Here is a 144,179-nt window from a genome sequence, read left to right as displayed (position 1 = left end):
GTCCGTTCCTTTTCATAAGATTTTGAGATCCATGTGAAGCCAGCTTTGAAGTCTGGTATTCCTCTTCCATTGGCAAGTAGTTTTACCTTCATCTGAATTGCGACGGTAGAGACTGATTGATTTTGATCTCTTCTCCCCTGAATCCACTGCTTTAAGTCATTCTCCAGCTGAGGCCATTTTGGTTTGGCCCCACGACGTGCCCATTTTCACGGATTGCATTTTTCCATTTCCTTCTTTTCTTTTCTCCATTCACGCACCTATGCTTCTCCAACATCAAACTCTCTCGCTGCTGCCGTTGCCTATTTCCTCAGCTTTCGTAACGATTTTAAGCTTAAAGTCCGCTGTATATCCTCCTGAGACCCGGAAGAAAAAATGTTTTGGTATTTAGATTTTTTTTAGATAAGTTATGTGCTGTGAACAAAAGAAACATGTTGCAATATGTTGTTTTTTTTCCCAAAAAAATATTTATTCGGTTTTTTCCATATGTCCTCTGCAGTGGACAACGGGTCTTGTTAAATCACAGTTTATCATAAATTCATATAATAGTGTCATATGGACTATTCATATGCAAAACATTTAAAACTGCTAAATTCAGGAATCTTATTCAAGCATGAAAAAAGCTTAGAAAAGGCTTGTACAATGCAATAATTGAACATTTGATTACTAATGCAGATTATGTAAAATGTGAAATGGCAATTCATGCCTCCAGAAAGCATAACAAGGTAACAGTAAGGCAACTTGGCAAATGATTTTTAAAAACTTTTAATAATTATTTAAAAACATCAGGGGTTCTAAGTTAGGAGTGATATGCCAGAAAACATTTTTTTCCTTTGGCATTTGGTGCATTTCACATAGGTTTTGCCATTACATCCTGCTCTCCGGCACCGTGATGCATGGGCTGCCTCCACCATCTTGGGCATATGGATAGCCCCATATTTTTTCAGGCTGTCATTGGGCTGTGGCTCCACACTTCGCCTCTTAGGGGGAATGTACTCATCATCAGTGCTGACATCACTGACCACCTTTTCCAACTCTTGACCTTGTCCCCACTGGGCTTGGGCAATAAGATCTTCAGCCAGCAGCAGTTTGAACTTTCAGTGCAGAGGTGAAAAATCTGTCAAAGTATAGGTGTGTTCCTCGTGGAAGTGTCTGTGCCATCCGAATGACAGTATTCCCTCCAATTCCTAGGTGATGGTCAGTGAACGTGTTCTTGCCCTTATAAACCTCAAAGTCCAACACCAGACCACTTGGACTAGCAAGCACAAAGGCTTTCAGGCCAGTGGGGTTTGGTTTCCCAGGCACAAACTGCCGCACAGGACATCTGCCTGTGAACGGAATCATTTGTTCATCCACACAAGCCTTCTTTGGTTTTGGCAAACTAAGGCATCCTTGCTGTACTCTTTTTAAGAGAGGTCTCACCCTCCAGAGGACATCATTTCTCTTATCCTCATCAGAAACATTCAGATCATTTGTGACTTTGATCGACTGTCTAATCCTGAAAAACCTGTCTCGTGTCATTGTATTGGCTATAATTGGGTCTCTTGTCTTTGCTGCCCAGTACATCCGGATCCTAGGGTAGCTGAGACATGCCATGTACATTGACATGCCAAAGAAGGTTTTGATTTCTTCTGGAGTGGTTTTCAAACTAGCTCCAGAGATAAGCACCTCCCGTTGGTTTGTGTTTTCAGAGATGTTTATAAAATCTTGGTCATCTACAGTATGTACTGTTTGAAGTAATCATAGGGCCTCCGGTCTTGGTGGGGGTGACCAGTTTTGCCCAGTAAATTGTCCTCCACAGCAGGGTTGAAACTGTTGAATAAAGGAGATACTAATTTTAACCCTCTGGGGTCTGGGGACACACTTTCACTGACTGGGGCATGGTCACGCATTTCATTCAATATCATGAACTTAATTCCTGTCAAATGAATTATTTATTATATATTTGGTTTGGCAACAAACTCATCTTAATGTTAGTGTACCTTGTAAATATGTCAGGTTTATGTGACGTTTGTAATTTGATATCAACGTACAGACATTGCAAAATGCAGTTTGGAACACTTTCAGAAACATTATAAAAGTACATAGTAAGCAATGGTGGAAGTTTGTTTTGATTCGATATCTGCAGGTAAAACAAGGTGACATGGTTTACTTTTTAACCTACGATTTAGCCTATTTTAAAAAACTTTAATACTTCCGACAATGGACATTTTGAAAAGGAGACAGATTACTCCAGAGGGTTAATGCAATCTTTGTAATTTCATTTATACTTTTGCATTCTCTTTCTCCCTCATTCACTTTCTGCATATGTGTGTGTGGATAACATTTTCAACATCACATCTCCCTGGCTTACGCATTGCTCCTCATCCATAATGTGCGCTCATTGTTCTCAGCTTGCTCCTGCGCGGGCTCCTCAACAGTTGAAACATCCTCCTCTGAGCTTTCCCCTTGCTGTTCTACTGTCTGCCCCTCCAGCTCATCTCCTGACAGCTCTATGTCTGACTCCCCTGCATCAATCCTCAGCAACATCCTCTCTACCTTACTCATCACCCGGCTTTCTGTTTTGTGAATAATGGTCAAAATGAGAATTAGTAAGACCTCTCCAGAGGACATTGAATACAAGTTGTGTTTTCGAAGGCTTAAATTCACTGCACTTGTTTGAAATCTTATTAAAATTAAGTTAAGACTCTCAAAATAAAGAAAGAATTTTATTTTTGACAGCACAGACATTTTTTATATGAAATAATTAGCATTTACCTTTCCTAGTGCCGTAAAATGAGGCTGATGCAATGCCGGCCATTTTGAAAAGGCAGTACATGTGCTCAGTAAGCCCCTCCCCTCTCTAGTGACATCATTAGAAAGCCCAGGATGACACAATGACGGACAAGGGATACAAGCAAGACTAGGACTTAAATGGACAAGACTGATCAAAATAATCGGAGACAGCTGGGGACGATCAGGGAAGCTCACGTGGGTAATCAGGGGGCGTGGCACACATGAGGAGCGTACAAGCTGGGTATGACAGAATCCCCCCCCAAAGGTGCACTCTCCGGGTGCGCCTCAGAGGAGGTGACGGACGGGACGAGGGAAACGGGACCTGGAACAGAAGAACAAAACTGTTAATGGGGCACAGGGAACAGGACCGAGATACAAAACAAGGTCAGCGACAGGACGTAGGACAGGATCTGACTAAGGACTGGGAACGTGGACAGACAGATAAGAAAGGGCGAAACAGAGGGAACAGGTGGGACAAAAGGACCAGGAGTGCTAGGAGCGAACACCGGGGGACAAGGAGCGGAGCTGGGTGGAACAAAGGGACGAGGAGCAAAGGAGGGACAAAGACAGGAGAAGGAGTAAACACCGGAGGGACAGGGACAGGAAAGTAGGGAGAGAAGGAGGGGGGACCAAGGGGAGTCCGAGGGAGCCCCAGCAGGCGACGGGAGGCAGCCGGATGGGCTACAGGCGGCCGGAGCAGGAGGGGACCTCGGAACGGCCGAGGAGGCAGGGCGAGGGACTGACAGAGGGGACAAGGAGGGAGTCGGAGGGGAAACCAGGGAAGGGGACGAGGGAGCTGGAGGGGACCCTGGCAAGGGCAAGGAGAGGGGGGGAGCCGCAGCAGGCGGCGACATCCTCCGACGAGCTGGAGCGGGAGGACCCGCAGGCGACTGAGGAGCTGCCCCCGGGGAACCCGCCGGCGGAGGGAGCGGGGCAGGGTCACGAGGTTGTGGAGGGGGACCCGTAGGCGACTGCCGACCTGGGGGGCTAGGACCCGCAGGCGCCGACCGAGCCGTAGCATCGGCGAGGGAGGGACACAGACATTACAGCCCCTGATCGGGGTCGAGTTCGTCGGGGTAAGGGTGCAGGAGTCATCAGAAAGGTCCCCGAGGGGTCCCATTCTAGCTCCTCTACCTCCGAAGAGGACCTCCTCGGGGACTAAGGCAGACGGGACTGGAGGAGGGTCAGGAACTAAAGTCTCTGGGGCCACAATCACTAGGGACGTAGGGAGCGCCTTGGGCGTGGGAGCTGCAGGCAGAGGGAGCACCTCGGGCGTGGGCGCTGGAGCCGCAGGCAGAGGCGGCTGCACAGGCACTGGAGCCGCAGGCAGAGGCGGCCACACTGGCACTGGAGCCGCAGGCAGAAGGAGCGCCTCTTGCTGTGCAGGGACAGCAGGCAGCGGAGGCGGCAGCTCGGGCTCTGGAGCCACAGGCAGGGGCCAGGAGTTTTCAGTTCAATGGGCAGCATGCGCGTATACGCATGAGCGCGCTATGCAGAAAATTTATACACGTGTGCGCGTTATATGCGTAAAAATACAGTAGGCCATCCAATTAAGGTAAATGTCATGTTTTTAGTTGTTTTAATCTGATGAGGAATATTTTATTTTATTTTTTGTTGTTTTATTTTTCAGTTTTCCCCCTGATGGATTGCCACATTACCGTGGTCAGGGGGTTTGCGTACCTCAGTGACCCTAAGAGCTATACCAGCAGAAGCTTAGCCTTTAGGTGGGACACCCAAGTTGGACAGGTCTTAGGGTAGAGGCCTGACAAAGTGCAATCTAATTACATAACCAAAACAGTTATCCAGAGCACCCCCACCCCTTTCCTGCGTCCGTCGCCACCATGTGCCCCCTTCACATTGCTGTCTGCCCCCTCATATATGCCTATCTTGAACCGGCCCCGGTCCTGACCCTTTGATCATGATCCAAATCATCCACTTCTGAGGAAACGGGCTGGTATCAGGCTGGAACTCTAATGTAAGGGATGAAACAACAAACAAACGATTATAAATAAAAATAAATAACAATAAAATATAATATATATTTATAATCTGCATTTCTATTGAACTGGGAGCAGCAGAGCATAAAACATTTTAAACTGAAAAAAACTAATGTTAAATATTACCACTTCTCAAATTATTCAAAACTTGCATTTGCAAAACAGACAATTAATTTACCACGATGTACGTTTGAGCCTTCCTTCCTCTTCCTCAGTCTCCAAAAATGAACTGTCTTGGGCCTTTTTTTTCCATGTACAATATTACTTCCCATTTAGCTTAAAGAGAAAACATACTCCTCTCCTGGAGCCAACATCTGATCGTGGTAGAGGGGTTTGCGTGTTCCAATGATCCCAAGAGCTAAGTTGCCTGGGGCTTTATGCCCCTGGTAGGGTCACCCAAGGCAAACAGGTCCTGGGTGAGGAACCAGATGAAGTGCGGCTCAAAAGACCCCTTATGATGAATAAAAACACGGATGCACGTTTTCCCTCGCCCGGACACAGGTCACCGGGCCCCCCCCGGAGCTAGGCCTGGAGGTAGGACAAGATGGCCCGAAGAAGGCATGTGGGTCCCCCCTCCAGTGGGCTCACCACCTGTAGGAGGGGCCAAAGGGGCCGGGTGCAGTGCGAGTTGGGCACCCAGCCAACATGTCCAAATGGGCCACACATGGGTTAAAAATAGGCTACATTTTTTTGAGGAAGCTACTCAGGAAGTTGATGATAAGAAGGCCTATGATGTCATCTACTTAGATTTCCAAAAGGCTTTTGATGTTGTCCCCCACAAGAGGCTCCTACTTAAACTCAAAGCGACTGGTATTTTAGGTACCGTAGCGACCTGGATTGATAACTGGTTAACAGATAGGAAACAGCGAGTAGTTATAAGAGGCACAATGTCACAGTGGGCTTGCGTTCATAGTGGGGTACCGCAGGGTTCGATTTTAGGACCACTATTGTTCCTAATTTACATAAATGATATGGATACCAATATATACAGTAAACTGGTGAAATTTGCAGATGACACCAAGGTGGGTGGTGTAGCAGATACTGAATTAGTGGCTCAGCAGCTACAGTGGGATCTTGATTTAATTAGTGACTGGGCCGATACCTGGCAGATGAAATTTAACATCGATAAATGTAAGGTACTCCATCTAGGGAGCAGAAATATAAAGTACAGGTATTTCATGGGTGTCACTGAAATAAAGGTAGCTGATCATGAGAAAGACCTTGGTGTGTATGTTGATGCTTCCATGTCCCATTCTCGCCAGTGTGGGGAAGCAATAAAAAAGGCCAATAGGATGTTGGGGTATATCTCCAGGTGTGTGGAGTTTAAGTCAAGGGAGGTAATGCTAAGATTATACAATTCCTTGGTGAGACCTCACCTAGAATATTGTGTGCAGGTTTGGTCACCATATCTTAAAAAGGACATTGTGGCCTTAGAAAAGGTGCAGCGTAGGGCCACAAAAATGATTCCTGGTCTTAGAGGAATGTCATACGAGGAACGGTTACTTGAGCTAAATCTGTTCAGTCTCAAGCAAAGGAGATTGAGGGGGGACATGATCCAGGTATATAAGATTCTAACAGGTTTGGATGCTGTTCAACCAAATAGTTACTTCAGCATTAGTTTAAATACACGAACTCGTGGCCATAGGTGGAAATTAGCGGGAGAACATTTCAAGCTGGATTTAAGGAAGCACTTCTTTACGCAGCGTGTAGTCAGAGTATGGAATAGCCTTCCTGATAATGTAGTGCAAGCTGAATCCTTGGGTTCCTTTAAATCAGGGCTAGATAAGATTTTAACGACTCTGAGCTATTAGTTTAGTTCTCCCCAAGCGAGCTTGATGGGCCGAATGGCCTCCTCTCGTTTGTATAGTTCTTATGTTCTTACATGGGTTCCAAGTGGGCATGGGCTAGAACTAGGCAAATTGTGTGGGTACCACATGGTTTATGTAACATGGGCCCTGATTAGGAAGCCAATGTGGGCTGACTGTATGGGCCCTTTATGGGATAGAAGTGGGCTAAGTGGAAGTGTGGTGGTACTGGGTAGCATTATTTAGGGCCCATGTGGATTGACTATAGGGGCCCCATATGAGATGCATATGGGCCAATTGGGCAGGGGCTTGATCTGGTTAGCACTTTATATATGCCATATGGTTTCAATAATACTGGCCCCATATGGGAAGCCCATGTGGGCTGTTCATGTGGGACCCATAAGGGATTCATATGAGTCAAGTAAGCATGGGCTGCAACTGGGTAACATGATCTTGGAAGGAAATGGTTCCAGTAACATGGGCCCCACATGGGAGACCTATGTGGGCAGACTGTGTAGGATCAATGAGGTATATATATGGGCCAAATAGGCATGGGCTGTACCTGGGTGTACTTAATTGGTGGGCATCATACAGGATATTTGTGGGCTTAGTGAGAATGGGCTTGATTAGGGTAACACTCTGTGGGCCGAGTAGGGATATAATTAAGTAACATAGTTCTATGTACATTATTGTAAAGGGGTGCTTAAATGATCTAACGTTAAAGTTAACATTACATACTGTAAGGCTAAGTATCACTAACACTGAGAAAGAACCAGCTTGTTTTTGTGTGCTCAAAGCCTCATTTAATTGTTGATACAGTTTTAATTAATTTTCCTTAGATATATACAATAAGATAAATAAGCATAAGGTAAGTATTTTACCAGAGGTAAAAGTTAAAAATGAGAGAAGCTAAGAGGAGGAAGCTTAAATGTAGGCAGCTCCAGACATCTGTTATACCATTAATTTACTGGTCTTTCATGTAAGTTAACTGGGCTAGGGCCCTTTTGCTTAAGACATCATGTATTTTGGTAGTAATACACCTCTCACTGGGTAGCCCAATCCCATTAGAAATTAATTTATTAATATTATAGTGACTGCTTGTCAACAACATAAAACAACTCCGCGATAAAACTAAATCAAACAACTACTGCACCCTGCACAGGTACAATGTACTCAGGTAAAGACACAACTCTCCATTATTGCAATTTTGATGGTTTATTTCTCCCATTGAGCAAACAAACAGCATTTCCTTTCTCTCTTTCGCTCTGGTAAAAAACCATATGCTCACCACCCAGGTGTGCCTGCACTCCTCCCTCCTACCTACATATATACACATTACATGTACCCACTAGCGCCTCCCAGTCCATCCAACGAACATTACAATAAAAAAAAAATATATAGCTCCAACAAATATAAAAGTACAAAACTGAACAACCAAGATATTATCTGTTGATAGATGTGTTAAGTCATGTCTTTAATGCCTTCTCAGATGTTTCTTTCTCTTTAACAATTCTCATGTAAATGCAGAGTTCAGCAGAACACTGCAGGTGGTGAGAAAAGAGCAGGGGAGACTGTGCAAAGGAATGCAAGCAAGAATAGTCAAAAGTGAAGAGGAATCCAGTAACAGTCAACGTGTTGGACAAAAACACGACGCCAAGCCCTCTACCTTTGATGTGTGAGGAAAATAAAGTAACAGAGCTTTGTAATCTTTTTAATATAGGACTCACTGGTATAAAGCAAAAGCATAGGGATTTCAGAGACAATTCCAGTGCAACAATGTACAAGTCCCTTCTCAAACTTAAACATGCAACTGAAACCATTGCTGTTAGCAGTGCAAAGTGTGAGTGGGGGGTTCTTGGGGTAAATGCTTTTGTGATACCATTTCATTCCCAACTGGGAATTGAAAATATTACCTCAATAATATTTGATAAAATGATTGGCCCTCCTCTCATTTCTTAGGACCCCACAAAGTTTGTAAAGAAGTGGGTGGCAACAAATGGTCTGCTGAACATTTAGCATGTGAACAAGGTTCAATACTGCACAGGTGTCTGCAGCCAATCTGGGATCTGATGAAGTAAATGATATATTAATAGGTAGAAATAACTTATGTGCAAAAGTTAAGGAAATTTCATTGATTTCTTTGCAATAAAACTTTAGAAAATTATGGAAGACAATAAAAATTTCAGTATATGTCAGTATAACTGAAAGACCTAAAAGAATTTTTTTTTCTCAAAAATGTTTTTTTTTCTGTCATAAAAAAATAAATCAATAATATTAATTAAAAATAATAAAGCTACCCTTGTTTTCATTATTGTTACTGTAGCCGAATTGTTAATGTCCCACCCCCCAGGCCCAACCAGAGCCCCCACCTCCCTCCAAGACAGCAAATCTCAATTTAAACCCTGATAAAATCTATATATATTGTAGGAATATATATGGGTCCAAATACTCAGCCCACATGGGCTCACTGTGGGCCCAGTTTGGGATATGTGTGCGTGTGTATTTTTTTTCATGCAGCTCGCGCGTTTTTTTTTTTTTTTTTTTTTTAATTAAGCGCTGCACCGCAGGAGGAATTCAGCAGTAGCCGGCGACGGTAGAAGTGGAGTCCTGCACAGGTGACTGCTAACATACCTGCCAGTTTGACTGTCACTATTGTATTAAATTATCAGTACTCTCGCAGTATTGTAAGCTGCCGAATTGCTTGAGCTCAGGAGATTTACTAGTGAACGTTTTAGCTAGCTGATCATAGTATTGCCAAGTTACGAATCAAGCTAATAGCATACACTGCTTTAGCATTTAGCCCCTTCTGAAATAAAATGTGTTAAACATTTTGCTCAAAACGTTTGTGAAAGTTTAAAATTCTCCCAAAAATGATAGCTATATCATTGCTTGCTAAGCAGCTGCCTCTAGCAGCTCTTCTTTGTTGCCCAGGTGTCCTGGGCCGTTGACAGGGCCGAACCGGGCAGCAAAAACTGCAAGGTAGTGGTCTGGGATACTGCCAGTATTTCTCCTCTTTATCTTCTGTCAAAACCTTTGCCGCTGAAGTTGGGCTCAGTTTCATTCTAAGTAGTGTTATGCTATTTCTGATGTTAGCTTATACTGTGTATTATTACCTGAATAAATTTGTTTTACAGAGGCTCTTAAGAAGAATTCACTCACAGCAAAAGTGAACCAGCAAGAATCTCAGAGGGCACTGTCAAAGTGGTTCATTGGGGCCAGAGACAGAGGACGACAAGGGGCTTCCAGAATGCAGTCGAGACCGACATAAGTAGTAGGCCTAATGAGCAGCTGCTCTGTTCTTTTGTTGTTCACTGTTGTTTTAATATGTGCTGCATTGAGAATGCTGCAAATGCTCTTTAATGATGCTGTTATTAGGAATAGCATATATTCTTTTATTAAGAAAAGCACATAATTAAGCTGGCCTTATGGTTCTGAGCTGTTAAGCTATGAAAGCTTTAAAAAGGTATAAAATTATTATAAATAAAAGCTGAATTTGAAAAGATAAAGTCTCACCGTGTGCTCTAATGTTTTGTAGTGTGGTAATTTAAGTATACATGTCTAAAAATGCTGTCATGTTAATATTGTACTTTTTTTTTGTACTTGTTTTTTTTCCAATACCGATATGTTTTTCTAGTCAATTGCAAGAGTAGATGCATCTAATGTGAAGCCTCAATCTATTCTGTTCAGTTTGAATAGACCTGTTATGGAACATGTGTACAAACCCACCTACAACCCATATTTCAGCCTGTATTGGGCCCCATTTAGTACCTACGTAAATCTTAAGTCTTCTACTGAAATTGCCTGTGTTGATCAGTTGGAGCTCACCTAACACCTAGAGTGAAACCCTCTTGCAGTCCTTACTTCAAACCATGTTGTCCCCATGTTGCACCAACATAGAACTTGAAGCTGGGCTCGAGATGGGTCTTATGTACGTTGCCCAGTTTGGGCCCACCTGTGCCCCAGTAAAATATTGTTTGAAATCCACATGGGCAATTTGTCATGGGGCCAAAATGAAACCTGCGGACAATCCCACGTGGGGCCCATTGGGAAATTCCAAATGTGGCCCATTTTTCAACCCACTTCGTACCCATATGGGCCTCACATACAAATGTTGGCTGGGCAGTGGCTGAAGGCAGGGACCTTGGCGGTCCGATCCTCGGCTGCAGAAGCTAGCTTTAGGGACATTGAACGTTATATTTCTGGTGGGGAAGGTTCCAACAGGATAGTCAGGCTCACCTTGATACAAGGCTTGGGCTACTTGAAGGGGGTTGGACCCTCGTCCACTCTGGAGTTGCTCATGGGGAGAGGCGCCAAGCAGGGGTGGTCATACTAATTGCCCCCTGGATGGGCGCCTGTACATTGGGGTTTACCGCGGTGGACGAGAAGGTACGCTCCCTTTTCCTTCGGGTGGGGGGACGGGTCTTGACTGTTGTTTGCACTTATGCACCAAACGGCAGTCGAGAATACCCACCCTTTTTGGAGTCCTTGGAAGGGGTGTTGGAGAGCGCTCCTCCCGGGGACTCTCTTGTTCTGCTGGGGGATTTCAATGCTCACGTGGGCAATAACAGTGACACCTGGAGGGGCATGATTGGGAGGAATGGCCCCCCCGATCTGAACCCGAGTGATGTTTTGTTATTGGACTTCTGTGCCCGTGACGGATTGTCCATAATGAACACAATGTTCAAGCATAAGGGTGTCCATATGTGCACTTGGCACCAGGACACCCTAAGCTGCAGTTCAATGATCGACTTTGTGGTCATGTCATCGGACTTGTGGCCGCATGTATTGGACACTCGGGTGAGGAGAGGGACGGAGCTGTCAACTGATCACTACCTGGTGGTGGGTTGGCTCCGCTGGTGGAGGAGGATGCCGGTAAAACCTGGCAGATCCAAGCGTACAGTGTGGGACTGGCAGAATCCCCAGTCAGAAGGAGCTTCAACTCCTACCTCCGGCAGAACTTCGCCCATGTCCCGGAGGAGACAGGGGACATTGAGTCCAAATGGTCCATAATCTGCGCCTCCATTGTGGAGGCGACTGCTCAGAGCTGTGGCCATAAGGTTGTCGGTGCCTTTCGCGGCGGCAATCCCCAAACCTGCTGGTGGACATCAGTAGTGAGGGATGCCGTCAAGCTGAAGAAGGAGTCCTATTGGGCCTTTCTAGCCTGTGAGACTCTGGAGGCAGCTGATGAGTACTGGCGGACTAAGCTCAACACGGCTTTGGCGGTCCCTGAGGTAATGGATAATGACTTCCAGATGGCTTCGAAGACATTCTGGTCCACCATCTGGCAGCTTAGGGCGGGAAAGCAGTGCAGCATCAAAACTGTTTTGGCAGGGATGGTGCACTGCTGACCTCAGCTCGGGACGTTATGGGTCGGTGGAAGGAATACTTCGAAGACCTCCTCAATCCCACCGGCACGCCTTCCAATAAGGAAGCAGAGTCTGGGGACTTGGAGGTGGACTCACCTATCTCTGGGGCGGAGGGCACCGAGATGGTTAAAAAGCTCCTCGGTGGCCAGGCCCCAGGGGTGGATGAGATCCGCCCAGAGTTCCTTAAGGCTCTGAATGTTGCGGGGCTGTCTTTGGTTGACACGCATCTGCAGCATCACATGGACATCTGGGGTGGTGCCTCTGGATTGACAGACCGAGGTGGTGGTCCCCCTCTTCAAGAAAGGGGACTGGAGGGTATGTTCCAACTATAGGGGGATCACAGATTCACTGCAGATTCACAGACTTGCTCTCGGAGCATTCGCCGAAGTAGATAAATGTTCTACTATGCCGCTCTTAGTCACAACGCGAAGATCCAAGCGCCTTGAGCACAGATTTTTATTTACAGCACACTAAGCACTAATGTAAACAATGTACAACTAAAGATACAGGACAAATACAAAGAAAATACATCAATTACATATTCACTAACAATAAGATACAAAGATAAAACTCCAAGTACAACATATCACTTTTGCCTGCTTGTGAACTAAGAGGGAAGGTTCACTGCTTAGATGGTCTCTCTTTAACCCTTGCACAGTTCAAAACTTCAGATCTGCTCGTACTGACTTATCACTCTCAAGCCGGTATACAGGAAATGACGCACAACATACACATCCATCCATTATCTTCCGCTTATCCGGGGTCGGGTCGCGGGGGCAGCAGTCTCAGCAGGGAAGCCCAGACTTCCCTCTCCCCGGCCACTTCATCTAGCTCCTCTGGGGGGATCCCGAGACGTTCCCAGGCCAGCCGGGAGAGATAGTCTCTCCAGCGTGTCCTGGGTCTTCCCCGGGGTCTCCTCCCAGTGGGACATGCCCGGAACACCTCCCCAGGGAGGCGTCCCGGAGGCATCCGAATCAGATGCCCGAGCCACCTCATCTGGCTCCTCTCGATGCGGAGGAGCAGCGGCTCTACTCTGAGTCCCTCCCGAATGACTGAGCTCCTCACCCTCTCTCTAAGAGAGAGTCCAGCCACCCTGCGGAGGAAACTCATTTCGGCCGCTTGCACCCGCGATCTCATTCTTTCGGTCACTACCCATAGCTCATGACCATAGGTGAGGGTAGGAACGTAGATTGACTGGTAAATCGAGAGCTTTGCCTTTTGGCTCAGCTCTCTCTTCACCATGACAGACCGATGCAGCGCCCGCATGACTGCTGACGCCACACCGATCCGCCTGTCGACCTCCCCTTCCATCGTTCCCCCACTCGTGAACAAGATCCCGAGATACTTGGGGTCCACCCCCAAGTGGAGGAGTTTATCCCCAATCCGGAGAGAGCATTCTACCCTTTTCCGGCTGAGAACCATGGTCTCGGATTTGGAGGTGCTGATTCTCATCCCAGCCGCTTCACACTCGGCTGCGAACTGCTCCAGTGAGAGCTGAAGGTCACGGTCCGATGAGGCCAACAGAACCACATCATCCGCAAAAAGCAGAGACCTAATCCTGAGGTAACCGAACCGGACACCCTCAACACCCTGGCTGCGCCTAGAAATTCTGTCCATTAAAGCTATTAACAGAATCGGTGACCCTGACGGAGGGCAGCCCTGACGGGAGTCCAACCCTCACCGGAAAGAAGTCCGACTTATTGCCGCCCATGCGGACCAAGCTCTGGCACCGGTCATACAGGGACCAAACCGCCCTTAAAAGGGGGCCCGGAACCCCATACTCCCGGAGCACTCCCCACAGGACTCCCCGAGGGACACGGTCGAATGCCCTCTCCAAGTCCACAAAACACATGTAGACTGGTTGGGCAAACTCCAATGAACCCTCTAAAACCCTGCTGAGAGTATAGAGCTGGTCCACTGTTCCACGGCCAGGGCGAAAACCACACTGCTCCTCCTGAATCCGAGGTTCAACAATCCAGCGGACCCTCCTCTCCAGGACCCCCGAATAGACCTTACCAGGGAGGCTGAGGAGTGTGATCCCCCTATAGTTGGAGCACGCCCTCCGGTCCCCCTTCTTAAAGAGGGGGACCACCACCCCGGTCTGCCAGTCCAGAGGCACTGCCCCCGATGTCCACGCGATGCCGCAGATGCGTGTCAGCCAGGACAGCCCAACAGCATCCAGAGCCTTGAGGAACTCCAGACGAATCTCATCCACCCCCGGGGCTCGGCCACCGAGGAGCTTTTTGACCACCTCAGTGACCTCCGCCCCAGAAATAGGCGAGTCCACCACCAAGTCCCCACACTCTGCTTCCATATCGGAAGGTTTGTCGGTGGGATTGAGGAGGTCTTCGAAGTATTCCTTCCACCGACCCAAGACATCCCGAGTTGAGGTCAGCAGCGCACCATCTCCACCATAAATAGTGTTGATGCTGCACCGCTTTCCCGCCCGGAGCCGCCGGATGGTGGACCAGAATCTCCTCGAAGCAGTCTGGAAGTTGTTCTTCATGGCCTCGCCAAACTCCTCCCACGCCCGAGTTTTTGCCTCAGCTACCGCCAAAGCCGCATTCCGCTTAGCCTGCCGGTAGCTGTCAGCTGCATCTGGAGTCCCACAGGCCAAAAAGGCCCGATAGGACTCCTCCTTCAGCTTGACGGCATCCCTTACCACCGCTGTCCACCAGCAGGTTCGGGGATTGCCGCCGCGACAGGCACCAACCACCTTACGGCCGCAGCTCCGGTCAGCCGCCTCCACAATGGAGGCACGGAATATGGCCCATTCGGACTCAATGTCCCCCGCCTCCCCCGGGATATGGGAGAAGTTCTGCCGGAGGTAGGAGTTGAAACTCTCCCTGACAGGGGGTTCTGCCAGACGTTCCCAGCAGACCCTCACTATACGCTTGGGCCTGCCAGTCCTGGCCGGCTTCCTCCCCCACCAGCGGAGCCAACCCACCACCAGGTAGTGATCAGTTGACAGCTCCGCCCCTCTCTTCACCCGAGTGTCCAAGACATGCGGCCGCAAGTCCAACGATACGACTACAAAGTCGATCATCGAACTGCGGCCTAGGGTGTCCTGGTGCCAACTGCACATATGGACACCCTTATGCCTGAACATGGTGTTCATTATGGACAATCCGTGACGAGCACAGAAGTCCAACAACAAAACACCGCTCGGGTTCAGATCGGGGGGGCCGTTCCTCCCAATCACGCCCCTCCAGGTCTCACTGTCGCTGCCCACGTGAGCATTGAAGTCCCCCAGCAGAACAAGAGAGTCCCCAGGAGGAGCGCTCTCCAACACCCCTTCCAAGGACTCCAAAAAGGGTGGGTATTCTGAACTGGCGTTTGGCGCATAAGCGCAAACAACAGTCAGAACCCGTCCCCCCACCCGAGGCGAAGGGAGGCTACCCTCTCGTCTACTGCGGTAATCCCCAATGTACATGCACCCAGCCTGGGGGCAATAAGTATGCCCATGCCCGCTCGGCGCCTCTCCCCGCGGGCAACTCCAGAGTGGAAAAGGGTCCAACCCCCCTCAAGGAGACTGGTTCCAGAGCCCAAGCCGTACGTCGAGGTGAGTCCGACTATATCTAGCCGGAACTTCACAACCTCGCGCACCAGCTCAGGCTCCTACCCCATCAGAGAGATGATATTCCATATCCCTAGAGCTGGGCCTGGTCGGGCACAGCCCGAACAAGGCACGTGGGTCCCCCTTCCAATGGGCTCACCACCAATGGGAGGGGCCATAGGGGTCAGGTGCAATGTGATCTGGGCAGCGGCCGAAGGCAGGGACCTTGGCGGTCCGATCCTCGGCTACAGAAGCTAACTCTAGGGACAAATTTTAAATATGAAACTTAAAATATAGGCAAAAATACTTAAAGGAAACAACCCTTAATCAAATATATTTCAGAATGCAAAAAGAATTATATTTAATAATGTTTACAACACAAAGGAAATTAATAAAAAACAGATGAATCTATTGAAAATGAAGCAGTGATGTCAGCCAATGGTAATAAAAAATTTAACCAAATTACAATTAAAACAAAGTTTTATAACTGTCAGCACAGTATAGTTCCAAAAAGACAGCATCGATTCAGCATCGGTCCTACAATGACATACAGTTTGTTGTCAAAATAAAACTAACTTAAATTTAACAGTCAAGTTGATATTCTGGAGGAAAAGTAATCATGTAAATCGATCAATTGGCAAAATTGATCAGTAGTCAACCCTACCTCCACCCCCCTACCCCCAACAAACTGCCCACCTGCTCTTCAGCACTGTGAACACCTTTTGTTTTGCAAATGAATCACTCAAATTCACATCTTCAGGTCTGCTAACAAAGTTAACAGTGTGTTATAAGGGATCATATAATACATGTTTTGATATATAGTACTTTGAAATATAGTTAAACCCCCGTATCTGATGATCTGCCAACTGCGGTTTCGGTTATCTGAAAGTACACTGCTCAAGAAAATTTAAGAAACACTTTTTAATCAGACTATACCATCAAATCTATTAAACTTCTAGGATATTGATCTGGTTAGTTAAGTAGCGGAGGGGGTTGTCAATCAGTTTCAGCTGCTTTGGTGTTAATGAAATTATCAACAGGTGAAGTAGGGGGGCAACAATGAGACGACCCCCAAAACAGGAATGGTTTCATAGGTGGAGACCACTGGCATTTTCTCTCATCTTTTCTGATGGTTTTTTCACTAGTTTTGCATTTGGAGGAGATTCCAGGAGACAGGCAGATACTCAAGGAGAATTGGACAGGGCCATAGAAGGTCCTTAACCATCAGCAGAACCGGTACCTGCGCCTTTGTGCAAGGAGGAACAGGATGGACACTGCTGGAGCCCTACAAAATGACCTCCAGCAGGCCACTGGTGTGAATGTTTCTGATTGTTTGGTCAGAGACAGATTTCATGAGGGTGGCTTGAGGGCCCAACGTCCTCTAGTGGGCCCTGTGCTCACTGCCCAGCACCATGGAGCTCGACTGGCATTTGCCATAGAATACCAGAATTTGCAGGTCTGCCACTGGCACCCTGTGCTTTTCACAGATGAGAGCAGGTTCACCCTGAGCACATGTGACAAACGTGAAAGGGTCTGGAGAAGCCATAGAGCACGTCATGCTGCCTGCAGCATTGTTCAGCATGACCAGTTTGATGGTGAGTCAGTGACGGTCTGGGGAGGCATATCCATGGAGAGACGCACAGATCTCTACAGGCTAGACAACGGCACCTTGACTGCCGTTGGGTATCAGGATGAAATTCTTGAACCCACTGTCAGAGCCTAAGCTGGTGCAGTGGGTCCTGGGTCCCTCCAGGTGCACAATAATACCCGGCCTCATGTGGCAAGAGCATGTAGGCAGTTCCTGGAGGATGTAGGAATTGATACCATTGACTGGCCTCCACGCTCGCCTGACCTAAATCCAATACAACACCTCTGGGACATTGTTTCGTACATCCGATGCCACCAGGTTGCACCTCAGACTGGCCAGAATCTCAGTGATACCCTGGTCCAGATCAGAGAGGAGATCCCCCAGGACACTATTCGTGGTCTCATTAGGACCAAGCCCAGACATTGTCAGGCATGCATACAACCACGTGGGGGCCATACAAACTACTGAGTATGATTCTGAGTTACTGTAATGAAATTTCGGCAAAATAGACTAGCCTGCCGCATCATTTTTCACTTTGATTTTCGGGGTGTCTTTGAATTCAGCCCTCTGTAGGTTGATAATTTCATTTCTATCAAACGATGTGGCATCCTTTCGTTCCTAACACATTACCCAGTCTACAGTATAGATGTCCAGCATGATTTTCTTTTCCCCATTGATATCTGATGTGTTTTCAAAGTGTTCATTTAATTTTCTTGAGCAGTGTATTTGGTATAATACATACATACATACATACATTTGATCTGTGTTTTGTGTCCAACTATGTGCACGCATGTGTTGAAAAATGTTACATTCTGCAGACAATGCTAAAACAAAAAAACATGAATATACAGTATAAGGAAGAACTGAAGAGCATAGAATGTGTCAAGAGGTCAGCGTCATCCTGTCCTCCACCCCCCCCCCCCAAAAAAAACATGCTGGGGCTAACTGGATTTACCAAATTGCCCATAGGGTTGTGTCTGTATGTGCATGCATGTGCGCTCCATGCAATGGCCTGGCACCCGTGGCCTCTGAGATAGGCTCCAGACCCCCAATGACCCAGAATAGGACAAGCGGTTTCACTGGAGCCTACTTCTGCAATTCCACATAAATTATACTAGTGACTGTGTATTACTTGTCACATTGATATTACCCTGTTGGCCCAAATACACTGATAAAGATCTAAGTGATAAAACACTTAATGACTTTAATCAGGCAAGGCCTTCTATTTTCAAGTTTGCCAAATCCTTTATGAGCGAGCCTGCAGAGCAATGGCCACAGCTCGAATCATACCAGCATGCAAAGAAGGTTGCTCATTCACTTAAAAGTTGTCAATGACTCAGAACACAGCGAGTCAATACCTCATTAACCAAAATGAGAAGAGGAAACGCAAGTCTGTAAATTGGTAAACAGATAAATACCGTGTTTTTTATGTGGTTACTGTAATTAAAAAAAAACAAGAAACAGTAATATTTTAATTTTTTCTCAGAAAAAATTACCATACTGTAAAGCAGACCTTCATTGTTTAACTAATTTCACTGACCTGTATCTCAAAAATGCGTGACCTGACCTGTCTTCAAGCGACAACTGAAAACATTCCTTTTTCAGAAATGCCTGAAGTAGTACTTCTGTATTCTTACTCTAAGCTCTTTTCTTGTGTGTGTGTGTGTGTGTGTGTGTGTGTAAATAAATAAATATATATTTTTTTAAAAATCGCACTTTCCCAACAGAGTATTCAGATAGATGGTATTCATAGCCTGGGTCCTTATTGAGCTAGTATCAGAAAAATTCATTGCAGAGTCATAAAGGACTTATGTAAGTCGCTCTGGCTAAAGGCGTCTGCCATATACTATAAATGTAAATGTATGTATGTTTTACATTAAACTACAGGGACAGCATCTTCTTTCAGTAGGGACTTGGAAATCCTGCTTTGGTAGCTCACTCTAATATTCCGTGTGATGACGTCATCATTTTTTCAGCGGTGGCTACGGGATGGGTGTGAATATGCGGTTTTCGCGGCTAGCTCTGCATTCAACTTATGAGACATCCACCGTTTTGAATAATTTATTTATCCTTGATTTTCTTATTTTTTACCGGATCAAAATCGGTTCAGTATTCGCGGAGCAACAACAATTTGAAAACAAGGTAACTTTCACGCACTAAATTAAAATCGAAAGAATCGTGGGGCATCGATTATTTGTGCACAGGCATATTTATTGCACCTTAAATGTGAAAATTGCCAACTATGATGACGATTGATGCATGCCCACACTATACAATCGTGTGCCCACTTCTGGATGATTGAAGATTAAAGGGATTTTATGTGCTGTATGGAGGATGGATCAATGTCACGTGACCACCGATCTGCCTCCTGATTGGTTGGACATCATGCCAGTTAATGTAGATACCCCCAAGTAAATTTTCATTTCAACATTCAACAACAAAAATCACTAAGATTGGTTAGATATTGGCAAAGTTATGGTTGTTTAAGTGCACCATACCCTATTTACAATTTCTTACATTTATTGAATGAGGCACAGGCTGCCCTCCGCCTATGCAGAGCGAAGTTGTTCTAAGTAGTCACAGTTTTTTCTGCAGTTCTAATTGTAATTACATTAGAACAAAAATCCGATTTCAGGCATATTAAATCTTCAATATCTCTGGTTCTATTAAAGATATATTGACAAATGAGGTATAATTTTTTATGGTTTTTTAATCTCTTTCCATTAAAATAGGTGTGAAGTTAATCAAGACACCTTGGTGAAAAATTTCCAAGTCCCTACTTTCAGCATCCACCATTCAAACCACTGTTGAAGAAATGCAGAATATACATGAATTGGGACAGACATATACTTTGAATAGACTCGGCTCACTTTTAAAAGATATGTCAGTTTCAGATGAAGACATTGTAAAAATCTCTGAAACAGTAAAACAATCTGACTTGTTCTCAGCTTGTCACACAGGGCCAATGAGAACCACTTACTTGAGAAGCCAGTGTTTTAAAGATGTGTTCAAATACGTTGAGCCCAAAAAGGTGTTTTTGAGCAGCGACGAGAACAGGGCAGAGATTTGTCTATTATGTTCCTGTGTTAAATACTTTGAGAAGTATGCTGGAATCTTGTGTTTGGCAAGGTCTCATGTCAGTAAATCCTAACCATATTTCCAAAACAGATGTTCTCAGTGACTGTTGTGATGGTAAGGTGTTTATGTCAAATCCATTTTTTCAGAAAAATCCAAGTTGTCTCAAGTTGGTTCTATACCAGGATGCATTTGAAGTTGTGAACCCACTTGGTTCTGCTAAAAAGAAGCATAAGGCTGTGTGCTTCTCTCTACTCAACATCCCCCCACATGTCCGATCAAATCCTGATCATATGCAACTGGTTTTACTGTGTAGAGAGGATTTTAAGGAATTTGGCCATGACAAAGTTTTTTCAGAACTCCTGGCTGATTTGAAGGTACTAGAGGAGAATGGGATAACAATGGTAGAAAAATCTGTTTTAAAGGGAGCTCTCTACTGCATTGCCGGAGACAACCTGGGCTCTCATTGTATTGGTGGTTTTACAGAAAATTTCAGTTCATCTGAGTACTTATGCAGATACTGTGTCATCTCGAACTGAATTTCAGGGTGCTGATCCAGCCATCTGTGGACCTCAGCGGACCCCAGAAACATACAGATCTGCCACTGAACAGTTGGAGACAGAAAACGTGCCAGAAGTGCAAGGGATAATGTTCAGGGGCCTCATGTATAACGACGTGCGTAGAATTCACACTAAAACATGGAGTACGGACAAAAGTAGGAATGTGCGTAAGCAAGAAAAAATCCAGATGCATAAAACTGTGTGTAAGCACAGATCGACGGCACATTCCCTTTATAAATCCCAATGAGGGCGAAATTTTACGTACGTGAACAAGCCCACAGCCACTCCCCCGACCCGCCCATGATTATGCATATTTGCATATGTAAATCTGTATAAATACCCGCTTTGTGGGGACTTGGGGGTGGACTCGCCTGTTTCTGGGGCGGAGGTCACTGAGGTGGTCAAAAAGCGGCCCCGGGGGTGGATGAGATTCGCCAGGAGTTCCTCAAGGCTCTGGATGCTGTGGGGCTGTCCAGGCTGACACGCATCTGCGGCATCGCGTGGACATTGGGGGCAGTGCCTTTGGACTGGCAGACCGGGGTGGTGGTCCCCCTCTAAGAAAGGGGACCGGAGGGTGTGCTCCAACTATAGGGGGATCACACTCCTCAGCCTCCCTGGTAAGGTCTATTCGGTGGTCCTGGAGAGGAGGGTCCGCCGGATTGTCGAACCTCGGATTCAGGAGGAGCAGTGTGGTTTTCGCCCTGGCCGTGGAACAGTGGACCAGCTCTATACTCTCAGCAGGGTTTTGGAGGGCTCATGGGAGTTTGCCCGACCAGTCTACATGTGTTATGTGGACTTGGAGAAAGCATTCGACCGTGTCCCTTGGGGAGTCCTGTGGGGGGTGCTCCGGGAGTATGGGGTACCGGGCTTCCTTTTAAGGGCGGTTCGGTCCCTGTATGACTGGTGCCAGAGCCTGGTCCGCATGGGCGGCAATAAGTCGGACTCGTTTCCGGTGAGTGTTGGACTCCGCCAGGGCTGCCCTTTGTCACCGATTCTGTTCATAGCTTTTATGGACAGAATTTCTAGCCGCAGCCAGGGCGTTGAGGGTGTCCGGTTTGGTGACCTCAGGATTAGGTCTCTGCTTTTTGCAGATGATGTGGTTCTGTTGGCGTCATCGGACCGTGACCTTCAGCTCTCACTGGGACAGTTCGCAGTGTGAAGCGGCTGGGATGAGGATCAGCACCTCCAAATTCGAGACCATGGTTTTCAGCCGGAAAAGGGTTGAATGCTCTCTCCGGGTTGGGGATAAACTCCTCCACTTGGGGGAGGACCCCAAGTATCTCGGGGTCTTGTTCACGAGTGGGGGAACAATGGAGCGGGAGGTCGACAGGCGGATCGGTGCGGCGTCAGCAGTCATGCGGGCGCTGCATCAGTCTGTCATGGTGAAGAGAGAGCTGAGCCAAAAGGCGAAGCTCTTGATTTACCAGTCGATCTACGTTTCTACCCTCACCTATGGTCATGAGCTATGGGTAGTGACCGAAAGAACGAGATCGCGGGTGCAAGTGGCCGAAATGAGTTTCCACCGCAGGGTGGCTGGGCTCTCCCTTAGAGAGAGGGTGAGGAGCTCAGTCATTCGGGAGGGACTCAGAGTAGAGCCGCTGCTCCTCCGCATCGAGAGGAGCCAGATGAGGTGGCTCGAGCATCTGATTAGGATGCCTCCGGGACACCTCCCTGGGGAGGTGTTCCAGGCATGTCCCACTGGGAGGAGACCCTGGGGAAGACCCAGGACACACTGGAGAGACTATGTCTCTTGGCTGGCCTGGGAACGCCTCGGGATCCCCCCAAAAGAGCTGGATGAAGTGACCGGGGAGAGGGAAGTCTGGGCGTCCCTGCTGAGACTGCTGCCCTCGCAATCCAACCCCGGATTAAGCGGAAGATGATGGATGGATGGATGGATGGATGGATGGGTATGTAGTATGGTCTTGTGGCACAGCTAACTGTCAGAATATTAAATATCATGGCAACTCCCCCACAGTCCCAATTTTTGAGTCAACTTCATTTCAGGGGAACTAGATTGTTAGGTTTTTTGCATATGGTTTGAATTTAGTGTTTCAAATATTGTTTTATGTAAGAATTGTGAACTTGTAAAACTGCCATTTTAAATACAAGATGCCTATGAAATAGCCTGGCAGAAGAAATCTCGTGTTGGTTTATTGCCACCATTTAAAAACATCCTTGTGTTCTTGGATATGTTAATATCTATGGTTGCCAACATAGAACAATAGATATTGTCCTGCCTGGACCAGGGTATCACTGAGCTTCTGGACAGTCTGAGGTGCAACCTGGTGGCATCAGATGGACGAAACAATGTCCCAGAGGTGTTCTATTGTCCAGCCTACTAAGGACAGAGGCCAACACAGATAGTATGTCACCAGCTGACATCTTTTCTTTTTCCATCGCACCCTTCAATTGTCTCTATAAAATTATGCTTTTATGAAATCATTGCTTCTTCTGAAATTTCAGACCTTCAAAAAGAGTGTTTCCATCCTTATCCTGCCAGTGCCCAGGTTTGAATGGCTCATGCATACACATGAAAGTTGCTAAATATTCAATGAAAGGAGCCCAGTACTGACATGAGTTTTTCTTCTTTATTTATCCAACTTGCAATTGGAACATTTATATCAACTACACCATTTAGTCATCTTCATGTAGCCAAGACTTTGGTGATCAGATATCTGGGATCACAACAAACTGCCACCATTGCTTACTATGTACTTTTATGTTTATGCAAGTGCTCCAACCTGCATTTTGCAATGTCTATACTTTGATGTCAAATTACAAACTTCACATGAATCTGACTTAGGCTACGTTCACACTGCCATGCTGAAGTGACTCAAATCAGATTTTTTGCCTTAATGTGACACAGATCTGATCTTTTCAGGGCTGTGTGAACACACAAATCTGATCTTTTCAAATCGAATATGTGTCATTTTCATATGTGGTACTAAATCAGATACGTATCCGATTCACGGCCATGCGACCTGAATGCGAACACTCGGATCGGAATTCATGTAGCTTTTTGCTTATACGCATGTGCTGACATCATCAGCCTGCATCGGCAGGCTCATACCCACACATCTCTTGGTGCAGCTCCAAACTAAACTTACACCGGCACCATTCGCCTATCCGCGTTTCCAACAGGTTCTCCCCACTCAGTGAAACTCCCACTGAGACGCCTGTTGAAAGTGCTCTAATAATTGGTGATTCTATTCTAAGAAACATGAGAGTAGCGACTCCAGCGACCATTGTAAATTGTCTCCCGGGTGCCAGAGCGACCGCCATCTCGGCAAATTTAAAAGTGCTGGCTAAAAGTAAACGTAAATACTCTCAGATAGTTATCCACGTCGGCACTAATGATGTCCGATTGAGGCAATCGGAGATCACAAAGGCAAATTTTAAAGAGGTGTGCAACATTGCGAAGAAGATGTGTGTGTCAGTAACGTGCTCTGGCCCCATCCCTGCTAGACGTGGCGATGAAATGTACAGCAGATTATCGTCGCTACATCGCTGGCTGTCGGAATGGTGCCCGATAAATGGTGTAGGTTATATAGACAACTTGGGGATGTTCTGGGGTAGGCCTGGGCTTTTGAAGAGGGACGGTATTCACCCCTCGCGGGCTGGTGCCGACCTCCTGTCTAAAAGCATAGCTCGTAGTCTACAGGCAAATCGCTGACTAACTAGAGCCAAGTCCAGGCGTCAGGCAAACCGGCATAACCGACCGCCTGCTAGTCGCTTAGAGTCGTTGCCTAGGGTTCATTTCATTGAGACTGTGTCTGCTCCCCGCGTCTTTAATCATGGAGGACTATTCCACCGTGGAGTGTGCCATAATAACTTAATTAAAATCACAATGAATCCGTTACTAGAAAACAGTTGTGATGCAATATTTAAACTTAAACTTGGACTTCTGAATATAAGATCACTGGCACCTAAAGCACTATTAATAAATGAAATAATTACTGATTTTAGTCTTGGTGCCCTGTGCCTTACTGAGACCTGGCTTAAACCGGATGAATTCATGGCACTAAATGAATCTACTCCAGCGGAATACAGTTATAAGCATAACCCGCGACCAAATCGCAAAGGTGGTGGTGTTGCTGCAATTTTTCAGTCCAACTTAGGAGTGTCTGAGAAATGTGGTGTGAGTTTCAGCACATTTGAAACTCTTGTTCTTAGCCTTGCTGGCTCATCTCTTTCTAGTTCGTCACCCCAAATCACCATGGTTATTGTGTATAGACTGCCTGGGCCGTACAGTGATTTTCTTAAGGAATTTGCAGATTTTTTAACAAACCTGGTGGTCAGTACTGACAAAGCCGTTATTGTGGGTGATTTTAACATTCATATGGAGAAGGATAATGATCCTTTAAAAACAGTGTTTGCAGCTATTCTTGACTCTGTAGGTGTATGTCAGAATGTAGTCGGGCCTACTCATGTCTGTAACCATACCCTTGATTTGATCATTAGTCATGGCATCCTGGTAGAACATGTGTCTATTATGCCACAGAGTCCTCTGCTCTCAGATCATTACTTGTTAACATTTGAAATCCAGTATAGCCTCCTGTTGACCACCACTCCAAAGTATAGAATCAGACGTTCTATTAAGGCACTAACTACAACAACATTTATGAAACAACTTCCACAGTCCTTCAGCCTTACATCTGAAGCATCGTGTGTAAATGAACTTGAACAGGCAACTTCAAACATGGAAAAATCCCTTCGCAGCACTCTAGATCTTGTGACTCCACTTAGGAGTATAAAGCATAGCAATAACAAACCTGCCCCCTGGTACTCTGATAATACACGTGAACTCAAACAGGCATCACGCAAGCTAGAGCGAAAATGGCGCTCAACTAAACTGGAAGTTTTCAAATCTGCCTGGAAAGAGAGCCTCTCTAAATACAGACAAGCACTAGTAACTGCTCGGTCTGTGTATCTCTCCAGATTAATAGACATGAACAAAACCAATCCTAAATTCCTATTTGAATCCGTGGCTAGGATAACACAGAATTCCTCATTAAACTTGCAAATCCCGCAAGCTCTTAAGAGTGATGACTTTCTTACATTTTTTAATGGTAAGATAACTACAATTAGACAGACTATACAGTGCACACCTTTACCTACTTACGGCTGCCTGCCTCCTGCTAGTCTTATGCCTACCAATAATGAGACCTTTGAATCATTCATTCCTATTACACACTCAGAACTTTTGAGCTTAATTTTCTCCTGTAAATCCTCTACTAGCCTTGTAGACCCAATTCCTACAAAATTCTTCAAGGAAATTGCACCACAGATTGGCACTACCGTGTTAAATGTGTTAAACTCTTCTCTTAGGCTTGGATATGTTCCAAAACCTTTTAAAATGGCTGTTATCAGACCCGTCCTAAAGAAACCAAATCTTGAACCCAGTGTTTTAGGAAACTATAGACCTATCTCAAATCTTCCTTTCATTTCAAAGATCATGGAAAAGGTTGTAGTTCATCAGTTGTCCTCTTTCCTACTAAAAACTAATGCCAATGAATTATATCAGTCTGGCTTTAGACCAAACCATAGCACAGAAACTGCTCTAGTCAAAGTAATGAATGATTTACTTGTGGCTTCTGACCGTGGCTGTGTATCTCTGTTGGTATTGCTAGATTTAACTGCAGCGTTCGATACTGTGGACCATAATATCCTCTTGGACCGGTTAGAAGGTGTAGTTGGCATTACAGGGACAGCACTTTCTTGGTTCCGCTCATATTTGTCTGATCGCTATCAGTATCCCCATGTGAACAATGAATCATCCAAGGCCACTAAAGTTGAATATGGTGTCCCACAGGGATCAGTCCTGGGCCCGCTACTGTTTACCCTATACATGCTACCTCTTGGTAACATTATTAGAAATCATGGTATTGGGTTTCATTGTTATGCAGATGATACACAGTTGTACATATCTGTTAACCCTGATGATATATCACTGCTATCTCGGTTAGAAGACTGTCTATTAGATATCCAGTGCTGGATGGCAAAAAATTTCCTTATGTTAAACACAGAAAAAACAGAAGTTCTGGTAATTGGTCCCAAGGCTGCTAGAAATAAGTTCCACCACCTCAACGTTGGTAACCTTCCTACACAACCTAACATGGTAGTTAGAAATCTTGGCGTTCTTGTCGATTCAGATCTATGCTTTGATGCTCACATAAGAAGTATTACTAGAACTGCATTTTATCATCTACGGAACATAGCCAAGCTTCGTAAGATGCTCTCACTTAATGATGCAGAAAAACTAATACATGCCTTCGTAAGTTCCAGACTGGATTACTGTAATGCCCTCCTATCGGGTTGCCCGTCTGGATCCTTGCATAAACTTCAGATGGTACAGAATGCTGCAGCCAGAGTTCTAACAAACACTAAAAAATTTGATCATATTACACCGGTCTTATCCTCTCTTCATTGGCTGCCAGTTAAGTCTCGAATTGACTATAAAATACTGCTATTAACTTATAAAGCACTAAATGGCCTTGCACCAGAATACCTTAGTGAACTGCTGACCACATACAACCCTCCACGCTTGCTTCGCTCTCAAGCCATGGGATATCTGTTAGTGCCTAGGGTAGAAAGAGCTACGGCAGGCTGCAGAGCTTTCTCCTACAAAGCTCCTCAGCTGTGGAATGGTCTTCCACCGGATGTGCGGGTTTCAGGTTCACTCTCAATATTCAAGTCCAGACTAAAAACACACCTGTTTAGTTTAGCGTATAGGGACACTAGTTCTAGCCCTAGCTAACTCTTCACTCCCAGTCAGACCTGTAGTGTGAGGTGTAGAGCTGGGTGGGGATCGGTGCCATTGGCTTTGGATGAACTGGATTGTCAGTGCTGTCACTCTAGCTTTGCAATCTCTTGTGGAACTGGAGTGCTGACATTTCAGGGACTCCCCATGCCGGCATTCCCACTTGCCTCTCCCTCCTACTGATGCTGCCATAGCCATATCTGCCGGAGCTGCAGATTGCACTTCACATTGTACTCACCTAGCTTTTAGCGCTGCCAATAGCCTCCTCTACTATGCCTAATTGTACATTTTATTTCCCCTACTCCTCCTGGGGGGTGATGCCTGGAGACCTCAATCTATCAAGATATCCAGCACACCCGGCCACATGTGACGTCGCCACCACCAGTGACGTCCCTGCATCCAGCTCGCCGTTCTGATCTTCCATGTATGACCCGCTGCCTTACCTCTGGTTGCCTGGCAATTGGAAGAAGACTCGGCTTCGGCACTGGCTTATCTTCCTTGCTCTCCTCTCTCTATTTGACTATCCCTGCTGGCCCCTGGAGGATGGGCTCCCCCTTTGAGTCTGGTCCCTCAAGGTTTCTTCCTTCTAGGGAGTTTTTCCTTGCCACTGTCGCCTATGACTTACTCACTGGGGGCTTTGGGTGAGGATACTGTAAAGCGCTTTGAGACAATGTAATGTTGTGATAATGCGCTATATAAAAATAAATTTGTTGTTGCTGTTGCAGCAGTTACAGCAATAACTGCGAAAACAGAAAAAGCTAGCCGCCTGAATTTTCTCCATTTCGACCTGCTCATATACAGCTAATTCACTGTTTGTTGTCCTCCAGAGTAAAGTGTGATAGTAGCTCACGCATGTAACGCCTCCATTTTTAATGCCGTGAGTCGACCCAGATATGACGTTTTTGTTGTTGGTGACGCAGTTGACCCGTGTAAATACGTATCAATGTGCGCATTCGTGACATTTTGGAGGACCGGTGCATTCACATCGTAGTTAAATACAGATCACATGTAGTTATGAATGTGAACCGTCAAGATAGACAAATCCAATCTGAGCAAAAAAAAAAAATCGGAATTGAACGGTGTGGCTGGCGATGTGAACGTAGCCATGTTGACAAAGTACACTAAGATTAAGATGAGTTTAATGCCAAAACAAATATAAAATTAGCCATGAAATAAGTCTGATATTGAAAGAAATGTGTGACTATGCCCCAGACATCAAGTGTGTTCCCTACCCCCTAGTCCCCAGAGGGTTAAAAGTGCTGTCTAGAATCCTCTTTTTTTCCCCCGAATCAAAGAACCTTTATGAGAGTGCCATACATGTACCAAGCTATAGAACCCTTAGAAGTGCAGAGGGAGTACATATTGGAGAGAACTGGGTAAAACAGCACCCCCCATGTTGTAATACCCCCTTATCTATCTTTGTACCAATGATCAGGGGAGAGCGCGAACGCAGTCCCCCACTACCAGAAATTATGCAGTCGAGATTCCCACATTTGGGGAATTCGCAGGGGTCAGCACAACCGGAGTGCAATGGCTGAGCCTCGCCCTGGGTGAACCACCTTCTTGATCATGGTATCTCCCCTGCCAGGTAAGTATGAGTTGCTCTTGGAGTCAGATGGCATGCCACTCCAGAGTAAGGGTGTTTAGTTCACGGTTTTCCATTCATATGGGCAAATCTCAAGCCTATAGTGATTCTGAACAAGTATTCCCCAAAATACTTTTGCTTTACTGTATCTGCTGTCATGTGCGCTGTATTGTTTTCGTTCTGCATGCCATCGCCCCCTTCAGGATTTCCCAGAATGCCTAGCACATCAGAACCACAACCAGATAGGAAGAGGACTGCACAACATTACCAGTAACAGAAAGCTGAGGGATGTTAGGACACAGAACGAGAAAAAACATTCAACTCCGACTTGAAAATCTGTATGTGAAAGAATTATTTGCATTATTAAGTGCATATAACTGGTTACCTTTACCATAATATCAAACTGACTATCAAACACAGCACAGGGATGCAAGATAGTTTAGAAAATACCTCAGTGGTTAATTGTATACTGCAGTGCAGATTTAGTTTTTGATCCACTGATAATCTTACTTTGCTTCTTGAAGTATGTATTCCAACAGCAAAATTACTGGAAGCTGCTCTCCAGGGGTGTGGGTCCAATTCCCTCCCCTGGATGTGTGAGCCTTTTTAAGAACCATGCTCTTTGTTGAATCTAACAAAATGTTAGATGAATTTTACTATATTACTCTGTGATATTACTGGTTATATTATTACCTCGTGACAGAAATGCCAGCTTGTGTGTCCGCCAGTAATGAGTCTGATGATAGTAATGGTAATTAGGAAAGCACCTAGTCCTCACTCCCTATTGAGACCAAAAGGCGAGATGCTATCCTATACAAATTACCTACCAAAGACAGAGCAGTCAGGCAGCCACAAAGTAGAATGATCAACAAAGAGTTATGCATTCCATTTGTTCTCAGAACTCGGATTCCGAATTTTGCAGCCGGAAGTGACGACATGCGCACTCCCGTTTCTCGGAGGCCATTTATTTACGCCTAATATTTGGTAAGCAGATTAGTAGTACAACTAAAATATTGAGATGCGTTTTGAGACACGTATAACATTAAACTTGGTTGGCGGATCACACCACATCATGTTGTTTTGGTATACTATTTTTGGTATACCTTAGTGCAATTTGCACTGAAGTGTTAGTGAAGAAACACACAGCTCAGCAGCCTCCATATCTTTTAAAAGAGAAGATCTTGCGGATAAACAAGGTAAAAAGACGCCGTTGGTGTGGCGGTACTTTTTGCAGCTTAAAGTCTGACACGTTTATTAACACTGTGGCATCGTATCTTTCTCGTATCACTTTATAACTCGCTGAAATCTTATTATAGAAACATGAAAAAACGCTAACTAAATCCGTAATGTCTTCACTTCAAAACGTCCATTGTGGGAACTATAAAGTTTTTAAAATTAGGTTAAATGGGCAAAAAACTAGATCATGTCACCTTTCTTTGCAGATAAAACATCGGGGGCGTGTAGTGCCATCCTCACCTGAAGATCGCTATTCGCATTCTAAATAACCACAGTAGCGCGTATTCAAACGCATTCGCATGGTAATTTGATGAACAATGCAACGGTGAAACACGAGCCAAATACATCTCTATCAGTGCTATGGGGGGGGGGGAGAGAGGCTCATGCATACATATTCAGTAGTGACATGAGTTTATTGATGCTTATTTATTTATCCAACTGAATGTTGCAACTACACCATTTAGTGATCTTCATGTAGCCAAGACTTTGGTGATCAGATATCTGGGATCAAAAACTGCCACCATTGCTTACTACAAAATATTTTTGTAATGTTTCAGCAAGTGCTCCAAATTGCATTTTGCAAGGTCTATACTTTGTTAACTTACAAACTTCACATAAATCTGACGTATTTACAAAGTACACTGAGATTAAGATGAGTGTAATGCCAAAACAAGAAACTATTTGCCATGAATTAAGTTTATGATATTGAATGAAATGTGTGATCATGCTTAGGCCTGCCATGATAAATTTTGCTAGATGATAAATTGTCCCAGGAATTATTGCGATAAACAATAATATTGTTGTCGTGAGACCATTTTCAACTGATGTGATAATGGCATATTAATGCAAGTACACCCTTTTATTAATGCAAGTACACCCAACGATCAATAAATGTTCTTTAGAAATTAAAGTTTAACACTGGGGCTGAAAGACATTTTTAATATCCAAAAGAAACAAAACCAAAAATAAAATGGATTATGAAGTCTCTGTAAACAAAATCGCCCTTAAAATGTTAAACATTAGGTTTATACAGGGAAAACAGGCAATACTGCCAGTTAGAACCTTTGTAAACAAAAAGTGCTAACAAAACACTCCATATGAATAAAAGCAGGTGCCTCAACAGGCCATATGCAAATCCATAGCTAGTCTGGCAAATTCCGAGCAAGAAATATAATTTATGGCATATAATCATATTCATATAATTTATTGCCACATTTTACTTTAGCGCTTATAGTGAACACGTCTGCCTGGCGAAATTGATAATTATAATCGGATTAATTATTATCGCATTATTTCTTCTTCATGTCTCAGTCTAACGCCAGCCACAAAGTTGAACGAATAAGACTCTCCATTGTTTCCGTTGATGTAAGACAAGGCAAACAGCTTAAAGTCCTTTTCTAATTTACTTGTTAGTACTTTGGAGAAGGATTTACAGAAGTGATGTACGTTGAACATAAGTTTGGGCAAGTCCTGTAAACGTCATGCCATTTTTCACAGACCGGAAATTAGCAAGCCACATTTCCATGAATGCGGAAGCTGACGTGCAAAGAGCCCACTGACACGAGAGTTCACGTCTCATTACTAGTGATGTGTCGTTCGGAACGAGATAGCTCTTTGAGCCGACTCCTTTTAGTGAACGATGGGAGCCGGTTCCTGTTCAAGAGTCATTTTATGAACGTTTTTTAGAATTGTCTGGGTTTTTAAGCTGCCTAAAACATGACGATAGTGGCTGGAACACGTTGTCTTCCGAAAAAGAGATGGGGTCTTATTTTTAATAAGCTCAAATCAGGTCACGCAAATCAGCATCAGGTTAAACGAAGAGGGGGGCATGTTTTTTTTTTTTTTTTTTAAAGCCGCCGCTTAGGAGCCGAAAGAGCTGGCTCTTCTTGGTTAGCTTAGCCAAACTGAGCCGGTTTGCCAAAAAGAGCCAATATTTCCATTTGGTAGAGAGAGACAAGGAAAACAAACAGGCATGCAAATGAAAATTATCGTGGCTGTAAAAATGATCAACCTCATTTTAATTTTCGTGCAATTAATTATCGTTTATCGCGACAGGCCTGACCATGCTCCAAGTCAGTGAAAGTGTGTTCCCTACCCCTACACCCCAGAGGGTTAAAGTTCGAAACGACCTGCTGATCCATGGGCTGGAGTAGTGGAGTGGTGTTGAGAGGAAGGAACTTGAACATGTGGCTGTTGCTTTGATACTCTCGTGACTCCATGTGCTGCATCTAGTCCCCTTATTTCTCCTTTAATATTGTGCAAATCGTTGATGTACATTTGTTATAAAATCTTGCAATGTCAGCCACTCGCATACGTCATTTGTGCTTCTCGATGATTTCCTTCTTAAATTTCCACCGAAATCATCTCCTTCTTACCGCCTTCCTTTTCAACCTTGCTCTTGATGGGGGCCATTGTTCCAGTACAGTCACTACACTTGGACACAAATAAAAAAAATGCGGATGTTGAGAGAGAACTATCGGCTCAGATCATGTGACGCTTGGCACACGAAGTGTAGATATGCTCGTATTGCAAGACTTTGCTTATCAAATTAAAATTTTAAATTTTTGCTCCTCTTACAAAACACTCACAAACCAAGTTACTCACAATCCGAGGTTTTACTGTAATTATAAAACAGACGTTACCAAAAATATGGTATCTGCTGCAGTGAAAGAGCACACCAGGTATCTGCAGTCTGTCCAGAACAGCACAGGTCACAACCCCTAGGGTGTAGGATACCAGTCCATCACAAGGCACACAGACAGCAGAGGCAGAAAACAATACCATTCACTGGACATGAGGTTCTCTCCTGTAGCTTGGAGACCGCTGCTTTCTGACGAGGTCATGCTTGCGCATTACACTTCTTTGTTTCCACAAAGATCACTGCCATCTAGTGACTGAATTGTATTGCATGTAATGTTATTAGACAAACCAGAAAACTAACCCTTACAGAACTTAATATCACTTGCGTCTTTAAATAATTACATTAGACAGACATCAGAAAAGGAACAGCACTTTACAAACGCATATGTCACAAAATTGGGAGTTTGGAATCGTATTCCCATTTATGCAAACTGAAGTACTTTTGATTAGCAGTTGGAGGCTTGTGTAAATTCTAATTCTAAAGTTGCTGTGAGGAAATTTAGTGAATTACACATTCCTTCCAGAGCTTGGACATGTCATCTTTTCCCCCTTTGAGAGGATCTTTTCTATACCATGTTTACCAAAAACAGTATGTTTCCTTCTTAACTGTAACTGTTCTTAACTTCTTTTTCCTGTAACAAGAACTCGGAGTACTTTTATGGTATGGGAAAGAGTACTTTCTTCCCAATGAAGTGAATATATGCCTTTAATGAGGCTCAAAAACAATGTTTTTAATGCGCTTTTGAGGTGCTAATAAAATGTTAGCTTGTTACTTATAAACAGTGTGATATATCAACTAAAGGAAAAAAATAATAAATGAACAGCATATCTGAGCTATGGAAATTAGGTAATTGACATTAAATCAAAATTTGAAATGGAAAGGCAAAGAGCATTTGCTGAAATAAAACGGAATGACTTGGGATTGACAAAATGGGCATGCAGGAGCACATTCACCGTAATGAAATATGAGTGAGTTTTTTTCAGCTTAACAGCATCAATTTTATGTGCATTTGCACATTTACGATGTGATTTTTTTTGACGTATCGTTTTGAAGGGTGAATGCCTGGCAGTCAAGCCAATCCATTCTTCAGAGATGGTATAACTAGTGCTGAGTACAAGACTGCCACATAGCGCCCCCTGTTGTAATACCCCTTTATCTATCTTTGTACCAGTGATCAGGGGAGAGCGCGAACGCAGTCCCCCACTACCAGAAATTATGCAGTCGAGATTCCCACATTTGGGGAATTCGCAGGGGTCAGCACAACCGGAGTGCAATGGCTGAGCCTCGCCCTGGGTGAACCACCTTCTTGATCATGGTATCTCCCCTGCCAGGTAAGTATGAGTTGCTCTCCGAGTCAGACGGCATGCCACTCCACAGCAAGTGTGTTTAGTTCACGGTTTTCCATTCATATGGGCAAATCTCAAGCCTATAGTGATTCTGAACAAGTATTCCCCAAAATACTTTTGCTTTGCTGTATCTGCTGTCATGTGCGCTGTATTGTTTTCGTTCTGCGTGCTGTCACCCCCTTCAGGATTTCCCAGAATGCCTTGCACATCAGAACCACAACCAGACAGGAAGAGGACTGCACATTACCAGTAACAGAAAGCTGAGGGATGTTAGGACACAGAACGAGAAAAAAACATTCAACTCCGACTTGAAAATCTGTATGTGAAAGAATTATTTGCATTATTAAGTGCATATAACTGGTTACCTTTACCATAATGTCAAACTAACTATCAAACACTGAGCACAGGGATGCAAGATAGTTTAGAAAATACCTCAGTGGTTAATTGTATACTGCAGTGCAGATTTAGTTTTTGATCCACTGATAATCTTACTTTGCTTCTTGAAGTATGTATTCCAACAGCAAAATTACTGGAAGCTGCTCTCCAGGGGTGTGGGTCCGATTCCCTCCCCTGGATGTGTGAGCCTTTTTAAGAACCATGCTCTTTGTTGAATCTAACAAAATGTTAGATGAAGAATTTTACTATATTACTCTGTGATATTACTGGTTATATTATTACTTCATGACAGAAATCCCAGCTTGTGTGTCCGCCAGTAATCAGGTTGATGATAGTAATAGTAATTAGGAAAGCACCAGATCCTCACTCCCTATTGAGACCAAAAGGCGAGATGCTATCCTATACAAATTACCGACCAAAGACAGAGCAGTCAGGCAGCCACAACGTAGGATGATCAACGAACCTGGCTGTGATCAAACAGTCTATTGTCTTAGGCCTTGTTCACACCTGGCATTAACATGTGTCCTGGGTGATCTGATCACAAATGGACAGCGCTATTTACAGGCGTAAAAGCACCTAAAATGCACTGAAAGCACATCGGGATCCGATCACACAAACCACATCCAGAGGTGGTCTGAGATGCATATGGGCACATTTTTATAGCAGCGCGAACGCGATTGTGTCCCAGGCCACACTAAAGGGCTGCCTACTCAGCTGATGTCCTAATGGGGGCACAAGTACGTACTCAGACATGTGAATGGTATTTGACATATGATTTATGTCGGAATGTATATCTATGCAGAATGGGCCACTGTGTAGTAAACTGCATTGTGTATAAAACAAAACATCTTTCTTACTACTGGGAAGTTGGTTTAATAAGACTGTCACAGCCCATTTACATGGAAACATTGTCAAAGTGTACATCATTAATGTTCTTTGTAAGCTTGAAAAACTGAGCAAGTTATTTTGAAATTTGCACAGATCATATATTTTATACATACTTCCTTATTTCTATCAAAGCTGTGCCAGGCTTTAACACTATATTACTTATATCTGAATAGAAACATAAACAATAGTGTGATTGTTTAGATATTTATTGGGCTGTCTAGGGGCTCGAACTCCCGGTCACAAATTCAGTCCCACTCGGGTCCTGACTACTTCGTATCTTTTACTTAACTTGCCCGAAGTCTGACGCACAACTTGGTGTACAAGACAAAACATTGACACTGTTGAAATTTTCACAAATTTTGATCTTCATTGATTATATGATTAAAAGCCAAAATATTATCATATGGCAACCAACTTAATGCATTACAGACTGAACCCTTTGCCCTTGAACAGAAAAGTATTAAAAAGGCCTTTCAATACTTGGGTTAACACAAACATTTATATTGTGACGCAGTATAAAAACGAATGATTTAATCATGATTAAATTGCATATGTGATATACTTTGTTAGGGCTGCATGACACCTCCTTCATGGAGCGTAGTACAGAAAACAGCTTTTTAAAATACCCACCTCCTCTGAAATCACCTTTCAGTTGTCACCGCCCCTTGATTGCCTTAATGGCTGCCTAGCACATCAGTGAACTAGTCGGATGGACACCAAGAAAGGGCTGCTGGTTCACCAAATCCTGCATGAACACTGCTGCAATAATCAAAGCACACAACTGTTCCCCAATAGCATTTCCATTAACCCTTCATATCACATCCACCACATTCTTAAACTCCTTCTTTGTGCATACAATGTAAAAACAAAAATAAATGTTACCGGGGGGGGGAAAAAAAAATCATACTATCAGGCCTGACAAGATACCTGATTACCGTACAATTAAATGAGAATCCCCCGCCCACATCAGTCACATTAAGAATCAATTTAGAACCATAAATTAAACCATACTGACTCAGTTTATTCCCTGTATTACTTCTCTATCGTAAATCCCACATCACTAAAAGCAAGCTTTAGAAATTCCCAATAAAACAAAATGTACATGAATGACTTGTCACTCACTATGGCGGACCCTACATACCATTCACAGGACATGAGGTTCTTTCCTGTAGCATGGAGACCGCTGCTGGAATTCAGCAGTGCTAACTGGCTCTGATGCTGATTTGACTGTAGCAAACTATTTCTGCTGCAGGCCCCTGCACAAGCTTTTCTGACAACGAGATCATGCTTGCGCATCACACTTTGTTTTCACGAAGATCACTGCAGCCATCGTGTGGCTGAATTGTGGAATTGCATGTAATGTCAGACAAAGCATCAAACGCTCTTACAGAATTTTAAGGAAGCCGTATGACTTGCATCTTTATGTAATTATATTAGACATCAGAACAGGAAACAGTGCTTTAGAAACCAGAATGTTAAATGGCGCATAAAACTAAGCAACAATTTTAAATTGCAAAATTAAGCTAAAAAAATTAATTCAGACAAATTTAACAATAGACACCTACAGAAACAATTAAAGACTAAACAATTTAAAAGGTTATACCTTTTAAAACATAAAATCAACAATAGATATAAAACATCAATAGGATTAAACGATGTTCTGCAAAACATTAAGTACACTGTCTCTACTGTAAAGTCCACAGTTAAACAGAACTGTAATCAAATTGCTCCTCCCTCCGACCACAATCTACTTTTCAACCACAACTTTCCCCAGTAAGGGGTGCACCGTTCCTGGAGATACTGCAATACCAGGTCGATGCGTGGAGTGGACGGAGCAAGCCCCTATTCCATCTCCCTGTTCCAAAAATCAATTTAATATATGGTCCCCAGATAGGGGACGTATCAGATATTAAACTGATAAGAACAGATACTACACTTGATCTTAGCCAAAAGGCCGAGAAGCGATAAAAACCAGCCCATGCCCAGACTCAGATGAACGTCCGACAAAATAAGCACCTTGACGGGAGTGCTGTGTACTAGCATTACGGAGCGACAGAAACACCGAAACCAGCTCCAAACGCGATCGTTTACGAACAACTCAAATATTCAAATAGACAAGCCGGCCTCATCGAAAAGGCACCCCGATCCGGAGCACGCGTATCCCAGAATGCAACGCGATCTCATAACCACTCTAGCCAATCGTCATCGATGAGAATATATTTTGACAGTTAACTCCGAATATTCCGCAACCTTAGACGTTTGCCCTGACTACGACAAATACTGGCTGAACACAAGCAACCGAGGTTGTGAGAACGAGGCTGTGGCTGTAATGTGGCAGATCTCACCGAGGGTGAGGATCAAAGCCTATTCTGCGCCCCGTGAAAGTTATCAATGACATATCTATGACATTAAGTTCCAGCTGTCCCTCTCTGCTTTCCTATGCCGTTCGCTGCAGAGAAAAATACACGCGTGTGCACACCTCCTCCCACAGCGTGGGGAATTCTCTACAATGCCGGAGGTGGCCGGCTTCCTCAGCCGATTTCTCAACACATGCACGGGCAAGACCGCCGGCACGCGGCCTGCTCTAGCGACCTGCGGTGTCACGCTCTCTATGCAGACGCACGTGTTGTAATGCTGATCGATCACGTGACCGGTTTCACATTTATCATCTCACAGTTCATCTGCTTAGGCAAGGGCGAAGATTTGCTTTCAACGTTGGTCGGGACCAAATCAGCCCAGAAACCCCCTGCCTCCCCAAACACACACTATGTTACAACCGTCCATACCCAAATCTACGCCCTTCCACTTTGGATAACTACCCGTACAACAGAGTGAAATGTTCGCTGGTACTTCTTGAAAACACCCCTAAAACGTTACACACTTCCACATGTTAACCCACTGACTGAAAACTCACCACAGCCCATTAAGTTACACCCGGGATACCTAACGCGAACCAAGCTTTTGTTTGACCACGCTACAGGTCGGTAGCTGGTTCGGTATATCATCGTCACCGCCACTATACCAGCCCCTGCAACCAAAGACACCTCAAAGACGAATTAGATACGGTCAATAAACCGCTGTCTACCCAAATGCATGTGTTTTTTTGCTAGATTATTACAAATAAACACACAGTTAGTTGACAGACATACAACCGCTCTAACAATACGGCCGAAGGACGGCACGTTTTTCTCCCGGTATCTAATCGCCACGGGGGCCACGGAAAGATGTCTGCTGACAAACTCGTATTTTTATTGTTAAAATGCACACTGTGACCATACAAGTTTAAAACATTAAAAATAAATACAACACCAGCCCAACTGCTCACCTAAGATCTTTGTCAGGAATGTGCAGTTTTATTGCGAGTCACTTTCGCGGTCGGCGTCGCACGAGGCCCAGAGGCTGCGCTTCGCCTACAAGGCCTCTATCGTTTGCGCCAATTCGGCTCCAATTTAATTCCCAAGCTAAACGTAGGAAAAACTTGCGACTTTTGGTTCTTCCAGACAGCTATAATTTCTAAACAAACTTATGTGGCTACCGAAACATTTGGTATGAGAAGTTTGTCATTCTGTGGGTTTGAAGCAACAACAAACAAATCCACGGTACATTTTTATCGAATATCAAAATCTTACCTCTCTCGAAGTGGCCAGACACCGGCGCGCACTCGACAGCTTCCGCGGTCCAGCGTAACCTTCCGGTGCCTGCGGGCGTTTCGCATTTCATCGTGATTGACTGAGACGATCAGAAAACGTGTAAACCACAACAACCATTCTGCACAGTATACCTAAAGCATTTCTGCATTTATATAAAGGCTTTGGGAATAACAAAATTTCAGAAGTGACAAAGTGGACAAAAATATTTGGACAAAAAAATGTAATACATTTTTAAGAAAAAAAAACTCTTTATATCCTGGGCCAGCAATAAATAATAGGAATTTTAAAGATTATGGATAATTGGAAATTAAATCCATAAGAACAAAGTATTAAAAATACCCTGTTGCTCCAAAAGTGAAAGAAATGAATTTTAAAGCCTTCAATGACATTTACCCATCAAAAGAGTTTCTTAAGGTGTTTTCACACTGGGTCCGTTGCTTTCTGAGGGTTAGAAGGAGAGGGAGGCGTGTGAGAGAGACAGGCTCTGACAGATGAGGGTTAAGGTGGGGTCTTAGAGAGCAAGGAAGTTCCAATCTCATATGGATTAATACATTTTCTTCAAATTTTCATGAAATTAGAAGACGGTTGAAGGTTGTTGGATGTTTAATCCCACTGATTTTGGAAAGCTTTTCATTGGAGATGCATCTGTAAGAAAGTGAGCATAATAATGCATTAAAAGTATTAATTCACTGACTAAATATATCGCTATACGAGAGATGATTTTTGTAAATATATCAATATATATGTAGGTGGCATCTCACAGTGAGAACGTCCTGGGTTCAATTCCCATGTCAAATGGCATTTGGGCCTTTCTGTGTGGATTTTGCATGCTCTCCCTGTGTTCGTGTGGGTTTCCACCGGGGATCCCTCTTGCCTTTCAAGTGGGCTACAGTGCTTCAGGTGGTAGTCCTGTGTTTATATTGGGAATATGTGTTGTCCCTCGCCCACAATCACCCGTGTTCAGGTCATCTTGGAATTAAGAAAACGCTGTCCCGGCTCTTAAAACATTTCTTCTGGCCTGGAGTAAATTTGGATGTGAAGCGATATTGCAGAACCTGTCATACCTGTCAGGTTGTGGGAAAACCAAATCAGCCCGTGGTGCCGGTTCCATTACGTCCTATTCCTGCGATTGGGGAGCCCTTCGAGCACATGCTTATTGACAGTGTGGGCCCATTGCCAAAAACTCCCTCGGGGAACATGTATTTGTTTACATTGATATGTGCCACAATCCGTTTCCCGGAGACCATTCCTGTTCGCAGCCTAAAAACTAGAGTTATAATTAAGGATCTGATAAAATTTTTATCACTTTTGGGCTGCCTAACTATGTGCAGTCAGACCAAGATACCAATTTCATCTCTAAGCTGTTTGGCCAAGTTCTTCGTGAGTTAGGCTTTCGATATAAGGTGTCTAGTGCCTATCACCCAGACAATCAGGGAGCGTTAGAGCATTTTCACCACTTTTTGTCTAGATGGAGGGAAGGAGTGGGATGAGGGTGTTCCCCTCCTCCTATTTGCTATTCGGAATGCCATACATGAGTCGACTGGTTTTATCTCTGCCAAGCTTGTATTTGGTCATGCAGTCTGTGGTCCCCTAAAAACTTTGCAGGAGCAATGGTTGTCCCCGACTTTGCCTTCGCCTCCCTGGGACATATCGAAATATGTTAGTTCCCTCAGGGGACGGATGTCCGTCGCTAGAGATATAGCTACATATGCAGCCACCTCAATTTTCCCCTCCAAGCCGGCTGCCTGCCAAAAGCCAGCCAAAGGGAGTAGCCCCCCTCCTTCTGGGGGTGTGCCTAAATTCTCGTCTAAACCTGCCCATTTCTTCACTTGCAGGGTGTTACCAAGAGATGGTGCTTTCTTTACAAAAACACATTTTAGTTGTGGTCACAAGTTTACATACACAAGTACAAGAGGTATCAACCAGAATCTTTTGGTAGGCATTAGCAAGCATCTGGCATAATTCTGACTGAATATTTAATATTTAAAGTATTTGGTGCTGACACCAAGCATTTGTAGCACTTTGGGATAAATGTTTTTTTAGATAAGTGAAATATTTAACAGTTTTCTGAATTGCTGAAATATTAAAAATCATTTTGGGAACAAAACTGCCAATTGCCAAAAGTCATTTATTGAACCAGATACTTGGCAAAACCTTTAACCATGCTCACCTAGTTAGACACAATTTGCAGATCTCAGTTATCCTTTTTGCAAAACTCGAAACACATTCTCATTCATCGAAACACACTTTGCGCTATGGTGAACTTTGATGCAAAATAGAAAACACAGGCCACAGAGGTTAAGCGCAGCCAGCACACAGTAGTTATTTAAACGCAATGACTCAAAACTGTTCAGACACATTCCTAAACATTCGAAGAAACCAAAGAGTGACTAGAACATATAATACATGCCATAATAGGTGAATAGGAGTTTAATTTTACAACACACACAGTACAAATGGGTCACACAGAGGATTCTTTCTTTCAGTGACTCTGGCTTGGCAGTTGCACAACATTTTACTGTAATATGCCTCTCATTTGTTTACTTTTTGGCTTTGTCCTTCACAGTAACTTTTCTGGAGTACTGAATACAGCAAACGTTATATATTATCAGTCATAACTGTACAGTATACAAATATTTTTGGTAGACGACCATACTTTTTTTTTTTACTATAGTCTTGCGGTTTCTAATTTACATGCCCACAACAGTTTTGACTGGGCGTGTTTTAATTTTTTTGTGAGTTTAGCTTGAATTTTAGGGTTTGAGCTTAGTGGTTTGATTAAAGGAGAGGAGATTTTAGGAAATGTGTTTTAGCAATTCAGAAAAACTGTAAAATGTCAAGGCATGTCAGACTAATTTGAAAGTGGGTGAGAGGCCTCAAACTCCAAAGGGTTACAGTAAATTATTATGGTATGTTTCTTTTATGTTCCTCTTTTTGAATCTGGTACTATGACAAAAAATTCCCAATCTGTCTATCTAGTGCTACTTCATTATTCCATCCTCTCATCAATGTAGTGATGTACAGTACTGTCAGCAAAACAGCATGATACTACCACCACCCTGCTTGACCGTTGGTTCGGTGTTCTTAGGTTAAGAAAACAACCTCACCTTGATCGCCTGCAAACATATCTCTTTTCACTGTGGCCAAGCAGAGAAGTTAATGACACATTCACACGTCATTGTGACTGCCCTCCACCCCCATCCCTTGAATATGCAGCCATCAGCAGCCTTTCAGACAGTTAGCCAGACAGAAAGACAGAATACACTAAGGAATGTGTCTGTTTTATTCAAGCACAGTACAGAACCATATGTTTTTTTATTTTTCATTTTTCACTCTGTCCACCTTTATTCTCTACAATCAACCTTATTACTTTGTTTAGGCCTGTAATTAGTCTGTTACACACATCTTGGGTCACTCTCCTCTCCCAAAATAACTCTATTGCGTGGACGCACTGCTGTTTTGTACCTGGCTTGGCATCCTTGCAGATGAAGTATTTCATCATGTGCCAGACAAGCTCGATGGGCTTCAAATCTGTTTAATTTCCATATACCACAGTGTCCCTCATTGCTCGACAATATCAATCTTATTACTTTGTTTAGGTCTGTAATAATTATACTGCACACATCTACTGTCCGCCTCATCTCCAAAAGGTGAAGTAAAATACAAAATTCTAATTTCATAAATAAACTGACTGAAAACGTTAATGCTGTCTATGATAGAAAGGTGTCAGAACACACAGTGCATTGCAGCTCGTTGCATATGGGGCTGCACAGCCGCAGACAGGTCAGACTGCCCATGCTACCTCTGTCCACTGGTGAAAGTGTCTATAATGGACAAAATGAGCATCAGAACCGGGCCATGAAACACTGGAAAAAGATGACCTGATCCCATGAGTCACGTTTACTGTTACATCTTGTGGATGGCGGGGTGTATGTGCATCATTTACCTGGGGAAGAGATGGCACCAGGATGCACTATGGGAAGAAGGCAAACTGGCAGAGGCAGTGTAATGGGCTGGGCAATGTCCTGCTGGCAAACCTTGGGTAATGACATTGATGTGGATGTCTCTTTGACACGTACCCAAATATTGTTGCACACCATATACCTCTTTCAGAAAAAATAATGCACCCTGCCACACTGCAAAGATTATTCAGGAATGGTTTGAGGAACATGACAATGAGTTGAATTTGGCCTCCAAGTTCCCCAGACCTCAATCTGATCAAGCATCTGTAGGATGTGCTGGAAAAACAAGTACATTCTGTGGAGGCCCCATCTCATAGGAAAGGATCTGCAGCTGACATCTTGGTACCAGATACCACAGGACAACTTCATAGGCCTTGTGGAGTCCATGCCTCAACGCGCCAGAGGTGTTTTGGCGGCATGAGGGAGACACTCATAATATAAGGCAGGTGATATGAATGTTATGGCTGATCTATATGATATGAGGCCTCGGATATGAATGTTATGGCTGATGTATATTATTTGTATTGCATATTATTATAAAATAAGCCTGAAATACTGTATATCACAGTTCATTCTGAGAAGGTTGTGACATGTTCCTAGAAACCAGAATTTGTATAACTATGTGAAAAAGGTATATTATTGCAAAAGTAGTATATTAACTAATTTTACAGTGAAAGTTAAAGTAAAAGTTGTGACCAATATAAGACCCTAGTTCTGTATTTTTTTTTTCATATTCAATTATTCAAATATTCATTTATAAAATTGATTGCGGATGATGGGATAGTCTAAAAATAAAAATAGAGCCATTTGGTGCTTAAAAAAAACAATTGCCATCTGATCACATTTCCTGGCCAGGGACTTTATCATTAATAGGACAACTCAAAAAGTATTTGACAGATTTCTACAAATTTTGGAAGATACATTGTCTAGGTGACAAACTGAAACGGATGAATTTTGAGGGAGATCACACCAGAATTAAAGCAGGAATACAAAGTGAAAAGGCTAGTTTAAGACGCTTTCACTTATATTTCTTAAATTGAGTTAAATTTATTTAATTTAGTGAATTTTCAAAGCATTGCATTGTCTCAAAGGGCTTTACATTATCCCTGCCCAATGTCCACAGAAATTAAGCCTGAAGCAACAGTGGCAAAGAGAAAATAAGCGTGAATCTTTTTCAGACCTCCCAGGAACAATGTTTAGGTAAATGGTTCTCAAACTGAGGGCACATGAAAGAACAGGCATAGATCTGGTCAATCTGATTACACTGAGACTCACACAAAAACAGGAATTTAATAAGGGTTTTTGGAGAGGTGTTAAGGGTATAGGGTAGACTTTGGTGGTATGTATTACAGTAATATTTTCAGTATACTGTGGAACTTTCATCTACCAAAATGTACCGTGAGTGAAGCCTCCTCCCCCAACTCAGGGAAATTTATCATCGAGGACCTTCCCTCCCCGCGCCTAGATATCAAAAAAGTGCTGTTTTGGAAAATGTAATCTAAATACCATACAGTATATGGTGTTATGAAGTATGAATGGTATGACAGTATGAAAAATTAGATACCACCCAAGTCTAGTGGGGGGGGAGACAGAAGGTTTGGGAGGAGTAGGGATTAGATGGGGGTTGTGACGGGGCACTACATTGTTGTCATGACAACAGCATCTACTTAAAATTTAAATCAAATAGAAAAATCACTGAGGAGTCTGTGGTAGCGGTCGAGTTACCAGGTGAAATTATGAAATAACATCATGTCACAGCTGAATGGTCCAGTGTAAAATACTTTTTAACTTACTTGTAAAATTCTCACAGATTATGTGAGACCGAAAATGAAGCTTTTTCACTTCTGCTCAGTGATATTTCTCAAAGAAATGTAGGATTGTTGCGTATTTCCTTGGAGTGTACAGCTCCAGATGTGAGCAATTGTGGTGTGCTATGTTTACTCACCACTAGATGTCACCACTAGTTCACCTCGTGGGTGAATGATAATGACCACGTGTTCTCAGACTAAAAACCCTTGGATTGGAAACAGTTTTACTGTTTTATTTAACTGCATAATAAAAAAAAAACAGTTCACATTAGGGTCCCATAAGGAGAAATGTAAGAACAATATTAAACTGGAACATCTGAACAGTTTATTGTTTCCATATATATATATATATATATATATATATATATATATATATATATATAAGAAATAAGGTAGTCTAGTATAAATAAAAATGAACAATGAATTGTTGTTTAAAAATCCACAATTAATTACCTACTGCATGTATATAAAACAACCGGAGGCAAATTCCCTGTGTGTGAACATACGGTACTTGGGCTGATTCAAATTATCATTATTAGGTTCTGTCAGGTCAATGCCAATGCCTGGTTACCAAATGGACAATACAAGTGGTCAGCGTTGTGATGTCACTATTAATGCATTACTATTTTTTGCATACCATTTTGGCCTCTGCACTGTGGACAGAGTTTAAAACACTTTTAAATCAAACTTTATCTAATTCTGTCCTCTTATCAGCTTCATTTTTACTCATTTAATAGTTAATTCTGACCAGTGCTTTGTGTTTTTAGTTTACACTAACAATAGAGATGATATTGTAGCTTATCTGCTAGCCTTGTTCCAGACAGATGCTTCTCAAACACAGTATCCATCTCTTGACTCTGGGCCTTGCTGAAGTGGTTTTTCCAGTCTCCCACCTCACCTAGTTGGGGGCACAAAGACAGCATGAGATATGCTTGACATCATAGACACCCACTGGCTAAGGATATACACTTTGTATTTCGGAAGTTAACCTGGAAAAGGAGATTTCATTAAAAGAGGAAACATGACCCCCCACAATATAAAAACAAGTAACCAGATCCCCCTGGCTTATTGTTACTTTGCATGGTGGACCCTATATTTTAAAAGTGTTTATCTGGTTTTACGTTATAAAATAGCAAGACAGAGCAGAAAATCACACCTGTAATCTTTATCATTATTAAAATGTACTCTTCCTGCCATAACATTCTCACTTCTTCATGAGAGTAGAGTGGAAATGAATTGAGCAACAGGGCCTTTAATCAGCAGATAAACTAACCAAGACAAAACTGTAAATAAAGATTATAAATGGAATTATCTGTGCTTCTTATGCCTGCACTGCATGCTGATTGTGGTATACTGAACAGAGATCCAGAACAACTTGTATATAATACAAGATGCACCGTAGAGGGACAGGTACAGGTCAACAGTGATCTAAAGTGCTATGGATACCAAAATCCAAAGCGCAGTCCAAGTCTCTGCCATACAGTTAAAACGATTATGATGCAAAATATGTAAAATACATATGAAATGAAAATGTATTAACTAAGGTTCTAAGTGTTTACTGACCAGTCAGTTTCCATAACATTTAAGATATGTGTCATGACCTGCACGTCCAGTCCTTGTGTGTGCCACGTCCCCTGATCATCCACGTGTGCTTCCCCGATTGTGCCCAGCTGTTTCCTATCAGTCTGTGTATTTAGTCTACGTCTGAGTCCATATTCCCCAGACTTGACATTAATGTTTGGCGCCGATTGCCCTGTCTTTCGTATCCCGCATCCCGCCTACCTGCCTCGTCCTTCCCCTGAAGTCCTGCCTGCCCATCTGCCACCGGTCGCGACAGAATGACGGATCTCCTGCAAGAAGTACCGCGGCAAACCGAGGACCAGCGCCTTGGTCTGCTGCAAGAAGTGATATATTGGCTGAATCTACCCGAGGTCCGGGAGGATCCCGTGGCACTTAACTTAGCCACCTGGAGCAGGACCCTCTTGAGTGAGGCACCCCCACCTGGAAATGCATATCCCCATTCCCACGGTACGCGAAAATCTCTGGCTGCTGGTGCAACGAGTGACTGAGAGGAGGCTGCAGCTGATTGCACCGCTCTCAGCGGAGGTTGCTAAGCTGCCGCCTGCCCTTTCGGAGACGGCTCCGCCTCCACTTCGAGCTGCCACTGCAAGCCGTAGGAAAAAAAGGATTAAGCAGAGGGAGGCCAGAGGAGGCCCCAACCCTCTTCCTGGGAGCTCAAGTGGGACCCCTCAGGGGCCTCCCTCATGACTCTACCCTCGCCCTGGCATGGTCGATCCTGGTCAGAACCCCGCCTTTCAGTGTCTGGAAAGGGCAGGGGACACCTCCGCCCTGCCCCTTGGGTCACCCTCGCTCTCCCCGGTTGTGGCTCAGCGGCTGCCTGTGGTTCCTCCGGCTCCAGTCCAACTGTCGCCTGCGGGTCCCCCTCAGAGGGCTCGTCATCCACCAGCGGTCCCTCCTCCGATGCCTCATCGGCTGTCTCCAGGTTCCCCTGCCTCGTCTCCTCGGTCAACTGTGGGTCACCCCACTGCGGCTCGGCGTCAGATGGCACCTTTCCTGGCTTTGGCTGTGCCTTCGCCTGCTGCGGCTTCCTCCTCCTACTCACCTATGCCGTGGTCCCCTTTGCCTTCCTCTTCACCTCTCCCGGTGCCCCCTCCTGCTTCTTCCTCGCCTCCTGCTTCAGTCCCTCTGCCTGCCTCCTCGCCCCCTGCGAGGTCCCATCCTGCTCCAACCTCCCGGTCGCCTGCGGCCCCTCCGGCTGCCGCGCGTTGCCTGCTGTGGCTCCCTCGGGCTCCCCTTTGTCCCCCGTCCTTTCCAGTTTGGCCTCCTATCCCTGCTCCTCGTCCCTGTGTCCCTCTAGTCTCTGTTCCTCGTCCCCCAGTGGTCCCTCCGTTCCCTCCTGCCCCTTTCATTCCGCCTGTTGCTGTTCCCCCTGTGTCTCCCTTCCTCATCTTCCTGTCTGCGTTCCCTTTTCTGTGTCAGGTCCTGTCCCGGCTTCTGCTTTTGTGTTTGTTTTGTTTGTCTGTCGTGTTCCTGGTCCCTCAATGATGTTTTGCTATTGTTTTCCAGGTCCTGTGCCTCCGGTCTCGTCCTGTCCACCATTCCCCTTGGGGCATGCCCGGAGTGCGTGCCTTGGGGGGGTTCTGTCATGACCTGCGTGTCCAGCCCTCATGTGTGCCACGCCCCCTGATCATCCACGTGTGCTTCCCCGATTGTGCCCAGCTGTTTTCTATCAGTCTGTGTATTTAGTCCGCATCTGAGTCTGTATTCCCCAGACTTGCCATTAATGTTCATCGCCGTCTGCCCTGTCTTTCCCGAAATAAACCTCGTATCCTGCATCCTGCATACCTGCCTCGTCCTTCCCCTGAAGTCCTACCTGCCTGTCTGCCACCGGTCGCGAAAATATGGTAGCAACCAAAATTAATTTCTATTGTGTCTCCCAGCCAAAAACTATACTTTTTCACATTACAGTTTCAATATATAAATCGATATATAAGAAATGAAATGGAATTTTTGGGAGGTTTTAGGAGTTTTGACAAGGCTGAAAACAACATGTGAAGGTCAGCAGATGGCACACAGAAAGTTTAGTAACTCCTAAAAATATATAAAATATATATGCATAAGATATACATCTCTAGACCACTCTACATTTTTTAATCTGTATTTTTAAATCCAGGTTTAATCCTGGTTCTGCTGGCAGAAGGCCACACACTTCAAGGTGAAGCATGAGGCACAACAGCAAAAAAACATCCAGGTAGAGGGCAGAAATAACTTTCTAATGCCAGAGGTGACCATCAACTTATCCGGCAGTGCCTCATAAATCAGGGGATGACATCAAGTGACATCAAGCGGAATGGGAAACATTAAGTGGTTTGTAGTGCTCTGCTAGGACATTTCATAACAGACTGCTATAAAAGCACTAAAAATGATAAAGCAAGGAAGAAGCCCTTCATCATTGAGAAGCAAGGAAGAACCAGGCTGGAGTTTGCAAAAAAGGTCAATTTTAAACAAACAAATACCCAGAAATTGAGAAATGAATGAAACTAAAAATGTTGCTGTGGTCTCTTAATTTTTCCAGAGCTGTATGTACAATACTGGTTTGGACGACGTCAAGCGTTTATACGGCAGCCTCTCACATGATATTTTGTAGTGATCTCACAGTGATCATTGTGTCTTGTTTTTCTTATATCTCATCAGTTCTACTCCATTCACCAAGAGGACCAAAAAATTTTACACAGTTTTTCCAGATCGCAGGGGGGTTGTAACCCTAACGCCGTGATGTGGAAGGCTCTATTGTAGATATATACACACCTTTTCTGAAGAAGACGTCACCCATCTGCCCATGTGACTCTTTAGAGTGCTCCTTCATGACACTGAAGGTGCTCTCCTTAGCTATCACAGTGATCTCATCCTCAGCCAGACTCACATTAAGAAACTTTGACACTTCTTTGATCTGTTGCTGAAGATTCTGAAAGGAATAGTCACAGACAAACTTACAACAATAGCATAAAGAAATTGCCTTTCACATTCAATATTTTCATCCATCTCTAAAGTGCTTATCTAGTATGGGGTCAGGTATATTTAATGTATGATTTGTTTTATTAAAAGTAAACTTAATACTAATATTTTATATTAAATAATATTTTTGATGTAATGGTTTCACATAAGAGGGCATTCAGATATTAAAGCCATACCAAGCGATATATTTTGTAAGGAAAATAGAAGCGCATTTGCTTAATCAGAACATGGTATTTAATTATAACAATTTGATACATAAAATGAGCACCTCTGCCCTTTACCTTTTTCATGTCTTCAAAGGTTACAATCATCACATTAGGATCATCCATACATTTCTCCCAGGCCAGAGCGTGGTCAAAATAGGAACCCCAGGCCACTGTACAAACATGCAAGCAAACAAATTAATTAACTAATTGAACTTCACAAACCTTTGACATTTTGATATCTTTATTATTCTTCTTTATTACTGTATTTCTTAGTTTATGGTGACAAAGCTGCTAAAAAAGATGCGCCGTCTTTTCTGCACACTGCTTTCCCTACCTTCCCCTGTCATGAACTTTGAGTAAAAGTCGCCCCAGGATTTGGCTTGGGGCAGCACTGGGTTTTCGCAGGTGAAGTGGTAGTAGGACACAGCCGTGTCTTTGGGGTTCCGGAACACAACCAGCATCTGAGCAATGGGGCAGAGTGATGAAACCCTTAACCTCCCGTCTTAACATCTGACCACAAACACATCACAAAAAAATTATCTTTGACTTATAAAAATATTTATATCTTTGGTAATATGTGGATGGCATTTGGGGGGCAGTGTGTGGCTCAGTGGGCTATGCCTGTGTGCTTGTAATCACATGATCACCAGTTCAAACCCAACCGCAGCACATCTGTGGGTCCTTAAGCAAAGCCCTTAACCCCCAGCTACCTGGGTGCCCCTATGGGTGGCTGCCCTTCACAGAAAACTTACTCTACAAAGTACAGTACAGGATTAATACATCTGTTATGTAGGCCTACATCTTGGGCATTATCTTTAGCCTACGAACACAATCACGCAAGCTAGCATAACTTAACTGCTAAGAATATAAATCTTACATATCCTTCAAAAACAGAAAAAAAACTACAGAATTTAGCGTAATTCAACTAAGGAATAATAATCCAACATAAATGTCAACTTACAGACAAATAATGCCCGGGCTTAAGCGCTTAAGACGGGAGTTCGCCAGTGTCCAAGACTTGTGATCAATGCCGTACGTTTTACTAAACCGGGAAGTACGGAGTAATTACATCCACGCAAATGTCCACAAGGTGGAAGCCCCTCTCAAGATAAGCCAACCTAAATAGAAATCAAACCCAATCCAAAAATTCCTTATGAAACTCAGAATAAAAGTATCAATTATGATTATTGTTGTAAACTCATCCAGGCAGATGTCATTATAGAATATTTAGCATTATGTAATGTAGAATATAAGTATTATGATATTATTAAAAAGTATGCCAAATATCCATGATGTAATTAGTACAACGTAAACATTATAATGTAATGTAATTACCATGTAATCGATTGAGTAGCTACTTCATGTTAGTCCTGAATCTATGAATATCGACTTTTATCGTATATCGTATATTTTATCATTATGTTAAAGGACAAATATATTATCAACCCTCTAGTTAGACAATGTGCAACAGGTTGAAGGTTACTGCTGAAGGAAGGGATTCATCTGAATTCACCAGAAGTTCACAGCTGTGCATTTTTAAAAAACCAAGTGGAGATGGTCGCGCCACCATTATGTTCAACCGAGGGACCAAACGATAAAAGAAATGACTGACAAACTTATCACTTAGGAGTTTTTAAAGGAAAAAAACAATGATTGTGAATGGTTGAAGGAATGATGATGCTTAAGAACTTGTATACAAATTGGTGTAAAACAGCATTTGACACACTTTAAGTGTCCAGCCTTGGTTGTAACATCATTGTTGCGATAAAGACTGAATCTGGATCTACACAAGTGGCTTCTGACTTTTGTTTGGCGGGGAAGGAAAAACCACAACACAGTAAAAAAAAGTAATTTGTATTCTTAAGGAAAGAAAGTGAATTTTCTCTGTACCTGTGTGATGTTTCTAATGCTTCTCACATTATTTATCTGTTTTCAATAAAGGCTTATCCAGTCACAGTTTCAGTATTTTGAAAGCTTTCGATGGAAAGATAGATAATTAATAATATAAATAATAAAGCATGGACACGATCAAACATTATGGCAATTATGTGCAGAAACAGATTCAGACACATGAACTATGTATCACTAATTATTCCCTTTTTAATGTTTGGTAATGCTTTATACAGAAAACTCTTCGTACCTTCAGACACCTGCACCGCTCCTGTTGATTTGAACTAGTAGCTGGTGATTCCACCTGGATCTCCAGAATCCTCATGCAAAGAGTCACGCAACCTCATAGAGAAAACTAGTTTTGACCTCATATACTTGCGACTTTGTCCTTTTGATAATTTCCCATAGTGTTTCACTGTGACTTACATCGACCAATAAACCATATGCTTCATCCGATGACTGAACTCCTACCTTCCCCACATCAGTTCTGATATAGGATTAGATGAAACAATCCCTTGATTAAGTGCCTGAGATTTGCGGCGCGAGGTTTCATTCATAGTGATGTCAGACTATGGGGTGGTGGGGGATGGGGGTGTAAGCATAATTGGGGTCATCAGGTGGGCACCCTCCTTCACTGGTGTTTCGAGGATGGGCCCACTGCACCTCCAGAGGGCTCATCGGCAACACCTGGCATCCCAGGTGTGCCCCCCCTCTGCTCTCAACCCTCCTGACCCCAGGTTGTTACTTTGGGGCGAGGAGTTGCCTCGCCTTTTCACCCACAGCCACCGACTTGCATGCTCTGCTGCTCCTGAGAGGGTTTTGATGGTCGTTGGGCTTGTCCTTTCCTACCAAGATCCTTAAGTAGCCTGATGGTTGACTTGCCCACGAAGTCTCTGCAGCCAACTTCCATTGGGCAAATCTTGGCTTTCCAACCACACTGTTCAGTATCTGCCCCTAGCTCCATGTATTTTAGGCTCTTGCATTCGTAGGCCTCTCCCTCCCAGGGAACAGTGAGCTCTATGCGGAGTGTCGAGGACCAGAGCACAAGATCTAGTCTGAGGTTCGTTGTGGCGATCTCAGATGGGAAGCAAAGCCTTTGATTCAGATCAGCCACCATCTTCCAGTCTCCTGCCCCTCCGAACTGGCCGATGTCTGATGTTGTAGGGACTATGGCTGGCTTTGCCCCTTGTCGGATGAACGCTCTAGCAGGTGCAGGATGGGATAATGGAGGAGGCATGGCATTGGTCTTTGTCCGCTTGGTCTCCAGAGCAGCTGCCAGGTACTTCAGGACTTAGTTATGCTGGCAGGTGTACCGACCCTGTGACAGGCTTGTTTTGCAGCTGACCAGAATGTGCTTGAGGTTTGCAGGGGATGGACAGAGGGGGCACGTGGGGTCTTCTCCGTACCATTGGTTGAGGTTAGAGGGGGAGGGCAGGGTATCTATTTGGCCTGTAGAATTAAGCTGGTGTGAAATGCTTCCATGCCCATCAAGTCCCTCCAAGAGAATATCCTCCTCTCGACTCCTTCCCATCTCATCCACTGCCCTTGCCTAGATTGTGAGACAGCCTTTGCACATACTGCTGCCTGGTCTTGTTGACGCACTTCCTCAATGACCAGAGCTCGTCGCTGAGCTGGAGTTGCCTTATGCCAGGATGGTTTGCTCTCCCCGAGGCCAAGCCCTCCCCACCCCTGTTACACAAGGCCAATGATGTCTCTGTGTCTGAAGTCTGACTCTGCCTGCTGAATAGCTGCAGTTGGGGTCCACTTCTTTCCGGTCACTAGAGTAGGAGCTGCTTGGGCCACGCAGGAGTCTCTGGATCCTGTGAGCGTCATGTCCACCCTCACCTTGGAACACTTGAACTCCTCTGCGATGCTGGACACAGGAAGTTCAAGCATGCCTGTTCCATACAGCCTGATATGTCTGAAGCATCTTGGGAGCCCCAGTCATTTTTGGCGTATGAGCTGACCAGCCTCTCAAGTTTCTCAACCTTTGGGACCTCATAGATGGTTGGAGGCCACATGAGGCGGAATAAAAGCCCAAACTGAAGGCACCAAAGCTTCATTCTGCCTGGGAGCATAGTCTTGTTGATACGCTCCAGTACCCCTATTGTTTCCTGCCTAAGGTGGTCCACTTGTTCGGTGTCCTTTAGGGTTGCATTATATCAACTTCCTAGACTTTTTACCACACTGAAGAAGATTTTGCCTTCAACATTAAATAGGCTGATTTGGCGAAACTGGTTGATATCTGAGTCCTTTTCCTTGGGTATTAGGATGCCTCCTGCCCTAAGCCATGCAGTTGGAACTGCTTTTTTCTTCCAAACCACCTTCATTACCCTCTAGAGAAAGCGCAGTACCTCTGGTGCATTCTTATGAAACTGGTATGGGACTCCGTTGGGCCCAGGGGAGGATGCAGCTCATGCTCGACGTACAATCACCTCCACTTCTCTCCACTTGGGGGGGCTGCTGTCCAGCTGATGGTCAGGAGGATGTATCGGTGGTATATCAGGTGGAAGAGTTGTTTGTCTGCTCCGCTGGCTGTCAGTGTGGTTCCTGCTGAGGTAAGCCTGATCTTTGCTGTTTTTAGTTTGCCACTTTTGTCCTTCGTAAAAAGGCTCTTCACAAACTTGAAGGGGTCGCTGAAGAAGTTTGATCTGGTCTTCTTCGCTTTGCGTCTCCTTCTCGTGTTCTCTGCTCTCTTCAAAGATGACAATCAGTTCTTGATTTCTTCCTGCAGAAGGTTAATTCCCTCCTTCTCCTCCTCTGGAGACTTCCTCCATAGTTTTTTCAGCTGCCTCCTTTCCTTAACTAGCCATTCGATCTCCTGCTGTCTCCTGGACTTTGTCAAGGTGGTTGATGTTTTCTTCCTCTTTTCTGCAGTTCCAAAGCAGTCAGTTCTGTAGTTGTAAATCAAGCCTCCCAGTCTCTTCATCTTTTTAACAGCGGTTCCCCTCAGTTAGCCTAGGAGTTTGCTGATGTCTGTGTTGATCGCTTCCCACTCCTTTTTCTCACTAGATCTCGGTCACTTGATTTGTGGTTTCCGCCTCTGGATCTTGCTTTCGGTTGCAGGCTGTGGTAGTTTGGGCTCGTGGGACCCAACTGTGCTTGGCTTTTCCTCTTCCTTTTGAACAGAGGGGTTGATATCCTGCAGACTGTAGGCTTGCTTCGCAAGAAGTAATGGTCCCTGTTGCTCTGACGCCAAGCATTTTTTCAGGCCTTGGTGTACTCTCAAGCCTGCATAGGATGTTACTTTCTTCCAGCCACATCTGCACCTTTGGAGCTGAATTCCTGGAGTAGCTGTTGCCATCTCAGGTATCATCTTAATCGTAGTTCTCATTGTCAGACTTGCTCAGCGCCTGCAACCATCAATCCAGGGATTCATTTTAGATTTTGACCCTGTTCTTTGGGGTCACCAAAGTCCCCACTGCAAATTTTAAATATCTTTTGCCAAGAAATGCATTCTGTTGATTGGGGGGATCCCACATGATAAATTTGTTTATTTTGCTGGCCACATACTGATAGGCTCACCAGAGAAATGCCCAGATAGCCAGTCCTGCCTTGTACATCAAATTGGTCCACGTGTCAAACTCACGTTCCATTCTACCATCAGTCATGACCAAGAGCCCAAGCTACTTTGTCTCCCTCACTAAGGGCAGACTCTCTGCCCTCATTTCAAAGGAGCTCACCACTTGAGAGATTACCATGGCCTTGAATTTGGAAGTGCTGATCCTCATCCTTGCTTCACATTCAGCACCAAATTGTTCAATTGAATGCAGGAGGTCACAGTTGGATATGGACAAAAGAACAACATTATCTGCAAATAGCAGGAATATCACTTCAATCCCATCTAACAGATAGTCTTTCACCCACTGGAGACAAGACATACCCTTGCCAGAGGCAAACAGTCACTCATTACTCTATGTCAAGCATGCAGACGCAACTTTTACTGAGTTTGTACAAAAACAACACAGTTGTAGCCCTGGTGCCTCATGTAGCAGCTAATAGCGTCCTGAGGCACGCGGTCATTTGCCTTTTCCAAGTTCACAAAGTACATGTAGACTGTGTTATTCCCACAAACCCTTATAAGTCTTATACTAAAACATTTGGTTCATTTACATGGTCACGCCAGAACCTGCATTATTCCTCATTAACCCTTGGTTTTACCATGCTTTACAAATACTTGGGAGTCTCCTTCCCATTACCCAGGGAGGCTGCGAAGTTTGACCCCCTACAGTAGGATCACACTTTCTGGTCCTCCTATTTCAATGTTTCCCAGTTCAGAGGTGCTATATCCGCCTTCCTTGCAAGACTGAAGAGGCATGTGAAGCACGTCAACGTCTCTGTATGAATTTCATGTACCCTGGCAGCCTTTCCACTACAGAAGCCTCTGTCACACATAACATCATCAGCTGCAGCAATAGACTCTGATACAATAGAGGTTTCCAACACTGCCTACGTTAGGCGTTGAACCTAAACCATATGTCCACACAGTCATTTCTGGATGAACCCAGGCAGGTTATATATTCACAGAACTAAATGTTTTTGGTTCTTACTTCATGTAAATACTATGAAAGTGCATTGGATTCACAAAAGGAACAAAAAATTAAGACAACTTATCTTGTAATTATGACTTACTCTCTCGTAATTACGACATCAGGATCTCACGAATACGAGTCATAATTATGGGAACACTCCCTTTTTACCTGGGTTTCTCCTGCATTCTAAGGTCATCTCCCGGCACCACACCATGTTTGTGTTTCTCCTGGGAAACTCTTGTAATAAGCTTGGCCCTCAAACTTTCCTTTGAGTAATCGTCATACATGGATCCATAAGTTTTGTATGTTTGTCTGACATTACCCGAGTTGCCAGATCAGGTATGAAACACAATCTGATAATGTAATCCACACACAACATACAATAACAACCCATCTTCTATTCCAACCTGGCAACCCACAACCTGGTTTGGGGGTGTGCACATCTGCTCTCTTTTGAATGAATTAGCTAACTAGTACATCTGCTAGTCAATAAAAATATAAATAAATCTGATTATTTGTTTATTTCCTTATCCTTATTTGTTTGTTGACTTATCCATCCATCCTATTTTGAAACATTAATGTTGACATACACTGAACAAAAATATAAACGCAACACTTTTGTTTTTGCTCCCATTTTTCATGAGATGGACTTAAAGATCTAAAATGCATTCCAGATACACAATATTACCATTTCTCTCAAACATTTCTCACAAATCAGTCTAAATGTGTGATAGTGAGCACTTCTGCTTTGCTGAGATAATCCATCCCACCTCACAGGTGTGCCACATCAAGATGCTGATCTGACATCATGGGTAGTGCACAGGTGTACCTTATACTGCCCACAATAAAAGGCCACCCTGGAATGTGCAGTTTTGTCTCACAGCAAAATGCCACAGATGCCACAAGCATTGAGGGAGCGTGCAATTGGCATGCGGACAGCAGGAATGTCAACCAGATCTGTTGCTCGTGCATTGAATATTCATTTCTCAACCATAAGCCGTCTCCAAAGGCGTTTCAGAGAATATGGCAGTACATCCAACCGGCCTCACAACCGCAGACCACGTGTAACCACACCAGCCCAGGACCTCCACATCCAGCAGGTTCACCTCCAAGATCGTCTGAGACCAGCCACTCAGACAGCTGCTGAAACAATTGGTTTGCATAACCAAACACTTTCTGCACAAACTGTCAGAAACCGTCTCAGGGAAGCTCAACTGCATGCTCGTCGTCCTCATCGGGGTCTTGACCTGACTCCAGCTCGTCGCCGTAACAGACTTGAGTGGGCAAATGCGCACATTCGATGGCGTCTGGCACGTTGGAGAGGTGTTCTCTTCACGGATGAATCTCGGTTTGCATTGTTCAGGGCAGATGGCAGACAGCGTGTGTGGCGTCGTGTGGGTGAGCGCTTTGCTGATGTCAATGTTGTGGATCGAGTGGCCCATGGTGGTGGTGGGGTTATGGTATGGGCAGGCATCTGTTATGGACGAAGAACACGGGTGCATTTTATTGATGGCATTTTGAATGCACAGAGATACCGTGATGAGATCCCGAGGCCCATTGTTGTGCCATACATCCATGAACATCACCTCAGGTTCCAGCAAGATAATGCACGGCCCCATGTTGCAAGGATCTGTACACAGTTCTTGGAAGCTGAAAATGTCCCAGTTCTTGCATGGCCAGCATACTCACCGGACATGTCACCCGTTGAGCATGTTTGGGATGTGCTTGACCGGCGTATACGACAGCGTGTACCAGTTCCCACTAATATCCAACAACTTTGCACAGCCATTGAAGAGGAGTGGACCAACATTCCACAGGCCACAATTGACAATCTGATAAACTCTATGCGAAGAAGATGTGTTGCATTGCATGAGGCAAATGGTGGTCACACCAGATACTGACCGGTTCTGAGTCCCCAGACCCCCAATAAAGCAAAAAACTGCACATTCCAGGGTGGCCTTTTATTGTGGGCAGTATAAGGTACACCTGTGCACTACCCATGATGTCAGATCAGCATCTTGATGTGGCACACCTGTGAGGTGGGATGGATTATCTCAGCAAAGCAGAAGTGCTCACTATCACACATTTAGACTGATTTGTGAGAAATGTTTGAGAGAAATGGTAATATTGTGTATCTGGAATGAATTGTAGATCTTTAAGTCCATCTCATGAAAAATGGGAGCAGAAACAAGAGTGTTGCGTTTATATTTTTGTTCAGTGTATATGTGCCTGCGCAGTGCTGACATACTAATACGAATGCAGACTACATACTGTAGTAGCATTAATATTTCTCATTGTCTTATATTGTGAAGGAAATAAAAGCAGATTAATTGCGATAGCACCATTATTGCCCACTTTCTAATCCTGTAGCCTAGGTTAGTGCTAGGCTATACCTTATCTTTTCTCATAATTTGGAGATTCTATAATTATGAGTCAATTTTTTTTTTGTTTCGTGAATACAATGCGCTTCTGTGAAATATAAAATAGTGCAGCTAATTAACAGATATTTTGATCCATCAGCCATTAATGAAATGCATTCAGGATTAAAATGCATACATATGATGTGCGTAATGCTCACATAGCTTCGGACCTTGGATCTCTTTGCTGTGAAAGAGGCAGGGATGTTGTTGGGGTGGAGGTGTGTTCCTAGGATCCTTGGGCAAGGAGCTGCATCCATTATCTGAAAAGAAACAAAATGCACACCTACCAGCATTGTTATACTGACTAGGTTTTTGCCGTTTTAAGGTGTATTGAGGTTGCAGTCTTGGTATATGTAACATTTTATATGGTATGAAGGTTAACTGCAGTTTACAAAAATATCAGTGCTATTTCCATTTAAGGTTTTCGGACCCTTGCACATGTTTTATTTTTATGTGTTAGTTCTTGACAGAACTAAAAAAAAGATTAGACTATACGCTTCCTGCATACCAGCAAAATTTATTTTATTGTTGGGGATCACTACCCTCCCCCATTAGTTTAAGCTGATAGCAGTCTGTGGCCACAATAAGGGGCACTTTACAGTATGTCATGAACACCCAAGTATCAAGAGGGACTGGGCGTCTTCCTACAGCTGAAAGGAAACCAGTGGAGCAACATACACACCAAATCCTGTTGTTATGGATCTTTGATATTTAAGTAGGACAAGGTTTCCAGGAGACATCTGATTGACTTAAGAATAAAAGTGTGGATGTTCCAGTCAAGCTCTCAGTTTGAATCATGCATTTCTAAACTTGAGGTTCAAAACTCGAAAAATTCTGCAAAGTAGAATTACTGTGCAAATCTGACAGAGTTAAAGGCTTAAAGCTGCATCTCTATTTCAAAAGAGAGATAATAATCACACAATTTTAATTTTTATTATTAAAATACTTGGGGAAAATGTTAAAAAATCATATGTAATTCAGGAAAATGCTTTCCAAAAGCCTGTTTTCCAAAATTCATAAAGCAATGCATTTTTCACTCTCACAAGCACTAACTGCAAACCTTTTGGACTTCTGGGCTGCAGAATTCAATCAGTGGAGGCATCTGTGATGCCTCTTTCGTCACCATAGCTCCAGCAGCCATGATTTTCCGCAGCACAGCCACCATCCAGTTGAATCCTGAAATAACAAAAAAGAAAAAAAAACACATCCATAAATCATGATGGTGTTCTTTCAGGTCTCTAAGGTTATGAGGGCCCTGTGACAACTGCATAAAGCCTAATTCACTCCGAAACACAATGATTCTTATCCATGCTTAATATCTGTTTTTCCATCTTTCGTCAAAAGACAAAAATGCATGTCCCTTCATGAACTTCCATCAAATGTAAACAATTTTTAATATTATTAAATAAGAAGTAAAACATTACACAAGATTTAAGACTTAGGCAAAATAAAGCTCCATATTTTTTACAATAGACATATTCAAGTTAATTTGGGTAATATTTCAACACATTCACTTGGTAGTCCAGTCAGTATAAAACTTATTTATTCATTATTTATTCATTTGGAAGTCTCTTTTATCAAGCACAATTAAGGAAAGTCAAGTTAGCTGTTTAAAACTTATGACATAATATAATGTTTTAATATAACTTGTTAAACATATAGAATCCCATTAATACCTAAAATAATGGATGTGATCTGTAGTTTCATAAGTAGCATAACACAGCAGGGTCATAATGAACAAGGCTAATTTCATCGTTCTTTTGAAGTACTGCTCTCTCAGTGTTTCTCCTTATTCCTTATTGGAAAGAGACGCCAACTTAAATTAAATTAAATCAAGTTAAATTGCTTCTTTAATTAATGTATATTCTTCCTTAATGATAGCTAATTTAAATCACTTAATAAATCACTGTCATTTTTTACCTATATGCTTGGTAATAGTGTTAATAAATTTCATGATCACTTTAGCTGAACTAATCTATTGATAAACACAAGGTTACACAGTTGCACTCACCACATTTAGGATAGGCTACTAACATGACATCATCTGGCCTTGCCTGAAAACTCTCCAGAGCTTTCAGGTTCTCTGCTGGACTTACAATGGCAGGGTATAGAATCCCATTGTACCTATAAAGTTTCTCCCCGTCTTTTACATTTGGAGCATCTCGAATGTTGAATGACAGCATGCTGCACTCCACGGTGATGTCGTCCCTGTGTGAGTCTCCAACCACTTTTCAGATGCAGAGTCTATGTGGCAGGACGGCCGTAAAGCTGCGCAGTGTAGAAGGAGACCCTCCCATGCATATAAAGCTGACGTGGGTAGGAGTGGCCTTCACTGAGTTGCGTGACAGGTCTGCTGACCATTCGGTAAACATGACTGATTGTAATAAGTCACACTACTTAGCTGTCAGGGGTGTGTTTATAAGTTGTGTTTCATTCAGGTGGAAGCTTCCAGGAAAAGGAACCTTCAAGAATGGGCCTGACCAGATGAGAGAACTTAAATTATTAAGCAGACCAAATAAGATAAAGTAACTTTTTCTTGTAATAATTTTTTCAGTTATTTTCCCTATATTAAATTAAATCAGGTGAGAAGATCATTTATTTATGTCATTTGTGCCATATTGGTGGGCCTGTAAAATTGGGTTCTGTGTTTTATTTGCCATTTTCACAAGTACATTGGAATGCATCCTTTTGTAAATCCCATTTTGTTCTGCTTTGGGATATACACAAATATAAATAAATATAAACACATAGTGGAGAGTAAAACTTGCAATCTGGAGGATCAGTTCTCAAGATCATTAAGATGCTTGACAGGCTGTCGATTTGAGTGTATGGATGGAATGCGGAATGATTCACAGCTGTCCTCTGGAAAGGCTATAACATGCAACTTGTAATATACCTCACTATAGTAGCATAATTGTTCATCAGTAGCAGTATCAAAAAAATTCCCTAGTATTTAGTATTTTACTGTGATAATTCTTTGGGGAACCTGGGAAAATGAACAAATTATAGTTTGTACTAAGTTATCACTGGAACAGTATGACATCTGATGAAGATCCTAATTATTAGTGTTTTTCAAACCTGTGTCAAATGTAATATACTGTATACTGATACCGATTAACCAAAAAGAAATGAATAATGGGTTGGCAATTATACTTGGGTTAATGTCTTGCATCCACAGCCCCTCTTCCTTTAAAAAAACACTTTGTGGAGTCCATCAGTACAAAGCAAAAAAACAATTCACCAGTACATGGAGCAGCTAATTTGCCTATTGTAAATAGCTCACCCACCCCAGAGGTCTTCACTACTGTGGGATAGCTCTTTTGACAAATTGGGATAGTACTGGCCAAATTAGAAGATTTCCTTTGTGGCAGTGTCACCCACAGAGGGCTAATAGTTTCAAAGGGTCCGGAAAAATGTAAGAGGCTAAATCAAAGCATGTTTGCATAATACAGTACTAATGGAGGGAAAATTGCACGGAAACCATTCACACTCATAACTTTATCTGTGTTTATTTCTAACTTTTAGCACAATATTAAGACATAAGTAAGTTTAGTGAAACTGAGAAGGATGGGTTATGTGAGCCTTGCGAGAAGCCGTGCTGTTTTGTCTATTCTTGTTGGCCGCTGGGAAGATGGACGACCTTGGATGTGTTTCGAAAGCAGCGAGCTGAATGAGTGCCACATTCAAGATGCTTTTCCATTTTCCAAGGGCAGATCAGACAGCTGAGGCTTATACTTGCCATCTGGTTATTGGCAGGTCAAAGTGTAGCTGAAAAGGACATAAGACAGCATTCAGAAGGACATTAGATTATTTAACGCTACTGCCTTTCGGACTTTTGAATGCCTTCTTTGCATTCCAGAGACATATGACGTGTTGCTGGGATATCTGAGCTTTCCCAGTGAGCTGGAAAGAGATTTTGTGTCTTAAAAACCCATTAATGCACATGTGGGACGACAAACATTTGCATTTGAACCATCAACAGACGTTTTCATTTGTAGAGGACATCTACTATTGAGAGTAAAAAATAAGGGCAGTACAAAACAAAACAAATTTACTGATTGCGCCAGTGGGAGATGGAGATGGGATGAAATCAGAATCGCCATGACCTTAAAGATAATAACATTCTTTTGAAATAAACTTCTTCTTTTTTTTAATATCAGCTACAGTATAACGTATTAAAACAATCAGACATCTTACTTTGGGGCCCCTCAACAAAAACTAAGATGATACACTGACTGCAGCCTGGAGAATGCTCTGCTGCACTGAAATGCTTCAGAACAGTACAGAATTAGCACCTAAAAACAGACAATATCACATTTAACAATACAAAATAAAGTCCTTTACTGACTTCATTAAGCAGAAATAAAGTCGAATTATGCATTTACACGATATCAATATTATATTATATTATATGTAACTTTGATATGCTAGCATCTGAAACCTAGCTAGAAGCTAATTAGCTAATGACAAACTTCATTCATTTCAACTTTGTGCTCATCAAATCACACAAATAAGTTTTTTTTACAGAAAGTGGTTAAATTAATGGAAATGTAACTTCTGGTTGAGTTTTTGTATGCTTGCAGAGGGATGTGAACGCCTCATCATTTCAACTTTTCAATAGTGTGATTGAACATCAATATTTGGAAAACTAATAAAGGGAGCTGGGAGTAAACACTGCTCCCAAGTCTTTGCACAAGGATGACAGCCTCAGTTAAAACCCACCCGGATTGTGCTTTCTATCTGTCCATCCAAAAAACAGCAGTGTGGGGGCACTCCGGTAGCTTGAGGGCCCCGTGTGGCTCCATGTTCCTCTCACAGGAAGAAACAGCCCTGGTATTCATGTTGATGAGTATTACGTTTTAAATGCCTAATGGTTTTGGGACCGGTCTTAATGGGCTTGGAACTCTTTCTTATTAATGCAATAACTCAAAAAGTATTTGTCAGATCTTTGTCAAACGTTGCAGACGCATACTATTAATATAATAACTCTTCTTGTTATTATTACTCTATTTAGTCTATTTGAACTTTGATGACAGAGGGCAGCCAAGGGGGAAAACAGATCCTGCAGTTACAGTCTTGTGAACACAGCCATCTGCCATCTAAACTTATTTAGACTGGATCTTTTTGCAAACTTCCCATGAACATTGAACAGGTCATTGATTCTAAAAGTATGAGGTGCAAGATAATTTGCTGAATATTCTTTAATAAATTTTACATTGATTTTTCATTGGAAGTCTCCCTGGCAAATTTTATCTGTAGCAGCCTGGTAGCCAGTCAGTAAATTGTATCTTGTTGAGAATTTTTTTATCACATCATGTTTTTTGGACAGGTGTGGAAAGTGTGTAAAGTAAGCTTGTAATAATATTTTCATTATAATGCGGCATTTTCAGGGGGCGACATGGTACTTTAGTTCCCCCAAAAACATGCTGAGGTTTACTGCCGTTATGAAATTGATATCAAGTGTATGTGTGTGTGTATTTGTGTGTGAGAGAGAGCGAGAGTGAGTGAATGAATGGTGTGTGAATACACCCCATCCCGGGTTGTTCCCTGTCTTGCGCCCATAGGCTCCAGAACCCCTATGACCCCGAAGAGCCGAGAAGCCCACCAGCCCAGACCCCGACCGGACGGCCAGCTCTTCCTCTCAGCTCCAGATGGCGAACAGAGAACAGGGGTGTGAAAAGACCCCATGCCCCCCTTCGCCTGCTCTGATGTGGTGTTGGTGCGAGTTGTTCTAAAGTGCTTTTAAAACAGGGGAAAGGCATTGCACTAACCACCCCCTGCCAACCAACAGCTGGTGTCAGCTTGGCCCCTCCCCAGAACCCTCAAAGTCTATGTGCGATTTAAAATTGAGATGTGGGCACTGGCACCAGAGGTAAGACTGAATGAACAGACCGCCCTCTGGATGCCATTCTGTGTGCCCACCCCCAAGGCCCTAAATGTATGTGTCATGAGAAAGTAAGTAATGAGAGTGTCTAAGCTGTGATGTATGATTGAGATACAGGTGGTCACGAGGGGACAGAGGAGGAATACCTCCCCTGTATCCCAGCAACGCACCTGCACCTCAAAGCCCTACGTGTGTGGTGGTGTGATGGAGCAGGAGGAGGGAAGCATGTAGGGATGGGGAGGAAAGGATTGGGAGGGGGCAAAGTACTCCCCCTCTAGAGCCAGCTCCCCCACTGACCCCCATAGGCACCCCTGTTCCCCGAAATCCACCCAGGGAGGTGGGGCCCAGGCCCATCCAGACCGGGGCCCAAGGCAGCAAGAGTGGATACCCCAAAAGCAGGGACCCCCTACAGACAGATGGTAACAACCTCCCCGCCAGCTAAAGAGGCCCCCAGCTCCACCGATGCGCTGAAGGCCCCCGCACTGGGGCCAAGCGCATGCACCAACCCACACCTCAGCAACACACCCACCAGGACTCGAGCCCCCCCGGCCCAGCCGGATCCCCAGCCCGGAGGCAGAGCGCCCCCAGAATCCTAAGCCCGCACCGGATCTACCCAGGAGCAGCACGCCCACCAGGCCGGTAACCTATGTCTGCCGGCACAGGCTCAGCCACCAGAAAGACCCCATCCAGGCCAGGACTGCAGTCCCAGCACCAAACCCCCCCAGAAACCCATCCCCAGGGATCCCTCAGACGCCCCAAGTCAATATGCCCCCCCCCACGCCAACGACAATGAGCAAAACAGGACAAAACTGTGACCCCCACCCCCACTAGGTGATGGAGCTGATCAAAGGAGCCCAGAGAGATTGATCTAGTGTGGCGGCAGAAGCTGTATCAATACCAATATGGTTCAACAAACTCTCTCTATATTGGTTGATATTAAGATTATTTTTATTTTTCCAGTTCATGAGGACAGTCTTCTTAGCAATGCATAGGGCGGTGAAAGCCATGTGGATTGTGTTAATCTCTGTAGTGACGCTATCTAGGTCGCCCAACAAGCAGACTTTGGTTACACCCATCCATATTTTTAATAAATTTGAACTTTTTTTTACTGCCATTCACTTACAGTACTTCATTTACTTCCTCCTAATGTCACTCAGGGACCCGCCTCATCTCTTGACATCACTCAGATGCCCGCCTCATTTACCCAGATGGGCCACCTCAGATCGAAACTCAAGTACTGCCATGCAGTGGGCGACGCCTCGACACCACACCAGTTCCATTCCCCAACAAACCTGACCCTATTGGGTCTCTGGCGGTTTTTGCCTTTTCCGGGAATGAGGATCCCCTTGGTGCGTGCGGCCTTCTAGTGGGGGGCTGCAGCAGAACTATTCCCTCAGAGAGAAGTGTCCTATCTGCCTGGTTGGAGCTGTGTGAAGTTTTTATGGTGGCTGCCACCAAGTGTTAGTTGCAGCACTACGGCCATGTGGCGCGTTTCCCTGAGGATAATCCGGCTCGCAGGATCCTCATTGCTGTGGACCCAAGCAGCTGGGCCAGGCCAAGAGGACACTCATATATCACCTGGCTGTTTCCAGAGGGTTGGACTGGACCGTTTGTCTGCCGGAGGAGTTAGCAACTGGAATTCCGAGGAGTTTAGTCATGTGGTGGGTGTGGCAATGAGCTGCACCAGTGCATGCTCCCCAACCCAATCTGATGTGATCACCACAGCTCAGACCCACATGTCATATCCCTACATTTTATGACATCCATTATGTAAGTGAATTATGTATTCCCACTACGCATGCCCCTCCAAAATTCATTAAACAGACATGTCCCAACATTGAGGGAGTAGTATAATGCAACCAGAATGGTCACAACATACAGAGATGAGGATTGGGGGACCAGAGCGACCATAGGGCCAAAGCCCACTGCTGAGGCACCAATGTGATTTCAGGCAGTCCACTGAAATTCAGAGTGGTTTGCCCAGTGTGGACCATAAAGCGCCTGGGCTCAAGAATTTGAAACAGCCCATTGTAAGGTGTTTGTATAGTAAGCTCACAGTAACCATCATGCCGGACAAACATACCGTAAAATCTGTGCCCTGTCAGGAGGAATATGGGAGTGGTGCAAAGATCTTAGCACTTTTCAGTAAGACAAAATGCTTCTGACTGGTGGACAATAGGTGAGTGGGAGAAGGCATGAAATCACCAGGCACCGCAGGGGTTGCTGGGATTCCAATTCAGTCAATGAGGACAGGAGGCTGTTCTGAGGCCCAGCAAGACAAACAACAAAATTATTCACAACAAAGGTAATGGATTCTTTAGGATCCCATAAATGGGAAAAAAAAACTATTCAGAGAGGAGAGACAAAGTTTTATAACCAACAACAATAATTATGCAGAATTTCAAGAGTGTATTATACTGAGAACTTTAACAGTGGCAGAGTTTGTGGAGATCACATTGTTAATGGTAAGAATAATGCTAAAATTAATGGTGTTTCTATGTGTTAGTTTCTGTAGATAACAGTACTGATCTTCGCAGGCTCACTCACCTCAGTACATCCCCATGGTGGTGGTGAATAGGGTTGGGTACCTTTCACATTTGAACCGATATCGGTACCGGTACCGGTACTTGGTGTTCGGTACTGATACTCAACGGTGCTTTATTTCGATACCTTGCTCTGAATCTGTAATGCCTGGTTTGTATCAACATAAAAAATACAGTAATGAAAAATATGCCCCAAACTAATTTCAAACATTGTCAACTATTTATTTTGATCAAACTCTTCCTGAAACAAACCAAACCACTTTGACCAGAAATGTTATTTTAACAATTCTTTTTAAGGAAGACAGGCAAGAGAACAAAATTGGCAGCATAACACAAGCTGCTGTTCTTATACTACAACTACAATATCAATTTATTACAGTTTTTATAAAAATATCCCTGAACAATAACTAAAACAGATAGTTCACTAATTAACTGAAGTTGCAGTAGAACCTGGATTTGTACTCTCAGCGTATTTTTGATGTTGTTGCTGGCTGCACAGATGATTGTCGGTGCAGGCGCTGGAGCTGGAGCTAGGGCAGGAGGAAGAAGAGGAGAAAGCTGGGGAAAGCCCCAAAGATCATCCGGGGAGCCACTTCTCTCTCCCCTGCTTCTCTTGCTGCTGGTGACCTGGGGGAATCCCCTTCGCGGGCAGCTTCCCCCTTCCATAGCTACCGCCGCCCCTAGCGAGGTACCACTTCCGGGTGGCACAGCTGGCAAATAAAAGGGCCAGCACAATAAGAGACGCTATTCCACGTATCCCCAGGACTCTGAAAGGGGCAGCACCCGTTTTGCCTGATCTGCCTGTCCCGCCGGGGCCTGATCTGCCTGTCCCGCCGCCTGCTGCAGCTCAGCCTGAGGCCCCTCTGCCTCTGCCACCTGATGCATCTTAGCCCAAGGCCCCTCTGCCTCCGCCGCCTGGCTGCATCTCAGCCCGAGGGCCCTCTGCCTCCGCCACCTGGCTGCATCTCAGCCCGATGGCCCTCTGCCTCCGCCTGCAGCACCACCCGAGGCTCTTCTGCCTCCGCCTGCAGCACCGCCCGTGGCCCCTGCTGCATCTCAGCTCGAGGCCCCTTTGCCTCCGCCGCCTGCTGCATCTCAGTCCGAGGTCCCTCTGCCTCCGCCTGCAGCACCACCCGAGGCTCCTCTGCCTCCGCCTGCAGCACCGCCTGCGGTCCCTGCTGCTACACCCGAGACCCTTTTGCCTCTGCCCGCGGCCCCTGCTGCTATGCGCGAGGCCCCTGAGCCTCCGCCCATGGCTCCGTCCGCGCCTGTGACTGCTACCCTTGTGGCTCCTGTCCCAGTCCCTGACCCCACTCCAGTCCCCCCAGCTCCAGTCCCCGAGGAGGTCCCGGACAATCTGACTATTGCTCCTTCCTCCTTGGAGGAGGATGAGCTCAAATGGGACCCCTCGGGGACCTCCCTGATAACTCCTCTTCCCTCGCCCCAGTGAGGTCGACCCCAACCTGAACCCCGCATATCTGTGTCCCAGAAGGGGAGAGGACACAGACACAGGGCTACCCGGAGTGCACGTCTTTGTGGGGGGGTTCTGTCACACCCAGCTCGTCCGATCCTCATGTGTGCCGCTTTCCCGATTGTGCCCAGCTGTTTCCTGTTATTTTCGCCTTTTCTTGTGTAGTTAGTCCGCGTCTGAGTCCGTATTCCCCAGACTTGTCATTAATGTTGTTTAATGTGCTGTACCCTGCCCTGTTTTCTGTCCAAAATAAAACCTTATTCCTGACTCCACGGCTTGGCTGCCTGACAATATTAGATTTCAAAACTGATTCGCAAAATGACTACATAAAACTTTGTACATTTTAAAAAACATGGTTGGACTGCATACACCTAACAAAACGTTTTTGTACAATGCCTCTGGAAAATAAAACACCCAAACATCTTACATTTTAAAACATCTGTAGATCTTATTTTGAAAAAACTTTCATGTTACATTTTAAAGCCTTCATGTTACATTAACAAACTCAAAAAGTATTTTTTTAAAACGTTCAGCACCCTTTTTGCAATGCTGCTAGTTTTACATTTCAGTAACCAAAAGGTAGTTTCCCCACTAGTCAACAATTTGCTTTTGTTGTAAATGACCCTGACCTTTTCATCAAGAGGTCCATTAAACAGAGAAACGTTTTCACGTCACGTTTGATTTTGTTATAGTGCGTCATTATAGGCGATTATCCTGATGCCTTTCATTTAACATGCTTAACCTTCGTCCTGTGTTAGCTTTCTGTTCCTGTCTCTTATGTCAGAAGGGTCGGTGCCAAGCTGTTTCTTAAATCAGTCATTAAATACCCTCAAAACAATTACCATCCATTTTTTTCTTACCTTTTGGTTACCTTGTTAGGCTTCCTTATCCATGAAAAGATTGGCTTTAATATTTGTGGTGTGGCTTTTTTTCTTTTAACAGCATACCTCTAGTTTTCAATAAAAAAATTATGGTAAAATAAATCTCAAGAGAATAATATAAATAAACTGAATTGGTCTTATCTTGCCTTACATGTACGGACATGCCTTACCTTGATTTTGTTTTAAATTTATTTTGTTTAAATAGAGATTCCTGACAAAATCAAAAGCCTTTATGCAGTACACAAGTCTATGTGCTGCTTTTATGCATTTTAAACTTAAAAACAGGTTAGTGCCGACCCCAACACCACAGGAAGATAATAATGCCTCTAAGGACAGTAAGAAACAGGGCTCTTTGACCCTCGCTTCACTAGACGCTGGTGTCGAGTCGTGTTGAGCAAAGTAAAGCGTATCATTTTCATTATTATGTCCGTTCGCGTTGTTGATGTCAATTTCATCTAATAAGGCTTTGGGTATGGGAGGGGTGTTGCTCCGTCCATACCTGCTGATTCAGGTCTTTCGTAGATTGTCTCTTGACAGACCCCCCTTGATCCGCGCCGTCTCTCGTATAAAATAACACAGAATTCCACAATCTCTAAAAAATAAAAAATATTAGATATTTTAATGTATAGCGTTTATCATAAAACATTCATAAAAAAAATAATATACTCACTGTATGGAAGTTCCGTGTAGTTTGATTTTCTTTCTCCAGTGGGGGTATGGCCGTAGATGATACTTGAGGGTACTTCTGTTTCTTTACAGAAGGAGGAAAATCGGTACAGTGACCGCTCACTGTAATAAATATCTGCAGCTTGTTGCGTTTCTTTTAGAAGTAGTTATGCGGGGAAAGACAATCTTTTAACTTTTATCTTTTCTTATGGTCCTTTAATAAGAAATACAGCGTGTCCAGTTTTAGGTTACCTCGGATTGTCTCCTTCGTTAATTATATCGATTGTCTGTTTGATGTTGTACATCACGGTGTTTTCTTTTATGTCCTGTTTGTAGTTATGCGCAGACACAGACGTTTCGCGACCCAGGATGATCTACTGGGGGTGTAAATAACAGGTGTATGGGGAAAACTACTTGGCCCCAACTTCACCCCAACAACTTCAAAAAAACCTTTTTATGCACGATCCAACTTCAAAACAACTTTTTTCTTCAGATAACCGCGCATTAAAGAAAAGGGGGGGGGGGTCACCCTCACTCCCTGGACTGTTGCAGGGGTCAGACACTATCCACTCCCCCCTCCCCTCCCAGCCACTTTCACAGGCACAGACACACAGCCAAACTGCTGCAGGGGGGTGCAAAGCGTTCATTGGAGGATAGCGTCAGTCACACCTCCTCTCATTCTATGCTGCAACTCTCTCATTTTCCCAGAGTTTCTTTCAGAATCGTACAACATCGGAGTAAGCTCCAACAACACTCTCAGAATGACCAGGTCCTTTGCAGACACAGCCAGCCTCAGAGGATAGTACAATTCCTTATCACGTTTCCAGGCTCCGGACCGACGGGGACATCATTCATTTTCCAGCAGCAGACCCAGCGTACGGTCACACTCGATCAGATAACCAGTCCGCTCAGCATCGCCAGCCACATACCGGGTCACCCTGCACGGCGAGGCCATACCTCCCCGTTCGGGGTATTCAGACAAATCCCACTCATATTCATAAGCGCCCACACGCCATGCCATTTTCAGCTTCACTTCAGTGTCCGCACTAAACGCCATTTTCAACCTACTCGTATAACCACAATAAATAATAAAAAACCACCCACTCCAAATCCCCCCCCCCCCCCCGCACTCTGGAAATAATTAACAACTAGCCACTACTCCTGGCCCCACCCCCTAGTGACCTCTGACCATTTGATTTTTGCAACTTTTGACCCGACCTGTCATTTTGACAAATTGACCCCTTTGATCATTTTGACGAAAGCGGCATGCCTCTACTCTATGACATGCTGTGATAACAGCCCCTCATGTATCACAAGCTGTAGCGAGTGCACAAAACAGTCCAGGTTAGTGACTCCCAAATCACCCATTTGCTTTTTTTCATATTACTTGCATGTAATTGCGTGCACTTTGTTTAGTGGGATTTTCCACTAAGCACTATGTCCACCACTCAAAGATTTTTACAAAGACAGCAAATCCCTGTGCTACTAGTTGTTGTTTTTAGTATAAAATACTTCCAGAGCGTTACCCACAAAGGGTATGCACCAAAGGAAAAAACAGGGAGCGGACAGATAGGGTGACGCTGGATGTAACAGTACACCCCCCCAAAGGCTTGCACTCTGGGCCTGCCAAGCAAGCCAGGGAGGGGAGCCAAGGGATCAGACGAGAGGACAGGCACATGGGGCCAGGACATGCGGCAGGACCAGGGACGCTGGACACCAGACTCTCAGGACTGAAGGGAGATAAGACAGAACAAGGAACAGGACTAGCCAGCCTACACCAAAGGGATGATGGCAAGCATCACAGGGGACGTCCAACAGGTGACATCATGAGACAAGAGAGAACAAGGAACAGGACTAGGCAGGCTACACCAAAGGGATGACGGTAGGCATCACAGGGGACGTCCAACAGGTGTCATCATGAGACAAGACAGGACTTCAACCAGGGGATGGACAGAAACAGGGCAAGAGACTGCAGGGATGACTGGTTGGACAGACAAAAGGACAGGGACAAGACTCACACATGGAAGGACCACAAAGATAGGGACATGGACACCAGTGTGGACCACAGGGGGAACGGATTAGGATAGGATGACAGGACAGGGTGAAAACCAGTGGAAAACCAAAACCACCCTTTGGTGAATGGCCTGGCAATGGAACAGGCTCCTTCTCTCCAGACCCTGCTGAACCCCCCTCCCCATAGCCTCCTTCAGGAGGGCCCTGGAACAGACTACCATAGGTGTAAGGAGGAGGTTCCTATCTGGCGGGAGCATAAGGGTGTTGACCAGAGTCTGGGTGGCCAACGGTGGGTAGGCTGAGACAGATGGGGCACTGGCCGCTGGCGAACAGGCAGGAGCCACCAAAGCATTGGCTGTGGGCAAGCAGACAGGAACGCAGGTAGGAGCCGATGAGGTGACAACAGCCGAAGGCGAGCAGGCAGGTGAGCGGGCAGGAGCCGTCTGGATGACGGCTGCAGGTAAGCAGGCAGGAGCCGACGGGGCAATGGCCACAGGCGAGCAGAAGGCAGGAGTCGACTAGGCAATGGCCACAAGCAAGCAGCTGGCAGGAGTCAATAAGGCGAACAGAGCACAGCCGGGGCACCAATGGGTGAGCAGAGCACACCTGGGGCACCAGCAAGCAATGAGCAGAGCTCGACAGGCACTTCTTAAAGCGGGCAGAACTCGACTGGTGCTCGGTGGGCACCTCTGTCGGCAGCCAGAGAACGGTAGGATGTTCCGACGATGGGCCTTTGGCAACAGGCGCAGGATAGTGGGAGCCTTGGGCAATGAGCAAGGCACAGCAGGGGCCTCGGGCAGTGAGCAAGGTACTAACAATGCAGTGACAAACTCACTGCCTCTGGTCTGCGGCGTGACAGCTATTTATCTTAGGTTGAATGCTAAGAGAACAGTGGTGGCCTTTTCTAGGCTGGGCTCTTAGAGCTTCTGGAGCAGTGGAGGTCTCACTTGGACCGAACACTAATGGGGCAGTGTGGATCCCTTCTGGGTTGTACACGGTGGGCACCTCCAATGGTGAGTTGGACCCAGCAGGTGCCTCTAGAGATAGCAGGGTACCTAGGGTGACAGAGCTCAAACACCTCTAGGGAGGCAGGAGCAGAGGAAATAGTGGGGATCTCACCCGGGCTGAGTGTTTGTGGAGCAGCAGAGGCCTCTTCTGTGGTTTATGCATTTATATTAACAACAGATGGTGCAACAACGCAGCAGTGGTCTCCTGACATAGAACTGCTTACTATGAAATGCAGACTGTTTTATCTGCCCAGGGAATTTACCTTTATTATCCTCCTGGCTGTGTAGACCCCCCCCGCCAGTGCACACAAAGTAGCCCTTGAATATTCTTTATCTGACCATCACTGAGTTGCATGCCACGCATCCAGAGGGTGTTTTCATTGTAGCAGGAGACTTCAATCAGGCTATCATGAAAACAGTTCTCCCACATTTCCACCAATATGTGGACTTTGCAACTAGGGGAATCAACACACTGGACTGAATGCTTTCAGAGCTGTTCCCCACCCCCATCTTGGCTCCTCAGACCATTTCTCTGTGATGCTAATACCTGCATACAGGCCCCTGCTAACCACAGGAAAACCCACTGTAAGGGAGGTGAGCGTTTGACCTGAAGGAGCAATGGAAGCCTGACAGGACTGTTTTGAGTGTACGGATTGGGACATGTTCAGAGCTGCTGCCACTGGAAATCAGCACACTAATGTGGAGGCTGCATCTGTATCTGGTTACATCCAAAAATGCACAGAGGACATCTGCATCATAAAGAACATCCCCACCAGGGCCAATGAGAAGCCATGAATGACGCAAAAGGTACGTGATAAGCTAAAAGTATGGAATACCACTTTCAAGTCGTGTGATGGGACTGTGCTCAGAACAGCAAGAGCCAACCTCAACCGTACTATAAGAACAGCAAAGCGTGCCCATGCTGGGAAGATCCAAAATTTCTTCTGTGACGTACTAACACTAGACAGATGTGGCAGGGGATTACAAGGCTGCTTCTCCACTATGTGACAACAACGCACATTTACTGAATAAACTCAATAATTGTTCTGATAGATTTGCAAGAATTTGCAATAAAAGATAACCCTCACCCTGATGAAAACCACTGAGCCTCAACGTGGCTGATATCCGAAAATCCCTGAGGAAGGTGAACACATGGATGGCAGCAGGCCCCAACAACATTTCAGGACAAGTGCTCAGGGAGTGTGGTGACTTGCTGGCACACGTCCTTACGGACATTTTCAATACCTCACTGGTACAGGCTGATGTTCCATCATGTTTCAAGTCTGCTACTATCATACCAGTGCCAAAAAAATCCACCATCACATGTCCTGTTGCACTAACTACCATAATGATGAAGTGCTTCGTGAGGCTGGTAAAAGACTATATCATCTCAACACTGCCCCCTATATTGACCCATTTAAGTTTGCTTACCGGCCAAACCGCTGCACAGAGGACACCTACAGTACCTGCCCACTCTGGAATCTCCCCTGAGACTTGGCCAGCCGATTAGCAGGAATCAGTTGCACCTGGGTCCAGCACCTTAAAAGTACAGTGGAGATGCTTCCCCAGGTATTGTTCTGAATGCAACTTACCAAGCGGTGTTTCTCTTGTCTTCTGTCTATCTCTGATCCCGACCTGCCTGCCCTGGTCTTGTCCCTGACTCGAGTCCTTGGATCCCTGCTATGTGCTCTCCCTTATCTTGCGTCCTGAGTGTCGGTTCGACTCCCTGGCTTCCCAGACCCTGTGTCCATCACTCCAACTAAGTTTCTGAGAACCGACTTTGTCTTTCTTTGCCTTGTGTTTTTGGAATAAAGCTCATGGAATCCGTTACTTCTGCCTCCGTGAGCGTTCTAGGCATGATACTTAAATCCTTCTGTAGTGCAGTGTATTAGCTACAAGTGTGCTGTGACCTGTAAATCGACGTTTCCAACTTGAGCAGCAACAATCATATTAGACACCTAGTCTGACACCAGCACTACGTCTTTCTCTGATAGCTGCCATTGGGCCACTACATGAGACAGTAGTTCTGCAAGATGAGAATCTGTATCAGACTGATGAACGGCTCTCATTTGCAGCACATGCAACAAAATGCAGCAGTCCTCGTTAGCATAGGGTGCTTATCCACCGCACCAGCTACTGTACTTTTGGTACTTTCCCTTGTCCATTGACTTCTGATTGAGAACCAGTACCAAAAGTTTCAGTACCTTAAATGCCAAACATTTTTGGTATTTCGGTACTTTAGGGTCAGATAGTTTCTTGTTGCATGGTTATGCAAACAGCCTACCTCTGAAACACAATACAACGTCTTGAAAATGAAATATATAAAAGTAATAATTGTTATGACCCGGCTCGTCGGCTCCTCATGTGTGCCACGCCCCCTGATTACCCACGTGTGCTTCCCTGCCTTGTTTCCAGCCTTGTCTGATTACTTTGCTTAGTCTTGTCCTGTTTTAAGTCCTGGTCTTGCCTGTTACCCTTGTCCGTCATTGTGGATTTGGTGATGTTAGTCGTCATGAGATGTTCCCTGCACCCTGTTTGCCTAATAAATCCCCGTTCACCCTGCTCTTGCCTGCTCGCCTGCTTCCAACTCGCTTGCCTGCCAGCGCGTTCACCGGCTTCTCAGGCGATCCTGACAATAATAATGCATATGTGGACAAATGAAGAGACCCAAGCTTAAATTGCGATCTAGTTGGAAGATCCGGATGGTATCACAATTAAGCTAATAGGACAGTACTGTATTGGAAATTTTGAAACACTGTATAGTGATGTGATTTTGTTGTATAAATAGTTGGGCATTTATAAAGCAAAAAAAATAGTTCAACATAAATTTCTCACAAATCTGTCTGGAAGTGATTTAAACAGTAAGGATGAAAATGACTATGACTGTCTCGGAGAAGGCATTAAGCCCTCATGCAAAAGCTGCAGAGTAAACTTTAAACTGATTTTTAAATATATACTAGATAATCCTGTAAAGGAATAATCATTACAATTGCCAAGCTTTTTCTCCCCCAATGTCAGAGTAAAAATCCATCCCTCCATCCATTTTTGAAATTGCTTATCCTTCTGAGTCGTGGGGGGTCCAGAGCTGATCCCAGAAGCCATGGGCATGAGGCAGGAAACAACCCAGGACAGGGGGCCAGCCCATCACAGGGCACACTCACACAAGCAATTTAGCAACTCCAACGAGGCTCAGCATGTCTTTGGACTATGGGGGGAAACCAGAGTACCTGGAGAAAACCCCACGATGACATGGGGAGAACATGCAAACTCCACACACATGTAACCCAGGAAGAGACTCGAACCCAGGCCCCAGAGGTATGAGGCAACAGTGCTAACCACGGCACCACCATGCCACCCCCAGAGTAAAAATGTTTTTGTGAATTCAGCACATGATTTTGAATTCAGCACAAAATACCCCACCTTGTGTTGTGATGTCATTCGGTGCCAGTGCCAGGTTTTACGCCAGTGGACAATCAGCACCTTGAAATACCGTACCTTTGGTAGTTTTCCAGTTGATGCGGTGGAAAAGCGCCCATAGACAATATATTTGCAACAATGACGTTCTTTTGAACTGTAGAACTTTATTGTTCAGCCGCAGCCGAAAAATGAACAAGCAATGATACGTAGCTATGATCGGTTATGTGCTGTAAAATTAAATGCATCGATGCAGAATCGTCCACGTCCACACAGCGATACATTAAACGTTTAATTTATTAAGGTTAAGGTGTGAGAAATGTAAATGGTATTTTTTTTACCTTGCAATATAGCATAGTTTATCATGCAGGATAGCATAATTTATTACGGGATTTTCACCCAGATTTTTCACTATTCTTTAACAGTACTTTGACAGTATGACAGTTACTGTTGCTGGTCGGGAACTCTCTGTTAACCCGAATTGACTATTTTTAAACCCTCCGAGCAGCAGGTGGCGCTTGTGAGACGGTCTGAGTTTTTGATTTCTACCGAACGGAACCAGTAAAAGAGGCGAAGAAGAGTGACTTCAGCATGTAGCTTTGAGAAGGGAGACTTCGGTTGAGCCGTATTTGAAAAAGTGAAGTTTTAGCTAATTAAAATTAGCTAGGAAGAACCTTTGGACTTCTCTAATTGTTAAGAAACTGTCATCCTGTTTTCAGCAAAAAGGGCAAATTAACTGAAAATGCGGGATCGGACGAAAGAGCTGGGCAATGTAAGTTTCTAGTGTATCATTGTAATGTTAACTGATTAACTAACCAAACGATCGTTAGTAATTAGCCGCCTGTTTAATTTGTATCCTCTACCATTACTTTTGGCATAGCGTCCTACGTTGCATGTATGATTACCTGCTACTTAAAAATTAATTGAACACACAGTTCTGGGACGCGGCGATCCCGGGGATCTTTAAAATGACTCGTTTAAATATCACTTGGTTACTAAGGTGCGGTCCCGGTCCAAACTAAGGGTCAGTTTGCAGTGTAGTCGGTGCTGAGCCGCCGTCGTGGGAGTGAGTGGGCCAGCTCAGCCCCGTGTTTTCCATTCGGTCCGGAGGAAACGCCTTGATCGGTCGCTGTTTAATCACCCGGGTATGGTATGGGCAGTGGTGGGCATGCACGATGAAGCGCCAAATGTCAGATAAACCCGGTCGAGAAGCGACGTTGGCTTTGCTGGAGAGATTTAGCGCAGCGTATCGCATCTATTGCTAGCAACCTGGTTATAAATGTCGTTGTAATCACGATGAGTAACGTTGTAAAAGTTTTGGATATGAAAGTAGTTATGGAACAGTGTGTCTGACTTCTGCTTTACGTATTAGTGTGATTTGTATTTGCATTCACATAATTTTTTTGTTTCGTTTTTGGAAATTATCTCCGGTACCACAATGACATATATCTTATGCTTTCAGTCTATTTTAAACTTGAATTAAACTGTCAGTGACAGTCAATTGGTTACATATCGCGTCCATCTGATTGGCATATTAAGTGAGTAAATGCAAGCACCAGTTGAAACGGCGATATCAGGCAGAATCTTCGGAGTAAATGTCATGTTTTACATATGTACATTTGTGTGTTGTTATTCTAAATGACAACGGGTGTTCATATATTTTCACCTGGTATCTTTACACCATATAAATCTATGCTGGTCCCTAACATCATTAGACACTTAGTACAGGCTTTTCACTTAATGCGCTCACCATTAATAAACTCTTTAAAACACACATTTTAAAAACCAACATATGTATTGCGTGACATATCTTTCAGACATGTCAGGCTATCAGTCATAGTTACTGACCTCAAATCATATTTTTTTTACCTTTAAAAGTGGCAGCATTTTATTGTGGGGCTGTATGTGTTACAGAGGGTTAAGATGTTGTGCCTGTAATAATAAGATCATCAGTTCAAATAACAAGATTGGCAGAGTGGCTTCACCATTGCACCTTTGAGCAAGGTCCTCGATTACTTCAAGGATTGTCTGATCATGCATTTTATTAATAATAATAATAATAATAATAATAATAATAATAATTGATACTTTATTGTTCCCTGTGGGGAAGTTGTCTTTACGCCTCCCTCAACTTGCTCTTTTTTTGTGTCTAGAGTAAGTTGTCATTTTGAATTGTGTGTCGCTGTGGAGAACTGTCTGCTAAATACATTTTAATTGTCATTGTAATCACTTATTTGTACGCAACTGTAGAAAGATTTTGCCACCTTTTTGATACCTGCAAAGATAGAAACTGCTGTGTGTGGTTGAATGTGTTACTGACAGATGAGCACTTAAATGTATCCCTATTTCAGTGTAAACAGGTCAGACTTGGTGTCTGTCTACTGAGTAGCTAGCAGACCACAATACCACCTTTTATTGTAAGAACTACAGTCATCTTGGTAAAACCAGCAAAATGGTGTCCTTTTATGCATCTTCCAACCACAGCAATGTGTCATTGTATCTAATTATAAAACCCAGTTACTGCACAATTATTTTGTCACGGCTGCATAGCTGTTTAATATTTTGCTTACAAATTTAATAGTCCGTAAGGAACATTTTAGCGCATGAAAAACAACCTTACAAGCACTCTTTTTTTTTTCTTCTGCAGTTTCCTTTTTGCCTGTTGTTATTTCTGTGACTTTCAGCAGCCTTTGATACGGTTTGGCCATTGCCATCGTAGGTTAACTCCAAAGGCTTCTGCTAAATGTCAGGTCTACCGGTACGCGTTGCCAAGCTTGTGAATGCCGCTAAATAAAAAGGAATGTTGCCTTGACCCAATTCAAAAGTGATCTAGTATTGTTCCTGAAAAACCTTCTGTAAAAGCTTCAAATTATGAATGCAGCTGAAACAATGTTAAGATGGCTTTGATTAAAGTAATGGAGGGAGTGGTCACCGGGCATTTTTCCACCGCATCAGGTACTGAACTTTTGGTACTTCGAGAAAGGATCGAAAGTATGGTACTTCAAGGTGTTGGGTTTTCACTGGCATAAAAACTGGTACCAGCGGCGAATGACATCATGCCGCAAGATGGGGGTTTTTTGTAGCGCAATCGAAAAATGGTTATAGTATATTATAGGGCTGGATGATGTACAATATTAGTACCAACATTGCGTGTTATGCGCATGCAATTCTTACATTACTAATTAGCTATATTAAAATATGGCTTTTTTGACAATTCTGTATTGTGTGAGGGTTAAAGTTTTGCTAAAATATTTTTACTCTCAAAGGGAAAAAAAATCTTAGCAAGCTTTGAAATTTCAATTATTATTCCTTTTATAGATTCTTAAGTGTTACAAAATCAGTTTAAAGTTTACCTCCGCCTGTTTTGTGTGTGCTGCATACGAGACAATCATAATCATTTTCATCCTTGCTGTTTAAATCACTCAAAGATGGGTTTGTGAGATATTTATGAACTCCTTTTTTGTTTTATAAATACTCTAATATTTATTATAACAAAATCACATCCCTAGGACAGCACGCTATATGCTGTATTAGTCTATTCAACAAAATACTTTGTCTTGTCATGCCATCCGGATCTTTTTGTTGTATCTGATCTCATGACCAAATTTAATTTTTTTTATTTTGTTTATCATTATTTTCTGAGTTCGCAACTGTTTTCAAGACACCATTTGTATTGTGTTTCAGCGGCCGGCTATTTGCTTGACCAATTGACAAAGAAAACGTTTCAAGTCCCTCCCCAAAGTACCAAAGTACTCTTAACTGGTTTGGCACTTTTGGTACTGGTACTCGACTAGAAGTCAATGGAATAGCAAAGGTACAGCACCTGGTGCGGTGGATGTTCACCCTATCTGGTCAGGCAGGGTGCAGACAGCTTGCTTAGGACTGGATCTGCCTTTATTGCAGCTATCTGGCTGCTTGGAACAGGATGATGAGCTGCTAAGTCCAGATGTTCCTGGGCAAGAGATAAGGGAGTAATCATTCACATGTAATGCAGGGTAATAGCAAATAAAAAGATGAGGCTGGATTTATAAAATGGCCAGAAGGGAGATCTGAGCGTCAGTCCCAAAATAAGCCAGTGAGCACTGAATGTGTAATGACCGCACACTTGCTGAGGCCTGGTTAGAACCAGCAACCTTCTGATTACGGGCATAGCCCACTGAGCCGCACGCTGTCCACAATTGCCTGCAAATGCCTGATTGCAATAATTTCAGATGACCACAATTATTTTGCATAATCGCTTGAATCGACTGCATTCATCTGTATAAAAATAGCTGGATGAGACAGAACTGCCATTTCCATCAATATTTCCATCGTTTTCTGTCATAATGTTCGACTGGTGCTCTTCAATATCATCTTGTTGTGCTTCTGGACCGATCTGTGCCACCTGCCCTATGCATGCTCAGCATTACACTTCACGGCAAATTTTATCCCAGTATTAGAAAGAACCTAGAAAGAAATTAGATTGCTGTGAATGTAGACAATAAGCTTTGCCCTAAAATGGCAGGGTGAATGGATCGGGCGATGCAGACATGAGAGGTAAAATCAGGTAAATGGCACGGATCAGGTAGACAGGTGACACCAACTGTTTATCTCAAGGTGTTAAACTTATTATTTGTTAATGTCGTATCTTCCCTATAATGGCATACAATTTTTGCTTATATAGCTGCAAAGGTGAACAGAAAAACAATATTTATTTATATGTTCCAGTATCAAGTTCTTCATAAAGTGTATATGTATTATTAAGCTATGATTTGGCTAACTGCAGTAGGCTCATAGTCTTATAAAATGAACAGAAAAAGACATTAATTGCAATTTTTGGTATGACAATCGTCAATTAAAATTTCATGATTGTGACAGCCCTACTTGGTCTCATTTCTGTGACTGGGTTCCACCTTCTTATCTGCAGTCATCCATATGACAGTGTTGAGCTGTTTCTGTGTTCTGGCATCTTATTAATGTGGCTGCAGTGTGCAGGAGGGATGTGTGTGTGTGATGAGCCAGATAGAGGACTGATGGTCAGGGTGAAATCTCCTGCAGCTGCACTCTGCGCAATCTGTAGACGCTTTAGACAAGCATTTACACAGCCTGACTGCTGAGCATTATGCTGTTCATGCAAGACTAGACTGATGAGTGCACTGACCTGCCAGCCTTCAGCATTCATAGGCTGCTTTTTCTGACCCTGACTGTATTCCGCAGATGGAAGAGAGCTGCTCTGCCTATGTTTCTAATGTAAAAATCAGCTGCTAGGGTCTTTTACTGACGTATCCAAAGGGATTAACCTTAAATTTTCACTAATTTCATTGTTATTAACTCTGAAATATTTCTGCACACAAGGACATTCTAGGTCATCCCACTACTCAGGTCTGTCGTACATTTTTACGGACGCTTAAATATTTCATAGTTCACACGGTAATAGTGATTAACACTGAGGTTAAAAATAATAATGCCAAGGGCCAGCATATATAACAAGTCTGACAGCTCTCAACCAAGGGAGTGCCTTTTTACTGAAATTATTAGAACAATCAGAAAGGAATCCTTCATTATTGTTGCTTTATTCACTTAGACATTTTGCAAGAAAACATACAGGTGCCCAACAAAACACCTTTCCATAATATGCTGAGGAAAATAGTTTCTTCTTCCTTACATGGGATTTTCAGTTATGGGCAAATACTTCGTTAGCCTTGGGTGTATGAGGTTCCTTTAAACAATTGCCTAGTGTTGGCGTGGTGATGAGCAGATCTCCCCAAAGGCTGAGTGTGGAGTAGCAGTGTCAGCAGCAGCCGCGTGGCCAACTGGCTGTTTTGTCCTGTTTGCACTGTGCTTCAGTAGAGCTGTTGGCCTGTCCTGATTGATCTGTGCGATGGCTGCCTTGCTCTGCTTATTCTGTTAATTGTCACTACACATACTTTCCCGGAGAATGTGACTTACCTGAAACTTGCTGCTCTGTTGTCCGCTTGTTGTCTGCAAAAATGTCTGCCAGGGGAGTGCAGTGGTACTTTTGCTCTGTTGATTTCGTGACATTTTCAAACTCACCATTAAAATACTAAGTGACCTTTCACATGTACCTAACATTTGTTGCACTTGTGTGTAAATTTTCCACCTATATATGTATTATCCTATGGAAAACGAAAGATTGCGTTACGAGGCAGGTATTATAATGAATTATAAACAAGTCGTGGTCCTTTACTTTGAAACCTCTCTTAAGCGGTGAATGAGCTGACAAGATCACTTGTCCTCCACTATGGCAAATAGCTGATCATTTAGTTCAATTATCTCCATCTTTTTTTTTAAGCAGTTATATCTTCACCGCTGGTGCTGGAAATTCATTTCGGCTGCTTGCACTTGCGATCTCGTTCTTTTGGTCACTTTCGATAGCTCATGACCATAGGTGAGGGTAGGAAAGTAGATTGACTGGTAAATCGAGAGCTTTACCTTTTGGCTCAGCTCCTTCACCATGACAGACCGATGCAGTGCCCGCATCACTGCTGACGCCGCACCGATCCGCCTGTCGATCTCCTGTTCCATCCTTCCCTCACGCATAAACAAAACCCCAAGACACTTAAACTCCTCCACGTGGGGGAGGAACCCCCCCCCCCCCCCCCCCCAACTCGGAGAGAGCATTCCACCCTTTTCCAGCTTCATTTGTGTATTTTTCTATAATTCACATTTTCTTAAGCAGCAGCAGATGTTGATACAGTATTTTGTTTTTACATTTTTCTGTCCCTGTGAGGTGAGCCTGAAAGGGTACAGTGCTATTAACACAGCATGTGAGTGACTTCGTGAAGTAGCTTTCTCTTAGAAACCCTCTATCATTTGTTATGACTGCAGTATCCTCATTTATTGAGCAGTGAATGTGAATCTGAAAATGTATTTTTCATGAAACTGCTGCTGCTCCAGTTAAACTGTTCTCACATTGAATGTCTATGTAGATATTTTTCCAACAAACTTCAAATACTCTTCAATAACCTGTAAGTGAAAATAAATGTTAGACAATGTATGTGGTGGGTTTACATCACCACCTACACATAACTTGTAGATGGCTTAACCTTTCCTCGCCTTCTGAAGGAGAGCAATGTGATGAAATTTCTGAGCAGATTTCCGAACTCTATGTCCAGTACCGTGTGCAAGTCTTAAGTAGTCAAGAAAATTGTTTAAATGATCTTCATGCTGGTTTGTTAGTTCACTCAACTTCTCTGCAACACTGCTTAAAAACAGTGCATGCTCTGTATTTGTACTATGTTTGTAATAAAACAGGAAGCTGTAGATACTTCCTTTTGCAGAATTATTAAGCAAATTTATTACTAGTATTAAAATGGGCACCATATTCAAAGGTGAACATAGTATTAAAAAAAAAAGCACCATAGAGAACCGGGAAAAAAATAGCGTCGTGCCAGTCAGAGGGATGCAAAACAATGGAAAGTGGCAAACTTTTCAAACATCATCATACAGTCAAATGTTTTGAGCTGAGTAACTTGATCAGACAGAACCTAAAATCTCAACAATGGGCATGAACACATCTCAAGACTGATTGACTTTACAAAGGTTTTGTGGACAGATGAGATTCTTGATGGAGCCGATGGATGGGCACCTCCTTCGAGCACTGACAAGGTGGTGGAGGAGTGATGGCGTTAGCTGCAGTTATTGGTGATGAACTTGTTGGACCTTACAAACTTGCAAATGGTGTAAAAATTGAGTACAAGCCAATGTCTAGAAGTTACCTTCTTCCAGCACTGGTACAAGTAGTTAGCAGCTTTCAAAAAGATATTTATGCAAGGCAATGCTCCTTCCCTTGCATCACAGCGTTCCATGGATTGGCTTAGAGCAGGGGTGGCCAATCTTATCTGCAAAGGGTCGGTGTGTATGCAGGTTTTTTGGATAACCTGTAGGTCAGCTGTTCAAACCCAGCTGTGAGGACTCTTAGGCCAATCAGTCCTCTAATTAGTAATCTAATTAGGGAGTTGCAGCGAAAACCCGCATACACACCGGCCCTTTGCGGATAAGAATGGCCACCCCAGTCTTAGAGGCTTGAAAGGTGATTGAATTGACCTGGCTCCCTTCACTGCCTGACTTAACCCCCATTGAGAATTACTAGGCCTTAGTATACTGAGATTTTCCAAGGTGGCAAGCAGAACCCTTCTCAGAGTAGCGTCTGGGAGGTGGTCCAACTGCTTCAGTTAACATAGGATGTGATCAAATCAAAAACTTAACTGGTTTAATGGACAACAGGCAAAGTGGACTGTATAGAATAGCCAATAATTTGTTATGCCTTGTATAGACTGAATAACTAAAAGTTTTCTTATTTCTGTTGATGGTGAAGAGAGAAATCCACTTTTCAGTTTCTTATTGCCTAATAATTGTGCATACAGAAGTGTGTTATTTTTGTTCTTGGCACACTACAAGATACTTTATTCGTCACATACATGGTTATGCAAGTACAACATGTAGTGAAATGTACCCTGAACGACCCTTAGACTGTGCAAATCAAAAAATAGCATTTAGAGTGAAGAATTTTGTAATTAAAGTGTAGTGTGCCTTGTCACAGGAGACATGAGTATAAATATAAGCAGCAAGGGTGGGTGGAAATGTAGTTTATAGCTTGTTAAAAACAGCAGGTTGGTGACAGTTAGGAAGAGTTTGCATGAGTTGTGTATTTTAAGGATGTAGTGGTGGCATGTCCTGATTAAGAGGTCTTGCGGTGCAAGGATGTTTTTGCTGTAATTCTCATAAAGCGCCTGTTTTTAGCAGCTCAATGTAACGTTAAGCACTAATTTCAGCACTAATGTAACATTTTCTCTCTAAAAAAAATTGCTTTGAGCAAAAACTTTCCGAGTTCATTTTTATAAGTCTGCCCATCTTTTGCTATAAATTATCTCTGGGAATATCCATCCATCCATCCATCCATCATCTTCCGCTTAATCTGGGGTCGGGTCGCGGGGGCAGCAGTCTCAGCAGGGAGACCCAGACTTCCCTCTCCCCGGCCACTTCATCCAGCTCCTCTGGGGGGATCCCGAGGCGTTCCCAGGCCAGCCGAGAGACACAGTCTCTCCAGCGTGTCCTGGGTCTTCCCCGGGGTCTCCTCCCAGTGGGACATGCCCGGAATACCTCCCCAGGGAGGCGTCCAGGAGGCATCCTAATCAGATGCCCGAGCCACCTCATCTGGCTCCTCTCGATGCGGAGGAGCAGCGGCTCTACTCTGAGTCCCTCCCGAATGACTGAGCTCCTCACCCTATCTCTAAGGGAGAGCCCAGCCACCCTGCGGAGGAAACCCATTTCGGCCGCTTGCACCCACGATCTCGTTCTTTCGGTCACTAACTCTGGGACTAGTACTTGCCTAATAATTCTGCACACGGTGTATTCTTAGGATGCCTGGGTTTTTGATGCGCTTAATAGGTATGTTTACTCTGTCTGAGCTGGATGTGAAATAATACTGTAAGAAACCTCCTTTAGCAATGGATAGGTTTGCCATCAATGCTCTTTATCTAAGCCAGTGGTTCTCAAACTCGGTCCTCAGCCTCCACTGCCCTGCTTGTTTTCCAGCTATCCCTGTCCTACACATTGACTGAACACACCTGATCCAGGTAATCAGAAGCTGAAAGACAGCTCGGACTTGTGTGGGGCAGGGATATCAGGAAAACAAGCAGGGCAGTGGGTCCCGAGGACCGACTTTGAGAACCACTGATCTAAGACTTCTGTGTCTGTCGAATACGCCTGCTGAAATGCGTCCTGCTCGCCTCTTGGCTGTCAGGGCGAGGTCATCTGCTATGCTATACGTAGTCTTACTCGCGTTTTGGAGGTTCGGCTCTGCATACACCTTGTGGTTGCTGTCAGTTACTCATCTGGCTCACAGCTTCAGAGCTTGGGTTTCGTCCATATTCCTCCTTTACCTCCTTTGTTTTAGTCGTTGCCTCACTGCCCTTGAGCACTCTGTATTTGCTCAGTATTAATACTTCAGGCTTCCCATCATTACTCCGCTATAAACCCGATATGAACATTGTGTTTGCAATTATGCAGCGGCTCCTTTTTTGACAAAAATTGCTGACATGAATTTGAACCTAAGGGCTTTGCATACAGGCTCTTATTGATACATGAAAATCAATGGCCGTGTGGCCTCTCTGCCTCTGTAGTCTCATTTGGATGGGTGGGCTGACACATGAAGTATACAGACCCGCCCCAACACCCCCCCCCCCATGTAAACATTACAGTTGGTGGGCTTTTTGGTGGGTAGGATCTTACTGTAAATGCATTGTTTAATCAAACTTCTACAACAGCAAAGCTTTTTTCCTTCTCCGTACTGTAAAACTTGTTGTTCTGTTGGTAGGAGCATGTATTTCTGTGCACAAACACACGCTGTCTTCCTCCCTTCTGCTTAGTCCATCTTAATACCTCACGCTGCCCGATCTCTGCTGTATCCCACTATTGCCAGTGCTCACACTGCTGCTCTTCTCCTTTAGACTGCTGAGAGCTCTGATGAGGACGAAGAGGGCAAAGCCCTCATGAAGGGCTCGGATGCAGGTAAAGAAGGAAAGGAGGACAAAGAGCTGTTCTTCCAGAGGGTATGTGCGCCGCATCTTTCTGACGTCTGCTTCCTGTGAACATTCAGGCTTCCTGCCTCCCCCTCAGTGGCCAATTAGAGGAACATTCACTTCCAGTTTGATACAGATTCTCCATGGATGTGTCTCAGACCTTGTCCAATATGCGGAATTCTTTCGCACCTTTAAAATCTTTTAATATTAAAAAATTTGGGAATTTACTATTTCTTTATCTTTAAAAAAAGTTTCTGTATTGTGACTCAATTCACACTTAAATTACTGACGGTACCATTAATAACTCCAGAATACATTTGTTTTTTTCTGCCTTTTGAAATAACTACCTTCTGATGTTCTGCTGTTTGTTTCTTTACATTTTTAAATGGTCCCTCCATTTGTTGCTGTTCCCATACAAACATGTTCTGTGCTGAGCTGATACCTGGACCCTGTTGTGCTCGCTTAAAGTGTTAGTAGCTTGTCACTTTGCATATGGCTTGTATGTTGCTGTCTGTTGGACCTGCTTAGTTCGCCCTGAAAAATGGGCTGTTAACTGATTCAGAGCTAGGATGTTTTGCATAATGGACAAATGGCCAAGGAGCAGTGAACTTTGCAGCACAGCGGAGTGTTCACTCCGCGTCAATGTAGGCATGAAATCTGCTTTACGTTCACATTTACCCTGCGACAGGTTGCTGCTGTATTCTGGGGATAAGCTCCCGACCCCTCCCACCTTGTTCAGGCCTGGCTGGTAGGGAAAATGGATGGATGGATTTTTATTTATTTACTGTTGCTTTTCTTCAAAGCAACAAATAAGTGAGGAAAGCTTGAGGTCAGGAGGACTCAACCCATCTTCCCAGAGCAGGACCCCACAGTGATATGAATACTGTTAGCTTTGTGGGATTCGAACCCACAAACTTTAGGACATGGTCACAGATCTCAGACTGGCTGAGCCACTCGCGTTAACCTATATTTTTTTATGATTATTTAATTTCTATTTAAACAAAATGCTCACATCACCGCATTATTGTATGAATGGATATTGCTTATTTCTTATCAATGGCCCCATCACTAAACAATTTGGTACATTTTAAGCGAACTGAACAGTGCAGTTTCCGTTTCGATTCTATGACAGAAAAAAAAAAATCACATTTCCTTTCACAGTAACACTGTAATGATACTGACTGTTGATGAAGTTGAATTAATTAAAATGTATGACTTGTGAATCATTTGTGCCTGCAGCTAAATTGGTCTCAGTCTGCTGTGTAATAAAGAGGCAGGTTGATGATGCATTATTTCCTAAACAGCTGCACGATTTCTTAGACATTTGTTTAAATGTGGATTATTATTGAACAACTATTACAGTGAATTGATGATACATTTTTGTAATGAATGCTAGTCGTTAGAAAGTCCAGCACTTTTGCCAGTGTTTTGCAGAATCTGCAGTGCAGAAGCCCTCTGCCTTACATGTAGGCCTTTTATATTTTTTATTTTAAGAAACTTGTGGATACTGTGGGCTGAAACGTGTCGTACTCATTGAAAACTGAGTATGTTGGCTTGAACAGTGCCGTTAGCATGCTGAAAGTCAGGCTAACGCTCTCTGCTTGTGACTGTTACAAACCTAAGGTGATAATTAACACCACACCCTCTACTTGTTTTAGGTACGAGAAATTCAGGAGGGGTTGGAGTCCTTGAAAAAGAAGGTTTCTGACCTGGAGAACAAGCAGAAGACAGTATTGGGAGTCGCGCTGCCTGAAGATGGTTTGTACGCACATCAGATATGCTACAGCACTTCATTTATCTTTACTTCTACGAATCCACTTTAATTGTCACATGCAGTTCTTTGTGAAGGGTTTGCCAGCACTGGGATCATTCTCATGCATGACAGAAACAGATTTTCGGTAGTAACTGGCTACAATCAATTTCAATTAATAAATAAATAAATTAAAATAAAAGGCTGACTGCGGGGTGGTATAATATTGGATGGTTCTGGATAAAGGTGTAATTTTAGAAAGTTTTCTATAGTGTAGTATGTAGTTCATTTAGTACCCCGCCCGGTTTGTTGTAGCAATGTCCTTTTAACCCAGTTCTGTTAACTGGGATTTCCAGCCAGTATGTGAGCTGCCTTTCATTCCAGCCGGCTCCCAGTTCGGCTTCAGTGTATCGCGCCTTGTAATGGGTGCAGTCTGGGATTCACCTGAGTGATGGGTGTATATTTGTGCACTTGCTTTGTGCAGTTGAAACACAATAATAAATCACTATTTAGTTCACTGGCTAAGTGCATAAATGACTGCTCTCTCCTATCGATTTCAGTAATTGCCCAGGCACTATTGACAATACATCTAAATATAGATGAATGAAGCTGAGTATATTATTGATTTTAAAAAAACCCATTATGGAAATGACTGTGCTGTACTTCTGGTTATTCTCTTTTTAATGTTATACCACAAGGTTTCCCAGCAAGAACATATAAAGGTGTGATTCTTTGGCAATGTCATATCTCTACATAGTAAACTTTTTTAGGTAACAGTGTTCCTATATTTGTGTTTTCTGACATCAGCTATGCAGTGAATAATCATTTACTTTTCAGTCAGGGAGTAACTTTGTTAGTTAACTTCTTCAAATTCTTTTGTTAGCCAGACAATGCAGTTACATTAGAGGATTTTTCCAGCCTCCGGGTAAAACATGAACAAAAGAACAGAAACTTTTACATCAACATTTTCCAGCCTTGATGATTAGTTGATTATTAGTTATTATCCTGCTTTTAATTAGGCTTGTTTCAGTTGTTCGCTGAGCACAAGCTGTATCCTGTACCTTTGATTCTCCAGTTTTTATTAGCAAATTCCTTATTTAGATAACAGCTAACAGTATGGAGCTACACTTGATAACCTAACATAAGGACCATGCGTGTGTGAACTATGGATTTAATGTGTTGTTTTTTTTTCCCTTTCTGTCACATTATAAAGAGGTTCTTCTGTTGCAGATGTTTGTGTTAGAGTATTAGGTGGCACTTGAGGGGGTAAAAGAAAGTAACTCGAGTACAAATCATGATAATAGTAACTATGAAATACATGAACTGTCATGATTAGTGTTGAATGGACATAAGATCAGTATGTAATTAACACATAGTTTCTGGTTAATTGATACATTAAGTATTAAGAATAATACTACATTATTTGTGCCCCCTGAGAACCTTACAACACAGAGTAATTCATCTTAAACTTATTTAAATTCTGCATGGAAGTATTCCAGTATGCAGGCAGAATGCATGTGTTTTCTTACCATTTCTGTAACTAAACACCACTGAATTCATCTGCATAAAATCTGATATGAGATGAAATTGATATTCTTTATTTAAAATGATTAAAACATAATCAGTGACTTGGTTTAGGGATTATATTAACTGATAGCCAATTGTTTGTAGTTACCCTGAAATTTCAAGTACTCTATGAAAATGAATGTTTCCCTAAACCAACTGCAATTTCCTACCCCCAGCAGGGGCTAGTGTCAGTGCTTGCACAGTGGATTTTGGGACACTTCTCTGCTCTGCAGTTTTTACAGTTTACTCTTCTGCCTCTCAGTATCCCCCCCATCAAAGTTTCAGTAAATCGTGGGGTTGGCATAAGAGATTATATTGGAATTTTTTCACAAAATCCATCACACAGCGCAAAAACTTTAAAATACAGTGCTCACAGACAGTCTTGGTGTGTACTTAATTCAGTAAATATGTGGTGCGTTTATTGGTTTTATAATAAAAATAATCAGTTCATTTAATTTTATATAAAAATGTCATTCTTGCTGAATTTGTGTGGCTGTTATTTTACTGATTATTTTTTTAAAAATTTTGCCATCTGAATTATTTTCCTGTCATCGGTTCAGTTTTCGGACAACCCATCCTCGGTAGGATTAAGAGTATCAGGAACACTTGACTTTGGAATGTTTAACATATCAGCAATCTTCCACACAGACATTTGTGTCAAAACATATTTTTAACTGACTCGATTCAGTTCTGCCCTGTGATGGGTTAGCGCCCCAACCTGGGTTGTTCCTTGCCTTGTGCCTGTAGCCTCAAGGGAATGTGCTATAGCCCTTGACCCTGAATAGCTTAAGCGATTACAGGAGATTGATTTGTGGATGGATGGATTCAGTTTGGTTTTTGCGATTTTGCTTTGTATTTCAGTGTTAGTCATTGGCTCCCAAACACATACTAGACACTAATGTTTGGTGATTGTAAAGGTGTAACTAATTAAAAAACACCCAATGAGTCTGCTTGTGAATGAACTTTTCAACTCCAAAGAGCTGTGTTCCACCACTTTTTAATGAGCTGATTTAAAACTATTCTGGTAGTGTCCCACATATAAAATGACCCCCCCCCCCCATTTTTTTCAACTATCTTTAGAAAAAAAGTTTTTGGAATACCAAATCTTACCTTTATTAAGAACAATCAATTTCTTTGACAAAAACATGTTAGCCAGCAACCACAGGCAATCAGATTACAATAAGTGTATTAAATGGGAAGCATTCCAAATAAATGTAGTATGGGGCTGGGGGGGAGGGGTAGATAATGAATATTGCAAACTCCATAGCTCTTGAGGGCCCAGAATGTTTTTGATGCAGCAAACCCACATGAAAAGGTTAAAAAAAACTGTATTGCCTTTTTAATAAATTGTGACAGCCCTTTTAAAATGAATGTTACTAGCAGCGGCACAGCCAGAGAAGCCAACAATTTACACGACACGCTAAACACGCACTTTTTGACACTCCCTCTTGTGCAAGAAATCTTACAGCAAATCTGTGTATCTAAGTCAAAACACTTCTTGCAAAATATCGTATTTGGCGCCATCTTTTCCCGTTTTTTCCTTGACCGCGAATATAAGATGCCGCTTTTTCACATGTATTCTGAGGGGAAAAAACACCCTGTGTTGTATTCGGGTTAACACAGTTTCTTACGACTTGAAATAAATGTTTTAGTTAAAAATACTGGTTGTTTCTAATATGAAATCTTATTTGTGAACAGTAAAAATTAATAAAGGGATTTTTGTTCTAAAACGAATAAATTTACAACATTATTACTGAATTAAGCAAGCTTCCCAAGACTTTCTGTGAGCGCTGTATGTACAGTGCAGGTCTAGCAGATGCTATTTGCTGCCCCTTCACATGTTTATAATGAACTTCAATGGACCTGGCATCCGTTATATCCAGAGTTGCTGTATGCCCAGAACACAACTAGCTGCATGTCCTGTAGCCGAACAACACTACAGCTAAAAACGGCACTGACACTCCAACACAGCCTGACACGCATAATTCTGTGGACAATTGTTTGTCCATTATAAGCGAAATTCCGTTATATATCCGATGCTATTTATGCATGTTCATAAAGGCGCACGGCTGGAACCAGCGCACCTCATCCGTTATAAACAATATTCCATTATAAGCAAGTCCACTATAATGGGATTCTACTTATACTACTAATAATATACTAATACTCATATATAATAATCATTCATTCAGACACAGATTTTGTGCATTTGCATGTTACTTTTGTTAAAAATGCACTCAGTATTCTTTGCTAACATATTTTAACAGTATGTTCACTATTTCAGTACCTTTATTAGCAAGAAAATCTCATCTTATTTGTAAAAGTAACCTTCTCTAGTTAGCTTTCTACAAGACACATTAAAGCCTGCTCTGTTTAATGGGATGAAACTGTTAACTAGTGTGTTTAAAGTTAGACAGCCTGCAATTTGACTGCCATCACCACAGATCCAGTTAATAGGATGTCAGACATGCACTGTTACACACTCTTTCCATGTTATAAAGGAAACTTGTTTTGTTTGACTTTTCATTTATAGCTGTTCACTCAACTTTCCAATGCTTAACAAAAATAAAAATTCTGTAGTTTATGAACTAAATGGAAAAGTGGTAAAATCCTGTGGTGTGCAAAAACTTTTCAGTGTGAGAGAGAGAGCATATTCTATTATTTCTGCTCAATACTAATGGCAATGTAATGTACATTAATATTACACGCTGTGTTTGTCATTCAGGTATGAAAAAGGAACTGCAGACCATCAGAGATGAAATCAAAACGACGGCCTCCCACATCCAGAAGAAGCTGAAGCGTGAGTTTCCCCATCGCAGCTGCACTGTTCTGCTTAATCACTACTTTCATGTGTCCCTGTGTTGCACTTCAATGTACAGTGTAGCATCAGTTTGCATTAGTGCTGAACTGAGCACTGCACACAGAATAATGCATGTCAGGCTGTGTTGGAGCGTCAACTTGCATTAGTGCTGAACTGAGCACTGCACACAGAATAATGCATGTCAGGCTGTGTTGGAGCCTCAGCTTGCATTAGTGCTGAACTGAGCACTGGACACAGAATAATGCATGTCTGGCTGTGTTGGAGCCTCAGCTTGCATTAGTGCTGAACTGAGCACTGCACACAGAATAATGCATGTCAGGCTGTGTTGGAGCCTCAGCTTGCATTAGTGCTGAACTGAGCACTGGACACAGAATAATGCATGTCTGGCTGTGTTGGAGCCTCAGCTTTCATTAGTGCTGAACTGAGCACTGGACACAGAATAATGCATGTCAGGCTGTGTTGGAGCGTCAGCTTGCATTAGTGCTGAACTGAGCACTGCACACAGAATAATGCATGTCAGGCTGTGTTGGAGCGTCAGCTTGCATTAGTGCTGAACTGAGCACTGGACACAGAATAATAACATCTGGATGTTGGTGAATTTGATTGTAACTATGGCATGATTCTTAGGGGTCCAAGCAGTGAAGTCTGCTGTATCAATTTTGTTTTTGTTTTTTTGTTTTGTTTTTTTTTTTATTTATATGGTCCAGCTGTGTGAATGTTATTAGTTCAGTAACCAAAACACAACATAATTGCAAATGTATGTTAACACTTGTGTTGCAGTTATCGAACCAAAAAAAGAGGATACTGAGGATGGGAAATACGTACCTATTAATTTAAGGATGCAGAAAACGCAGGTAACTGCTTCAGCCATTTTAATGTCCTTGCCTGCATTTTCACAAGGTTCTGTGACTCTATCATCCCTGCTTGTCATAGTTCTCATGCTCATCTCTCCCCCCCCAAGCACGGAGTCCTTTCCCGGGAGTTTGTCGAGGTGATGGGCCGATGTAACACCATTCAGGCTCAGTATCGAGACCGGAACGTGGAGAGGATACAGCGACAACTTAAAATAAGTGAGTCCATATGTGTCTGCATGTGAGTCCGTGATGTTCTGTGCTTCCTCTGTAAGCCACGGTTATCCGCTGCGCTTCAGTGATCTGGGAGGGACTCCTGCGGATCCTTACCGCTAGGTTGATTTTTCCGTTAAGGACCTGGTATCCTTAGCATGCTACTTCGGGTTCTGCTCCGCCACACCTATGAGAAACGCACTGAGTATGTGTGGGTGTCCTCCTGGAGCATCTATCACATTTCAGAAATATTGGTTCCACAGCTGAGCTCCTTAAAGTGGAATATTGTTTGAAGAATAAATAATACAATCTAAATTGTAGAGTTGCCAGGAGGCACTGTTCAGGATGGGTGACGAGAACTGAGACAAACCAAACAAGCCTCACCAAGTGGCATGTGATGAGCTTCACTATCCATACATTTTCTGTAACTTCTTGTACATAAAAGTGACTTGATAATCCAGCAGATTGATCTTAGGTTGTCTTGGAGTATATATTTGGCCCATTCATGTTTTTAAATCTTCATGGATATGGACATGTTAGTACCGCGAGAACACAAAGGGAAACGGGTTTGGGTCTGGAGTGAATGAAAACGTCCTGATGGATTTTTTATTTTTTTTGCAAATAGCTTCTTCTCATGTCTTCTGTGTTTTCAAGTTAGCATTTTGCAGGAAACTAATTCCTTATTAGTGACCACGGCACTGGTCTATATCTGCCTGGTCCATTGTGCTTTAACTCTCAGCTTGATGTACTAACCTGTCCCAGCAGTGCCCTAAGCAGCTGTGTGGTGCAGCAGCTCTATGAACCTGTTTTTGTCTGTGTCCGCATTTTTCATAAAAGGCTTCATCAGTTACAGCTTTACAACGAGGCTATTTATATACAGCTGCCAATGCTAGAAGTGACGGTGAGGGTGCCCAGGTCCACAAGAAAGGAGTTAAACCTGTTTTTCCATGAGATTCAGTGGCTATGAGCCAGTCCAGGTCATCTCAAGTATGAATACAATTTAACACATGCAAATCAGGTGGGCCCAGATGGGATCAGCCCAAGGATGCTCAAAGCATGCGATCCAGCTAGTGGGATTTTTAAACACATGTTCACCCTTTCTGTGAGCTTGGAGAAGGTGTGTAAGATGTGTGAAGCACATGTATGATTATATGATGAACTGATCTATTCCAACATGCATTGAGTGGGCAGCAAGGGCAGACCCAATGTTGATTTTCCCCTACTCTCCAGCCATTCTATTGGTTGGTGCCCCTATAGTGTTCTGGCTCACTAGCGACGAGGTGCTTGTTTATGATGGAGGTGGTGATGAGCAACGCAGGGCCTCTCCTGTGTTAAGTTCTTTGGCTTTATTTGGTTTGGATTAAAGAAGATTAAAAAGGCTGTCAGTCTGATTAAGCTGGTAGCTGGAGACCATCTTCTGTCCCAATATCCCCCTTCCCCTGCCCCCTACCCCAACCCAATGTGACACTAACCAAAATAATTGGTTGCAAGGTGGGTAGGCCGACCATGAGATTTGAACTGATAACCTTCTGATGACGGACATTGAGTGCTAACAGACGGAGCCACGAGTCTCCCCGTTTTTTAAATGTGATTGAATCAGTATATGATCTTCTGTGTTGGACTGATAGCCCTTTTTTTAAAAAAAAATCTGTACTGATGAGACGGTGTGTTGTGAATGGAATTCAGTAACTCTCTATGTAAGTCTTAGACCAAGGCTATTCAAATCAAGGGCCCAACACTGCCAGTTTTTCTGCCTTCCTTTTCCTGTGAACCACGTGTGAAGCCTCTGGCCAATCAGAATCGGTAATTATTAAACTAACTGTCTGGGAGAACTGAAAACAAGGCCTAGATTTGGAATTGAGGGCCAGATTTAAATAGGGGGGTTGCATATTTATAAAGTTGCTGTCGTACCGCGTGTCTTCATGCGATATGAGCTCTTCAGGACTTGCTGGAATTTCCAGTAGTTATTACAAGAAACACTTCTAGTTGCTGTCGTTTTTGTGCAGTTTTGAGAGTTAAACGCACCTGCAGATTAGGTCATGTCACCTCTCAGTAGTGCTCAAATCTGGTGGAACGGAGTGATATTCTTCTTTAGATGTTTAAGGGGTGTGTGATTTAGCAAATGATCCCAGTCCTGATGCACCAAACTGTGAAGCTTCCACCACTGTCAGTGACGGTTTTATGGCTTGTGACTAAAGCTTCAGTTTTCCACTCTATTCCCCTTTCAGCGGGCAGCAATGTGGATGATGAGGAGCTGGACAGGATGCTGGAGAGCGGACAGACAGATGTCTTTACACAGAACGTGAGTGTTTCTTGTTTGCCCTCTAAGGTTGCTCTTCCACCCCACCAGGTACTGTATTTTGGGTACAGTACTTTCGCTTTTCCATTGATTCCTGGTCAAGTACCAGTACCATAAGTTACAGTACTGAAAGTGCCAGATCAGCTTGGGTACTACTTTGGTAATTTAGGGTGGGACTTGTAATGCTTTCTTTGCTCAGTTGGTTATGCAAATAGCCTGCCACTGAAACACAATACAAACACCGCCTTGAAAACAGAAAATAACAATAAACGAAATAAAAATCATAAGATTTTTACAACAAAATGATCTGGGTTGTATGACAAGAAAATACAATTTGTTTTGTGGAATATACTAATACAACAGGCACATAGCGCACTGTCCAAGTGATGTGATGTAATAAATATTAGGGTATTTATAAAACAAAAAAGGAGTTTATAAATATCTCACGAACACATCTAGGAATGCTTTAAAAAAGGATGAAAATAATTATGATTGCATGCACCGCTCATGCAAAGGCAGTGGAGGCAAAACTTTAAACTGATTTTTAAACATATAAGAACCTATTTTTCCTATTTTTTCCTTCCTTCTATCCATCTATCCATTTTCCAAACCACATATCTTACTGGGTAGTCCGGAGCCTATCCCGGAAGCAATGGGCACGAGGCAGGGAACATCCCAGGATGGGGGGGCCAGCCCATCACAGGGCACATTCACACACCATTCACTCACACAAGTACTCCTACGGGCAATTTAGCAAGTCCAATTAGCCTCAGCATGTCTTTGGGCTATGGGGGGAAACCGGAGTACCCGGAGGAAACCCCACGACGACATGGGGAGAATATGCAAACTCCACACACATGTGACCCAGGCGGAGACTCAAACCTGGGTCCCAGAGGTGTGAGGCAACAGTGCTAACCACTGCACCACAATGCCGCTCCCCCAGTTTTCCTTTTATAATTAAAATTTCAAAGCTCTCTAAATGTTTTGTTCTATAACAGACTAACAGAGTAAAAATATTTTAGTGAAACTTTAACCCCCTGCGCTATAATTTTTGAGTGATATAAGAATTGTATATGCATAACATGTCATGTTGGTATTAATACTGCACATCAGCAAGCCGTATAAGATACTACAGGCATTTTTCAATTTTAGTACAAAATTACCCTGCTGTCATTCAGTGCCAGTACCAGTTTGTATGCTAGTGGAAAACCAACACCTTGAAGTGCTGTACTTTATGTATTTCTCAAAGTACATTTGGTACTTCCTCATACCAAATGTATGGTACCTGGTGCGGTGGAAAAACACCAGGTTCTCTTTTATACATGTTTTCAATACTGTCTGGCACCTGCATGCATTTTGTTATTTTTTTTTTTTAAGCCTGGTATGTTGTATTAAACCATAAGCTGTACATAAACCCTCAAATGTACACTATATGAACAAAAGTATTGGGACACACTTCTTAATCATTGAATCCAGATGTTTCATTTAGACAAATTGTCACAGGTGTATAAAATCAAGCACCTAGCCATGCAGTCAGGTTTACAAACATTTGTCAAAGAATGGGTCATTCTGAAGAGCTCAGTGAGTTCAAGCATGGTACTGTCGTAGGACCCAACCTTGCAATAAGTTAGCTGCTTCATATTCCACAGTAAACTGTATGTGGTGTTATTGCAAAGAGGAAGCTTTAGGAACAACAGAGACTCGGCCATGAAGTGGCAGGCCATGTAAACAGACCGAGGTCATTGCTGAGGCGCAAAGTGTGTAAAAGTCGCCAACACTTTGTTGAATCAATAACTACAGAATTCTAAAATTCCTCTGGCATCAACTTCAATACAAAAAACTGCGCCAGGAGCTTCAGGGAATGGGCTCCCATGGCCGAGCAACTGCATGCAAGCCTCACATCACCAAGCGCAGTGCCAAGCATTGGATGGAGTGGTGTAAAGCATGCTGATACTGGACTCTGGAGTAGTGGAAATGTGTTCTGTGGAGTGACGAATCACGCTTCTCTGTCTGGCAGTCTGATGGATGAGTCTGGGTGTGGAGGAACTTGACTTGCCCGCACAGAGCTCTGACCTCAACCCCATCAAAATCCTTTGGGATGAACTAGATGTGGAAAGCCTTCCCGGAAGAGTGGCAGCTGTTATAGCAGTAATGGGGGGGACTGGCTCCATATTGATGCCTATGGGTTTAGAATGTGATGTCGTAAAAGTTCCTGTAGGAGTAATGGCCAGGTGTCCCAATACTTTTGTCCACATCGTATATATAAGTTTGCAGGAGGTTACAGATTGATTCTATTTGAATGCCTTATTGTTCCAGAGTTATTGAGCTGCGTGCCATGGAAGGATTGGTTGTTTAATGTGTTTACACATAAAAATTGCACATGCTTACAAGGGTTTGTAAATCAGAATACAATAATAAAATGCATAATATTTATAACTTTGGGGGAAAATGAATTAGCCTGACTTCTAGGACTGCCTCTCGAAATGATGAAATTTTAAAACTCAAAAAATGTCTGTCATACTGTGAAGCCTGAGAAATATGAATCTTTGGTCTGCATAACTCATCACATATTCTGTATCCAGTTCATTTCTGAAATATCTTGTTTATCTGAAAAAAATGTTCTATTCCCAAGGAATTAAAACTAGGTCATGGAAAGAAACTCCCACCCCACCCAGTGGGAAAGCTGGTGTAACTGGGAACGCAAGAACAGACTTGATTATTGATCTTCAAAATCAGTCACTCCCTTATTCCGTATTGGCAGTGTTGCGATTTTTTTTTTTCTCAATCTGAAGCTGGAAACTGGCTTTTTAGCATGAACAGTGCTTAAGTTTAAAGGCCTTTTTACTGGGTATACCAGGGTGCAATTGCATCCCCTACTTGTCAGATGAAATGCTATTTGAATGTATTTCATAATTAATTTTTTATGTTGTATTGTAGGGGTGGGCGGTACATCGGTGCCGTAGTCATTACTGGTGTGATTGTGCACCACAACATGGATTGCACTATACCGTTAACACCACGTGAAATGAACAGCCTAATTATAAAAAATAACAGCCTGCCATCAAAGCTTCGGATGTAGTGTGAATACTTGTCCTTATATAGTATATGTAACAAGTTTATCTGGATAGTGTGAATTTTTTATTAAACACTCTCTGACGACCTGTCATGTTGGCAATTTAACAAATTCAAAACACAGGGGGTTCAGGTTACGACGTCTTGACATGCTCACTCCCATGAAAACTTTTTTAAAATGGAGACGTGAGTGTTTCGGCTTTCACCGTTAGCATCGTACTTACCGACTAAGTGGGCAAAGTACTTTGGTTGCGTACGGCGAAAGAATACGAATATTATCAAGTTAAAATTTATTTATAAATGTTTTGCTTGCTCATCTTGCAAAACACTCGCAAACCAAGTTTCTCGCAATCCGAGGTTTGACTGTATGTGTGTATATGTGTGTGTGTATATACATATATACATCAGTCAGGGATGTTAAAATAGCTAGTTTTACTTGTTCAGTTCTAATATGTCTAAAATCCAAAATTTCTAGCAGGCCCCTAAAATGGGTGATGTGATGTATCTGTGATGCATCTGGTTCCTTCAGCTTCTGAATGATGCCAAAGCCACCAAGCAAGCCTTAAACGAGATTGAGACTCGGCATGATGAAATCCTTAAACTGGAGAGGAGCATCCGGGACCTGCACGACATGTTCCAGTACCTGGCGCTGGAAGTTGAAGCCCAGGTAAGATTGAGAGAGAGAGAAAGGACTGGAGAATTGTAACACATGGACAATATTAATCGCTCAGTTTGTTAGAAAAGCCATTTCAGCAGCATTAATGAAGAAGGGTGTGTCTCTGCCATGTGTAGGGCGAGATGGTAGACCGAATCGAGGCCAACATTGTGCAGTCTACCAACTACGTGGAGAAAGCCGTAGCGGACACGGAGCAAGCAGTTACCAACCAGCGGAAAGCCCGCAAGGTGCGTGGTTATGGGTGAAGGTCATGCGAACTCAGGAAATCGATGCCTCAGAGAAAGCGGCAGAGCGGCCCACTCACTATTGACTGACCTGTGCTTTTTGTGTTTTTTTGCAGAAGAAACTTTGGATCGCACTGTGCATTCTTATTCTGCTGGTTATAGTGGCGATAATATGCGCGCTGTCTTTTGCCACTTGAGACGTGAGTGTCCCCCCCTCCCCCCCCGAAGTTGAACTGAAGAAACATCACATCACATTTATTGCGCGTCATAATTATTGCATGATGCTTTTTTTTTATTTGTCTTTATGTTGAAAGTTTTATGGATATACATAGTGTTTCATTTTCTCATCTGATTTTTTTTTTGTTTTATTTTATTAAATATTATTTGCATTCTGGCAAAAGGAATTTCTTAGTTTTTTCAAGCTAAAATATATTTATGTAAACACTTCTTGTAACAGTGTGTGAACAGCCCAGTCTCACACAGCCTCTCCTGTGGTTCTGTGGTGTGTTTTTTAATGGTTCATCCTGCGTGTTCCCTGTATTTATCTCTGCCTTTTTCTTTTTGCAGTGTCTTCCTAGTATCTCCAATTACTGAACCTTGACGTGACTGGAGAGAAACAGGTCCAGTCATACTGACACAATACTGACCCGTTTGCACAAGTTTTCTTCTACGTTTTTCTGGGCACAGGACCTGTACAGTCTTCTCTTTCACATCCCTTTCAACCTAAGACTCGCACTGATACTCTTAGACATGCTTGTAAAAAAACAATTGAGCCCACTGACACTTTATAGTTGGCTGTCCTCAGGAACAAAAGTAGAATTCATTTGTTAACTACGAATGGTTTTTGCAGTCAGGCTTTGTTGGACACTTAGGAATTGACTTTGTGTCAGTGGTAGGCTGGCTGCATTTCTTTTTATAAGAAGCACAAAGAACTTCTGTAAAAATCATCCAAATTTTATCAGTGGTTAGTTTTATAAATGATATATCAAGCATAATGCTTTAGAATTTGCCTTACTAGGTTTTATGCATTTGAAACATATAACCTCTAGACTGCTCCATTGCTGTATAATACATTTTATATTTTCAGCAATTAGCTGGTTTTTAAAAAGTTAAAGAAGTATTGTGCCTTAGAAGGAAAGCATATGAACCAGACTGTTCTGGTGTTTTGCATTTCTTGGGGGTTCCTGTATGTTTCTCAGAATTTAATTGAAGTTCCCCATCACATTTTCAGTTTTTAATAGCTACTGTAAAATTGTTAGAGCCCACTGAGAATTATTGTGACAGAACTACATGGGGCTGTCCAGACCCTTGGCTGGGGTTTGACATAAAATATTTAGATGGGATATTATTTAAAAGAAAGGCCTGATACCTTTTTAAAGTCAATTTAATTATTATATATTTTTTTTATATAAATGTCGTGTGTTGTGTCTTAGGTCCTTGTTTTTATTCCAACAGTCCTGAGAATTAATGGTAATCCATTTTCCCCTTTTCAGTATCATACTACTATGTTTGAAATAAAAAAAAACACTGATGCAAGTACCTTAATTTGATGGTAATAATTTTTATTGATATTTATGAACCTGCACGACCACAGTGTTCAGAGGTGTTAAACATGTTAAACTTCATTCATGAAATTTAACCCACATTCGAATATTAAAAGTCCCCCTTATAAATTAAATGCATATTAATCTTGTTGGTGTGACATGATTATAATATGGATTTCCAATTTTTACCATTTTCAGTTGTTTTTTTCCCTGTTTTCTGGATTTAGCATGATAAGTATAACGCTTTATATTGTGAGAGTATCTGCCAAGTGCGTTCTGGCCCTCCAGTGAAATGCCATTGAGAATTGGGGGGGGGGCTGTCTCATATAGTGTATAACCTATGGCTGAAGTTCTGCTTTAGGATTCAGAATAGTAGTTTGATATTTATAATTTAGGTTGGATTGCTTCCTGGCCATGTGACACCTGGCAGTTCAGCAGTGTGTCTGTAACCAGCTCCGCCGCATATGGAAAGATACACTGGAAAGTTCATAATATAATCAAGTACAAAAGCACTTTGGTGGCTGTGGTCAAACTTTAGAAACCAGTGGTTCTGTTTTTGAAGCCCAGTTAAAAAGTACCTTTTACATTGTAGTTATTTTCTTTTCTTTTTTTTTTTAACAGGAATCTGTTATTAGATATACTGAGAATTCAGCAAGCAGTAAATCACACATCTGTCACTGAATGATCTCAAAATATTGATATATTGGAACATGGCACTTGTTTTTTCATTTTTAATATTTATCATCATTTTATGGTTATATATTATTGTATATTTCCAAATATCAAATATTGAATTCTGAATTCCTTTGTCAGATGATATTTATGCTCATGACAGTGTAAATACGCAAATCAGTAAATGTCATAACACAATCCACTGATATGACACTTTACCCCTCTTTTGTCCATAGAATTACTTAGTACTAAAATTAAGTAAAGCATCTGTTTTTCAGTAAAGTCTCCCTAAATGCATAAAAAGCTAGTACTTCATATTTTATAATGGATGTTGAACGGATGGATGCAGGGTTATTGCACTATTAATTTTGCATGTTCTTACAATCAAAGATCTTGGACATTTAGAGTTATAGATACATGTGTGATCTATGGAACGATGCGTCAAAACTGTTCAGTAGCCCTTAAGGCCCGATTTAGTGTTACGGTATGATTATTTCATCATCATGTTCACTTTTTCCTGATAGACTCCTATAGACAGATACAATTAATTATAGGCATATAGTTAGCCTAGCTGGTATCTCTAATTTGCCTGTAGAGTGTGAATGCACTGCTATCTCATCCAGGGTGTCCTTCGCCTTGTATGCTGTGCTGCTTGGGACAGGGTCCAGGCTGCAGGCCCCCATCTCCCTGCCAGACTGAAGTTAATGGAAGGGTTAATAGTGTGGACTGTTTGTGGTTTTTTTTTTGTAGTTCATTAATCATTATACAACAGGACACTTGCTAACACAATTGTAACCAATTTACTTGTCAAAGGATGAGGGACCAGAAGATGACAGTGTTGGATAAACTACATAAAGTTCACTTCTGATGGAGGATAAACAAGTAGCTTTGAAATTTACTAAGACTTATTAAATCTGCTCCTCTATTTTTAGCAACCATATATCCAACTACTTTTATGATCTGTGTATGTATGTAGCTGTAGGTCAAGGCAGGTGGAGTGCCTAATCTTTGGAGTGGAAGGGAGAGTCTTACAGTTATTCTGTATAAAAACCAATGCATTATACAGCAAAAAATTGTGTAAATCAGTTAGGTTTAAACACCAGAGAGGAAAGACCATAATAGATTTCTGGAAGTGGCATTGTACTGGGTGTGTGGCTGTATACCTTAATCTTAATATCTTATTGTACAACATTAACAACATTGGACAATGAAATTGAAACATGGGCTAATACTGTTTGAGGTTTCACGCCTGTATACGTGCAGCCTGGTGGCCAATCTTCACTGGTTCCATCAGTAATAATCGAGTATGAAAGTTGGACTAGCAGAGCAATAGCGCAGCACACAACATAATGGGACATGTATCAGAGCTCAAAAGAGGACAAATTGTCAGTGTGCGTCTCGCTGTCACATTTGTGATCAGGGCAGTAAGTTTTTGTGGTGTATCGAGAGCCACGGTATCCAAGCTAATGTCAACATACCACCACGAAGGACGGACTGCTTCCAACAGGAGTTACTATGGACACAAGAGGAAGCTGTCAAAGGAATGTTCGGGCACTAACCCGGATTGTATCCAAAAAACATACAACAACACCTGTCCTACTCACTGCAGAATTTTGTGCGCACCTCAACTCTCCTGTTTCTACCAAAACTGTTCACTGGGAGCTCCACAGGTTCAGTATTCATGGTCAGGCTGCTATACCAAACCTTTGGACACTCGTGCCAATTCCAAATGTCTGTTTCAGTGGTGCCAGCAGCGCGAATCTTGGACCGTGGACAATGTGAAACATGTATTGTTCTCTGATGAGTCCACCTTCACTGTCTTTCCCACATCCAGGAGAGTTAGTGTGGAGAGGCCCCAAAGAGACTTGCCATGCACAGGGGTGGATCAGTGAAGGTTTAGGCTGCAATGTCATGGCATTCCGCAGGCCCACTACTTGATCCAGATGGAGACGTCACTGCCAAGGACTACTGAACCATTCTGAGGGACCATGTTCACCCAGTGGTTGAAATGTATCCTGAAGGTGGTGCCGTATATTGAAATGATGATGAGCCAATGCTCTCAGCAAGACGGGTGACAGAGTGGTCTTATGAATATGAAAGTGAAGCTCAGCATCTCCCATGGCCTGCAAACTCAGCAGAACTGAATATTATTCACCCACTTTGGGATGTTTTGAGGCATGAGTCAGGATACATTTTTCTCCACCAGCATCATGTAGTGACCACGCCACTGTTCTGCAAGAGGAGCGGCTCAGAATCCCTTTGGCCATTGTGTACTACTTTATCTGTCAGTCCCAAGATTAACCGATACTGTATTGCAAATAGAGACCCTACGCCATATGAATAAATTATTGTGGTATAAAACCAGGTGTTTCAGTTTCTTTGTCCAAACCCTGTACGATAATCCTAATTACATTTCAGCTGCATTTTATTTTTAATGGTAATCTAAACAGTGTTTTTTAAATGACTGGTTGGTTTAAATGACTGGCTTATTTAGACAGGACAGGTCCTCTAAAGGTGGCGGCGTGGCAATTTATATCAAAGAACACCTTAAGTGCTCAATTGCATTATCTAAGTCTGTTCCCAAACAATTCGATTTGCTTGTTCTAAACATTGAATTCACTAACAATTTCACTCTGTCAGTGGCTGGGTGCTATCGCCCTCCTTCAGCCCCGGCCTGCACTTTAACGACATTGTCCAGTGTGCTGCCGCCCTTGATCAAAGCTGAATTCGTGCTTCTTGGTGATTTAAACTGGGACATGATCAAACCACCCGATAAAGTCATTCAACAATTCGATGCATTAAACTTGCATCAAATTATCTGCCCCCCCACTAGGTATGACACCAAATCTACAAACAAGGCTACGCTGATTGACATTATTCTAACTAATTCTCCTCACAAATATAACTCTGGGGTATTTTGTTCTGATATCAGTGACCACTGTTTTACTGCATGTGTTCGAAATGGTTGCTCCATCAAGAAACCAACTCGATTCTGTTGCAAACGTGCTTTTAAAAACTTCAATCACCAAGCTTTTCTACATGACATGGCTGATGTTAACTGGTCAAGAATCAGGCTGGTTCCAACGGTAGATGAGGCCTGGCATTTATTTTACAAACTTTTCAGGGCTATTGTTGATAAACATGCCCCGATGAAAAGACTTAGAGTTAAGGATCGGCATAGTCCTTGGTTTACCCCGGAGCTCTCTATGCTTTTACAACAAAAAAATATTCTCTGGCGCAAGGCACGACACTCTAGATCCCCAGCAGATAGTTTGGTTTTTAAGCAATTCAGAAATAAATCCTTACAAGCCGTTCGCAAGGCTAAAACAGACTATTTTAAGAAGCAGTTTTCTCTTAGTAGCTCTGATCCTACTAAATTTTGGAAAACGATAAAGGAGATGGAAAATAAACCATCTTGTAAGTTACCTACTTCACTCTACTTAGAGAACCATGTAGTATCAGATAAGAAGTGTATGTTGGAGCTCCTCAATAAGCACTTTATAACTTCCGGACTAATCTCTGAATTTCCAAATTCTGCTTCATCGCCTCTTTATCTTAGTAACTGCTCTAATGCATCTTCTCCAAGTCTCCCTCATCTTACAATACTTCCGTCCTCCTCTCATAGCTTCACCTTGCGGGCTTTTTTAGAGGAAGAGGTTCTGGATGAATTGCTTAGGTTGGATTCCAATAAATCTGCTGGGTCTGACGAGGTGGATCCTGTCTTTTTCAAAATGGCTGCTTCCATTATCGCCACTCCCATCACAGATATATTCAATTTGTCTATATGCACAGGGCAAATTCCTTGTGCTTGGAAGTCAGCGTTAGTGTTTCCTCTCTTTAAGGGTGGTGACCGGTCAGATCCCAACTGTTACAGGCCTATTTCTGTTTTGCCATGTATCTCCAAGGTTCTGGAAAAACTTGTAAATGGTCAACTCACCGATTATTTGGAAGCACACAATATCTTATCACCTGTTCAATCAGGATTTAGAACTGGGTTTGGGTGTATAACAGCTACTCTTAAAGTCTTAAATGATATCTATTCTGCTTTGGATTCTAAATTATACTGTGCTGCTATTTTCATTGACTTGGCCAAGGCCTTTGACTCTGTCAATCATAAACGTCTTATTGATAGGCTACATGACACAGGCATCTCTGAAAAATCCTTGTCTTGGTTTTCCAATTATCTTACTGACAGAGTGCAGTCTGTAAAATCTGAACTACTCCTTTCCCAGCCTCTCCCAGTCACCAATGGTGTCCCGCAGGGATCAATACTTGGACCTACACTTTTCTCTATTTATATTAACACTGTTGCTAATTCGGTTACGGACTCATCTATCCATCTTTATGCTGATGATACAATTCTTTATTCTACAGGTCCTTCCCCTGCTACAGTCTTGCAGCAACTCCAACTTAGTTTTAATAGTTTGCAACAGATTCTTTCCAATTTGCACCTCCAGTTAAATACTTCCAAAACTAAAGTTATGTGGTTCGGTAAAAAAGGTCATATTCCATCAAGCTCTCCAGGTATCTGTTCCCTAGACGGGACACCACTGGACCAGATTACTGAATACAAATATCTGGGAATTTGGCTGGATAATACTCTATCTTTTTCAAAACACATTGACAATTTGCAGTCTAGGATCAAATTAAAACTTGGGTTCCTTTATAGAATGCGTTCTGCATTTACATCATCTGCAAGGAAAACTCTGGTTCAAATGACAATCCTTCCCATGTTTGACTATGGTGATGTTATTTACAGATCAGCATCCAAAGGCCTGCTTCAGAAGCTCGATGTTCTTTATCATTCTGCCATTCGGTTCATAACAAATGCCCCTTTTAAAACCCATCATTGTACCCTGTATTCTTCTCTCAACTGGTCTTCATTGTACACCCGCCGTAAAATCCATTGGCTTATGATTATTTACAAAACTCTCGTTGGTTTTTCCCCTCCTTACTTACAGGATTTGTTACACTTTTCTACTTCTGTGTATAATACTCGATCTGCTAATTTGATTCTGTTGACAGTTCCTAAGGCTACTTCTGCACTTGGCCTGTCGTCTTTTCAGAACGTTGCTGCTAGAGACTGGAATGACCTGCAGAAAATGTTAAAACTGGATAATTTCATTCATAAATCAGCTTTCCAATCTCGGATTTCAGCTTATTATAAAGACGTGTGTCGCTGTTATTTAGACTAGCTGCTCCAACTCACTGCTGCTCTTTTCATTGCTGCTCCAACATTCTTATTGTTTATATAATATTTTATGACATTTTTCCGTAAATATGCAACATATTCACTGTTTCTTGCTTCATTTCTTTCTTTATCTATTATTACTATTATCATTATTATTTATTTTTTCTATTTTCTTTTCCTTTCGTAAACTTGTTTATATTGTATATATGTATTTTTCTTAAAATGTTTTATTTTACATTTTTTTTAAAGGCTTTGCCCTTTCCAGGCCACAGTTGTAAATAAGAAACATGTTCTTAATCTGTCTTGCCTGGTTAAATAAAGGTGAATAAAAAAAAAATAATAAAGTTTGGGGTGGTGCAGTGCTTAGCTCTGTTGCCTCCCACCTCTGGGACCAGGGTTTGATTGTCTGCTGTGTGGAGTTTGCATGTTCTCCCCCTGTGCCCTCATGGGATACTCTGGTTTCCTTCCACAATCCATAAACATGCTGAAGTTAATAGCAGTTACCAAATTGCCTGTAGGTGGGCATGTGTGAGTCTGCCCTGTGATGGGTTGGTGCCTCATCCTGGGTTGTTCCCTGCCTTGTGCCTGTAGCCCCCCCTAGTGACCCTGAATAGGACATCTTGCTTACTGAAGGATGTAATTTTGAATGTTATTTGAAGTGAGTATGAAATTAGTTTGAGTGACTGGAGGTCCATTCATGAACAGGATTGTATTAAAAAGTGTTCTGTCTATTTTGATTCTACCTTCTAGAATGCATGTCCTCCTCTGGTCATTATCCCAATGATGATCTCAATAATGTTTTGGGAAAATAATTTTTTTTAGTTCAGATGGATGGGAAGGAAGTCAGAGGAGTCCAAGGAATGAAGCTTTAAAATGAGATGTTTATTACAATGAGCCTTTGAAAGCAACAAACCAGACCTTCATATTCTTTCAGACATCTGACACTCATATTTATCTCTAACCAAAGGCAATCTTCACTGTGTAGTCTGTGTTCAACATACTTATGTACTCTGGACCGTCTGGTTTGCCACAGAATGGTGTTAATGTGGGTTATATGTGGCTCTCAAAGCCGGATTCAGATAAAATTTGATAAAGCAGCATAAACTGCACTCAGTCCTCCAGCAGGGGGTCACAATATATGAGGTTATATTGTGTCATATTTGTTAGGTATTCATTCAGTAACCTATATTTGTCACCACCACTACCTTTCAATGCTTTACAGATGGCATGGTTTGTCATTTTAAAATATATTTCTGCAGGTAAATTTCTCCCACTAAAGGCGCATTATATTGTTTTCCATTCATAGCTTAAGAACATCTCGGTAAACTGCAAAGAAATATCAAGAACTTATTTTACAAGTAGGCGGTGCACTCGACCGACGCATTTTTTCGATCTGTCATGCTCAGACAAAAGAACCAAAACCGGATTAGAACCAGCTGACAAAACTGAGGTATGCTGACTGTAACCGTGCCAGTGTGCCAATGATAATCGATAACCAGGTGGGGGAGGAACACGCATAGAATAATTATACAAATCTATTCTTACATTTCGGACCTGACGCTACGTAAATATTTTATCAGGGCTGGAATATAGTACCGACCAGCACACGTGTTTTAACACACTTTATCTGTATTTAATATAAGCGTGAATTCTTAACAAGCTAACAGATTTCAGTAGAGACTATCTGCAGATGTCGAGCTGGCTTCGCGGGGGAATTTTACAGCAGTTATTGTGCTCTTAATCGGCATCATCAAAAAGCGTCACCTGGAGCAAGTACATAAATGCCAGTTTGCGAAAAGCAAAATGTATGTGATACAAACGTAGTGCTAACTCGTACACCAGCTGTGGAGGCAGTTCTGTCACTTCACAACTCCAGGTCGGTGGGTTCGAATTCAATCCCCATGTTGTGCGAATTTTCTTCGTGCATTCTGGCTCCCTTCCACTGCACAAAGCGCGAAATTAAGTCAATTGATGTCTAATTTTTCCGTAGTGACTGACAGTGTGCGTACAGTAGGCCTATATGTGCTCTGCGGTGAACTGGCGTCCCGTCCAGGATGTTCTCCAGCTTTGTGCCCCAAGCTCCAGCTCCCCTACTCACGACTTGACAAAGTCATGAGGTTTGGAAGATGGATGAATATACCGCGACAGTCACGAGTAGGCCTAGTTTCATTTAATGACTTACTGTTTTATGTCACTTTGTAACTTTTTTTTTTTTTTTTTACAAAATAAGAAATCTACGCTGCCCATCTTACTACCACCTGTGCACTTAGGGGTCGTGGGCACTTAAAGTTGTCTTAACAAATACAACAAGTTTGGTACTCTTATTTCAAACACATGGTGGACAGGTTGAATACAAACCAGACCAGGGAAGGTGCTAGCTACTCATGAAGGGGCTGGATGCGCCGTCAGTCCTCTGCACTGGACCGCGGGGCAGTTTGAGACACTCTTGACACATTGCTGGCGGGGTAACTGGGATAGATCTGTAGCCATGGGCAACAAACTAAACCTTGTAAATAATCGTCACATATGCTGCGACATTTGTTATAAAAGTGTGTTATTAAGGATGATATAAGGGCACCTCAGCACTGTCACGCTACAACTCCCTATCATCGATACCGGCTACAAGCATTTTCGGCCGAGACTGAGCTGCCACCGGCTCCGATCTGCTTTATGAGCGCTATGAAACCGGGACGTATTATCGTGTTTGTTTCTGAGCTCACAGACCGCCAGCAAGGGCGGCATCCCTGCCGAAACCCCAAATCGGATCACATGCAGTCGATTATTATTACATAAAAAATGCATCCTTTGATTAACATGAATACATTGATCTTTTTGCTAAAATCCAAATAGTTTAAATGATACGGAATCATTTAAATAATAAATAAGGTAACATATAAATGTGTCATTCGGACCGTCCTGAACTCGCCTGTTACTTTGTACCACAATAATCCAGCAGTGAAAAATCGGTTTCCCCTCCCCTTTCCCTCTCCGTCAGGTCCTAAAGCCGGCCCTCCGGCCCTCCGCCGCAGCTCGCAGGAGCCTGCTTCACCCAAGAGTGAGAGCGCCGGGCTGTCCGCAGAGATCGCGTTTTCTCCGGGAGGCAGCCTCAGGACACAGACTGGGCCGCGGGCGCTGCGAGGTAAGCAGACAATGTGTTGGCGGCGGCGGGGCCGGGGCGTCCCCTGCGCCCGTACCGGCGCTTAAAGTGCCATCCGCGCCAGGACTCGGCCGGTCCTAAAGCCAGCCATTTTGAGCACAGCCGGCAGAAGCTGTCATGGGCTCGGCTGCTGCCTGCATCGGCGCCGGATGGTTTTATTCCAACATCAGTATCATCTCCTTTGTCCGCGAATAAAGGACAAATCGGAGTGGTGTATTTAATGCGATGCGTTTTTTTAACTTTAAAAGCTGTGGGGTGTATTTTGCTCAATTGTCCCCTGTGGTCCTAACGCCGGCCATTTTGTTATTTGTGCACAGCGCGTTCACAAAAATACCAAGCAGTTTTAAAGAGGCAATACGGCCACCGGCTAAACCACCCTGCTCTGCCTTGAGATGTCCAGTAATGTGTAGATTATGTGTCAAGCGCTCCCTAAATACTAATAGGAGCTGCTTTTTACAAATGGCAAAACCATAACGAAGTTTCATGGTGTAGTTAGTGTTATGCTCTTTTTTGCACAGCAGTTGTAACTTGACCTGTTTTGTCTTCAACTTGTTTTAAATAGTGGAAACTGATGGAGATGAGAAGTGTGTCCCATTCTCTCATATCCATCCTACTGTAAATGGATTTCTGTCTCTTACTGTAATTTAAAATGTCACATTTCATTTCCACCCTTTTTTTGTATTTTGTAGACCTGTGAGAGAAAGAGATTCGTTTGAATAAAATGGATTCCTCTCAGCTGGACAGTCTGCCACTTGCAGGACAAGATAACCTTCCAGCTTCTGGAAATGATGAATCCAAAGGGGGGGAGAAACCAAAAAAAGAGACAACAGAGCAACCTAGGAAACGGAGAGGTAGGGGGCGCCACCTGAAGGCCAAGTACTCTTATAAATGCTCGGCCTGCAAGGAGGCTTTTCCCAGCCCCTCAGCGCTGCGCAGTCACAAGGTGTCTGCGCACGGCAAGGAGGGGAGACTGCATGCATGCACCAAGTGTGAGAAGACGTTTGGCAGCTCGGCACAGCTGCTCAAACACCAGCGCACCCATTCCTCCCAGCGGCCCTTCCAGTGCCACCAGTGCCACAAGGCTTACAAGACGCCCACGGAGCTGCGCAACCACTCGCGCTCTCATACGGGCGAGAAGCCATTCGTCTGCACGGAGTGCGGCAAGGCCTTCATGCAGGCCATCTGCCTGCGCATCCACATGACGCAGCACAGTGGGGAGCGGCCGCACTCCTGCCCTCATTGCTCCAAGAGCTACCCCACGCTGTCCAAGCTGAAAGTACACCAGCGCTCCCACACAGGAGAGAAGCCTTACTTCTGTGCCGAGTGTGGCAAGAGTTTCGCCGACCCCTCTGTGTACCGCAAGCATCGGCGCAACCACCAAGGCCACCGGCCATACTCCTGCGGCCAGTGCGGCAAGACGTACACGGAGCTGAAGGATCTGAAGAACCACGAGCGCTCGCACACAGGCGAGAAGCCCTACCTGTGTTCCGACTGCGGAAAGGCCTTTTCCCGCTCGTCCTCGCTGGCCTGCCATGTGCGCATTCACTCACAGAGTAAGCCCTACCAGTGTGAGCAATGTGGCAAGGGCTTCACACAGCTCTCATCCTACCAGTCTCATCTGCGCACACACTCCGGCGAGAAGCCGTTCCTATGCCCACAGTGCGGAAAGATGTTCTCCGATCCCTCCAGTTTTCGCCGCCACCAGAGGGCGCACTCGGGCTTTAAGCCGTACCCCTGTGATAAGTGCACTAAGCGCTTCCGGCAGCCGGCTGATCTGGCGGTGCATCAGAGGGTTCACTCTGGACAGCGGCCGTATAAGTGCCAGAGTTGCGACAAGGCCTTTGTGGCATCCTGGGACCTGCGGCGCCACATGCTGGTGCACACAGGGCTGCGGCCATTCTCCTGCTCCGAATGCGGCAAGTCCTTTGCTGAGCGCTCCAGCTTGAACAAGCACCGGCGGGTGCATTCGGGAGAGCGGCCCTTCAAGTGCGGCCTCTGCTTCAAGGCATTTGTGGTCTCATCCAGCCTGCGCAAGCACGAGCGGACGCACCTGGCTGAGCGTACCCCGGAGCAGCCACAGCCTGGTCAGAGCCCCGCCACTGTGCAGCCTTTCTCCATCTCGCTCTCAACTCCCACCACCCTGCCCCAGTTTTCCTGCTCCCACTGTGACGTGACCTTTGGCACGTGGGAGGAAGTCCAAGCTCATGAGAGCCTCCACGCCGTCCCTCCTCCATCATCCGCGACAGTTGCTCTGCCCATGGGTCAGCACGTGTGCACGCTCTGCCAGGCCGAGTTCAGCCAGCTCTCTGAGCTGCGTGCCCACGAACGCTCGCACCCGCTGCTCCGCCCTCATGTCTGCGAGAGCTGTGGGAAAGGCTTCATGAACAAGGCCGGTCTGCGCAAACACCAGCGTATCCACTCCACGAACCGGCCTCACGTGTGCCAGCACTGCGGCAAGGCCTTTCTGTTTGCAGCCTATCTCCGGAAACACTTGCACACTCACCAAGACTCGCTACCCTCTCCTGCTCAGGCCCGCACCCAAATTGAACAGGCCCTGACGTCTACATCAACACCCGACACGGGTCTGCCAGCCTCCACAGAAAGCGAGGGCATCTCCCTGGCCGTTCCTGTGTCGGTGTCCCTTTCAGCCTTCCAAACAGTGCCAGCTACAGTGTATATAGAGAAGGTTGAGGGTCTCTGAGGCAGGCCCGGGCTGCGCTGAGGCCTCTTTCCCTCAAACTCTTACAGCATCATTCTTTATTAAACAGCTTCTGTTTATGTGTAGTGCATACCCTAAGAGGCAGTTTAATTTTGTGTACACACATAACCTATTTTTCTCTATAGCGGACTAAGTATCTTAGTGTTTTATGTGTGGATTTTTGTATTACTTGTTTTTGAGAAAAATAAAGTTCCGCTGTTTATATTGCTGGTTTTGAAATATCAGACCCCCTCCCCCCATGATAGAGCATACAGCTTATTAAAACCATCTGTTCAGGTACACTCTGCATTTTTACAAGTTTGGTGCTTCTTGGACGTTTAATCTCCAAATGTAGTACATATTATGTCATTACAGCATATTATTTATGTGAGCATATCTTTATACTGCAACGCAGACCTTATGATTGCTTTAAAAAGGCCCGAGTTTCAACTCAAAATTTCAAAAGCCACTGAATATAAGGTATTGTATTTAAGTGACGTCTTTCAGCCAAGTCATTGTTCATCTTTTACGTTGAAAGCACAGTGACTGGCCCACCTGTATTTTAAGGTTAATGTTCGGCAGGTACATCAGTGTTTCCTTGGGAAATTGAAAGCAATCCATCTTTTCAGTTTTGCTTTATCCAGACTGAATTGTCATGTATTATTACTGCACGTAATGTCTGATTTCCATGCTTTCTTTAGACTGATGTTGATCAAATATTTAACCAAGGTGCCTGTGGGGAAAGGAAGACATTCAAAACTAATGCTTTGAGCTGTACTGGGGTGGGTGGTAATATGGCTGAATCCTGACTCATGGTTTGTAAATCACTAAATGTGTGTTTAAAGATGCTAAACATCAAGTAATATGAACTTTATACTGGACTGTTTAAGGGGATGTTGGAGGGTGTCTCAGTCAAAGACTTTTAACCCTTCTGCACAAAGCCTGTCAGGGAGCCCAGCCATTAAACACACATTCACACATACTGAGCTACTCCTTTGCATTTAAGGACGGCTGTGGGGATATGATACATATTCATGAAATTGTTAAAATAATGGATTTTTATGCATCACTGCCTTACGGGTCTGTGAAACAGGATGACTCAGCATTCCCTTTACTATTATTTAATAAACAATTAATTTTAATCATCAAACCCTGTACTTCAGCTCAAGTTGTGACTGTTAAAGTAGTAAACATGAATAATCAGAACCCTGGCAGTGCAGGTCGGCTCTGACATGAGATTCTGGAGTCGTTTGTCTGTTTGTCTGCGGTTCGTATCTGGGAATCACAAGCCCTTGTTATTGCCGTTTCTCATTGTTCAGCGAAAATACTTTTTTTTTTTCAAAGACCCTGCAAGAGTGTTTTTGTCTGATGTCTTTCATTTTAAGTATACACTTTCTTTGGGGTGAAATCTCTAGTCAAAGCTTGGCGAAAGCTTTGATATCTAATGGATTTTATCCTGGAAACCGCATTGGTTTGGGGTGATTGTTTTATGAGATACATTGATGGAAAAAAGGAGAAAACTGGTTTTTGTACAAAGTTTATATGTGAAAGTCTGATTTGTCATGGCTTTAAAAAAAGATTTCACCAATGACATGAGATTTTAAGCCAAACAGCATGTGTTTTTTTGTAAATGCCTAACACATTCCCATGTTTATGTGTGTGTATGTGTATGTTAAAATTAGAAGTATTTTCTATTTTGCCAAGCAATTGTCTAAGACCAAAATGGTCATGTTTAACCTTTGTGGGTAACTTATTGAAATGTGGCAAGTGGTCACTGAGAATTAGAGATCAATATTCTCTGTATAGAATACTGGTTTTTCTAAGTCCAGTGCCATTGTTCGATTTTTTTTAATTTGTAATTTAATGCATTATTCTGGATTTTCATTGATACTATAAAAGCATAAATATCTTTTATAGATTTATGAGCTATAAGTGATTTAGATAGAAAGCATCTGATACAGAAAGTGACTGTGCTGTCGGGGGCAGACAGAGGGGAGGGTAAGGGAGCTGTCGGGGGTAGATAGAGGGGAGGGTAAGGGAGCTGTCTGGGGCAGATAGAGGGGACACTACGGGAGCTGTCGGGGGCAGATAGAGGGGAGGGTAAGGGAGCTGTCGGGGGCAGATAGAGGGGAGGGTAAGGGAGCTGTCGGGGGCAGACAGAGGGGAGGGTAAGGGAGCTGTCGGGGGCAGACAGAGGGGAGGGTAAGGGAGCTGTCGGGGGCAGACAGAGGGGAGGGTACGGGAGCTGTCGGGGGCAGACAGAGGGGAGGGTACGGGAGCTGTCGGGGGCAGACAGAGGGGAGGCTACGGGAGCTGTCGGGGGCAGACAGAGGGGAGGCTACGGGAGCTGTCGGGGGCAGACAGAGGGGAGGCTACGGGAGCTGTCGGGGGCAGACAGAGGGGAGGCTACGGGAGCTGTCGGGGGCAGACAGAGGGGAGGGTAAGGGAGCTGTCGGTGGCAGACAGAGGGGAGGGGAGGGTACGGGAGCTGTCGGGGGCAGACAGAGGGGAGGGGAGGGTATGGGAGCTGTCGGGGGCAGATAGAGGGTAGGGTAAGGGAGCTGTCGGCGGCAGATAGAGGGGAGGGGAGGGTACGGGAGCTGTCGGGGGCAGACAGAGGGGAGGCTACGGGAGCTGTCAGGGGCAGACAGAGGGGAGGGTAAGGGAGCTGTCGGTGGCAGACAGAGGGGAGGGGAGGGTATGGGAGCTGTCGGGGGCAGACAGAGGGGAGGGTAAGGGAGCTGTCGGTGGCAGACAGAGGGGAGGGGAGGGTACGGGAGCTGTCGGGGGCAGACAGAGGGGAGGGTAAGGGAGCTGTCGGTGGCAGACAGAGGGGAGGGGAGGGTACGGGAGCTGTCGGGGGCAGACAGAGGGGAGGGTACGGGAGCTGTCGGGGGCAGACAGAGGGGAGGGGAGGGTACGGGAGCTGTCGAGGGCAGACAGAGGGGAGGGGAGGGTACGGGAGCTGTCGGGGGCAGACAGAGGGGAGGGTACGGGATCTGTTGGGGGCAGACAGAGGGGAAGGTACGGGAGCTGTCGGGGGCAGAGCACATAGAGGGGAGGGTACGGGAGCTGTCGGGGGCAGACGGAGGGGAGGGTAAGGTAGCTGTCGGGGGCAGATGGAGGGGAGGGTAAGGGAGCTGTCGGGGGCAGACGGAGGGGAGGGTAAGGGAGCTGTCGGGGGCAGACGGAGGGGAGGGTACGGGAGCTGTCGGGGGCAGATAGAGGGGAGGGTAAGGGAGCTGTCGGGGGCAGACAGAGGGGAGGGGAGGGTACGGGAGCTGTCGAGGGCAGACAGAGGGGAGGGGAGGGTACGGGAGCTGTCGGGGGCAGACGGAGGGGAGGGTACGGGATCTGTTGGGGGCAGACGGAGGGGAAGGTACGGGAGCTGTCGGGGGCAGAGCAGATAGAGGGGAGGGTACGGGAGCTGTCGGGGGCAGACGGAGGGGAGGGTACGGGATCTGTTGGGGGCAGACGGAGGGGAGCGTACGGGATCTGTTGGGGGCAGACGGAGGGGAGGGTACGGGATCTGTTGGGGGCAGACAGAGGGGAAGGTACGGGAGCTGTCGGGGGCAGAGCAGATAGAGGGGAGGGTACGGGAGCTGTCGGGGGCAGACGGAGGGGAGGGTACGGGAGCTGTCGGGGGCAGACGGAGGGGAGGGTACGGGAGCTGTCGGGGGCAGACAGAGGGGAGGGTAAGGAATCTGTCGGGGGCAGATAGAGGGGAAGGTACAGGAGCTGTCGGGGGTAGACAGAGGGGAGGGTACGGGAGCTGTCGGGGGCAGACAGGGGGGAGCTGTCGGGGGTAGACAGAGAGGAGGGTACGGGAGCTGTCGGGGGCAGACAGAGGGCAGGGTAAGGGAGCTGTCGGGGGCAGATAGAGGGGAAGGTACAGGAGCTGTCGGGGGTAGACAGAGGGGAGGGTACGGGAGCTGTCGGGGGCAGACAGGGGGGAGCTGTCGGGGGTAGACAGAGAGGAGGGTACGGGAGCTGTCGGGGGCAGACAGAGGGCAGGGTAAGGGAGCTGTCGGGGGCAGATAGAGGGGAAGGTACAGGAGCTGTCGGGGGTAGACAGAGAGGAGGGTACGGGAGCTGTCGGGGGCAGACAGAGGGCAGGGTAAGGGAGCTGTCGGGGGCAGATAGAGGGGAAGGTACAGGAGCTGTCGGGGGCAGACGGAGGGGAGGCTACGGGAGCTGTCGGGGGCAGACAGAGGGCAGGGTAAGGGAGCTGTCGGGGGCAGATAGAGGGGAAGGTACGGGAGCTGTCTGGGGCAGATAGAGGGGAGGGTAAGGGAGCTGTCAGGGGCAGATAGAGGGCAGGGTAAGGGAGCTGTCGGGGGCAGATAGAGGGGAGGCTATGGGAGCTGTCTGGGGCAGATAGAGGGGAGGGTAAGGGAGCTGTCAGGGGCAGATAGAGGGCAGGATAAGGGAGCTGTCGGGGGCAGATAGAGGGGAGGCTACGGGAGCTGTCGGGGGCAGATAGAGGGGAGGGTAAGGGAGCTGTCGGGGGCAGATAGAGGGCAGGATAAGGGAGCTGTCGGGGGCAGACAGAGGGGAGGGGAGGGTACGGGAGCTGTCGGGGGCAGACGGAGGGGAGGGTACGGGATCTGTTGGGGGCAGACGGAGGGGAGGGTACGGGATCTGTTGGGGGCAGACAGAGGGGAAGGTACGGGAGCTGTCGGGGGCAGAGCAGATAGAGGGGAGGGTACGGGAGCTGTCGGGGGCAGACGGAGGGGAGGGTAAGGTAGCTGTCGGGGGCAGATGGAGGGGAGGGTAAGGGAGCTGTCGGGGGCAGACGGAGGGGAGGGTAAGGGAGCTGTCGGGGGCAGACGGAGGGGAGGGTACGGGAGCTGTCGAGGGCAGACAGAGGGGAGGGGAGGGTACGGGATCTGTTGGGGGCAGACGGAGGGGAGGGTACGGGATCTGTTGGGGGCAGACAGAGGGGAAGGTACGGGAGCTGTCGGGGGCAGAGCAGATAGAGGGGAGGGTACGGGAGCTGTCGGGGGCAGACGGAGGGGAGGGTACGGGATCTGTTGGGGGCAGACAGAGGGGAAGGTACGGGAGCTGTCGGGGGCAGAGCAGATAGAGGGGAGGGTACGGGAGCTGTCGGGGGCAGACGGAGGGGAGGGTACGGGAGCTGTCGGGGGCAGACAGGGGGGAGGGTACGGGAGCTGTCGGGGGCAGACAGAGGGGAGGGTACGGGAGCTGTCGGGGGCAGACAGAGGGGAGGGGAGGGTACGGGAGCTGTCGGGGGCAGATAGAGGGGAGGGTAAGGGATCTGTCGGGGGCAGATAGAGGGGAGGGTACGGGAGCTGTCGGGGGTAGATAGTGGGGAGGGTACGGGAGCTGTCGGGGGCAGACAGAGGGCAGGGTAAGGGAGCTGTCGGGGGCAGACAGAGGGGAAGGTACGGGAGCTGTCGGGGGCAGAGCAGATAGAGGGGAGGGTACGGGAGCTGTCGGGGGCAGACGGAGGGGAGGGTACGGGATCTGTTGGGGGCAGACGGAGGGGAGGGTACGGGATCTGTTGGGGGCAGACAGAGGGGAAGGTACGGGAGCTGTCGGGGGCAGAGCAGATAGAGGGGAGGGTACGGGAGCTGTCGGGGGCAGACGGAGGGGAGGGTACGGGAGCTGTCGGGGGCAGACAGGGGGGAGGGTACGGGAGCTGTCGGGGGCAGACAGAGGGGAGGGGAGGGTACGGGAGCTGTCGGGGGCAGATAGAGGGGAGGGTAAGGGATCTGTCGGGGGCAGATAGAGGGGAGGGTACGGGAGCTGTCGGGGGTAGATAGTGGGGAGGATACGGGAGCTGTCGGGGGCAGACAGAGGGCAGGGTAAGGGAGCTGTCGGGGGCAGACAGAGGGGAAGGTACGGGAGCTGTCGGGGGCAGACAGGGGGGAGGGTACGGGAGCTGTCGGGGGCAGACAGAGGGGAGGGTACGGGAGCTGTCGGGGGCAGACAGAGGGGAGGGGAGGGTACGGGAGCTGTCGGGGGCAGATAGAGGGGACGGTAAGGGATCTGTCGGGGGCAGATAGAGGGCAGGGTACGGGAGCTGTCGGGGGTAGATAGTGGGGAGGGTACGGGAGCTGTCGGGGGCAGACGGAGGGGAGGGTAAGGTAGCTGTCGGGGGCAGATGGAGGGGAGGGTAAGGGAGCTGTCGGGGGCAGACGGAGGGGAGGGTAAGGGAGCTGTCGGGGGCAGACGGAGGGGAGGGTACGGGAGCTGTCGGGGGCAGACAGAGGGGAGGGGAGGGGAGGGTACGGGAGCTGTCGAGGGCAGACAGAGGGGAGGGGAGGGTACGGGAGCTGTCGGGGGCAGACGGAGGGGAGGGTACGGGATCTGTTGGGGGCAGACGGAGGGGAGGGTACGGGATCTGTTGGGGGCAGACAGAGGGGAAGGTACGGGAGCTGTCGGGGGCAGAGCAGATAGAAGGGAGGGTACGGGAGCTGTCGGGGGCAGACGGAGGGGAGGGTAAGGTAGCTGTCGGGGGCAGATGGAGGGGAGGGTAAGGGAGCTGTCGGGGGCAGACGGAGGGGAGGGTAAGGGAGCTGTCGGGGGCAGACGGAGGGGAGGGTACGGGAGCTGTCGGGGGCAGACAGAGGGGAGGGGAGGGGAGGGTACGGGAGCTGTCGAGGGCAGACAGAGGGGAGGGGAGGGTACGGGAGCTGTCGGGGGCAGACGGAGGGGAGGGTACGGGATCTGTTGGGGGCAGACGGAGGGGAGGGTACGGGATCTGTTGGGGGCAGACAGAGGGGAAGGTACGGGAGCTGTCGGGGGCAGAGCAGATAGAAGGGAGGGTACGGGAGCTGTCGGGGGCAGACGGAGGGGAGGGTACGGGATCTGTTGGGGGCAGACGGAGGGGAGGGTACGGGATCTGTTGGGGGCAGACGGAGGGGAGGGTACGGGATCTGTTGGGGGCAGACAGAGGGGAAGGTACGGGAGCTGTCGGGGGCAGAGCAGATAGAGGGGAGGGTACGGGAGCTGTCGGGGGCAGACGGAGGGGAGGGTACGGGAGCTGTCGGGGGCAGACAGGGGGGAGGGTACGGGAGCTGTCGGGGGCAGACAGAGGGGAGGGTACGGGAGCTGTCGGGGGCAGACAGAGGGGAGGGTAAGGAATCTGTCGGGGGCAGATAGAGGGGAGGGTACGGGAGCTGTCGGGGGTAGATAGTGGGGAGGGTACGGGAGCTGTCGGGGACAGAGCAGATAGAGGGGAGGGTACGGGAGCTGTCGGGGGTAGACAGAGGGGAGGGTAAGGGAGCTGTCGGGGGCAGACAGAGGGGAAGGTACAGGAGCTGTCGGGGGTAGACAGAGGGGAGGGTACGGGAGCTGTCGGGGGCAGACAGGGGGGAGCTGTCGGGGGTAGACAGAGAGGAGGGTACGGGAGCTGTCGGGGGCAGACAGAGGGCAGGGTAAGGGAGCTGTCGGGGGCAGATAGAGGGGAAGGTACAGGAGCTGTCGGGGGTAGACAGAGGGGAGGGTACGGGAGCTGTCGGGGGCAGACAGGGGGGAGCTGTCGGGGGTAGACAGAGAGGAGGGTACGGGAGCTGTCGGGGGCAGACAGAGGGCAGGGTAAGGGAGCTGTCGGGGGCAGATAGAGGGGAAGGTACAGGAGCTGTCGGGGGTAGACAGAGAGGAGGGTACGGGAGCTGTCGGGGGCAGACAGAGGGCAGGGTAAGGGAGCTGTCGGGGGCAGATAGAGGGGAAGGTACAGGAGCTGTCGGGGGCAGACGGAGGGGAGGCTACGGGAGCTGTCGGGGGCAGACAGAGGGCAGGGTAAGGGAGCTGTCGGGGGCAGATAGAGGGGAAGGTACGGGAGCTGTCTGGGGCAGATAGAGGGGAGGGTAAGGGAGCTGTCAGGGGCAGATAGAGGGCAGGGTAAGGGAGCTGTCGGGGGCAGATAGAGGGGAGGCTACGGGAGCTGTCTGGGGCAGATAGAGGGGAGGGTAAGGGAGCTGTCAGGGGCAGATAGAGGGCAGGGTAAGGGAGCTGTCGGGGGCAGATAGAGGGGAGGCTACGGGAGCTGTCGGGGGCAGATAGAGGGGAGGGTAAGGGAGCTGTCGGGGGCAGATAGAGGGCAGGATAAGGGAGCTGTCGGGGGCAGACAGAGGGGAGGGGAGGGTACGGGATCTGTTGGGGGCAGACGGAGGGGAGGGTACGGGATCTGTTGGGGGCAGACAGAGGGGAAGGTACGGGAGCTGTCGGGGGCAGAGCAGATAGAGGGGAGGGTACGGGAGCTGTCGGGGGCAGACGGAGGGGAGGGTAAGGTAGCTGTCGGGGGCAGACGGAGGGGAGGGTAAGGGAGCTGTCGGGGGCAGACGGAGGGGAGGGTAAGGGAGCTGTCGGGGGCAGACGGAGGGGAGGGTACGGGAGCTGTCGGGGGCAGATAGAGGGGAGGGTAAGGGAGCTGTCGGGGGCAGACAGAGGGGAGGGGAGGGTACGGGAGCTGTCGAGGGCAGACAGAGGGGAGGGGAGGGTACGGGAGCTGTCGGGGGCAGACGGAGGGGAGGGTACGGGATCTGTTGGGGGCAGACGGAGGGGAGGGTACGGGATCTGTTGGGGGCAGACAGAGGGGAAGGTACGGGAGCTGTCGGGGGCAGAGCAGATAGAGGGGAGGGTACGGGAGCTGTCGGGGGCAGACGGAGGGGAGGGTACGGGAGCTGTCGGGGGCAGACAGGGGGGAGGGTACGGGAGCTGTCGGGGGCAGACAGAGGGGAGGGTACGGGAGCTGTCGGGGGCAGACAGAGGGGAGGGGAGGGTACGGGAGCTGTCGGGGGCAGATAGAGGGGAGGGTAAGGGATCTGTCGGGGGCAGATAGAGGGGAGGGTACGGGAGCTGTCGGGGGTAGATAGTGGGGAGGGTACGGGAGCTGTCGGGGACAGAGCAGATAGAGGGGAGGGTACGGGAGCTGTCGGGGGTAGACAGAGGGGAGGGTAAGGGAGCTGTCGGGGGCAGACAGAGGGCAGGGTAAGGGAGCTGTCGGGGGCAGATAGAGGGGAAGGTACAGGAGCTGTGTGGGGTAGACAGAGGGGAGGGTACGGGAGCTGTCGGGGGCAGACAGGGGGGAGCTGTCGGGGGTAGACAGAGAGGAGGGTACGGGAGCTGTCGGGGGCAGACAGAGGGCAGGGTAAGGGAGCTGTCGGGGGCAGATAGAGGGGAAGGTACAGGAGCTGTCGGGGGTAGACAGAGAGGAGGGTACGGGAGCTGTCGGGGGCAGACAGAGGGCAGGGTAAGGGAGCTGTCGGGGGCAGATAGAGGGGAAGGTACAGGAGCTGTCGGGGGCAGACGGAGGGGAGGCTACGGGAGCTGTCGGGGGCAGACAGAGGGCAGGGTAAGGGAGCTGTCGGGGGCAGATAGAGGGGAAGGTACGGGAGCTGTCTGGGGCAGATAGAGGGGAGGGTAAGGGAGCTGTCAGGGGCAGATAGAGGGCAGGGTAAGGGAGCTGTCGGGGGCAGATAGAGGGGAGGCTACGGGAGCTGTCTGGGGCAGATAGAGGGGAGGGTAAGGGAGCTGTCAGGGGCAGATAGAGGGCAGGGTAAGGGAGCTGTCGGGGGCAGATAGAGGGGAGGCTACGGGAGCTGTCGGGGGCAGATAGAGGGGAGGGTAAGGGAGCTGTCGGGGGCAGATAGAGGGCAGGATAAGGGAGCTGTCGGGGGCAGACAGAGGGCAGGGTACTGGAGCTCCTCTAAATTTGATCCATAAAGAGGCTCGATGTTTAAATTATAACGTATCATATATTACACAGTGAGTCTGGAGCCCATAGGCGATTGTCAGGCCCCCTGACAGTTAGTTTTGTAAATCCATTTACTAAGAATTTGTATTTTTGTATCCATTTCGTAACCACTGTTGCCAAATGGGAGGGGGTGGGTTAAGTATTTGTTCTGATTGAAAGTGCCAACCTTATTAAGGTTCAAATCTTAAAATTGCCCTTGCTGGAGCCTATCCCAAGTAATACAGGCAGGGCTCATCCTGGATGGCAGGACATGTAACATACGCACAGCCACAGACTATCATATAGCCTACTACACAGCCTTTCCACTCCAATTCACCTAATTATGTGTTTTTCGGTTAAGACAAACGGAGTGGGAAGAACATGCAAACTTCACACACAGAGTCAACCCACAACCCTAGAAGAGCAAAGCCACAAAAACCACCCTCTGTGACAGAAGTATTTTATTCATGTGTGTAATGACTTCATCAGGACAATCATATTCAGCAAAAAGGAATTTTGAGCAAAAACGAAATTAGATCAAACACACATTTTTATGGACATTAAAAACACTTGGAAATAATGTGAGTGTGCTTCAACATTCAGAACAAAAGCCTGTGGAAAATGTGAAAAGGGCACTCAGCTTCATCTGGAATGAAAACAACAAACTGAAAGATCAAAATGGAAAAATGGAATTGTTAAATGTACAATTTGTTAAATGTACAATCTGAAAAATCAACAGCAGCTGGATTTAACAAATTTACCTTTACAAAAACTACCAAAAAGTAGTGTGTCTGAGTTTTTATTTAGCATAAAATATTCTATATTTAGTGATAAAAACAGCATCAATAATAATAATAATTTTGCTGTCACAATTTTTTTAGAAGTTTAATTATTAAAAATGTCAGTACATTTGCCTGAAAGCCCTGTTACCCCTTTAATTGGACTAATCAATGACATAAATAATTATAAAAACATTTCTTGCCAAAACCGAATGATACAAAAGCATTTTCCATCAGAAGAGAGTTCATTCAATGTGTCAGAAGTAGCAAACGATATGACCAAAAAGTGTTTCCAAAACTTCATATTTACACACTTATAAAGCAGTTTTATCTACCAACATAGAAAAAAATCTCATTAATAATTAGGATAATATAATTTATTTATTTTTTTTGTAAAAAAAAAAAACCCATACATAAATAACACTTACTTTTCCTGACCTCTATATAGTATCAGAATAAGCAGTTTCTGTGAAGGAAGCTCTTTATTTACACAAGTTTTAATGCCTAATCCCCTGACATCCTCCACCTTCACCTCCACATTTCTCCTATGGGCAATTTAACGAGTAAATCTGTGGCAAATGAACATAGACAGGTTCACAAACGGGCTACTTCCATGAAAAGGGGGCTGTGAATATCTGAACACAGTCTATGTGAGCTACTATTAAATAATTCACCGTTTTCATACAGATAAATAAATGCATATGCTGATGTGAGGACTTACTATATCTGCTTTCAATGCACTAGACAGAAAACCCTATTAAAGTGTAGGCAAATTACAGTGGGGTTTCACCTCCACTTCCTAGCCTCGGCAAAGCGACCAGCTTTAGGTGGTGATCAGACACTCCCCCAACACACAGAACACCTCTAAATGCTGTCCTAAGGGTCAGTAACAGTCTAACAATGTTACAGATGGGTGTGCTATCCAAGAGGTTATGAACAGCTAGAATGAAAAGGTCACCTACAAACAGGGCTCTTAGTGATGAAGAATGGTGGCTTCTCTTGAAAAGCAGTACTGTAGGGTTCCCCGGTTCTGGACTTGGAGAGCCAGAATCCAATACAGTTTGCAGATTTCCCTGCCCAAACACACCTACTAAACCTGGCAATTAACTGATTAAGATACGCCTGAGCAGGGAAATCTGCAAATTGTGTGTTTTTCTGGCCCGGAAAGCAATTGCGGAATCCTGCTGCACTGTGATTCATTTGTCTTTTGCCTTGTTCCAACCGATCTGAGAACACTGAAAGAGAAAACGAAGAAAAATAATAATGAGTATTTTATAGAGAGATTCTTTTTTAAAAATCAGTCATATTTTTCTCCTTATTACAACATAGTGCATCTATAACGTATCTATATATTTCACTTCAGTTCAACTTCCTTTAATATAAAACAGAATAATATTATAAAGATCAATTAGTGACTACAGATATCAGTCACTGATTATTCAGTTAAATTCTGTCATAGAAGTATTCTTTGTGTATAATAATGGAATACCACAACAAAACAATATTATTTCATGCTTAAGTGCTACCCAGTTGTGTTGCACATAGCTGTGTTCCCTTCAAAATAAGCCATTTTAGCATGAACATATTCAGTGATTACTTTACTTAAAATTAAAAAGCAATGCAGTTATCCCTCCTAAATGACATTCAGCACCACGGCACAGAAAAAGAGGAAGGACAATGACCACAGATTAGGCTCAGCCATACTAACGGCATTAATATTTAATTCACATTAACTCATGTTGGAGACCTGAGACACAGGAGAGGTCAGGTAACAGCACTGTGAGCATTACTGCTGTATGTTCATGACATTGTACTAGGGCTGGGCATTAATCACATTTTTAATTTTAATTTAAATAGTTACAATCTTTGGCTTCCAACGATTATCAAAACAAAGAAATCAAGATAAAACGATTGTGCAGCATTTCAATTATCAATGATGTTTCCATTTAATTCTGCATTATAAATCCGGGGCACCCCTATCCAGCCTCTTTTTATTTGTTTATTAGTTGAATTATATTTAGGGTTCAAGTAAATTCACTGTTAAAAAAACTTATTTTTTTAAGTTCAAATAAATACATTTCCAAAGTCAATGAGTAATTGCGTTAAATAATCATGAACTCAATATTGACTCAAATAACTGTGATTATGACATTTGCCTACATTGTACTGCTCCTGGGGCGGCATGGTGGTGCAGTGGTTAGCACTGTTGCCTCACACCTCTGAGACCCGGGTTCGAGTCTCCGCCTGGGTCACACGTGTGTGGAGTTTGCATGTTCTCCCCATGTTCTCCCCAGGTGTGCATGTGTGAGTGAATGGTGTGTGAGTGTGCCCTGCGATGGGATGGCCCCCCATCCTGGGTTGTTCCCTGCCTCGTGCCCATTGCTTCCTCGATAGGCTCCGGACCCCCCGCAACCCAGTAGGATAAGCGGTTTGGAAAATGGATGGATGTACTGCTCCTCAAAAGGTCTTTTCATACTGAAACCATGCGTTATTACACAGCAGACAGGAACTGAATCTCCTCCATGTGCTCAGGAAATATTTCTGCAAGCTAACCTAAGCGTATCAGCAAAGGCATACTAACATGGTCAGAGACCCCTTCACCATTTTCTGTGATTTTGCAAGGGAAGCTGCTGGGCTTCAGCCTGTGCACTGAAGCCCCCCTCTATCTTGGCCTTCATGTTTTGTTCAGACAGATGAAGTGCTTCCATTTTGATACCTGTGCAGCCGCCTATGCTTCATAAAGGGGTCCGGCAGTCTCTTCAATGGGTCCTGCAGAAGAGAAAAATGAAGTGCAGGATGACAGAGCAGACAAAATTTTGTGATTCTGATTATTTATTTAGCAACTTGTACAAGTACACGGAATTCCTGTAGTCACCTATGAGAGGCAAGTGAGCAAAGCTGGGGGTCAGAGTGCAGAGTTGCCCATTTACAGTATCTGGTAATAAGAGCCTTGCTCAAGAGCCCAATCGTTATATGAGCACTCAGTCGGCAACAGAATTTGATCTGGCAACCTTTTGAGCACCGGTACAGATTAGAAACATGCTGAAATTTTCACTTCTTAAATCAATAATTAAAAAACACACTGGAACTGACTACTGTAGTCAGTGGCGGAACAACTGCACACAAGGCCCCGGGGCAAAACACTGATCGGGGCAAAACACGCCCTGTGGCAGCACTGAAACGAGTTTTAAAGTGTAGGTGCAGGATCACAAAAAACTTAACGAGAGAATTCGACTGTCCCTCACAAAAACTGTAAAGTTTTAGTGGCTAAATTGCGTTTTCTACGCCTTTTCAGACAGGAGGAGATTTGTTTGGCTATATGTAGAAATTTTCTATACAATTTAGACAGCACAGAATCATTAACCTACTTTAACGCATTCATTTATACAACCACATATTTCCCACATTTTGACATCAATTATGCAGTGAAGATACAGTCTCTTTATTTCTTGACGCCAACCTTCCCCATTAATCCGGGCTTGGGACCAGCACCTGGTTAAGCTGGCTTGCTCCCATAAGTGGCTGGGTTAGGCTAAACTATATACATATTTACAAAGACTACAATAAAACATCCCTAAATATGTAATCTAACAAAACGCAGTTTAAAGAATAATTAGTCTACCTGGTGAAATTGCAAACAACCAAATTAAAAGGCCCACGGCATATAATCGGGCTATATCCAAGCAGTTTTTAAGAACCTAGCCTACATGGCGAAGTTGAATTACTTTCTGGACCAACAAAGGCAACCAGGCATGAACATTATGCACCTTCCTAGTCTTGATGTATGTCGTCAGACGGATGAGGACGTTAGGGAGCATTTAGATCCTACCCATCATGCACTGCAGTTTTTTGCAAATTCCTCAAACGGAAAACCATTACATACAAAAGGAACAGCTTAAATTACACCATACACCCACTGTCATGCCTGGCTCGTCCGCTCCTCGTGTGTGCCACGCCCCCTGATTACCCACGTGTATTACCCTGATCGTCTCCAGCTTTGTCCGTTTCCTTTGATTAGTCCATGTGTATTTAAGTCCTGGTCTGACCTGTTCCCCTTGTCCGTCATTGTTGTACTGTTGTGATATGGTGAGGATTGTCCCAGTATTACCCGTTTCCCGTATTAAACCCTGGTTACCCCGATCTCGACCTGTCTGCCTGCTGCTTGCTCGCCTTACCCGCACGATCGCCGCTCTCACCACCCTGATCGTGACACCCACCATAATAAGAATGTATACCAAAAATTACAGATATATAAAATCGCAAGTCAAAGTTAAAGCATAAATATTATGTTCTAGCTATCAAGAGTTTTGGTGAAATTAGTATAACTATGTGTATTTAGTATATGGGGAAGGTCCTCTTTTTGCTGGGAGGAGGACCCTCTACGATCCAGGGGAGGGTCCAGGCACAGGGGCGGTGGCCCTGCCCACTCCACCTATAGCTCCGCCCCTGACTGTAAATAAGAATCTAGAGCAGGGTTCCCCAGTCCCAGTCCTTGTGGGCCAGGACACAGTTTACAGATTTCCCTGCTCAAACACAACTTTTTGAGCTTACCATCTAATTGCCATATAAATGATATTTAGAAAGGCACTTGGATTTAAATAAAGCATTAGTACATATTTTAATCATTGGGTCCTTGAGCCAAAAGAATACAGCTGAACACTCTATTTTTTCTCCTCATCTGTTTTTCTTACCACGTAAGGCTCCTTTCCTCCTGGATCTGTAACGATGGACTAGCACGCCTACTAGCAATATCCCTGAGACCAGTAAGACTGCCAGGGTGGAGACACTGGTAATGGCTGCCAGCTTCCAGACATCAGAAGGGTCATCCAGAAACTCACCTGTAAATGAAAAACAGTAAGACAGAATCCAAGGGCTATGCAGTGATCTGATATTAGATAAACTTTGTAACGTGTTGGAATTGCACAGGGTAATTGGACAGTGACCTCATTTAAAATGTGCTGTAGTTTGACGAATTTTTAAATTTCCTTTCTAGGTGTCTAATTCATGACCAGCTGCATAAGAGCACATAACGCCTTAAGATCACCACAAACAAAATGTCACTCTGAAATGATTTATTGTGACAGCAAGGAAGAACAGGGTGAACCTCATGGAAAAAAAAAAACAAATGAACACCCAATCATGGCAGTAAGAAGTGATGTGTTGACTAAAGTATGAAAATATCAAATATTGTTGATAACTTGATAACGTCAAGACGCAGCTTAAAAAAAATTTGGTCTAGTAAAAACATAAGTTACAGGATAAAATGTAAAATTTGTAGGATCACAACGCATTTTATTACTGGATAATTATCTAAATTAACCAGTATGGGGATAATCGTTATAAGAAAGTATCACCCATATGCTGTTCCATGCTGGTCTACACAGCCTATTCTACACTTTGGATATTGTCTTCAAGTTGCTTAGGTTCTAAAACAGATCCAGGTCCAAGCTTTGGCTAGTCCCCTGCAAGACATTAACTTTCCACACAGTCAGAAATAATGCATCTGCTTTAGCTGTGAGTTTTGGCTCATTAGCCTTGAGTCCAGGTTCCTTGCTGACCAAAGCAGGGATGCCCTTAAAAATGACCTTGTACTGAGCTCCATGCTCTTTGTATTTTATTTTGATAATATTGAAGAAAACAGTGTAATGATGCTGCCACCATCATGTTCCATGGTAGGGAGGGATCATCTCACCCAGGTGAAAGGAAATTCAGGAGTAACTCATCGCATTAACCGTAAAATGACTGATTTGTTGAGAACTGCAGTCAATACATACACAGATTCATGCTAACTATAGCACTCTATTTCCTCTGATAAATTCCTTTCTCGACTGAAGCAAAGAGGTGAACTTGTAAATTTCATAATGGGAGACGCCAGGTAATGACACATGATGTAGCCCAGTGTTTCTCAACCTGGTCCATGTGGACCCCCAGACGTTTTTGTGACAGACAGATACAATTAGCTTGGTGAGTTTTAGCTATTTATTTAAAAAGTGCAAATTATTTGCATGTTTAAAGTGTTATGAAGGTGTTGTAGATTACAATTAACAAATGTTAACAAATGCAACAAATGCAATGAGTAAACACTACCACTAACCTTTTTATCTATGTACAAATAATTAAAATGTAGTAGTAGTAATAATAGTTAATTATTATTATTATTGTTTATTTATAGATATATCATTTTGAGTATTATGGCGCTCCATACAACTCTGCATAATGTAAATTTGTAATGAGAACATAACAATAGAGAAACATTTATATTACACATATAATTGTGTATTACAGTTGTTGTAGGTGTATATCATGATAATATATAACCAATATTCAGTTAAACACAATATGTAAAAAATAAATTTAAAAAAAGAATGTTCCCCAGTAAGCGTAACAGAAAGGCATAGGAGATATTCCTAAAATGGATATGCATGCGTTATAGATTTTATTACAAAATTTCTAATATGTTATGCTAATATTGTCTTGGCAAGTGTACTTACATGTGTCACATGACGGAGTTTTAGGAAATTCTATGCATGTGGAACAGGAAACACACTGTCCTACATCCACATTCCAGAAATGCCCTCTGTGGCACTGATCTGCAAAGAAAGATGCAATAAAAAGTGCTCCTTAAGCATCAAAAAGTACAACGCAAATCTACTAAATGTTACATTAGTCAAAACAGAAGTCTGTTTCTTTGTAACATTAGAACAGTCTAGTGCATTTCTATAAGCATTATGAAAAACTGGGCAAGAGTTTGCGAATAATCTGAAATAATTAGCTGTTTGCAAATAATGGCTGATAATCAATGTTAGTGCACATATGCTTTGAATTTATTTCCTAGATTCAATGTGATGTTTAAACTAGTCAAAGTGACTAAATAAAAAATAATCATATTCATTAAATGCTAAGGTACAGAAACTGTTTTAAAAACTTCATGGTGCTGCATATTGTACAGAAAGCCAAACATCTCCATAAAAACCACCACTGAGTACAATTTACCTGAATTTTATTAAATGATTGCCTGTGTGGATTTTCATTAGCCTGGTTATTATATAGTTTTAAATATATAGAGGTGGAGATTTCAGGTCCAGAAAGTATAAATCCAGACCAAGATTTTCTTTCAACCAACCTTTCAACCTTGCACGCCCTGTTACTGTGAAGTTAAGTGTACTATATGTTGCACCAGGGCTATGGAGAAACATTGATTCATCAGTCTCTGTACATGTATGAAGCTGCTGATGACGATAAAGTCACCTTGAACCATGAACACCTTCTGTGTGTGGGCTGGTTTGTGGCTCTGTGGTTCAGGCCTCTGTGCCTGTTTTATAAATTCTGGTGTAATGATGTCACCACCGGTGCTAGTGCAAGGCCCTTCGCCCCAGTTACTCTAGGAGCACTGGATGGCAGATGACCTTGTACTCTCACCTAATTCCTGGGGGGAAATGGGGGAGTCTCCACGTATCTCATCCCCTCTCCATGACGCACACATGCGTTTATGGGGACGTATTACTATTTTATGTACTTTTCTACCACCTCTGGGACTGGATACCTACATAAACTTTCCTGTACATAATCACACTTTATTTGTAGGTATTTTTTGACACAATCTACATTGCGACTCCTCAGTTCCATTCAGATAGGAGGAGTACATGGACCCAAGGCTGCACCGCCTCCAAAGAAATTATAAGCTTTGTAATTTCAAAATCATGCCTGTTGGTACAGAGGAGCTCTTCATTAGTGATTTATTAGTTTGAAGTCTTGGAAAAGCTGTCATAAATCCAGTGATCCAGTAATATAGCTCTACCTACTCTATAGACCTTAACATCTATTTTCGTCATGCTTAGGTGAATTTAGAAAAAACTGTCATAAAAACAATAGCTCTGTTCATACCTGGTATTAACCCCAACATGTACCAATGATAAAATGTATACACATAATACTTTTTATCCCTCCTTGCATCTGCAGGATGTGACATTGCAGGATATGTCATTATCGTGATGTGTGCATGCGTAATAATCACATTGCATTTGTCAGCAATCCTCTGTCTCTGCTGACACACACAGCAACACTACCGACTTATTTGATACACTCTATTGGTAGATAATAAGAAGGTTTAATTGGCTATAGTTTATTTCGGGTAAGTTCGTCTTCTTTTTTGTTTTATAAATATTGCAATATTACTTTAAGACATTTCATATATCGCACAGTGATACTGTGCAGCCCTGGTTACAGTACTTGGTCTACCTTTCCATCACTCTGACCTAGACCTCCTTAGGAAATGGCTCTTAAATCTGAGGACTGAGGTCTGCCCTTCAACATTCAACTTACCAAACATGTTCCAGCAAAACAAAGTCAACAACTAGCAGTTAAAGACAAAAAAATTACTGAGTAAAATGCATTTGTCTGTGGGCATTGTACCCTTTGGGCATTGTACCCTTTGGGCATTGTACCCTTTGGGCATTGTACCCTTTGGGCATTGTACCCTGTGGCCATTGTACCCTGTGGCCATTGTACCCTGTGGCCATTGTACCCTTTGTTTATTACTCAGGAATTACATTTTGGACACCTCTTAAAATGCAGCATATTACTCCATAATATGTGGCATATATTATTACATTTAATCGGTTCAGGCTCCTCGCTTTCCATTAAGTTTTGATCGGCCAATAAAATGTTGAACCAATATAAGGCTAAATAAATGCAAATTTGTACGCCAAATCATATTTGACTGGAATACAAAGTCCCCACTGGATCCCCGTACTGACTAAAAGCACGGAAAATTGATAGAAAGTTTTCGTCAGTATCGAGACATTCAGAGAAATGAAAGGAAATAACCACGGACGATCAATCTATGGAGCACAGTGCTGGTTTCTGGTTCTTTAAGTGTGCTGGGGATTTCCGCTAACCTAAGACGCTGACGGTGCGAGAAACGCACACTTGCTCCCAGGGCTGCCTGTCAACCTGCATCAGGTGCGAGTGAAAATGCGCTTGCAGAGCGGAGTGTGTATCGCTCTAAAGCATCCTGAGATCTGCACCATGCGCCTCAATACACCTTATCATTTTTGGTGGGCCTGCAAGCTAGATACCCAGTAGGCATTATTGACTGTTCTTTGTTCAGCTGTATTCTTGACTCCACACAGTGTAGTGAAAGTTCCATTTACTTTCAAAAACATAAAATGCTAATAATGACTAAGTCCACAACAGCAGCCCATATTTAAACATATTTTAAAGTAAACAAACTATAAATGAGAAGTTTCTATGCGCAAAGCTGTCATACTGCTCCTCATCTTCCTAGCAGCTCATTGTACTGATGGGTTCTTTGCTGTGACTTTGGAGGAAGCTCAGAAGTTCATAACGGACACAACTGAAGTACCTTGAAAATGAAACATGCAGGTCATGTCCTGTGGACAGTTCTTACGTGAAGACGAGCTCAGAAATGAGTGAGCAGGAAACTGGGACAGCGTTGCGTACAGTAAATATATGGCAAAGCAGGAAGTCACTGCTGGCGTTTCAGTGAAGCTGCTTGCTTTTTTGCTGATATCTGCAACCATTCAGAGAACTCAGAGAACTGCCTATACTTCCAAAGAATTGTATGATTTTGTAATCAGTCTTTTCACTATATACTTGAGTAAGCCTGTGTTTATCGATGCCCACTACTTAACAGGTGGTAAATCCCAAAAAGCTTTTGAACATGGCTATATAATGATACACTTCAACATTCTGCCAAACGGTCACTTTATGTTGGCAATAAAGTCCCCTGATGCAGTCCTTTGAATAAAAAAAGCTCATAGTATGGCTATACGTGGAGCTGGGTAGCTCTGGTTCTGAAAGTAAAAATCCTGGCCAAGATTTTGAATGAACCAACCAGCTGAGTAATCTGTAACTGTACCTCTTAATATACTCAGCTTGTTGGCTGAACCAAAATCAAAAAAGCCTGGATTTGTATTTTCTGGAGCTGAACTATCCACCTCTGGCCTGTGCTCACTCGGAGTTCCCCCAATCCATACGTTTCCCACTTTTACTTGTTTCCTATGCAATGGAGCCAAAGATGTGCACATCCCACCCACTTTATTCATTTATTTTTAGTCTCCCATTCATAGTCCCTCAAAATAAAAAAAATAAAAAAATTTGAACAAGCTTCCATTTCTTCCACGTGGAGGTAAATGAACAAACCTCTGACTAATCACTGACAGGAAGCTCATTACTGCCCCACCTTGCCCATCCAAAGCTACTGGCAGCATCTGAGGGGGGGGGGGGCAGCCAGCTCCCCTCTTTCGGAATGTGGGTGTCAAGGTGCCTCCAGATGACAGAGGCTCCATCTTAACTTCGGCACTGTACCACAGCTTTTAAATACCTGACTCTCTTCTCTGTTAGAGTTAGAGTTTCTGATCACCTCTGAAACATTGTAAAAATTTGCCAACTCTTAATAATTATATGCTTCAGCCCCCATTCAGTCATGTGCAGTCCACTGAAACTTATTAACTGGCCTCAATGTAGATGCAATGCAATAATTTGTTTTGTCAGAATGCAACAAATGGCATTTTAACCAGTATGAGCATCTAACAGCAATACTTGGCCTACTATCCCTTTTGCTTCCATTCAATAACTGATACAGCAAAGTACACATCTCAGTACTGTCATCACATCATAGTTTCCTGCCCACTCCTCTAATCCTGGTACTTTCAGTAATCTTTCTTTTGCTCCATGGCTGCATTACGAATTCTGGTGCTTTTTGTATATTTGGAACCTGAGTGATACTTTCTTAAAATAAGGCAGTACAAAACTTTTTCAGGATGTTCCTCAGCTATCAATGGTGTTTCAGGATTTTGACTTTCAATAAAGAAAAGACGTCAGAGAGAAATATAACAAATCTCGTAATAAACACAAATCTTTAACAATTTTTAAAAACATATTAATAACCATGCCCGCAGAAACATTCCGTTATGACTATCTCCAAATATCTGTCAATAGTTAAACAATCCGCTTTATCCGAACTAACTCATGTGGATGAAGTAAAGACACTGGAATGCGGAACCGGCTGATGTAACTTGAGCTCGAAAGAAAGCCAGATATATAATAAATCTTTTCTTTTTCAAAAGAATATTACACATTGAAAAGGAAAAGTGATTGTTTTATTAAACTAGCCAGTATCCGACAACTGCTCGTTAGTTAGCTAACTAAGTTCTTTAGCGGCACATCTAACGTAACTTACGAAGTATTTAAAACGTGAAAGACACGCACGAAGCACTGCTGAGGACAGAGCACGGTATATACCTTACTTTTTTGCGCGTTTGTTCCAGCCGCAATGACGATCACGAATAAAATATAAGAAATAAAGTTTGGAGCCATTTTATGAGGAGAAAGCATTCCCTCAAACTCAATATCGCAATCACGCCGGGGAGGCTGCCATCAGAATGAGTCAGCCGGTATAATACGTGCCCTGTTTTAAAACGGCGACACCCACGCAGGATCCCCGAGTCACTTCCGAACCGCACTGCGAAAATGTGCGCACCAACATGCTCACATTTAATAAGAAATTCTGCAGAACAAACCAAGTGCTGTCAATGACGAATGTTTTTCTTCTTTCCTTTTAGGTCGGATACGAAACATTTCGGCCATTATGAAACTACATTCACCCGGTTTCTCCAAACAATACCATATCCGTCGGGAAACCCATTTAAAGTTTCTGCTTCATTCAGTTTCTACTTCATCTACTTCAACACGGGTGGACCGTTCGGCATTGATACTTCATACGTATAGAAAAATGCAGTTTTGGTCTCCTTTTAATTTTTTTAAAAAAACGTCATTCTTCTACAGTACTATTGTTGCTGGGGAGCTTCTGAACGTTTCAGTAGCGTTACCAGACACGCAAAAAAGGCGAACGGTCGGCGTGGTTCCGGACGAGCTAGATCAGAATTTTCCGACTCAGAAATACGGGCGGTGTGCCAGTTTGCCCAAGCGGGAAAGCAAGGCGCTCTTTGTCTGTAGCGTTTCCCCTCAAAGTCAATCAATAATCACTTATTTTATTAGTATACTAAAATGGCCTTAAATGAATGTATAATTCATGCTATATTTTAAACGTTATACAACAATTTATAGGATTTTCTCAACTTGAAGTCATTAAAAAAAAAGTCACAATTTATCAACACAATAGCCTCATTGTTATTGGAGATGAGGATTGTCACTTGCATCAGACAACTGCAGTGACTCAGTGGGTAAGCCTCACACCTACAGCTGTACATACTTGTCTGATGTTTCGTTTGTGTGAGTGTCATGGTTCTCGCTGACAGTCAAAATACAAGTTCTTAAGCATATGTAGATTACTCATTTTCAAGGGCATAACTTTGGGTTCAGCACTGGGGGTGGCAGCGTAGGGGAGGTAGGGGGATTGTGGTCTCCAGCCGTTTAAGAAGGTCCAGGGAGTTATATTGGCCGGTTTTGATTATAAGGGGGGTTATAATCAATCCCCCATCTCCTCCATAGTTTACCCCCATACCCAGATTACACCCAGAGTTTGATTCTGTGTGAGTGTGCAAGGCTGCCCTCCCCCCATCTCAATCGTGATCAGGATAACTGATGGGAAGATGGATGTTAAATTATATGATTTAAGCACTGAATCATTTAAATTAGTATTAGTTCATGATGTTTGCAGACAGTGAAGCTGTTGGCTTTTTTGCTGATATCTGCAACCATTCAGAGAACTGCCTATACTTGCAAACAAATTATATGATTTTGTAATCGGTCTTCTCTCCATATACTTGAGTAGCCTGTGTTTATTGATGTGCTCAATCCCCCAATCCATACATTTCCCACTTCCACTTGTTTCCAATGCAATGGAGCCAAAGATGTGCACATCCCACTCACTTTATCCATTTATTTTTAGTCTCCCATTCATAGTCCCTCAAAATAAAAAAAGAAAAACAATCAGCATGTAATTTTGAACAAGCTTCCATTTCTTCCATGTGGAGGTAAATGAACAAACCTCTGACTATTAACTGACAGGAAGCTCATTACTGCCCCACCTTGCCCATCCAAAGCTACTGGCAGCATCTGGGGGGGGGGGGGGACCCAGCTCCCCTCTTTTGGAATGGAGGTGTCATGGTGCCTCCAGATGACAGAGGCTCCATCTTAACTTCGGCACTGTACCACAGCTTTTAAATACCTGACTCTCTTCTCATTAGACTGTTAGAGTTTCTGACCGCCTCTGAAACATTGTAAAAATTTGCCAACTCTTAATAGTTATATGCTTCATCTCCCATTCAGTTATGTGCAGTCCACTGAAACTTATTAACTCAATGTAGATGCAATGCAATAATTTGTTTTGTCAGAATGCAACAAATGACATTTTAACCAGTATGAGCATCTAACAGCAATACTTGGCCTACTGTCCCCTTTGCTTCTATTCAATAACTAATACAGCAAAGTACACATCTCAGTACTGTCATCGCATCATAGTCACCTGCCCAGTCCTCTAATCCTGGTACTTTCAGTAATCTTTCTCTTGCTCCATGGCTGCAATAACACAGGTTGGCTTGGGTTGACAGATGTAGTTTCTGTACACTACATTTTCCGGGGTCCAGTGCCAATTTTGTTGTGCACTATATAATAAATGGTAGGCAAGTGTTATTTGAACACAACACAGTGAATGTTTTTCCTGTGAAGGTTTTTTCTTGTCATTTGTAAAGAACTGATTTGCATTTCTGTCCTCAGAATGTTTTTCCCAGAAGCACTGGGCTTGTTGATGCAAGTTAAGCCTGGTTCTTTTGTGTTTTTTTCAACAGTGTGGTGTACCTAGGCCTTCAACCACTTAGCTTCCTGCTACAGTGAGGGTTGAAACTCTTATTCTAGATAAGTTGCCTGGAAGTTGCATGACAATTGTTTAAAATTGACTACCCTATGGGAAGATTTGTGATCACTGTCTTTAGTATGCCCACACCCTAAGAGGTTCAACAGAATTTGATTGGAAAGCTGGAGAAGAATCATAGCTCTTATGTAACACATCCTCAAGTTTTATATGTTATATACACAAAGATACCGTCATGTCCTGTGTGTACGATCCTCCTGTGTGACACGCCCCCCTTGTTACCTCGTGAATTCCCGATTGTGGCCAGCTGTTGCCTGTTATTTCGATTTGTCCTGTGTATATACCGTCGCGTTCAGTCTGTCTCCCTAGATCCGTCATTGAAGTCTTTTGGTGTCGTGCTGCACGTCTTTGCCTGTCCCATGTCCCTGCTCCCAGTCTCCATTAAAGCCCGTATTCCCCAATCCTACACGTCCCTCTCCTGCTTCCCCATTCAGCGCACCGCACCAGGACATGACAGATACACTGTACATGTGTACCTTGAGATATAGTACAAACTGCTTATAGTCTGGGTGAAACTGATCATTATAAGCAGATGATCATTATAACTGATTTTTATCGTAATAATGTCTATGCAGATTACCATATAATTGACATTTGTATATTTATTACATATATATAAGGTATTTACTTAATTTTATTGATCCTTTCAAAATACAGTACATCTGTTTCGAAAGCTTTTCAAATTATAGTACTGTACAAATTAGATTACTGAACTGTGTACAATTCAAATACGCTATAATACTGTACAACGCTACATTGTCTCGAAACACTTATTGTAGTTCTACTGCTGCATCTCGGTGGCTTGTTTTTGGCAGTTTATCATAAGCTTTGATGAGTCTATATTTGTCATTTTGAGAAAATGACTTTTGTTTTCCCATCATGTTTTCTGTGGATGCCAAATTAGCTTTAAGTGGCTTGCCAGAAGCAGACGGGTTACCCCAAGGTAAAGGACGGTGATCAAAGTAAAGTTTTTTTAAAAAGAATTATCGCAATTTAATTTTTTTCCATATATTGTCTGGTATAATAAGGCCCAAAATGAACACTATATGCAGACTATGTGATTGGTGTAAGCAAATAATTTAAACAGTATTTGTACAGTAATGCTATAGATCGCTATAACCATGATTCACTATAAGTGGTTTCCATTGTACTTTTTCCACTAGCTTCCTGGATTATGCTCAATGGGAAATATGTACTATAAAAATAATAAATTGATAAATAAAAATAAATTATTAAAATAACTATAAAAATATAAATGGAAAAATTAAAAGAAATAAGATTAAAAGAACAATAAAACAACAATAGAAATAAAAAACAACAGAATAAGACAATAAAAAGAAAAATGATGGTATCAGTAACTGTATATACTAAGGCAGTTTACGTCAAGAAATAAAAGTAACGAGGAGTTAGGTGAAGTGGCAGGTTAGACGTTAGGGGTCCTCATTTAGTGTAGAAATGGCCAGAGGGTAAGTCTCTGGGTTCTGGCCTGAGGGCAGTGGTAGTGCCTCCCTTACTGTGAAAAAAAGGCCATTACTGGGGGCGGAAAAAAAATAATTCATAGCTTTGTCCATGCACCACTTCCTGTGGGTACCCTCAGTAGCAGGCCAGTGTTTCTCATCCTAATCCCTGGGGACCCCCAGACAGTCTGTGTTTTTGGTCCCTCTCAGCTCCCTGACAGATAGTACACATTATCGGGAGCTGAGAGGGGGCAAAAACCTGGACTGTCTGGGGGTCTCTGAGGACCCATTTGAGAAACACTGGACTACATCATACGTCTATATGTGACATGTCATGACGTGTCATTAAGAAATTTACAAGTTTCCAAGTAAACAGAAGAAACCACTGACTCAGTTCTCAGCAAATCAAACAGTTAACTGTTATGTGAAGAGTTAGTGCTGTTACATCATCTTAGTCAAATGATCCATCCCTACCATCGAACATGATGGTGTGCTCTGTGATGAACTGACCCAAGCTGTTCCTCTGCCTCTTATACTTTGATGTGTGGGATAGAGTCTAGGCACCCCACGACCCTGAACTGGATAAGTGCTTGTAAGATGGATCGGTGAACAACCGGTCTATTCTATTCTATTCTATTCTATTCTATTCTATTCTATTCTATTCTATTCTATTCTTTGGTAACACTTTACATGGCAGCACAAATAATGTAGGAGTACACTCTTACTTAATGTATTAATTAACCAGAAACTAAGTGTTAATTAGTACTGATCCCATGTTCATTCATCATTAATCAGTCATAATGGTTCACGTATTTCATGCTGGAAGCATATTTGCTCATGATTTGTACTTGAGTGGTAACTGAAGTACTAAGTTATTTGTGGCCCCCTCAAGTAAAGTGTTACCCTATATTCTATTCTAATCAGAAAGGGTGCAAAAGAATTCTATTAACCAAAACATAAAGGTCACAAAATGACCAAACACAACAGATCTCAAGTTTGACAAAGGAATCATGGAAGTTGTAAAACTGCTGCAACTGCTTACACTTAAGCCATTTATTGTGAAATACCTTACATATGTCGTCTTCCCAGACAAGTACAATTAGTCTAATACACTGCATAGAACAAATAAAATCTAAATGATGCTGGCAGTAGTCAGCAACAATGTTTTCTAACTGTTTGAAAGCATGCAGTCCATCCATCCATTTTCCAAACCGCGGGGGAAAGCATGCAGTAATGTACAAAAATGTGTTATGATGCGATATGTGACTAATTTCCATACGAGAGAAAATCCAATAAATCCAGTAGTAACAATATTTTAAAATAAAGCATATTATTGTTTGTACGGCAACATAGATATCTGAGGGCAGGTGCCAGCAGGTGAAAACTTATTTTCTGTCATTGATTATGGGATTTTGATACAAATCTCCTGAAGAATAAGCAGGCAATAAGGGAAAGAAATATCCTTTACTTTCATTTTAAAATATTGAAATGTGATATTTCTGGACAGAGAAATTATAAATTCAATATGACAGGTCTTGGGACAGTTTTTACGCTTTCCTCTAGTTGGTGCGCTTACCCGCTGCTACAGTACCTGCAGTACTGAAAGAGAAGGCCTGGGGTCTCTGATTCAGGCCAAAGCACACATCTGTGGGACCAGGGTTCAAGTCTCTGCCATGGCTCTATGCCAGGGCTTCATCTTGTCACCGTGTTGCCATGGAATTTCCTCTAGGTACTCAAGTTTCCCCTACAGTCTAAAAACATGCTGAGGTTAATTGGAGTTACTAAGTTGCTCATAGGTGTGCATGTGTGAGTGAACGGTGTGTTTGTATGCCCTGTGATGGATTGGCACCCCATCCTGGGTGTTTCCCTGCCTTGTGCCCATAGCCTCTGGAATAGGCTCCACCCCCCCCCCCCCCCCCCCCCCGACCCTGAATAGGATAAGTGGTTACAGATAATGGATGGACAGAACAATCCCAATATCCGGCAAACCTAAGCCAAGGATTAGTGTCTTAACAGAAACAGGACCTTGAGCTTAGAGATGTCAATTTGCAGTGCCAGGGTTTCCTTAAGAGCCCATCAGTAAAACACACATATGCCACCAGACATGACCGCCATGCTTTAAAAGGTACTCCTGGACCTGAAAGACCATTGGCTGTTCAACAGTGCTGGTTCTAGACAATTTCAACTTGGGGCAGACTGTAGCCAATTGTTCTGTTATGGGGGCCAGATGCATTTGACCTTAATGTCCTTCAAATATTACTTCCATTACATTTCCAGTATTCAGAAGCAAAAGAACCTGGTTTTGAAACCAGGTAAGTTATGCTTTGCAGTCACATTTTACAGTTTTTACAAATATGTAACTCACCTTTATTTATTGTTAGACTCTTGCTTCCACAAGCCTGATTATTTTTTCTGTTGTTAACTTTGCTTTTAACCAAGTGAATCAACTTGACCATCCAGTGCACCCGCGTTCAGTCCATCAACAAAATCTGCTTATATTTGTGTGCTGCCTATTCCCAGTGCACAAAATATTCGCCCACATATATAAATTTAAATAATCATCATCATCATCATCATCATCATCATCATCATTATTTCATTCATTTCAAACCCAAGTAGCGTTCGTATTTGGGGGGAGGCACAGGGGGGCCATGCATATTGTCACAGGTGCACTGCTCCCCCTGCCCCACCAGAGATCTACCCCTGTTGCTCAAACCAAAGAAACCCATTTGTTTCTCATGAGAAAGTTAAAGCATGACTCCCACTCGGGAGGCATTGATACACGCTGGAGGGTCGTGTGTCAGCTGTCCTATGTGAAATACTGCAAGGTATTTTTCCTATTATTATATTTCCTGCCTAGGGAATACACATGAGTTTGGCACCAGTATGACGTCATAGACTCTTTTTCGTTAATTGATTTTCCAAACTTTCCAAACATTGTATAGGTGAAGAACTGACACAGGGGTGCTTTAATACATGAGCTTACTGGGTCTGAAGCCCAGGGACTTTGCTATAAAGAGGCCTCAACTCATCTTGCTTAATGAAATTTCAAACCTGCAGTTGACACTCGTTCTGTATTGAAAAATAAAATGTCATGTCCCACTTTGAAACAATAAGTAAGTGGTCCTGTAGTTTTGTGTCTGGACTGACATACAGTTTAATCCAGATTGCATGACCGATCCCCTTAACTTTTTTAACATAAAAAATATATATATTGTAAAAAAAATAATAGTAGGGGGTCCTCAAATAACCCAGGGGTCTCTGACCATGTAAATAAGTCTCTAGCACTGCATATAAAAGGGTCTCAGACCCCAATTCCATTAGCACCGGGGCTATTATAGTTAGCAAATTCACGTTTTATTTAGTTTTCCGTTTTAATTGCCAATTTTAGTTCCGTTTCAGCTTCTTTTAAGGGTGTACCAATGATTTTAGCATTGATTTTTTTTTTTGATCATTTATAGTTTTAGTTTAGTTTTTATTTAGTTTCAGTATTAATTTTAGTTTTCAGGTATCAAGTTTTGATACCACATTTGAAATGACTTACATGCTTTCACCCTGCACATGAAACACCTAAGGAGAAAGTGTTTTGGTTTCTTACCTCAAAATTCCCTTCCGAACTCCTCACCTCTTTTCTGTAACACCATCATATTTTTAATTTAGGTATGAAGGACCTGGATTATTGATTCTCCCATTCCCTGATTACAATGTGTACACACTTGATGGAATTTGGTACTTTTGGAGAAAGACTACTTGGGTGTCTCCCAGTGCCATTCCTCCTGTGTGCCATGCCCACTCGTTTACCTCGTGTGGAATACTTCTGGTTACCAACTGTTTCTAGTCTTGCCTAATTGATTCTATGTATTTAAGTGCTTTCCTAGCAGTTTCCCCCCAGTTTTTGGTATTAATGTCATAACTTCAGTAATTCTCTGTGTTCTTGATTGTGGCGGCCTAAATAAATGCCGTATTTTTACGTGTGGACTCCCGCGCTTGTTTCCCTGCCCTACACACCAGATTCGTGACAAAAGCCCTAGGGAAGTAGTGGTTAGAGAGTGGGGAATTATGCCTTTAAATATTAAAGTAAAGCAATAGGACAATTGTCGTACAAAGCATTAAGAGAATACTGAAACAAAGTTTAATACACCAATTTCAAAACACTTAAATGCCGAAATAAATAACATTTCAGTCAACAGTGAATATGTGAATGATTCTAAAGTAATCCCCAATGCCAACAGCCATGTTTTAACCTTGACAAGATATGTATAGGAATGTGATTAAATGAAGAATAAAAGTGTACGAATAAAAGTGTATTTTTACGTTATTTTTAGCGCAAAAGCAACAACTTATTATCCGTTTTCTTCGAATATTTTGAAAGATGTGGGATATTAAATAAAAGTTAACGTTGAAAGAGGCGATCGAAGCTGCGCTAAGGCAAGTTGCCAAATTTATCACAGAAATGTTTATTAGTAATCGTTGTTTTTAAATGTGTTTTGATTTGTGTTGCAACTAAATTTTTGATAGAATTTGAATGGGTGATGGTATAGCATGCCACCCCAACCCCACCGCTGCTCGCCTGTCTGGTATGCTGTCCCACAAAGGTTGCGTCACCCGGCGTAAAACAAGTACCGGTACTGCAAATGATCAAGAGTCTCATTTCACGTCAATGCTCTGAAAAAG

The 144,179-nt window shown here is 44.1% G+C and overlaps 4 protein-coding genes, 2 long non-coding RNA genes and 3 other non-coding genes across 11 annotated transcripts; 2 read left to right on the top strand and 7 right to left on the bottom strand.

Annotated features, from left to right (window-relative positions):
• Window positions 1-28,911: 28,911 nt before the first annotated feature.
• On the bottom strand, window positions 28,912-29,075 carry LOC125716093 (U1 spliceosomal RNA). The gene has a single exon (XR_007384252.1). It is a non-coding gene; the product is annotated as a U1 spliceosomal RNA (small nuclear RNA).
• Window positions 29,076-34,116: 5,041 nt separating this feature from the next.
• On the bottom strand, window positions 34,117-34,280 carry LOC125716092 (U1 spliceosomal RNA). Its single transcript, XR_007384251.1, has one exon. It is a non-coding gene; the product is annotated as a U1 spliceosomal RNA (small nuclear RNA).
• A 1,413-nt stretch (window positions 34,281-35,693) lies between these two features.
• Window positions 35,694-39,724, bottom strand: LOC125715387 (uncharacterized). Its single transcript, XR_007384042.1, has 3 exons — window positions 39,615-39,724; window positions 39,201-39,269; window positions 35,694-36,330 (listed from the first exon to the last, which is right to left on the bottom strand). It is a non-coding gene; the product is annotated as an uncharacterized LOC125715387 (long non-coding RNA).
• LOC125716103 (U2 spliceosomal RNA) lies at window positions 37,347-37,537 on the bottom strand. Its single transcript, XR_007384262.1, has one exon. It is a non-coding gene; the product is annotated as a U2 spliceosomal RNA (small nuclear RNA).
• Window positions 39,725-45,392: 5,668 nt separating the features above from the next.
• Window positions 45,393-60,772, bottom strand: LOC125715378 (sulfotransferase 6B1-like). The gene is made up of 7 exons (XM_048986794.1): window positions 60,587-60,772; window positions 59,636-59,751; window positions 58,746-58,835; window positions 50,068-50,194; window positions 49,809-49,903; window positions 49,321-49,477; window positions 45,393-45,889 (listed from the first exon to the last, which is right to left on the bottom strand). Exons 1-7 carry the CDS (start codon window positions 60,756-60,758, stop codon window positions 45,765-45,767), a joined length of 882 nt encoding a protein of 293 aa, XP_048842751.1. The 5' UTR covers window positions 60,759-60,772; the 3' UTR covers window positions 45,393-45,764.
• Window positions 60,773-62,016: 1,244 nt separating this feature from the next.
• Window positions 62,017-70,159, bottom strand: LOC125715386 (uncharacterized). The gene is made up of 4 exons (XR_007384041.1): window positions 69,854-70,159; window positions 67,007-67,150; window positions 66,543-66,721; window positions 62,017-62,343 (listed from the first exon to the last, which is right to left on the bottom strand). It is a non-coding gene; the product is annotated as an uncharacterized LOC125715386 (long non-coding RNA).
• A 6,840-nt stretch (window positions 70,160-76,999) lies between these two features.
• On the top strand, window positions 77,000-101,994 carry stx4 (syntaxin 4). The gene is made up of 11 exons (XM_048986793.1): window positions 77,000-77,226; window positions 86,906-87,007; window positions 88,636-88,735; window positions 93,019-93,093; window positions 93,895-93,968; window positions 94,076-94,184; window positions 96,407-96,480; window positions 100,079-100,216; window positions 100,342-100,452; window positions 100,566-100,649; window positions 101,017-101,994. Exons 1-10 carry the CDS (start codon window positions 77,197-77,199, stop codon window positions 100,644-100,646), a joined length of 894 nt encoding a protein of 297 aa, XP_048842750.1. The 5' UTR covers window positions 77,000-77,196; the 3' UTR covers window positions 100,647-100,649; window positions 101,017-101,994.
• Window positions 101,995-109,923: 7,929 nt separating this feature from the next.
• On the top strand, window positions 109,924-113,934 carry znf668 (zinc finger protein 668). 3 transcript variants are annotated; one of them, XM_048986783.1, is made up of 3 exons: window positions 109,924-110,010; window positions 110,852-110,995; window positions 111,703-113,934. In XM_048986783.1, the coding sequence occupies exon 3, from the start codon at window positions 111,735-111,737 to the stop codon at window positions 113,712-113,714; it is 1,980 nt and encodes a 659-aa protein (XP_048842740.1). In that variant the 5' UTR covers window positions 109,924-110,010; window positions 110,852-110,995; window positions 111,703-111,734; the 3' UTR covers window positions 113,715-113,934. The 3 variants fall into 3 exon arrangements, with proteins under 3 accessions (XP_048842740.1, XP_048842738.1, XP_048842737.1); XM_048986781.1 differs by lacking the exon at window positions 109,924-110,010 and adding an exon at window positions 110,464-110,742; XM_048986780.1 differs by lacking the exon at window positions 109,924-110,010 and having other exon boundaries at window positions 110,795-110,995.
• Window positions 113,935-116,348: 2,414 nt separating this feature from the next.
• On the bottom strand, window positions 116,349-126,377 carry LOC125716089 (uncharacterized). The gene is made up of 19 exons (XM_048988325.1): window positions 126,350-126,377; window positions 122,708-122,804; window positions 122,465-122,610; window positions 122,183-122,255; window positions 121,896-122,041; window positions 121,187-121,249; window positions 120,993-121,089; window positions 120,852-120,929; window positions 120,434-120,613; window positions 120,074-120,253; window positions 119,753-119,893; window positions 119,121-119,305; window positions 118,630-118,741; window positions 118,280-118,527; window positions 117,639-117,701; window positions 117,445-117,541; window positions 117,061-117,240; window positions 116,706-116,885; window positions 116,349-116,379 (listed from the first exon to the last, which is right to left on the bottom strand). The coding sequence occupies exons 1-19, from the start codon at window positions 126,375-126,377 to the stop codon at window positions 116,349-116,351; spliced, it is 2,325 nt and encodes a 774-aa protein (XP_048844282.1).
• Window positions 126,378-144,179: the final 17,802 nt, after the last annotated feature.

Source organism: Brienomyrus brachyistius, chromosome 20, assembly GCF_023856365.1.
Source record: "Brienomyrus brachyistius isolate T26 chromosome 20, BBRACH_0.4, whole genome shotgun sequence".
Lineage (NCBI taxonomy): Eukaryota > Metazoa > Chordata > Actinopteri > Osteoglossiformes > Mormyridae > Brienomyrus > Brienomyrus brachyistius.
The sequence above is the reverse complement of the archived record's forward strand: the minus strand, read 5'-3'. Positions and strand labels throughout refer to the sequence as shown.

What these genes read in the sequence shown, in the direction of transcription:
- LOC125715378 (XM_048986794.1), bottom strand. Translation starts at nt 60,758, where the DNA reads ATGCTGTCATTCAACATTCGAGATGCTCCAAATGTAAAAGACGGGGAG. An exon ending in AGTAGCCTATCCTAAATGTG is followed by an intron (nt 59,752 to 60,586) that starts GTGAGTGCAACT and finishes TTGTTATTTCAG; the next exon opens with GATTCAACTGGATGGTGGCT. An exon ending in AAAGTTCATGACAGGGGAAG is followed by an intron (nt 49,904 to 50,067) that starts GTAGGGAAAGCA and finishes ATGTTTGTACAG; the next exon opens with TGGCCTGGGGTTCCTATTTT.
- stx4 (XM_048986793.1), top strand. Translation starts at nt 77,197, where the DNA reads ATGCGGGATCGGACGAAAGAGCTGGGCAAT. An exon ending in CATCCAGAAGAAGCTGAAGC is followed by an intron (nt 93,094 to 93,894) that starts GTGAGTTTCCCC and finishes CTTGTGTTGCAG; the next exon opens with TTATCGAACCAAAAAAAGAG. An exon ending in TAAGGATGCAGAAAACGCAG is followed by an intron (nt 93,969 to 94,075) that starts GTAACTGCTTCA and finishes TCCCCCCCCAAG; the next exon opens with CACGGAGTCCTTTCCCGGGA.
- znf668 (XM_048986783.1), top strand. Translation starts at nt 111,735, where the DNA reads ATGGATTCCTCTCAGCTGGACAGTCTGCCACTTGCAGGACAAGATAAC.
- LOC125716089 (XM_048988325.1), bottom strand. Translation starts at nt 126,377, where the DNA reads ATGCCGCCCCAGGAGCAGTACAATGTAG. An exon ending in CCAGGAGCAGTACAATGTAG is followed by an intron (nt 122,805 to 126,349) that starts GCAAATGTCATA and finishes TGCCCCCGACAG; the next exon opens with CTCCCGTACCCTCCTCTCTG. An exon ending in GTCTGCCCCCGACAGCTCCC is followed by an intron (nt 121,090 to 121,186) that starts GTACCCTCCCCT and finishes TGCCCCCGACAG; the next exon opens with CTCCCGTACCCTCCTCTCTG.